The sequence below is a fragment of the Lipophrys pholis genome (genome assembly GCF_963383615.2).
Source record: "Lipophrys pholis genome assembly, chromosome: 11".
Taxonomy (NCBI): domain Eukaryota; kingdom Metazoa; phylum Chordata; class Actinopteri; order Blenniiformes; family Blenniidae; genus Lipophrys; species Lipophrys pholis.
Window position 1 is genome coordinate 2,999,385 of NC_137631.1, and position 144,179 is coordinate 3,143,563.

General features: G+C 44.0%; 4 protein-coding genes across 6 annotated transcripts in view; 3 read left to right on the plus strand and 1 right to left on the minus strand.

The window, feature by feature from the left end:
* Positions 1-37,957: 37,957 nt before the first annotated feature.
* tes (testis derived transcript (3 LIM domains)) lies at positions 37,958-57,891 on the minus strand. Its single transcript, XM_080475294.1, has 7 exons — positions 57,779-57,891; positions 53,613-53,698; positions 46,893-47,367; positions 44,338-45,564; positions 42,522-42,737; positions 40,859-41,017; positions 37,958-39,856 (listed from the first exon to the last, which is right to left on the minus strand). The coding sequence occupies exons 1-7, from the start codon at positions 57,803-57,805 to the stop codon at positions 39,665-39,667; spliced, it is 2,382 nt and encodes a 793-aa protein (XP_080331420.1). The 5' UTR covers positions 57,806-57,891; the 3' UTR covers positions 37,958-39,664.
* Positions 57,753-71,091, plus strand: cpa5 (carboxypeptidase A5). 2 transcript variants are annotated; one of them, XM_080475296.1, is made up of 12 exons: positions 57,753-57,902; positions 62,807-63,002; positions 63,695-63,776; positions 63,861-63,995; positions 64,487-64,588; positions 67,729-67,830; positions 68,049-68,150; positions 68,235-68,345; positions 69,148-69,238; positions 69,760-69,959; positions 70,041-70,125; positions 70,783-71,091. In XM_080475296.1, the coding sequence occupies exons 2-12, from the start codon at positions 62,938-62,940 to the stop codon at positions 70,968-70,970; spliced, it is 1,263 nt and encodes a 420-aa protein (XP_080331422.1). In that variant the 5' UTR covers positions 57,753-57,902; positions 62,807-62,937; the 3' UTR covers positions 70,971-71,091. The 2 variants fall into 2 exon arrangements, with proteins under 2 accessions (XP_080331422.1, XP_080331421.1); XM_080475295.1 differs by lacking the exon at positions 57,753-57,902 and adding an exon at positions 61,275-61,398.
* Positions 71,092-71,556: 465 nt separating this feature from the next.
* Positions 71,557-107,776, plus strand: LOC308117122 (switch-associated protein 70-like). The gene is made up of 12 exons (XM_080475808.1): positions 71,557-71,893; positions 72,987-73,127; positions 86,736-86,909; positions 87,596-87,823; positions 89,172-89,318; positions 91,711-91,819; positions 91,913-92,094; positions 102,224-102,331; positions 104,436-104,602; positions 105,914-106,112; positions 106,431-106,527; positions 106,629-107,776. The coding sequence occupies exons 1-12, from the start codon at positions 71,798-71,800 to the stop codon at positions 106,745-106,747; spliced, it is 1,767 nt and encodes a 588-aa protein (XP_080331934.1). The 5' UTR covers positions 71,557-71,797; the 3' UTR covers positions 106,748-107,776.
* Positions 107,777-142,764: 34,988 nt separating this feature from the next.
* Positions 142,765-144,179, plus strand: part of LOC308116462 (pro-adrenomedullin-like) — a 3,826-nt gene continuing 2,411 nt past the window's right edge. The window contains exons 1-3 of one of the 2 annotated variants that reach the window (XM_080474680.1): positions 142,765-142,828; positions 143,061-143,189; positions 143,637-143,747. In XM_080474680.1, the coding sequence (XP_080330806.1) occupies positions 143,095-143,189; positions 143,637-143,747 (206 nt within the window). In that variant the 5' untranslated portion in view covers positions 142,765-142,828; positions 143,061-143,094. The remainder of the gene's footprint in view (positions 142,829-143,060; positions 143,190-143,636; positions 143,748-144,179) is intronic. The other variant, XM_080474681.1, reaches the window with a different exon arrangement.

Here is a 144,179-nt window from a genome sequence, read left to right on the forward strand (position 1 = left end):
TTGGAGCTTTAGAAGTGAAAATGATACCCCAGAGAGCCTTCTCTTCTTACCCAAACAAGCTTCAGTTGCCTGCTTCCGTGTATTGTCACCATGGGGAGGGAGGGAGAGGGGCTACAGGGGCAGGAATACACTGGAGGGGGGGGTGTTAAGGACACTCCCAATAGATCTTCAACAGCTTCATTAGAAGGGAAAATGTGAAAACATGGAGGGGGAAACTATCCCAGAGGATGTAAACCACACTTCATTTTGTAGTTCGAGCCAGTGCCACAGATTACATGGAAAAGCTTTGAGGTGATTGGACATGAAAACAGTCTGAGCACTAAAGAACAACATGCACTGATGGCACTGCTGAGGCCTTACAGGGGTTCTTCCGATTGGTAGAGCTTATTACAAAAGAAAGTCCATTCATTAAAAGACCAACAACCACCCCACAGGGTAAACAGCTGTCAGAAGTTGGTGCTTTAAACTGTGTTGCAGATCATGAGTGTGAAGCTCTGATGTGCTCAAAGTAGTGATGTTTAACAAGGAAAGACGTCCACAAAGTCCAGCAGACTCTTACAAACACACAGTGTGTAACAAAGTAGAGACTTTGTCAGACTCTTTAACTGAAACTGTGAGCTGTTCCACATGAGAGGAACCTGAAAACTGAAAGTTCTGCCTCCATTCTCCTTTTAGAAAACCTAGGAACCTCCAGTAAGCAGCACTCTGAGAACCAAGTGTTCTTCTGGGTAATGTGGGACAAACAGCTCTTTAAGATGTGAGGGATCCAGATTGTGAAGAGCTTTATAAGTTAGAAGAAGGATTTTATATTGTATTCTTGATTTAACAGGGAGCCAGTGAAGAGATGCTAATATTGGAGTGATGTGATGTGATCTCTCCTGCTGGTTCCTGTCAGGACTCGCAGAGCTGTGACTTTTTGGCAGCCTGGCTATAGTGCTCAAGAGAAATCTAGGCTTGTTCTTGTTTTCTTCTATTAAGGAGGAATAGTAGGCAGTTTCACTTTTGCAGAGGGCTTAGATAACAAACCATAGATTAACAAATTATCTCCAGGCTGTTTAAATACATAATTCAGTTTGATGCCATTTCCTCTCCAGTTAGGGCAATAGAATCAAGTGTGGGGTGAAGTGAGGCTGCTGCTCCATCTACAACAAAATCAAAAATGTTGGTTTGGGAGGAGACAGACAACAATATGCTTGTTGATGTTATATATACTATTTACAGTTAAAACTTTTGGCGGTGCAAACTCACGTGAGGGGGCCAGACCACAGTTAAGTAGCCTTGACCCCCCCACCATAGTCTCCGCCTCACTTAGCCCTATTGTTGAGTGAGGTGAGGTGAGGTAAGGTAGGGGGGATGAGGGGGAGGGGGGTCACCCCGTACCTATGGCCAGCAGCATGGCAGGCCCCATCTTTAAAGCCCAGCCTAGGCCCGACACCCAGCACCCCTACCCAACCCCCATGGGACCACCCCTGAGCCTAGAGCAGGTCCCCCACATACACATCGACACTCGCCAGGCTGGATCACAGCCCCCTAAGACAGATGGCAGTACCCCCCCCCCCAGACCACAGGGTCACCAACCACCTAAGCAACGATGCCCCACCCACTGACAGCCCCAAGACCCCCCGGGCCGAGCCACAGCACCCCCACAAAGGTACATGGTGTATTTAATTATTGGGAACCATGTTGACTCAAAATGTGCCAAGTGGTTTTTCCTACAAGCAGACATTCTCTTCTATGTGATGTGGTCTAGAAGTAAGTTTAAATATAACTTCATATTCAGATTACCTCTGGATTTCCAGTTTATGAAGATAGGCATTTTTGCTGTGTTTAAGGAGACCAGGAGCATCAGGACTCATTTTTCTCTCTTTTATTTTTCTGTGAGATCACCTAACGAGGTGAGACTGGATTATGGTGGCCCTGGTATAATGAGAAATCTTCGGAAACCTTTTGCCAGAACGTTTAGACTGGCGTACAAAGCCAAAGTGCGTGTAAATAGGTACCGGCGAGCTCACCTGTACAGTTTGAACATATACTAGTGGGAGTGAGCCCCATCTTGAACATCCTTTGTCCTGTGTAATGAACTCTGTGAAGGACCTTGTATTGTATGAGCTGTATATTGGTGTTTTTGATCATTTTGAATGTATTTGTACAGAGTTGTGAGCAAAACGTTGGGTCTCTGTTGATGTTGAGATCATCTTCCCATTTGAAGGTGGGAAGGGATATTTAGATATTTCAACCTGACAGGATTGAGATAATTTTAGAAAGAGGTTTAGGTGCTGAGATCTTTGGGAGGTTTGTCACTGTCTGAGGTAAGTTCAGGTTAATCTGTTCTAGTTTGAACTTAGTTTGTATTATTGACTGAAGCTGAAGATATTCCAGATAGTTGTTTTGACTGATAGCAGATGTTTCTATTAGCTCATTAAATGGAATCAAAGAGTTACTGGAGAAAAGTTCTTCTAAGGTTCTTATTCCTTTATTTTTCTATCTTGGGAAGTTTCTTGGTTTCTTTCTTTGCAGGATGTCAGGATTGTTCCAGAGGGTGTGAGTTTGCAGGGGATGAGTGAAGATCCATTCATTTGAAGAAATTCCCACCAAGCTGTCAGAGACGTGGTTCTATTGATACTTTTAAAGCAGCTGTGCTTTTTGATGAAGGACTGAAGAAGGGAAGATCTCTGATATGAAGAGCTTCACACAAGGTTTTTTCAATGTCTAGCCAGCCTTCATCTAAGGGTTTCTGATTCATCCATTTCACAGCATAGAGTAATTTATTGGCAGGATAACAATAAGAAAAGTTTGTAAGTTCTAATCCTCCTTGGTCCTTGGTGTTCTGTAGTGTTTTTAAACTTATGCATGATGGTTTGTTTTTCCAAAAGAATTTTGAGACGTGAGAATCAAGAGTGTTAAAGCAGGTTTTTGGTGGTTTAGTTGGGATCATTGAGAAGATGTAGTTAATTTTAGGCAGGACCATCATTTTGATTGTTGCTACTCTCCCCATAAGTGAAATTGGGAGTGTCCTCCATCGAGTGAGGTCCTCCTCTATTGTTTTAATAAGGGGGGTGTAGTTTAAGTGCACCAAGTCAGAGAGTTTGGCTGAGATGTTAATGCTGAGGTATTTAAAGTTCCCTGGTTTTAGTGGGGTGTTAGGTGTGTGCTGAAATGTAGAGTTAATAGGCAAGATGACTGATTTATTCCAATTTATAGAATATTCTGAGATTGAGGAGAATCTGTCTTGTAAATCTTCTTCCTGGAAGAGAAGTCTGAGCATTGTGTAGGGGAAGTATCAGAACATCTGCATAGAGACTTATTTTATGTGTTACATTTGCTGTTCGTATTCCTTTTATGTTATTGTTCTGTCTGATGGCTGCTGCTAGTGGTTCAGTGAACATTGTGAAGAGACATGGTGAGAGTGGACACCCCTGTCTGGTGCCTCTCTTAAGATTGAAGCTTGAAGACATTTGGTCATTGGTTTTGACACAGGCACTGGGTGAGGTATACAGGATTTCTATCCAGAGAGGTAATTTTCTCTAAATCCAAATTTCCGTAGTGTAGCGAGTAGAAATTTCCAATTTACCCTATCAAAGGCTTTTTCTGCATCTAAGGAGGTGATAATGGCCTTTTGTTTATTGTGGTGGCAGTGGTCTATAAGATTAATTAATCTACATGTATTGTTAGTGCAGTGGTCTATAAGATTAATTAACCTACATGTATTGTTAGTGGACTGGTCTATAAGATTAATTAATCTACGTGTATTGTTAGTGGACTGGTCTATAAGATTTAATTAATCTACATGTATTGTTAGTGGAGTGGTCTATAAGATTAATTAATCTACGTGTATTGTTAGTGGAGTGTCGTCCTTTTGAACCCAGTTTGATCAAGGTGTATGATGTGGGGTGTGATGTTTTCCAGTCTGCTTGCTAATGTTTTACTAATTATTTTAAGATCTACATTGATTAGTGATATGGAGCGATAGCTAGATGGTAGTGTGGGATCTTTATCCCACTGATATTTGCACAGTTCATATGCTGGGTGAGAACTGAAGATTTCTTAATCTCCTCAATTATTCAAAAAAAAAAATTGGTGAGAGTAAAGACCAGAATTCTTTGGAAAATTCAGCGGGATATCTATCAGGTCCTGGGGCTTTACCATTGGGTCCTGGGGCTTTACCATCAGGTCCTGGAGCTTTACCATTAGGCATGTGCTGGAGAGCTTCATGCAGTTCTTCGACTGAGATGGAAGCTTCTAGGCCTTGAATCTGTTCATCTTTTATTTTTGGGCAGTCAACTGCTCAGAAAGCTCTCTATTTCAGATTGTGATGGTTTTTATATGTGAAGAGTACAGGTTTTTTTATTGACTTCTCGGAAAGTATTGTTTATTTCTTGAGGGTCAAAAGTGAGTTTACCATTTCAGGTTTTAACTGAGGAGATTGTACATTTTTCTGTATTTCGTTTCAACTGATTGGCTAGGAATTTACTAGATTTATTGCTGAGAAGCAGGTGTACTCTTTAAGAGTGGGGTGAGAGGTGCACCAAACGTCACAAAGACCATAGTCACTCATATACTGCTGGACCATATCTGTTGATTTCCAGTGTCGGGTATTTGATGCTTTACTAACTCTGCCTACTTGTGGATTGAGGGCAGTGAAGCCCATGTTGTTTTCAGGGCACTATCTGGACCACTGATTCTCAACCATTGAACTACTGGGCCGCGGAAAACTTTCAGTTCTACTCCTGTGGGCCGCGAGGGCCTGCAATACTGTTTCCTACCACTTGGGGCAGTGGCGCGTCATTCAGTTGTTGAACACGTTGCAATAAACAGCAGAAGAAGAAGCCAGACGTAAACGTTTTACTGAAGTGATGGAGAAGTTTTTAAAACAAATAAAAAGAAGATGAAAGTGATGCCACCCCCCCCTGAAAGGAGAACTATGTCGGCAAGTACAACCCTGACTTTATGAAGTAGGGCTTTGTGAACAGAGGTAGCGAGACAGAGTCCATGCTTAGCCTGCCACTTTAAAGGACGAGTGCATTGTGGGAAGTGGAGTTGTGGCATGTGTTGGTTTTGAGAAGGGTAGTTTTTGTCGGCTGCAGATGTGTGTGTGTGTGTGTGTGTGTGTGTGTGTGTGTGTGTGTGTGTGTGTGTGTGTGTGTGTGTGTGTGTGTTTAAAGTGGACTAAACTGCCACTATTCTACAACCACTGCGTCTTCCCTTCTCCCTCCATCCAACTCTACATCAGAATCGGCCCGACAGCTTTTGTTACCGGCAGACATCTCAGAATTTCTCTTCAGTTTTTTAAAGTATTTAAATAAAATAAAAAAATTTGGATTTCATGTTTGTTTGTTTTTTGGTAATGTTGACTTGAGCCTTTATGTTTATTCTTGAAGTAACTTCAGTAGTTAGAATTGTTCTCTAATGTTGTAGGTGCAGGTTCATTGTACATACAAGAGATAAAGAAATGTTTTTGAGATCATCAGTGTATCGTATCATATATTTGTTAATCTAAGTCAGGGGTTCTCAATTCCGTGCCTCGAGGGCCGGTGTCCTGCATGTTTTAGGTTTCTCCCAGTTGCAACACACCTGAATCCAATAAGGGGCTCGTTACTTGGCTTTTTCACTAGCTAGACGATGACATCAACATCAGCTCGAGGTGTGCAGAAGCTGGGAGAGAGCAAAAACGTGCAGGGCACCAGCCCTCGAGGCCCGGAATTGAGAACCCCTGATCTAAGTGGACTTGATTTAGTTATTGAATACAAATCAAAGCTCCGGGCCACTTTGTACTGGAAAAATTGGGACCCAAGGTCAAAAAGGTTGAAAATGCCTGATCTAAGCAACCATCGGTTGAATGAGCACATTCGGCGAAACATGTCGTCACTGGTCAAATCGGGTAAGGAGCCAGAGGAAATTATGGAGTCCGACAAAGTTTTTCCAAACTGACACACTGATGCAACTTTTATTTTTGTGACCTCCAACCAGCGTAATCGGGTGTCATTACTACTGGCATGGATTATGATTTTACTGAATTCCCGTTTGGCCATAGTATACACTGAACTATGGTCCCTGGTTCCTCTAATGGCGGTTCTCCCCTCGTACCTACTGTACTAGGGGTACTAGGGAAGGTATGTCCGACTTGCCTCGCCTCAGTTTTGTTCTTTCTCCATTACAATCAAGTACCACGGGCGAAGCCATCAGAGCTTTTCCACGTCAAGGACAAGTAATCAAAACTGATAGAATCTGTACCTCCTGATGCAGAGTGAACATCCATTTGGAAGGCCGGAATTACAACTCTGCTTTGGATATTAGCTCAATTTGTAAATATTACAAAATATGGATTGTTACGATCATGCAGACTTTTGCCACCAGGTGTTTGCAGCAGCTGAGGTGAAATCAGCCGTCTGCCGACAAACATTGTCTATTCGCCTCAGCTCGCTTGGACCTTTGATCAAGGAGGTACCACGAAAGTACCTAGTATCAGGTACTAACTAACTAATTGAAAAGCTTAAAAAGCGAGGCGAGCCGAGTTGCGTTGGGTTGTGTCGGCACTAGTGCAAAAGCGCTATTAGTTCACGTTTCAGACTATGGTCCAGAGTCCAGAGTGGGTGTGCTTCAGTCGGGAAAAGTGATTCGAAACATGAACAGGGCGATGGTGATGTTGGGGCCGACCCCCCCTCACGACTGCAGAGGGGGGAGCACACCAAGAAGAGTGGAACAGGTCATAAAACAGCTGGGGGGAGCCAGCGACACCAGGAGGGGACGCAATCCCCCCGTTTGGAACCTCAACTGTGAATACAGAACTTCACGTCAAATCCAGGAGTCCAGTCACTCATTGGTCGAAATGTACTCGGAAAAGGCAGGTGTCCAAAATTTAAAGTCGGCTACAAAACTTCGCCGAGCTAACCACTTGGAGCCTCTTCTTAACAGACGAGCTCAGGGACACAGGTCTCTGCTGCATCAGGAGAGAAAAAGAGTGTACAAAGTGGACCCACAGAACTGGGCAAGTGTTCGGCCCGCTGGATGAGCAGAACACAGTTTGGATTACGTTTTTTTCTTTTTATTTGGATCCTCAGGATGCAGCCCAGCATCTCTCCTCATTGCCTCCACAACGTACAGCTTTCTACTGAACCGCAAAGCCCCAAAGTTCTACAGTTCGGGAGACCGAGTTACTGTGCACTAACCAGCTTAAGTTTCCACCGCAGCAAGACAGTGCGCGTTTCACTTCACCAGGATGTGTGCTAACTGTTTCACTTTGGGATTCCCAATAGGAGTCCATCATCATCATCATCATCATCATCATCATCATCATCATCATCATCATCATCATCATCATCATCATCATCATCATCATCATCATCATCATCATCGTCCACTGTTGTAATAAGGTAGAATACTATAATTTTGTCCAGAGAAGTGATATAATTATGAGTTGTCAGATGACTAGTGCATTTTACAAAGACACATGAGGGATGAGTCCAGACAACCATAGCAGCATGAAAGGTCTTTCATGTTTGAAGAATTCATTTTCACGTTTTCAGCCGCCGACTCTCCTAAACCTCTCTGAGGTGGCCTGCTGTAGCACCATCGGCTGTTGCCATGCCAACATGAGACTCACCCTGGTTAACGGGGCATCTGGCTCCAGAGCGTCTCGGCCTTGGTTTGTAATTATTTCACTTACTTCATTGATCCAGCTCAGCTTGTGATGAAAATGTGGCCTGGTGTCCTCAGTTAACCTGCCTATTTACAAAAAAATGTTCCTCCACAGCGAACAATGAAACATCTGGAGTTGATTTGAAGGTTTCCACTGCTGGGTGAAATCTTCTTTTTTTACATGAGAGCAAAGCATAGAAGAAGAGAGGAGGCCGTGCCAGGCTGCTGCCATAAGTTAGACTGTAGGCTGTGTTTTCTGATCCAGAAAAGCACATGTGAAGCTGTAATTAACATCTGTGATTAATTCTGAGAAGCTTTGAGTTGGAGCACATCAAACATTAAATGAAGTCTTTGTGGTGCTGTTGTTCCTGTTGTTGCACATGAGCTTTTTCCAGGCTTATGGTTCCGTCTTGGATAGAGTGCAGTAGATCAGTGGTCTGGAAACCCACAGCTCTGTAGTCAAATATGGCTCTACACGCATTCTATAGTGGCTCTGCAGCTCCTCTGTAGTTGCTCCATGAAGCTTTGACTAAATCACTGAATCACATGTAGATGTACTTATTTTTCATTTTGTTTCCCAGCAAACAAATCAATCCAGAGGGGGATTTAACTGAAAATTCAGCTGCCAGGACAGTAGAAACTTTCAATGATGAGTGAACAAATGGACTTCACATGTAGAGTGAGTCGTGAAATGAAGGGAATTCCCTCAATAAGTGAACGTAAACAGCTGAAACAATCAAGTTGGAACGACACAGGCAGGCTCACTAGCATGTGCAAGCATTTCTGCACGCATTAACCATAAATAAACATGGACAAAGCCTTTTGTGTGCAGCTACACACACACACACACACACACACAAACACACACACACACACACACACACACACACACACACACACACAGAGGAAATGTGTGGCCTCGGTGACGCCGTATTGCTCGTTCCCTGACAGCTCCATGGAGCTTCTCTTTGTGAAGACACTGGATTTATTACAGTAAGGGAGGCCAAGAGTATTCTTCAGAAACATTGAGAAGCTGTGTGTGTGCGTGTGTGTGTGTGTGTGTGTGTGTGTGTGTGTGTGTGTGTGTGTGTGTGTGTGTGCCTGCATGCTATATCCTAAAGCCACCCACACACACACACACACACACACACACACACACACACACACGCACACACACACACACAGAGTGACTCACAGGAGTGATTTCAGCGCCCTCTATGGGAGCAACTGGTCCTGCGAGACCTGTGGTTCTCCAAGGTTTCACAGCGTACCACCATTGGGGCTGAGCTGAACATACAGCAGCAGAGATTTACCCTATTAACTGTGGACATATTCCTTGGATACTTTTTGTTAAAAATAGGAAATATTTAATATATTTTTTATTCTGTGTTTTGTACTATGCACTAATTGTATATACAAGTAAAATTACTGATGTACGGACACCCGAAAATCCAAGAACAAAGACAAATTGTAGTAGCAGTTGATATTGAATGAACCGAACACCAAATATGATATGGAAGAAACATCTTTCTTTTGTTGTTGGCTCTGGGAGTGGCCATGATGAGATGGTAATGGTAAATGGACTTCACTTATATAGCGCCTTAGAGGTGTGTGAGCAGCCCCAAAGTGCTTCACATAGCTCATCACATTCACCCATTCACACACCATTGGAGGCTGTCACTCCAATGGGAGCAGTGTCTTGCACAAGGACACTTCGGCATGTAGGCAGGCAGAGATGGGAATCAAACTTGCAACCTTCCAATCGGGAGACCACCGCTCTACCAACCGAGCCATGCCGCCCCCTATGAACATATGTAGTCACCAAATATACTGAGCAGTACATCGTACATAGTTAATTACAAATCATTTCCCTTTGAAAGCAAATGGCCAGAGATCACGAATGTATCAGAAACTAATAAAACATGTCTAAACCCCTAACATGAACATAGCTACCATACATTTGGCAAGTTACCAAACCTACCAGGCATTGATCATACACAGACAATTATTGTTGACAATAGATGGTTTCCCAATGTAAGTTAATGGCCAATAAACCACCCTGTCACCACGTTTACGATGCATTTGCACATAATCAGACAAAGTTATCACGGTATCATATTAGCCCCAGAATGCGCGATTTAATTAGGGTTGATCATTAGTTACCTTGGGACAGGGTTCGGCAATCTTCAACACTCAAAGAGCCATTTGGACCCGTTTTCCATTGAACAGAACATGCTGGGAATAAATGAATAAATAAACTTGGTAAAATCAGATTACTTCTTGTACTCGTAATTTTAAAACAGCCTGCAGGAGCTTAACAAAGGTTTACATAACAAATAACTAGGGATGCACCGATACCACTTTTTTCCAAAACGAGTGGTGTATGAGTACTTGCATTTGACTACTCACCGATACCGAGTACTCAAAATTAGTCCAAATCAATTCTTTTATGGCACTGCCACATATACTGTTAGAAAACATTATGTGCATGGCCCCTTTAACAGAGAGAGCGAGCGTGCTATGGAGCGGGTCAAGCACGAAGCTGTACATATAGCTAACTGGCAAATAAATACAAGTGTTCATCTCAGAAGCTGAGTTCCATGTCCTGCTTTCCGCCGGCTGTGAGGCGAGGAGTTAACCCCGAAGCTGCAGCTTCACCCCGGAGTAGAAGTTGGTCTCCCTTGCGTCTTCCAACCACGGTCTGGAGACCGGAGCAGGAAGGGTTAACTTGGGTCATAAACAGAGAACTACCATTTAACAAAAGTGCTTTCAATTAAACTTTATCAGAAACTGCAGGGTGTGCTCGGTGGAACAGACCAAACACAGTAGCAGCAGCTCCATTTCAGTCCACTGTTGCAAGCGGGAGCCTCAAATCGTCATTTCGACGGGCAATATTCCAAAAAGACGGCCGACAATATAGCGCTGTGGGTTCCTCATTGTAGCAAAGTGCCGTAAACCGCGCTGTTATGTCTTCAGTGTGTCTTCCTACATTATAAGGATTCGGACTCCAGTAGCCGATTAACCATTTATTTATGTACACACCGAACATACACGGAGGAGCTGCGGCCCACTGCAGGATAACTCAACACACACACTACAATACCCACAATGCCTTGTGTCCGTCTCAACTACGGCAGCCCTAGTTGATCTAAATACACGTGTGCTGCCCTAAAGCGGTATCGGGTGTCGTGGTATCGGTTGCACTTTTAGTCAAAAAGTGCCTGGTATCGACCCGATAGCGTGTAGTGCATCCCTACAAATAACCAAATCAGATTACTCGCTCCAAAAAGTGTTCGACAGGAGTGTTTCCAGTGGCCGACATACAGCAGCTGCCATCCATCTTCAGTAGAATTCACACCAACAGAGTCTCTGCTGTCACTTCAGCATTGATCCAAACAACGCTCTACTACATGCCTCCCTGCGGACCACAGTGCTCCTCTCTCCTCTCTCAACCTTCAAACTAAATCCACTGAAAGATCAAGAACCTGTCCTTTCACTGTTCACTTCACAATCGCTAAATAAAAAACTTAAAATGGTTCAACAACTCCATGAAATGTGTTATTATTAGTTTAAAGGTTAAACATACTTTCTAGCCTCAGGATATTTGTAATTGGTGTACAATGAAAAACAAAAATGGTCCTTTTAGTTACAGACCTCTGGTCCAGTTCCAATTACACCAAAGTAATTTATTATAATATTCTTTTGAGTGTGTTCAGTGGCTTCTATAGTTACAAGGAGTATTTGCCACAAGTCCTTTCAACTAAATAACAATAATAAAAAGTTTGTTATTACCACCCTGGAAACTAAATATCTGAAAAAACTAGAAGTTGATGTTATTATCCATCTGAGGACTCAGAAACTTCCCGGAAAATCTGGATATTGGTACCTGATTCTAAATAAATAATGTGTGTGATAGATAGTTTCTTCCTTTCACAGGTACTGGTGGAGCAGCTGTGACTGTTGGCATCACTTTGCCTGGAGAAGTCTGTCAGAAAAACCTTGTCCAATTTGTCAAATATCACCTTCGGCTTTGGAAATCTTGGCAGGTGCTGCGAATCAGTCAGCCTGATAACAATCAGACGTCCCAGTAAGGGCCTGTCAGGCTCCAGAATACCTCTGTGGGACAAATGTTTGTAGGTCTCCACTCTGGGTTCACCTCACGTCAATGTGACTCAAATGTGAAATCCTTTGAACACAAGTTGGTCACTGCCCAACTCAAACCACAGCAACTTGAAAGGTGGAAGGAAGAGGTGGTGCACCAAATCCTTCTTTACTCTTCTTTTGATGGTTGAGCCTGTTTTGGGAGGGTAATAATTCTAAAATGTATTGATTTTGTCAAAATGTAATGATTTTCTTAACAACCATGAAGCCGCTTTGTTTTAGGTTCTTAGGAATTTAAACCAGGGGCGGAGTCCTGGTCCTCAGGGGCCACATTCCTGCGATGTTTCAATGTGTCCTCATTTCTTATACACCAGCTGGTAATGATTGGCTTGTTATCAGTCTTTCTTTTGTGCTTCATCATGATACATTTAATGAATTCAGGTGTGTTGGAGCAGGAGAACACTGAAAGCATGCAGTCGCTTGAGGACTAGGATTCCCCCCCCCCCCCCCCCCCCCCCCCCTATTTAAAGCATGAACAGGAACTGCAGGAAACACTGAGGTTACTGTCTGGTCCCAGTTGGTGTGCGTCACCTGTTTGTCATCCTTCCTGTTTGATTTTGTTACTCACCTGACACCCGTCTCTGTCAGTGCACACTTACACTTCCTGCCCACCCGTCCTCCATACCTTTAATTACCTTTGCCAGCGAAGTTGATGAAGAAGGTCATGTTTTCATCTTCTATATTCATTTATTTATTTGTATGTATGTATGTATGTATGTATGTATGTATGTATGTATGTATGTATGTATGTATGTGTGTGTGTGTGTGTGCGTGCGTGTGTGCGTGTGTGCGTGCGTGCGTGCGTGCGTGCGTGCGTACGTATGTATGTATATGTGTATGTGTAAGAGATCAAAGGAGATCAGCGTCTGTTTCCATGGAGACGCTCCCTGCTCAGTGTTTCACACGGTGATGGAGCTGCCTGACCTACCTAGTTAGCATTGATCTGAGCTAACGGCTATCATGCTAGTGATGCTAACTTGGTTACGTAAACAATTGTGACATTGGCGAAGGTCTGCGCTCTACCGAGAGCCCAGTTCTACTTCTTCAATGTGATTCACTTGCCGTCTCTCTCTCTCTCCCTATAAACCCCCTTCCCTCATGTTTCTGGGCCAAATTGCCAAAAACAGTTTACACTGTACTGTCTGTGGCCCATAATGACGTCATCATCGACATCATCATTTTTCACAATTACACACTTAAATCATTATATTACTGCACAGGCAGAACATTTATATATTCAAATCATATAGTTTTCAGCAAACTGCAGCAGGTTCCTGTCCTGTCCATTCCTACATGACCCCAGGTTCCTCTGGGTCACTATTCAAGTGGATTCACTGCAGCTTTTCTTCACAATTACACCTTAAATTACACCCAATACATGTACTGCAGTGCAGACTGATTAAATAAAAATCCCACAGGGACAATAAAAGTATATCTGAACTTATTCAGGATGGTGTAGTGACATCCACTCATCTCTCTCTCTTTCTCGCTCTCATTCTTTCCTTAAATTTTTTTTGGTGGGGAATTATTAAAAGTCTGCCAATATTTAAATAAATATGCTATTACTTACAACATGTACTTGTGGGAATTTTTTTTTTATCTCACACTATTATAATAAAGCAGCCGGTGGATCCACACGCTGCACAAGGTGCCTTTATTTTACACTGCCTACCTGCCACACAAAATGTCTGCACACGCCACTGAATATTATGTTTTTGTCCTGATTTGTATGAGAGAGTGACAGCAGGTCACCAAGAGGAGGACCAGCACTTATTGTTTTCCAGTTAAAGCTCTACCTGTCACACCTGTAACACGTCATAGTTTTGCATCGCAAAACAATTATTCATTGATGGCATGATTTTCACCTGAATATTCAGTTCTAAGCCTTTATGTTGAAATAATACCAATAATTTTGCCTATTATTATAAATCATTTCCACTGAGGGATAATATATATATGTATATATATATATATATATATATATATCACCTGGCGTGTGTTACTCTATTTACACAAATGATAAGCTCATGAATAATGTTGTGTAATGGATGTCTTTAATGGACCGTCTATACTCTGCATTTATGTTGAAAACAAGCATTTAAGACAGGGGTGTCCAGCTCCGGTCCTGGAGGGCCCCTGTCCTGCATGTTTTAGTTCTCTCCCTGCTTCAGCATAACCTGAATCTAATGATGATGTCATCACCAAGGTTGTGAAAAAGCCCAATAAGGAGCCCTTCATTGCAATCAGGTGTGCTGCAACTGGGAGAGAGCTAAACCTGCAGGACGCCGGCCCTCCAGGACCGAGTTTGGACCCCCCTGGTTTCAGATGATTGGCTTCAACAGCAAAGAAGGAAGTGTTTTGGTTAGAAGTAGATGTGAAATATAAAAACTACAAATATCATAATTTGATTGCTCTTTGTTGTATTTATGACCATGATTGCTGAAGCACTTAGCAGGGAAAATGTCTCCTCTTTCTAAATAGATTTTTCTCAACCTGACAACGTTTGACAGGGTCTGATCTGTTTTGACTCAGTCTGACTTTGTGTGAGTGAGTCTGACTGGTTTTGACTCGGACAGACTCAGTCAGACTCAGAGTGGCTGGGACTGGCCGTGTCTGACCAGGTCTGACTTGAACTTACTGGAACTGAATCAGTCTGAATGGGAGTGACTGGGACTGACCTGGTTGGACTGGGACTGACTGGAACTGAATCGGCCTCAATGGGTCTGATTGGGTTTGACTGGGACTGACTGGTTCTGACTGGTTTATGTGTTTCTGAGGCCGACTGATGGACATTGACCGTGAGGCTCTTTAACTCTGTCTCTCTGCATAGAGGCTCTATTGAGCAGGTCACTTCCACAATGTCAGTGTGTAATTCATGTCAGAGATACTCCACACTCAATTAAACTCAGTATACGCACGCACGCACGCACGCACGCACGCACGCACGCACGCACGCACGCACGCACGCACGCACGCACGCACGCACGCACGCACGCACGCACACACACACACACACACACACACACACACACACACACACACACACACACACACACACACAGACCAAACCTCCCTCTCTGTGAGTTTCACTCCCTTCTTTTATCTGTTACTGTACACTGAGGAATGGCTGAAGGAGGGTGTTGGACAGATAACAAGCTTCAGTACCAGCAGGTGGAGAGTGGACGCAGCGCAGCTCTCACAGTACAGACTGACTACAGAAGTATTCCTGTCCTGCTCTGTAACTATGGCTTCAGAACATGGAAACCTACAACACTGTGGGAGGTTAAAGCCTGGTGTTTGTTAGAAAAAAAAAAAAAATCATGCGTGTAAAACCCTTAAATGCCAGTGACATTCAACATCAATGCAGGTCATGAGCGTCTGATTTATGAATATGGTCATTTAACGTCTATACCATCAATCCCAAGGCCAGCTTAAATATCATAACTTCTTAAATGGGAGATGTCTCATTACTTCTCATCATGTCTTAATAGTGAGCGGTTGGCTTTCGCCCTCTCATCTCTTAAAATCAGGGAAGCCGTGGATCAGTTGGTAGATCGGGTGTTCATTCAATCCAGAGGTTGCCGGTTTGATCCCCCAGCACCCTCTCTCTGGGAAAGTGTCCTTAAGCAAGACACTGAAACACCAATTCCTCCCAGTGGATTAACTTTCACAGCAAATGCCACCATTAGTGTGAGTGTGAATGGATGACTGGGATTAACAATCCCGAAGTGTATTGGGGACTGTTTGAAAAGGGCTCTATAGGTTAAAAGAACTTACATCATTTTTTTTTTTTTTTGCAAATGAATTGAATAAGGCATACAGAAAGATATTCAGTTATATTTGTACATGTGTGTGTACATCTAGTTTTAGGATTAACTGTTGCAACTCAGGTTAAACCCAAATTCAGACTCACACAGGATCAGAGTATATTGATCAAAAGTCCAAGGAAAGAAGTCTCCAAAAAGGTCATCAGGAGCCAAAAACAGAGTCTAAATAACCAGAATCCAGATTACACAAGGGAAAGAAAGACGCACTATAGCAAAGACACAGAGCAAAAACAATCTGTTATCTTGTTGTTGATGATGTTTGCTGATGCACTGCAAAGAGAGCAGTTTATGTCGGACCGGACAGGACGAGAAAATCCGGCGTAGTCAAACACTCTCGCCAGATCCCGGACCAGGTTGCCGTAAACACAAGACCAGAGGACTGTTGTGGATTCTTTTCAGTGCGTACATCACATGATTTCTCCCGTGCCCGCTGGCGTTCGGGTGAGCACCTGTCCTGTTTTGACTGGAATGCAAAGCGTTTACATTTGTTTTCCACCGTGATGTTGGAGTATGAAGCCAACTTCAATCAGCTGTTAGCTTAGCCACAGGTATCAGCTCTGTGTGTCGTCATGTGACTTTGTGCTTTGCTCATATTGGTCATTGAGTTAATATTCTGGAACCACCACAAACAGACAGTATCAATACATTTTAGTCCAGGACCGCCCCGGACAAGTTCTGAAATACAGTAAAACCTCTGATGTAGGGACACCCTAAAATCCAAGGGAAAGCGTCCCCTGAAGACAGGTGTCCTCTCTTCGGAGGGACGGGTCACAAGGACAAATTGTAGGACCAGTTGATACTGAACGAACCAAACACCAAATATGTTATGGTTATTTAGCCACCCTTAATGGGACAGAAGACCCCCTTAAAACAGGATTTCTGAAATTTTGGGGGGGTCTCTAAAATATTGGTAAAATACAGTTTTTTCATCAATACCACAGATTCTCTTAAGATCATGCTTTTAACATTTACTAAGCATTTTGGAAAATGATCCTACTAAAACAAACACCAAATCAAACAAACAATTTCTCGAGAAAATGACAACAATCTGAACATAAAGCCAACTTCAGTGAGACCCTCTGCTAAAAATGTAGTGAAAAGACTTCACATTCCAGAGGAAAAGGCTCAGGAAGGAGATCCTCGGTGGTGTTAGCTTTAGGCTATCTTAGTTTAGCTTGACTGCCTCATCTTTGTTTACGTTCTCAACGCCAGCTGTGAGACTTTCTGCCCGGTCTGGTGGAGTACATCGATGCCGATACTCTAGAGATCTCAGGGATGAGTAGAAGATTGGCGATCAGAACATCGGAGTAGCAATATCCAATATCCAGAAGCTGTTGTGGGTGTAGGATGTTAAACCGAAGCAGCTCTGTATGAGCTAGAACAGGGGTCCACAGCACCGCGGTCTTCCAACGAGGTTCAGACGCTCCTCTCAGTGACAGGAGATCCAGCGGGAGATGGATGCTGCAGTTCGGATTGAGAAAGTTTTCTGCTGTGTCACAAATAAAGGAAGCTCACGGCTTCGCATGGCCGCTGAGCAGCGGCTGCGAGGGGCTGACAGCTTTGGACGGCCACGCAACTGCAGCGACCGCGGAGCTGTGACTGCAACTACTGCGCTCCATTGTTGCGTAATGGCGTTACACCACTGCGTCGTTCACAACCTCGCATGGCCACTCTGTAGTGGGACCGCGCAACACAGTGGGGTCTGGGTGCGCTTTGCCTTACCGTACCGGTCTGCCCCGCTCCGGGATGTACTGCAGTGGGACCGAGGCTCAAGGAGCCGCAGCAGAAGGACCAAAGAGCTGCATGCGGCTCCGGAGCCGTGGGTTGCTGACCCTTGAACTCGAAAATAACTGGAAATAACGTTACATTAGATTCAGCTATTTTTTCTGATAGTAGGTGGGCAGCCTTTACAGTAAACTGACAGAATATTAGGTAGTATAATCCCAACTGACACATACCTTCCACTACGCCGTTGGCTGGCTGCATCATTAGTCGTATTCAGTCCACAGCTACAGTTGCTGCTTTTCGGCAGGCAGTTTAGCATGCACGTCATGACAATACTTCCCCACATCTAGCAACCGGTTTTGGCCTGCAGGCTTTCTTTTTCAGCTCGTGTTATAAGATATCGTCATTAATATCTAGTGGGAGTCAAAAGGAATACAAAGCTGAATTCTGCTGGTTCTAGTTCGACGTCTTTCACCTGAAATATCTCCCAAGTCTGTAGAGTGATTTTCATGGCAACTTTGAAATAAAGTTTATTTTATGTGCTAAATTAATCTGAACAGAACAAAAACTCAATTCCTGAAAATAAATAATATTTTTTTTCATTGTTTACTCTGCTCTTTTGTAGCTGGAAGGATGTGAAGCTCAATCAACCTGAACTCTTGATGTGCTTGCTTTCTCTGTTTGCGCTCCGTCTATTCATTGTTCCTTTGGTGAATAGTTAAAGTTGCCTGCGCGCTGGCTCACTGCCTTGAGGAAGTTATGCAGCTGAGAAAACTGAACAGAAAGGACAAGTTCAGGTCTGCCCATCAAGCCCCAATGTGCCCCAACGATTACCTAACATCCAAAGAATGAGAGGCCAAGTAATGCTGCCAAGAGAGCGTCAGATCTGTCCAACCTTCACCAGGAGAGGAACGTCTCTTAGCACTCAGTAAGATCACAGGATTAAAACATAACTCGGTTTTTCTCCCCAGCTGATAGATGTGTTCAACCTGCTTGAGGAAAGCGCATAAAACTACTCTTTGTTTTCACATAAACACCACATAATAACCACAGTGGTTCCTAATGTGGAGCCGAGCCAATCTCTTATAGGAAACCAACAAATGGAACAACTAAAACCTTTCAATATAAAAATAGTGAAATATGTGAGGTTTCTCTCATTTGAATGCTTTTAAACAAACTTGACAAAATAAAAATATACCATGAAGGTGTTTGTTCATTGTTGAAGTGTACACATGTTATTTATTCAGTCTGGTGTTGAAATGTTTGAATGTGAGTGCGCTGTGAAGGGAGGAAGGCTGAGGCGCGGCTCAGTTTTCCGTCACATTTCCAGTTTTCACCTGTGGAGAATGAAAGTACGGTGCTGAAGGAGTCTGTGTTTGGCATCACTAACAAATGTGGCTGAGCAGGTTGTTCCACATGTTCCAGAGCCAGAGCTCGCCACGTGGATCCAGGACTAGATGTTTACATGCTTCCCAGAGAATGTGGAGAATGAAAAGTCAGAAAAACAAACGAGTCTTTAACTGATGCACATGAGCTCAGTGTCAGATGAGAGATTTAGTTTGTTGAAAATTGTGATGTGGATACAAGACTTTGTTTGTTTTGTTTAATCATACAGAGGTGTACATTGATAGGCTGAGGAGCTCTGTGGAGACTCTGGCCCTGTTTACATGACATCGTTTAACAGGAATGGCAGAAACACTGAAAACAATGTGAAAACTATGGCCAGAACGAGCCTGTATGAGGGTTTAGTCCAGGTCGCAGTGTGACTTTAAAATATAGACTGAATAATTCTACCTGTTTGAGACCCCATTTAAGCGACAATGTTTCAAGTGAAAATGTATATTTTTTGCATTTTTGATTGAGAAAAGTTTCACGTTTACACGGCAACATTTTGAAAACAAAGTCCATCTACACAGAAACTGCAGAAATGCTGAAAATAATGTAGTTTCTATGTAGGGCCACTTGTGGGTGCTGTTGCTTGTTTTTGTAATAAAACGACACACATCTTGTTCAATTAGTGGATTATAATCCAGATCTGCTGAAAATGATGCATGTGTTATTGATAGTTTGTGATCGCTGCTTGAAGTGTGTAGTCATCCGTTCTGAAAGAAGATACATGGATGTTGGAATAAATTCACTCATTCCAAACCTTTCACTATTACTGTAAAGGTTTCTGGAGTGTCAGTAGAATTGGAGCTGTGGAACAAATGGGTTATTTATCTGGGATAAGGTCTGAGATTACATTGTGGGGATATTCAGTGGTGAAGAGTGGATCCCTCACGACCCACGGAAACGTCCCAAGTAATCACAGCTCTAACAGTTTCCTTCGTGGCAGAGTGAATAACACTTTAATCCAATCATCTTATCTGTGTCTACAATTTTCCACATCTGCCAGCAAACTATAGAAAAGAGCACCGCACATTGACCTTCCTAAGTGTACACAGGTTTCATGCAGCCATCCATCACAAGCAGAGCAAAGTGTTGGTTTACAGGAACAGGAGACGTGTGGATTTTGGCAGTGGTTGGCAGTGAGGAGTGTGGGTGGGGTCGAGGGCTGAAGGTCGCGAGGTGGGAGTCGGACTGCACCGCTGGATCATGGAATTTGCAAGTGTGTGTGGAAGGATGGAGGAAAGTTTATCTTGTCCGATAGGATCTGGACTGGAACCAAGTGGCGGGATGGATGTATCTGTATCTGTGAGTAATAAAGGTTTCCACATGCCTCCTCCTGTCTTACCCCAGTCTGCCCTGAAGGACAGTTTCTACCCACTGTCAGTCACACACACCTCCCAAAGTACTCAACTAAAAACCCTTCGTCGTTAAACTTTGCAGGAGCTTCATTTCAATTAGGTGCAGCTGAAGGGGAACAGTAAAAATATAGAGTAGACCCTATAAATCAACACACACACACTTACAATCTCACAACCATGTTTCCAAAATCTCTGACATATCCAAATGAAACCACACACATGCATAGAACAACACGCAATGAAGATTAACACTGGGAGAACACGGACATTCTCGTGGGCTGACCAGCAAGTTGGATTGTTATTAAGGTAACTGTCAAAATAAAACTACCAAGTCCCGAGAGAATATGGACTGGGAGTCATGAACATAGACATGATATCCGTAGACACCTCATTCCATTTCTGGGTCCAGCCAATACGACGACCCGTGATTTACATATCTAGGATGTCTTTATTTCTTGGGTTGACTTACCCTGACATGCGCCACCCTGACTAGCGTTAACACGAAGCAGGTTAGCAACTTGTTAAGTCGACCCAGGCATTTCCAATCTCCATCAGTGCGTGTGCACACAAAAGGGGAGGTGCGTGCAGCGCTTGACCAATCACAAACATGGAGCAGTCCTGCAGAGCACATGTGAAGAATGTTGGGGAATCATCCAGCCAAAAGGCAACATTGCTGCTGCCGCCAAAGCCTGAAGAGATTGTTGGCAGGAAATCGCCGACTCCGTAAGTTTGTAAGATTATACAATATTAATTCATTTGACAATATAGCTGGACGGCACTCTGATCATTTTCAATTTTAATTTCTAAAGGCACAGAAGTGCTGCTATTGTTATTTATATTTTCTGTTGAATTTGTTTGCGTCTCAGAGACGACACGTTCTGTGATGGAATAGTAATTCCTGACTGACTGCAAGACTAGTTGTTCATTCTATGCTTTTGCAGTTCTGTCATGTGTGGCCCATTATGAATAATCTTATAATTTATTTCAACTGCAACCCAAGTAGAGGTGAATGCACGTGGGAACAAGTATCTTTATGTGTCGAGATAAAATAACTTGAATTTATTTGCTCTTGTTTGCAGCCCACAGAACAAAAGGCTGAGAAAGACAGGGAAAGACTATCATATGATATGGCATATTAATAAATGAAGAAACAGATTGTTCATTCAGAACGGGGGTGCCATACCTTTTTTGACCCAAGATCGATTTTTCAAGTCGCCAGCTTCCCGTGATCTACCAGTCCAGTGACAACATCGTAAACCCACATCCATTGTTTCCAGCCTGCAGTAACGTACTTCACAACACTCTTTCTTGTTGTCACACAACCACGAGGCATCACAGCACAACCCCTCTCTCTCACACACACACACACACACACACACACACACACACACACACACACACACACACACACACACACACACACACACACACACACACACACACACACACACACACACACACACACACACACACACACACACAGATCTGCAAGACGAGCAATAGCCATGACTGACCTTACTATGAACCAAACAGAAAAATAAACCAGATACAAAAGAGGTTGTCTGAGAAAGGGAAATCTCTTTCTACCTGAGTGGGAGACCTAGAGCTGGGAGGAGGAGGCCAGCTTCTCCATAGTCAGGAGTGTAGGAGCTTGTTGCAAGGTGGTCATCAGTCATTGTTAATCTGTACTTGGGCTTGATGATTTTCATGTGCGAGAAAGCAGCCTGGCAAAAAGAAGTTGATACCAAAAAGAGCTGTCGGGTTCACGACACATCTTCTGAGATTGGGGTTCCTCTCCTCCACCAGAAGTCTCCAGGACTTTCCAGGTTGAGCGGATGTTGATCTGACTTTGATCTCAATGTCATTTTGCAACGTCAGGATTTCATCCTCTAGAGCAGAGCTTTCCAAGTCGACAAGTGATTTGACTTTAGCTGCAGTGTCACCAACATCAACACTAAATGGATAACACACACAGCTGGCTGCAGGTTCAATGGAGGCAAAGTCAGTAAAGCGCCTCTCAAACTCTGACGAGATGCTCTGAACAGGCTCCTCATGACGTGCACTCTCAAGCTGTGTCACACAGTTGAAGTTGTACTTCTGCTTGCATGTGAGGGAAGTATCGCAGGTTATCGTGCTGCAACCTGCTTGACGTCAGCTTTAGCTGTGAAACATGCTGACTGAACTCATCGTGTTGACGACGTCCTCACCCTGGCCCTGCAGCGCGGAATTCAATTCATCGAGCTCGCCAGTGAGATCAGTGAGGAAAGACAAATCTAAAAGCCACTGGTGGTTCTCTAACTTTGGACTGTAATCCACAAGGTTTGAAAGCTTGAAAGCAGCAGGTCTGTGTGCTCGGCGTCATTCTGCTCCAGGTGAGCACGAAAAAGTCTCTCCTGCAAACTCCTGGGCTGAACTGAACACACAATCTTCATCACAATATCCATCACTTCTCTCATATTTACAATCTTTCCACACAATGCTTGTTGGTGAATTATACAATGATAATTCAGGATATCTGGGAAAGATTCACTTTGTTTGCACGGTTCAATGAACCCGCTGGTGCGGCCCATCATAGCAGGCGCCCCATCAGTTGTGATGGAGATCCGCTTGAAGAGCGGCAGTTTTGTCTCGCGAACAAATCTCATGAAAGCATTAAAGATCTCCTCGCCTCTGGTGTGTCCCTTTTAATGGCAAAATGGTGAGTCGCTCATGCCTTCAAAAACCATCCTGATGAAAACACACAATTGTGCCACGTCCACCACATCAGTCGACTCGTCAAATTGGAGGGAAAAGCAGTCACACGCGTTGATATCCTTCCTCAGTTGCTCCTCCACATCCACAGCCATTCCCTCACTTCGCCTTGTCGTAGTGGTGAGGCAGAGTTGCGCTTCTTTAATGGCCTTCACGATCTGTTTTATTTTTGAAGTCGTCAAAAAGGCTATCCGCTGCCTCGAGGAAAGCTTCTTTTACAATATCGCCGTCTTTGAATGGCTTCTTGTGTTTAGCAAGGTTGCGACTGACGCGATAGGAAAGCAGTAGTTGCGTCCTTACTCTGGATCTTTGATTTGGTGATGACTGACTGCCTTGTTACAAGCTGCTCTTTCAAATCCCTCACTTTTGTAGCGCTAAAAGCGTTTTTGAAGGGTAATCCCTCTCGTAGCTCCCGTGGACCGCTTTAAAATGCCGCTCCAGATTCCCTGTCTTTCACGGTTCCATTGCAGATCAAGCAAACAGGCTTTGAATGTAAATAAACAAAACAATAATCTTCCTCCCATTCAGGCTGAAAATTATTATTAAGTTTTGGCTCATTTCCCTTCAGCCATGTTACGTTTAGGAGCGCGTAACCGCTCTGATCGCTAGCTGCTAGCTACCGTTGACAGCTGTCAACTTCCTGTCATACGTGTCACGCGATACCGTTATGTTGAACGTGACCTTTTTTTTTCTTTTATACTTTTGGGTGGACGTGTTTAAGAGCCTGATGGGGTGCGCAGGCAAGGACTTATGATAGGCTGTAGTGTACATTTGATAGAAAATCTAACAGACACACACCCCGATTATTTTTTTCGAAGTGTATATTTGTCCAGTCACCGAACTGAAGCGACTTTGCCTATGTGTCCGGCAAACGCTCTGATTGGTCGAGCGCGGTGACGTCATCACGTCGCCTACTTCACCGGGTCATTTGCAAAGATGGCGTTTCGGGTTGGAGATACTTTTTCTTCCGTTGCAGAATTAAACACTCGTTTAATGAGCGCCCGGAGGGTTGTCCCGGGTTAGGCGACCCACTCACTTCCACCTACAACCTCAGATCAGACGAGACGACCCGCTGAAAGCATATTACTAAGCAGAGGAAAACAAACTCTATAAACGATATTATGAGCCGCCTCGACTCAGGGTGTTACTCACAATGCACAGTGGGGATGACGGCAACAAGACCAAATAATCGTATGTACACGCTAAGTCACCATTAATAGACCATAATACATGTGTATTTACAGTCGGAAAAATAACAGTCAATGACATCACCACGCTCAATCAATCAGAGCGTTTGCCGGACAAATAGCCAAAGTTGTTTCAGTTCCGTGACCGGACAAATATACACTGCCTTGACTTTTATTTACACGCCCATTTTCAAAAATTTTCTCCACACCCCTCGCGGTCGACTTGGAATCAGTCAGCGGTCTAGAGACTGGTCGGGCAGTCCTGGTTTAGAACAATCTGTAAGCTAGTATTTTTAATGTGTGAAAATTTGGTTATGATTATTTGAGTGATGATTATTAAAGTTGGATTACACGTTCCTCAGTACAAATAAATGCAGTGGAGGTGCAGGGTGCCCCATCCAAGATGGCGGCACACTGCGGCGCCAGCACTAAGAGGCGTCTCTGTATATTATGTCTATGGTCGTGACACTTTGGAGGAAACACTGCTCTCATTGTCGGTCCACTGAGCATGTGCAGAACAAATATTTACTATGGCCATGGTGTGCTTAAGCATTTGCAGTGATTCCGCCATCTACATGGTGGCTCCGAGCACCGTTGTGTCAACAAGACAAGACACCCGTAACGCAATGAAGGTTTTGTGTTCTAACTTGAAAATGTTTGAGTAAACAGAGCTACACAAACAAAGCTTCGACATTACCACGAGGAGAGAGCTCAAACCACTGCACCATGTGTAGCTGACTGCCAACATCTGGAGACATATGAATAAAACACATATTTCATTGTTAATTAAACCCGTTTTTATTAGTACTGTCAAAATTAACGCGTCAATGAATTTAAAAAGTTTAACTCGTTAAACAAATGTATACAATTAATTGCAGTTTTGCTTACTTTTGTTTGGGTTTTTTTACTTCATAACCTTTCGGTGACATGAGCTGCCCTTGGCAGCGGGAAATGTTCCCAATTGTATGCGAAGTGTTGGCAGCAGAGGTCCGACGCAGAGCAATATTTTCATAAAACGTCTAAACTTGAGGCAGTGAAACCAAAAGGAGGGCAGATTCAGCAACTGCACAGCTTGAAATACGTTCAGAAATACTTTTTGCTGAACTGTTTCAATAATAGAAGTGAGAGTTCCTGACGGCGCCGCCATGTTGGCGCAGCAGCAGCCACCAATGTTTGTCCAATGAGGTGCAGCAGGTGTTACGTAGAATTTTAATGGGACTCGTCGATTTTCAGACGTGGCTTTTCCGTCCGGGGAAAATGACTCTAGTGGACACGTATCTTAACAGCTCGATATCCAGGGTTTGAGGCTTTGCAACGGCACATCAAGGTCTTTACATCTGCAGGCCTGTGTCTTTGTCTTTACTTGTTGTTATTTTTACCCGAAACAGACGTCAGGATAGGTTATAAGACACAATTGCATTTTCCCTGCAATATGTTTATCACCTGGGCACGTCTGTCTCCTCGCCTCAAGTCAGAATGGATCTGGGAACAAACATGGACGCATGCAGGCAGAGTTTGGGGAAACCCCCTCTGATCTCCCTCTCCTGGTGAAAGTTTTTTCAGATCCAGCATGAGAATGAAGAAGACGTGAGTGAGGATAAAAAAAGAAGCAGCAGTCATCTTTTATGACCATACAAGGAAACTTCACATTCCTGTCCTGGACTTTACAGGCTCTTAAAGCCGAGCCTGGTACTTCACTAAACTTTATCAAGCTACAGCTCAGGACACATGAACTTATTTGTCTTCTGGAGGGCGTTAAAAGACGGGGAGGAGGAGGAGGAGGAGGATCGGTGCACGGAGACGTTGGTGAGAATAAATGAGGTGGAAGAGAAAAAGAGAAGGAACCAAGTGAAGGGAGTGTAAATAAGAAGCTTCCTCTTGAAGGTCTCCTGATGATGATGTTTGGATTGGATGGAAGTGAACAGATGAGACTCTGCAGAGGCTGAAACAGTTAAACGTTTAGATGGAAAAAAAAGAAGTTCATTACACGTTCACCGGGCTGTGGGTTAATACACACACATACGCACACGCATGTGAGCATGCACACACACACACACACACACACACACACACACACACACACACACACACACAGAGAGAGGCTCCGATACGTCATCTGGTTTTAATGAGGGGATTCCACTGCTGTGCCAGGCAGAGCCGAACTGGTGGAAAAACACTGTGTGTGTGTGTGTGTGTGTGTGTGTGTGTGTGTGTGTGTGTGTGTGTGTGTGTGTGTGTGTGTGTGTGTGTGTGTGTGTGTGTGTGTGTGTCTTACTCCATCACATGCTTGTGTTTTACTTATGAATCGTTACTTTGTTTGATTGTTTATAAGCTGCTCAGTTGCTCAACCTTCCTCTTTTTACAAATGACTCTCTCTTCCATGTCCCGCCCTGTCCTACCTGAAAATGTCCACTTTTTAATGCTGTATTCTAATTGAATACACACTTTGCACAGAATGATTCAATAAGTTGTTGTGTGTCATACAGGCTTTCCTTCTGGTGCTTTATTTTATAAAAAGGAAATAAAGAAAATGAAAAACCATGTATCATTTTGCTTCCACTTCACGTTTTGTTGATCTATCATATAAAATCCCAATAAAATACATTCCCATTTGTGCTTGTAATATTCTAAAATGTGGAAAAGGTGGGATCAATACTTTAGAAATGCACGGTATCTATGGGGCTGCTGCTTTAAATTCTTCATTAAAAAACAGAGAGAGATTTTGTTAAAGGTCCCATATGATATAGTTTTTCAACAATGTAATTTACGTATGCATCACAGGCCCAACAACATTGTATTCAAAGTGTATTTCTCCAAATCCAGACTTGGTCCAGAATTTCAGCCCGTCTAAAAGTCCCTCTAGTGAGCTTCACTGAGAACAGGCTGTTTCTGTGTCTGTCCACGTCGACTCCACTCACTGCCGGGGTGAAAGAAGTCTAGAGTAGAGTTTGCTGGTTGGTTGGGGAATTGAGGGGACTGTTTTTGAACAAAATGCCTAATCCGGAAGTAGTGATACCTGTGGGAGTCTGGGAAGCTAAACTTGACAGATAAATCTGAGAATTGAGGAAAAAAAACATCAAAGTATAGACTACTAATGGAGATCAGGTCCTTCTCATGCCAATCATGAAATGTTGGGTCAGAGCAGGAAGGCAAGAAGTTAGGATTGCTATAGATGGGAGAGAGAGTAGATGACCCCTGGTAGCCAAAGTGCTTCCTGAACTGACTCCAGATTTTAAAAGAGTAAATCACAATTGGGTTTGTGGAAACCTTGAGTGGAAGGGGTAACATCACTGACCACAGCGAGAGGTTAGACGAGGATATCTCCATTTGTGCCCATTGGGGTAGCTCACGTTGTACAGACTTTTTTGTGCCACAGGAATGAGTTAATCAGCTTGTCAAGAGTGAGGAAAAAAGATTTGCGTGTAAAAATTGGAATTTGTTAAAAAATATACAGCAGCCACGGTAGCACGACCATTTTAATCAGATTGAGGCATCCCATCAGAAAAAGGGGCAATGTGGCGGATCTATTCAAGTCTTCTTTACGGCGCTCAACCACTGAATCAAAGTTTTTAGTAGTCAGTTCTGTAAAGGACGTGCTTGTGAAAATTCCCAGGTATCTGAAGCCTTCTGGGACTTTCTTAAAGAGAAAAGTGTCCCGTGAAAGCTGGACTGTTCATGGGAAGATATACACTTTTTTGGAGATTAAGCTTGTAACCTGAGATCTTTTTAAATATTTCTAAGATGTTCAGAATTACGGGGAGAGAGGTTACGGGGTCCAAAATATAGAGCAAAAGGTCATCTGCATATAGTGACAGCTTGTCTGTTCGTCCTCCACGCATAAAGCCCCTAAATCCATCTTCGTTACGAAGCCAGATAGCCAGTGGTTCCATGGCGAGCACAAATAAAAGGGGAGATAAAGGGTAGCCTTGCCTAGTACCCCGCGAGAGTGGAAATGTTTTGGATCGCATTCCATTAACAGTAACTGAGGTGACTGGAGATGAGTAAAGTAATCGGATCCAAGAAATAAAGTTAGCATTAAAGCCAAATCTGTTGAGGGTGTAGAACATGTACCTCCATTCCACCCGGTCAAATGCTTTTTCGGCGTCTAAGAAAAGAATAATTTCAGGAGAATCTGTTGGGGAAGTTTAAATAATATTAAATTACCACCTGGTGTTGAAAAAGGAGTGCCTCCCGGGTATAACGCCAGACTGGTCCTGATTTATAAGGTCTAGTATCACTCTCTGGAGACAAGTGGCAAGAACCTCAGCCATTATTTTAAAGTCCACATTAATCAAAGATAGCTAAGGTATCTAAGATATCAAAGGTCTATAGCTGTCACACAACAGTGGATCTTTATCTTTCTTTAATAAATGTGAGATTGAGGCTTCAGTGAGAGTCGGTGGAAGTTTGTTTTTCTGGAAAGCTTCATTAAACATTCTAACTAGAATTGGGGTCAGCAAGACAGAGAAGGTTTTGTAGAATTCAGAGGTATACCCATCAGGACCAGGAGATTTACCTGTTTGTAGTGATCTGATGGCTTCTGTCGCCTCAGCTGCGGTCAGTGGTGCACCCAGATCCTTGAGGTTGGTAATGTCAAATTGAGGGAATGTTAGATCACCTAGGGGGTTAAGGCCACCCCAGTCCTGTGGAGAGGACTCAGCAGAATAGAGATTTGAGTAGAATTCAGAGAAAACATTGCAGCTCTCCAGAGGATCAGTTTTGATTTCTCCCGTAGACAACTTTATATCAGGGATTAATCTGGATGAGTTACTTGCGCAAGCTTGATATGCGAGTAATTTACCCGCTTTGTCTCCCTGCTCAAACAAACTTTGCCTGGTGTGAAGAAGTTTACGTTCCATTTGACCGGAGGATAACAAGTCATATTGTGATTGAAGGAGAAGCCGCTCCTTATATGCGGCAGCTGTTGGGTTTTTCGCAAACTCAGGGTCTAAGTTTCGGATCTTAGTTGAAATTTCTGTCAGTTTAATTTGTTCTGATTTCCGGAGATGGGAAACGAAGGGGATCATTTGACCACGGAGATAAGCCTGAAAGGTTTCCCAGAGAGTATCAGACCCGATGCCCGGTGCTTTTCAACCAAACCAGTTTGAACCAGAATCTGACCAGAAGGAGAGGCTCATGAAGACGTTAAGACTCTGCAGCGGCAGCAGGACATTTCAGAAGAGTTAGTTAAAAATAATGTGTGTCTGAATATGTTGCTTGGTTTGGTTTTATGTGTTATTAGTTACCACCAAGTAGCTAAACGCAAGCTCCTGCTAACTGATGTGGTTTTTCATATTATACGGAATTTGTTCATTTCATCAGTAATCCTTGTAAGTTTTAGGTCAAAGGGAGTATCCACTGCCAGAGGGGTTATTTCCCCGCATGATGTCATAAAGGGAACATTTCTAAATCACGTGAGGTCGATGACATACTTTCTGCACTTGGGCGTCACACACAAGCTGTGGGGACACATTGCAGGGGAGGTGTGTGTCAACAAGGCCAGAAAAGGAAACTCGTTCAGAGTCTCGGCTGCAGTAGCGACCCGAGGAGCATGAACCATATGAAATATGAAAGTATTGATTGGAAAGGTTGAAGAACATCTCTGATCTTTAATAAGCCAAAACATTATAGTGAAGCCAAATGTTAGTGGACGTGCCCACTCTCACATCCCTACATACGCAGAAGGGGGATATTTCACACCATCATTTGGTTGGGTTTGCTTTCACACTGCACATTTGAGAGTGGATCAAACCGCCTGGACATCATGCAATTACAACAGCTGGTCATCTGGGGGCGCTATCGCCTGAACCAAACACTGACCAGAGAGGAAGAAAAGCATGACAAAGAAGAAACACGGCTCAGTGATTAGTCCGGACTGAAAACAGAAAGCATTCAGCTGGCTCATGGCTAACGATTACCGACAAGCAACCTTCTTAAGACCATATATCAATATCACTACGTCTTCCTCGCTACTTCTTCCTCATTACACGTCTTCCCTTGACACCTTTTCCAAATTTTTCTTTTGCTTCTGCTTCTTTGTATTCGCACTGTTAGATTTGTTTATTTACCACACGAAATGCGCTCCTCTTTGTCACGTTCTCTCTTGGCCTGCCTATAGTCCCTGACGCATTCACTGACCGCGGACCGGGCCTCAGTTCACTCGCAAGTGACCCGAGACTCACGTTTTCAAGTGGATCAGAGTCCACCGCTTTGTTCCAGACCAGAGTCCAGATGAGCTTTCACACCTGCTCATACAAAGCAGACCAAACAGCGCTTGTGTGAAAACACCTTAAAAACTACCCCAGAGCTAAATTTGAACCCTGGATCCAGCAGTGGTGAGTTCCTGTGAAGTATCTTTTGAACAACACTTTCATTAAAGATAGCTTTTTCTTAAATACCCATGCACAGGGATCCCAGCCACCCTCAGCTGCTGTGAGTTACAGTCACTTTTTTAAGAAATGTTGTTGAAATTATGTCTTCACTGTATTATTTAATCAACTCTCTGCAAGTCAAGATCATGTTGGAGTCTGTTAGAAGCTTTAATATGTTGTTTTTACACACTCACACACACACACACACACACACACACACACACACACACACACACACACACACACACACACACACACACACACACACACACACACACACACACACACACACACACACACACACAGCCCAGGTCTGTACAGATGGCTTCCTTCAGTGTTTCTACATGATTCTGGGAGGACACTCATTACAAGTAAGACTCACTTTACAACCTGTTGAGCCGACATGAGATTTGACCGAACTTATGGCTCAGCTCATCCAAATATACAGACGCAAAGCAGCATTTACACAAAACTCCAGGACACCGTTGAACATTTGAAATATAAACTCAGTGATGCCCGGCTGTAAAACCGTGGCAGAGGAGACAGATGGTGCACCATACGGCTCTAACGACGGTTTTATCAGCATGAAGTCAACAGAAGCAAATATCAGCAGCTGTCAGACAGAATCATTAAGTGGTGACTTATCTCGACATGCAAACAGTAACCAGGAGACCCCAAATCATTATGGAGCAGGTCCAGGTCAATAAAATAACCCTGAAGTACAAGAAGGAAGGATCTGTTCACTGTCAGCCCACTGGGTGTATTAGGCTGAGCTTTAGCCATTACTTATATCTCACAGTCCTCAGATTAAATCCCAAAAATATTTCAAATCTAAACTGCAGATAGCAAACTTGCCTGGTGGACAACCAAGCATGTGGCACACATGATGAATCACAGTACCGATCTAACACATGGGGATTTCCCAAAATCAACATCAGGAATTCTAAAATGCCTGAGAGAAAACTCAAAATGTCCCACTAAGACCTGCTGAAGGGTACAAACAAGTGGCAGCCACTAATCAAACATCAGTATTGAACTGCTCCCACGCCTTCATACAAAACCTAGTGTAAAATGGCTTTCATCGTCTCAAAAAATAAAAATGGCTTTTACCATTTTTATCCAGCTTGTCTGTGTAAGTGGATTCCACTTTATTATCCAGCTGCTTTCCAAAGTACGTCAGACTGGACATCAGCTCCACCTCTGTGCCTTCCGCACTGACAGGTTACAGAATTTTCTTTCTTCTTTGAAGTATTAAGGTTAAGACCACCAAATCGAGCATAACCTGGACATGTGTGGACTTGTATTGAGTACTAAGACATAAGCAAGAGACACCTCTCGGTTCTGGAGCCTGCAGGGCGGAGCCCCCACAAAGTGGACATGTTTATCCATCACCTTTTACAGAGTCGCAAGCGGAGCAGAAATCTGGGAGAGTTTTGGAATCCAAGCCATCAAATTCTTTTTCAACCACTCAAGATCAGTAGTGAGGTGGCTCGATGGCTGAGGAGGGCTTGGCTCCGCCCCCCTTTGTTGCCGTCGCAGCTGACTGTATGTTTACATGGCTGCTGTCAGTGTAGAAACGATACTTGCGATCTCAATCCCGCCATATTGAATGTCTTCGCCGCCAAACAGGATAAGGAGAAAAAAAAGTAAAGAAACTAAACAATACCACACAGGTGCTAGCCAGCTTAGCGCTTAGCCACCTAGCTTACTGCATTAGCCAGGGATGTTGATCTCAGCGGCTAACATCAGTGTTCGCCAGATAAGCTAGGTGGCTAGCTTAAAGAAGCTCATCGCTGCTAGCGTCATGTGATCAATATCATACGACTAGATTGCTAAAGATTAAGCAAGACGTTTCTTCACTTTGGAACAAATGCAGACGTGCTTGTTTCTAGTTGTGGTGTTGAGTTTGAGGCTAAAATAGGAATTCCCCCCCCAACTGCAGGGCCGCTTACCTCTCGCACGGAGATCAGTGACACAACGGGAGAGGAAATGACGGGAAACACTAAATATGGAAGGGCAGTGTCACACTGTAATGAACGTAGAGGTACAAACTCCACGTACTGACTCAGAGGCTCAACTTGTCAAGTATGAACTGAAATAAATAGAAATAAAATAAACTCAAGGTTAAACAGATTTTGTGTGATTTATCACAATAACTAATGTACAAAACATTTTACTTTCATACGTATAATTACTCTGTTATAATTAGTACTTGCTAAATGCTTCAGCCATTCTTGTGTATCTCTGCCAGGCATCTCTTTTCGCACTTTCTGCTTTATTCTTCACTGACATCAGACTTTAGTGACTTATTGTACCTTAATTTCCAGACTATGAGCCGCTACTTTTTCAGGCGTTACGATCCCTGTGGCTTCTGCAATGGCGCCGCTAATATATGGATTTTTAATGCTTAGCGGGCTTCATGCCGCGGATACATCTCCCGGGGGTTTATCACTTTTCACAGACCGTCCTGGACACGAAGTCCCCCCCAATATTTTATATGGTCAATATTCCTGCAGGACAATATACTGATGTTTTTATGGTAATGTCATAACTGTTGATTTATGACTTTCTGATGATTATTGCAAACTTCTCAACATATCCTGCAAGAAACAAAGGGATTCTTTAGTGTCAGTTAGTTCGTATAATTGTGCCTGAATTGTCTCCAAAGAGTGATTTACCTGCAAGACATTAAAATACAGTCACAACGTCTGGGCCTGTCTGAGCAGCTCTGAAAACACCAACTTCCTGGAACGCAGCTCAGTTTATACTCCGGAATCAAAGGCTGCTGACGAACTGATGTCTGCAAACAAATACTGACCACTAATTCCAAAGACTGGAAAAATAAAATGGCGCCACCCCTCCTTGCCAAGTGATCTTGCACTGTTGCTGCAACACGCTTTATTTGCAAAGTTTAAAAAGCTGCTGGCGTTTTCGTTTTTTTTTTAATGTGAGCTGAGAACTTTTGTTTTCTTGCCCTGAAAGTGGATCAGATCTGGGACATACTTTGGCTGAACAGGCAGGATTGTTGTGAAGACGGAGCGCTGTCAGACATTTGTTTAACAGGTGCTTCCACACAGGCAGGCTCAGGTTTTTTTTTTTTTTTTAAGCTTTCACATCTTTCCCACAGGCTTTAACAGCCCATCCAGTTCTAATTTATCAAGCATATGTCTATAGGGAAGAGTGGCTCATTCAAATCTATTACGCAGCTTTGCTGAAGTCTTTGAAGCTGGACAGTTTTTGTCCTCTTTCCCCTTGAATGACTAAAATGTTTCAGGACATAAAGTTCTCCTTCAGGAAATTGATCCAAGTGCTCAGACAAAGCGAAATATGAAATATTGGATGGATTTAACCTCAGTGCAGCACTGCTAGAAAGGGTAGCCCAAATAGATATAAACACTGTGTTTGAGAGGAACGTGAGTTAAAACTGGTGAAACTATCTGTCCATGCTGCAAGGATATTTTACTTGCTAAGAGTTCTTGCAATAGAGTTTTTAAATATAGATTTAAGATTATACAGTAAAATCAACCACTAAAAATATATAAATAACTTTTAAAACAGGCCAAATGATCTATTATGTCTAAAAATAAGATTATGAATCTTGGCAAGTGCCAAATGATTTGCAGTGATACTGAGTGAGACTGGGGAAGGATGAATAAAGAGCAAACTGGTGACTGATATTGTTTCACTGGATGGTCAGTGGATTTCACTTCTTCAAGTGCTACACACACACACACACACACACACACACACACACACACACACACACACACACACACACACACACACACACACACACACACACACACACACACACACACACACACACACACCATCATTTTGGATCAAACTGAGAGTTCATACGATGGTTAAAGAGGACAGGTGTAATCCACTCCCTGCTCAGGTTTGAGGTAGAATATAAGTTACCAGGTGTATACTGTCATACTGTTAATGCTGTTGGAAACATCTGGCTCAAATCCAGGTGTAATAAAAACTTTATATTACTTAAGTCACTAAAATCTTCCCGTTGACTCTCATAAGGAAAGTTGTAGTTTGTGAAGGGCTTGGGCTCCATATTTTACATTCTTCTCATCATGCTTCACATTGTCCGTCTCACAGTCACCATTAGTGACAGCTTCCACAGCACGGGAACACCTGAACAGGGCGCGATGGGAGATCTAACCACTAACCACTGGACTGGAAAACTATCCGCGGAACCACCTGAAGAGCAGCAGCTCTAAACTGGACTCTCCATATGCGACTTCATTTCCTGTTTTTACGTTTGTTTCCAAACTTGTAAACCTACTGGAACTTGCTGCAGCACCTGTCTTCTTGGACTCGTTTAGGTTTCTGTGACAGAAAGAGAAGAGATGTGATAACATCTCAGCTGTTAGTGTTTCAACAATGGACTTTCACAAAGTTCATGAGAGTTTAATGAAGAATATATTCAGTGACAAACCCTCAGTTTGCGCACCTTGATTTCATTTTGACAGGGTTTTTCCATTATAGAGATGAAGTTCTCTTCTTCTACCATCCAACTTGATCCCAGCCAGAAACACCAGGCCTGCTGCATGGAGGGATTCCAGGGACATGAATCATCCGCGCTGGCTGCCTCCTTCGCTCTCAGGAGGAATGTGGTGGTGAGTTATCGGAGGTTCAGAGCTGGTATCCAAATCAGCTGTGGATCTCTGCTGCACCGGTCGGTTGTACCGACCAACCTGGGTCAACTTCTCAGAAGGCCTGTGAAACTCTGCGCCAATGCATTTAGTTTATAATCTTTATAAGAACCTTATATTTGTTTGTCTGAAATACCCATTCATCTTTATTTCTCCAAGTCAGTGTTGCAGATTTCAGTGCACTGGACTGTGTTCTGTCCAACATCATGCAGAACTTGCAGTCGCTCCCTGTGTAACACAGAGTGAATCCCTCAGTGGCTGTCAGGGCAATTTTATTACTGCGTTCCTTTGGTGTTCTCTTATCACGGAGAATAAAAACCTCTACGTGTATCGACTGCGCTCCAACATTGTGTTTCTGTTGTGGCAGGAATGTTCTCTGACTGGCTCACACTTTTATGACCGCTTTTCATTTTGCATGTGGAGCAGGAACTGAGGAATGTGAGTTGAAATGATCTTCAGGTGGGTTTACCAATCCCAACAGAACAGTACAGATAAGTGCAGGTCAAATGAGTGTTTTTGCTCTTTCAGGTTTCTGATATCAGACTTTTTTTTGTTTTTCAATAAAACATTCTGGTGTCTGTCTTTTTTTTTTCCCGCTGCAACAATTAATGGTCAGTGTTTGCAGACATCAACAGGCTTTGGTTCAGGAGAATAAACAGAAGTGTGGGCCAGGAAGCTGGTGTTGTTAGAGCAGCAGCTTTTTTCAAGCTCTCCAATAAGACAAATCCACATATGAACTGAAACAGCAGCAGAATCTTAGTCCTGTTCAGGGAACGCAGATAATTTTCTGTTAACCCAAGTGGAACACTGACTGGGCGAACACCTCTGGCAGTGAACTCTTTTAAATACAAAGAACAGGGACTTCTGTGTGCATGAAATACAATGAAATGAAGTTGAGGGGGGGGGCTTCCGGTGTGTTCTGTTCAGTGGGAAACGGGTCTAAACGGCTCTTTGAGTGTTGAAGGTTGCCGACCCCTGTGATCGACCGTCTCCACGTTAGGGAAAGCACCCAGCAGCCGTAAGTATCACCTGGTCAGTCTACCTGCTGCTACAAACCTACGATGGGCAGGAGGCAAATCTCAGTGACACGTGAATGACAAACGGCTGGTCACACTGCAGGTGGATGCAAATTCAAGAACACAAAACAAATCACATGAAAAATGGAGAGATGAGAAGAATGCTGAGCTCTCTGGTTGTTTGGAGAGTCAACACATGGAAGAGAATCTGTGGAATGAGGAAAATCCAGAGGCCGGAGGCAGGCTGACTGGGTGATGTCGGGGGCTGCTCGGTCTGTCAGAGCAGCTTGAAAGAGGGGAAATAGCTGTGCAGTGCTCAGCCTGAGCCATTCGAGACAATGGCTCTCCTCGGAGGTGAAGCTTCCTTGTATTGTACAGAGTTTCCACAACATGAATGGAAATTCAGACCCGTTCGAGGTGTTTTTTCCATCATGGCCGTCCTGCTGGCGAGTTCCCATCGGAGGGGGCATCACGAACTGCCCCGCTAGTCCTGGATTGTTCAGCTGGTGGACCGTTCTTCACACGGAGAGCTGAGTGGTGCTATGACTTGTTCATACAGGAGAAATTATATAGAAGGAAAAGCATTTCATGTACCTTTAAAAGGTTTTTCTTCAATAGCAAGTCTTTCACATTAACATAGGAAACAATGAGAAAAAAAACGTTTCCAATCGACGATTCATGTTAATATGAAGAAGCTATTCCTGTTCTTAGGAAGAAATTCTTCTTCCTCCACTTGTAAACCCAGAAATGCTGATTTTAACCAAATAAATCAGTTCCTGTTTGCTGTTATTTCCAGAAAAGACAGAGATTAGTTTCCTGAAGCTCTACAGAGCCTCGTCTCACTGTAAACTCAGGATATACAGAACCCTGAGAGGTCACAATTCAATTCAATTCAATTCAATTTTATTTGTAAAGCGCTAAATCACATCAACAAACATCTCAAAGCGCTCTTACAATGATAGAGTACAACAGGACCCAACTAAACCCTTCCAAAGCAAGCAGGTGTAACAAGCAACGAGGTTGCTTGTTACACCTGCTGTTACACCTGTTTCACAGTGAAACGAGGCTCACGACACTTAAAGGAGTCATATCACACAACTTTTCAACACTTTCACATGATTCTTATTGGTCCAAAAACCTTCCATTCAAAGTTTTTTGCCCCACATCCAGCTTGTCCTTGACTTTCATCCAGTTGAATATTGGATCATTCGAGCTACATTCAGAATCTGCTGGGTTTCTGGGAGCTGGACTGGCTCCGCCCCACATGCCCATCTTGGGAAGAGGAGGAAGTGCTTCCCCTCCTTATGCCACGTGCTCGTGTTTACATTCCATCTTACCTCACAGTTCAACCAAACCAATCTGAACCAGAACCTGACCCAGAAGGAGAAGCTCCTGAAGAAGTTCCGACTCTGCGGCTGCAGCAGGACGTTTCAGAAAGTTAGGAAAACACAGTGTGTGTCAATATTTTCTTTGCAAAGAAATGTGCTGTTTTAACAGCAAATAAAGGACAATTCCGACCAGCCTGAGTGACTATGTACTTATCTAACTATGTGCATGCCACACTGAGATGGGTAATTTAGTTATCCTCTACTAATGATCATAATTAGTTGCGGACAGGAGAATATCCTGAGCCACCATTGAATCATAGAAATAAATAAACAAATCATCTCACAATTATCAAGCCCAGACACACAACTCAGACTCTGCCTACATTTGATCGTCAGTCTCTATCAGCACAACTTTACAGACATAAAACAATACCTCACAGTAAACAAAACAAAAACTGGCCTCATCTGTTGTTAACTAACCCGCCCGGTGCTTTGAAAAGTAACATAAAAGCATAGAAATCAGGATATTTTAATTACAGTTCCCACATTTGCTTTATTAGATGTTTTGCAGCGAATCCAGGGTGTTCTGGCCGACTTTATAAAAACTGTCCTCCGTGAAGTGCTGGGGGCCACATTCAAAACTTCAGGAAGTCTTGTCGGTAGATTCCCATTAAAAATAGAATTAATCCACTGGGTCCTCACCGGCTCAGACGAAGGCAGGAAAAATCAACTCCTCTGCTTGTTGATACAATTAATAACCGTACATCTGGTGTGTTTTGTTGTCGCCATGTTTGTTTACCTGCAGCGGGAGCGAGCTGAGCGGCCTGGCTGTGGGCGGGTCAAAGGGAGGGGCTACCTGGATTGGGGTTGTTTAAAATACTCTTGTGACGCTATAGAGGGTTGGTTTTCTGATTTGCTCATTGGAACACAGTTTAGAAAAAATGAAACGAGCCAGAGAGAAAGAGAGGACAGACTTTCTTCACTTCCGGAGCGTCGTTCCAGGTATGGGGACGAACATTACTGCAGGAAAACCATTAGAAAATGAATTTAGCGTGACATGTCCCTTTAAGACTTTAACTGTTCCCACAGAAAGTGTAAAATACATTTAGTCTTTTTTACATTCTAAATAGTTTCAGCTTATAATTGCTCTTTGCGTTTTTAGCAACTTGGTCTATTTGACCTTTTTTCATGCAGTTGTTTTGATCCTTTTAACCTTTTGAGCTTCTAACCAGCACTTTCCACTGCGATATCTTCAATCTTACCGTTCCAGTAGTTTAGGTGCACTTCTTAACGATGCAGGTAAAACAGCACGTCATCGGTAAATAAGAGATGACTTTGGAAACTTAATGTTTCTCAACTGAAGTCAAAGTTTCATGGAGCCACAACGGAGGAGCTCTGGAGCTTCTACGAAATGGAAAGAAATGAAGGTCTGTGTGTGTTTTAGATTTGTTAGTAATAAAACTAAAGCAAAAAAGTATTTAAAGTGCAATTTATTGCATGAAAAGAAAAACAGAGACAGTAGTTTTGAGTGTGCAGCAGTAAAGGTGTGGTCCCTGGAACTCACACAGGAATCATCGGTACAGTGCTGCTCAGATTCAAAGTGGTAAATAATGACAGTAAACACTTGTTTCAGTAGCATCCTCATCCTCATCCTCATCTCCAGGCACAATTGGCGAATCTGATGAAGCTGGTGTCAAATCACAAACATGCATGTTGAAATGAAGGGCACCCTGGAAGGTCGGCGAACAGAAAGCATTCAGAGTGTGAGGCTTAAAAACACCAGCAAGCTCCCAGGTCCAATCAGATTTCAGCTTGGCTTTACAGTGTTTGTTCATGTTTGGGACCGTCGATGACACGAGGAGGAACCACATTCAGTCAGAACCACTTTTACTATCCGCTCAGACTGTAAATCCATCTTTTGAATTTTTATGGGTAAAAAAAAACAAAACTCCAGTTCGCCTAAACCTGAGAGGACACGTCACTATTTTCTTTCCTTTTTAAAAGAAAGCGGGAAAATACTGTCGAATGAAACCAAGATTTGAACAAGAAATTAAATAAAAAGCTCCTTAACCTTGTCTGAGCACAAAAGCAGTGCAAGGCAGGTTTTCTTGGAGTTACTGAAGGTCTGTGTTAACCTTAATGCACATCAGGCACTTCTTTCCACAGGATCACGGTGCAGCAGCCACTTTTAGCTCTGCTCTCGGGTTGGGGTTTCTTTTTTGGTCTTAAACTGGACTGACCCTTTAAGTCATGGTTTTCTTTTTGCACTCCACAGAGCAGAAGAGGGAGCTCTGCACGGCCATGAAGCGCTGGCCCATCAGACACTTGGAGCACCCGGCGCACTTGAAGCACTGCGGCTCGGCGTGCCAGTGATGATCGCCGTAGGACACCCTCTGAGCCTCCGGCTCCACCGCAGCCTGGCAGGACGAGCATTTCTGAAACACAAACACACATTGAGGTGGAGCGGTGGTCTTCAGTCCGGCTGCCCGGCAGCCACAGCGTGTCCAGAAACACCACCGGTTCATCTAACTCGAAGAAGGTTTTCACCTTTAGGCCAAACTGACGCACGGCATAGAGTCAGGTCACTGTTCTGAACCAATGCTGTGAGAGAAGCGTTTACATGCTGAGGAAGAGGTTTACATTCAAAGACATGTATGAGTTTTAATAAAACCAGAAGCTCTGCAGGGACTCGGTGGGATCAATCATGTAAACACGAGCTGGCTGCTTCACATTCTTGGCTTCGAGTGGCCTCAGTTCATCTACAATCATTTTCTTCTATCAGGCTGTTGCCGCTCTGTGTGTGATCCTGTTGCACTGTCTGATGACCTTTGACCTGCAGAGATGAGCAGGAGGTTACAGCTTGACATCAGAGAGAATCTGATGATATCCAACCTGTCACATCCGTCCATCTTTTACCCTTTTAACAAACCAAAGTACATTTTGATCCACGTTATCTACATGTAGAGGTGTAGGGATTTAAAAACACAGAGAGAAATATTGCTTTGTCGTCTTTGTGTTTGGTTTCATCCTTGATGTACTTCTGGGACGTAATCGAGAAATTCTACACCTGACGTGCGACTGACTCAAACACATATTTACTGACGTTCAGTACAGGGCCGATTATATGAATCCTTCTTCCTCCGCCCTGAGTCCACATGAAGTCACCAGATCAGCCTGGAGATGAAAGAAGTCCAGATTTCTCTGTCCTCTGGGACATTCCTAGAACGTCTGCTTTCACACCGAGCTGCTCTAGACCCAAACCAGAGGCAGAACCTCTGCAGAACCAGACTGGAGGATTTGAATTCTGCGGTCTGGGAACATTCTCACTGTCTTTAACAGAGGCTGAGCAGGTTGTTCACGTTGCTCCATCATACAGACGATGAGAACGTTCAAGGTAGATGACATGTTTTCGTCTCGTCAGTGCAGACGGCCCTCACCACAGCATGGTTCCTCATGTAGCAGGGCTGGCACACAGGCTTGTCGTTCTCCATGACGTACGTCTCTCCGGCCAGGATGCAGTCGCAGTCGAAGCAGCAGAAGTGCTTGAGGTGCCAGTTCTGGCCTTCAGCCTGTGTGTACTCATTACTGAAGATCAGCTGTGGACAGACAGAGCAGACCGAGTGACTAGAAGCTCCTGCAGACCGGGACACGGAGGGCTGCAATCGCATGAAAGCTTCAGATGAGAGTTCTGCCACCATGACGACCAAAGGGGTCATATTTGGGATTTCCCACCAAAATCAAATGAACCCGGAGACGCAGAACAGCTTAAAAATGAGGCTGACGGAGCTTCTAACGTTTCATATGTTTCCTATATCCCTGTACTGAGCGGGTGAATCCTGTGTACAGACACATATTTAACAGTTAACACATCTTAATGAGGACAACCGACAGGTTTTCCCGGCAAATTTCAAGCTGAGCGACACTAAAAGGACTAAAATACTCGTGCTGGACCGGATTATTGGACTATTGGCTTGTTGTGATCGTGTCCACAGATTCATTATGAGATGAGATGAATCGCTGCCTCCCCCGCAGTGAAGCAAGTGAACTTTCACTTTACAAGAAGGGAGCCAAACCCGGAACCCAATGGGCTCCAATCCAGCCCCGCAAACCACCAAGCAAGGTGGTTGTATAGGATTTACAGCAGGTTTTGGTTTTTTTGACATTTCACTGTATTTTGCACCACAATGCTTCATTAAAACTGACTATGTTGAAATTGTGGTCGTTTTCAGTAATAATTGTTTGATCTTTTATCATGGACACGGTGGCCACAGCAAATTAAAACAAAGTGTGAATTTAAACGTTATTATAGCAATATTTTACCAGTCCAGCCCACTGAAGACCAAACTGGACTTTATGTGGCCCCGGAAGTCAAATGAGATTTTTGTATAAATCTCTGTATTGGTTCAGTTATGTGCTTTTAAATAAGTCTGACTCTTCCATGACGTATTCTGTGTTTGGGTCGTTCAATATCAACTGGTCTACAATTTCTCCTCGTGACGTGTCCCTCCGAAGAGAGAAAACCTGTCTTCAGGGGACACTTGCCCTTGGACTTTAGGGTGTCTCTACGTCAATCATTTTTAAATGCATAAATAAAACGACATCGATTTCAGCGATTCTGTCTTTTACATGCAAACTGACTAATTGTTCTTAAAACCTTGTCGTGTAAGCGAGGCCTTGTTATGGTTGGGACAGAGTCCAAACAAAGTGAAGAGCTTCTCATGAGAAACCTCCGCTCTATATTTCATTGATGGTTTTACTCATTTACAGACTTTTGTTTCTACACACAGTTTTTAATGAAGTTCTGAAGCGAGAAAATGTAACTGGTTCAGGGGGGGACAGTTTGTGGTCTTCCAAGTGTTCCCGGGAAACTTTCCGTGTGTGAATGTGACCGGTCATGGGACACACACACACACACACACACACACACACACACACACACACACACACACACACACACACACACACACACACACACACACACACACACACACACACACACACACACACACACACACACACACACACACACACACACACACACACACACACACACACACACACACACACACACACACACACACACACACACCCCTGTCTCACCTCGTCACAGCCTCCACACCGAGGCTTCTCGCTGTCTCCGTAGTGGCGTCCGCAATACATCTTGCCCTTCTTGAAGAAGTAGATCATGTCCACCAGCAGCTCGTTGCAGGTGCAGCACACGAAGCAGGCCGGGTGCCACAGCTTGTCGTAGCCGGCTCGCTCGGCGTACACGGCCGGCTCGCCCTGGCGCATGGGGTTCAGGCAGTGATGGCACGCCTGACAGGGAGGCAAGTATAGGTCATGGAAATGAGCCTTACAGTCATCTGCTTTGATTGCATCATCGATATGCACCCCCAGTATTTCTTATCAGGTTAATACATGGAATCCATTGTTAATCTATTGCTTTCTTCGCTTTCTTCATTTGGAGATTTGCTGAATGGTAACAGGCCTCATGAGGAGATTTTAACACTCCAAGGTCCATGTGAAACCAACTTATTTTCCATCCCCACATGAGGAAACATGTTGAAAACCTGTATTCACTATTTCTACCTAATAAAGTCTGTAAGTTGATATTGTCAGTGGTTTTCTCTGTAAGGTTGACTCCATCTTCTCCAGCACCACTACATCAGTCTTTGAACCTTCCTGCCTGAAACGTGACTTACCAATCGCTCTGTGCTTATGTTTGAAAACTTTAATTCATTTTGTGCATACAGTGCTTTTCCTAAGCTTTCTAAAGATGAGGCGCATCAATCATCTGATTGGAAGGAAAAGATGCTTCACCAGAGCAAAATGTAGCAGCAGCAGCAGCTAATCTCACTGTTATAGTAGATAAAAAGTACGAGTCGTGCTTTTGGGGGGGGGGGGGAGGCGGAAGCTGCAAAAACAAACTAAAAGGTGGATGTACTCGCCATGAATAAGAGAGAGCAGGGAGGGATGAGAAGAATTCACACAGGAAGAATTAACTAACTGCACATGGGGAGGATGGGAAAAACTTCAGCTGTGAGTCATTCTGAAGCAAACCGTCTTCCCGCAGGCAGACTGCAACCTCACTGCTGGTCTGATGGCGCCACCTAGTGGCAGATATCACTGCTGATACACCTGCAGTCTCAGCATTCCCCCCATCTGACTCAAAGTGCATCTGAATGACACATTCTGGGAGCAGAGGGCCGAGGCTTTGCTCAGGGGCCTACAGTGGTAAGGTGTTTTGGAGTTGAACCTATGACCCTCCGCTCACAAGCTCCAGCCTCTCTTAAAGAAAAACATTTGTATCGTCAGTGATCCTGCTGATCTCGAGCTGCGTTTACACCGTCACTTCTTTGTCAGATGAAATTATTCCTGATCAAAGGATCAGATTTGCCCGTTTATATGAACAGTGAATAAAAGAATCGGAATATCGTGCCTGTTTATATGTACCGAGATGTGACCCGATTAATGTCAGTGGATCAATCCCATAATGCTTTGCACTGTGACGCTCGGGGTTTGGGACGTGCGCACAGGATAATAAAACCAGATTTACCAGGATCAAAAATGGAATTCACCAGAGATGTGGTCCCTGTTTCATTATTTCTGAAACTGCAACATCAGAGAAAAGTTCTCCTGTCTAATCAAGAAGGGACGAGCAGGGATTACTTATTCTGTTAGGTGAACTGACACAGACGTGCGCACAAAGGTCCGACTATAGAAAATAACCCAGTAAACTGTTTTCATGGTCTCTGATCGAGCAAAACCCGGACTAGACCACCTCCTCCGATCCCACTGAACTTTCAATCGGATGCTGCAAATATGTTCAGATTAAAGTGTTTCTATGGTGCAAATTTAATGGAGTCAGCATGTTTCAGACTTTTATGAAACTGAGAAGAGATCGAATCAAACTTACAAAGTTTTGCAGAGAAAGTCCAGGGACTCCCATGGCTCCAGCAGCGGCTGCAGCTCCCACAGCTTCTCCTGCTGGACCCCAACCAGGCTGTCCCACCCCGGGAAAACCTGCAATTCCTGATCCAGCACCTCCTGCTCCAGGACCCCCTACACCAGCACCTCCTGCTCCAGGACCCCCTACACCAGCACCTCCTGCTCCAGGAACCCCTTCACCAGCACCTCCTGCTCCAGGACCCCCTACACCAGCACCTCCTGCTCCAGGACCCCCTGCCCAAGCACCTCCTGCTCCAGGACCCCCTACACCAGCACCTCCTGCTCCAGGACCCCCTGCCCAAGCACCTCCTGCTCCAGGACCCCCTACACCAGCACCTCCTGCTCCAGGACCCCCTGCCCGAGCACCTCCTGCTCCAGGACCCCCTACACCAGCACCTCCTGCTCCAACTCCCCCTGCCCAAGCACTTCCTGCTCCAGGACCCCCTACACCAGCACCTCCTGCTCCAACTCCCCCTGCCCAGGCACCTCCTGCTCCAGGACCCCCTACACCTGCACCTCCAGGACCCCCTACACCAGCACCTCCTGCTCCAACTCCCCCTGCCCAGGCACCTCCTGCTCCAGGACCCCCTACACCTGCACCTCCAGGACCCCCTACACCAGCACCTCCTGCTCCAACTCCCCCTGCCCAGGCACCTCCTGCTCCAGGACCCCCTACACCTACACCTCCTGCTCCAACTCCCCCTACACCAGTTCCCTCTGCGCCAGGACCCCCTGTCCAAGCACCCCCTGATCCAACTCCCCCTGCTCCACCAATTCCTGTTCCAGGACCTCCTGCCCAAGCACCCGCTCCTGCTGCAGGACCAACCCCTCTGCCGATTTCAGCCCCGGCAATAGGCCCTGCAGCCCCTGGCCCAGCTTCAAGCCCTGCTCTATAACCTCCAACCCCTCCTGCTCCTCCTGCCCCTCCAACCCCTCCTATAGTCTGCCTGCCTGCCAAAACCAGGGCCATGTCTTCAGGCAGCATAACATCTCCCACTCCCAGGGCCTCGTCCTTGTACTTGCGGACGAACTGCTGCATTTTCTTGACTTCGGTGGGGCTCAACTCGTGGCACATGGACGGGTCTTGGTCGTGCTCAGGCAGCTGGCGGGCCATCTGCTGGCGTCGGTAAGCAGCTCCCTCTGTGCCGGCCACGGGACGCCTCTCTGGAGGGAGCAGCTCGATGTAAAGAGCCGCCTGGAAGCCAGAGGAGCACATCAGACACAATATGAGCTCAGAGGGGAAGCAGAGAGACGGTGAAGGACAGAGACTGACAGGGAGGAAGAGACAGATAGAGTACAAGACTAAACACAACAGCACATGAAGGAGGTGGCAGGAGCTGCTGCATGTTTAATAAGCAAAAGGCAACCTAATTCTTTTTTTATTGTTTTTTAAAAAAACAAATTATAATTTAGGTTTGGTCTTTAACAACTTTGTGTCTGATCAGTGATATTCATGCAATGCCCTGTAACCTGCAGCCATATGTGACTCTACAGCTCCTCTACAATCACTCTACAGCAGGGTTGTCCAAACTCGGTCCTGGAGGGCCGGTGTCCTGCATGTTGTAGTTCTCTCTTTGCGTCAGCATAACCTGAATCTGATGATGTCATCACCAAGGTTGTGAAAAAGCCCAATAACAAGCCCTTCACTGCAGTCAGGTGTGCTGTAACTGGGAGGAGCTAAACTCTGCAAGACGCCGGCCCTCCAGGACCAAGTTTGGACACCCCTGCTCTACAGCCTATATCGATAACGGGATTAAATCCAAATAAAGAAATGTCTGAGAGGAGAATACAGAATTTTACTCATTTACTTTGACTAACAACCTTCTGCTTTACCTGGATCCCCGCTGATGTACGCAGACACTATAGAAGACTGTAATGAAAATCAAAAACTGATAGAACCACTGGAAATGACTAAATAGGAGTAAAATTGCCTAAATGGATGAAGAATGCTAAAAAAATGAAAACAATGAAACAAGAAAATAAAACAGTTAATTTCACCAAAATGTCTAAAAACAGCTGAAACCACTGGAAAAAGTCAAAGATAGAAACAGAAAATGTCCACTATTGTAAAGGGTAGTCCGCAGACTGTTTTATGGACTATAAACAATATACCATATACATCTTATGAGCCGTTTCTTCTATTTTGAAGGTTAAACAAATTTTTTTAGTCCAGATACATTTAGTAAAAAGAGACCACTCTTTCTTTCCCTCATAAATCTTTTTACACACTGGCATTAGAAACACCGCAAAGACCTGTAATACCCATGATGTGACAGAGTGAGCGTTCAGGGTTGGAACCTCATTATAATCAATTATTATAGATCATAAGAGCTGTAATTGTGAGGAGAGCACTGCTCCAAAGCCAGATTCAGTGTTTCACTGCTGGTGAACCGTCTGTAACTTTATGCTTTAAAAAGTATTTCTAATTCAAATGCAACAATTTGACTCCACAAGGCAGAACACACTCAGTCATCTTGAATTTTAAGCTGTAAAAACTCTTTCCTCACAGGTTCTGGCTCTTACCAGTTTCCTCTCCACTGGTGGGACCCACTCTAAGGTGACCGACTTCATGGGAACGTCTTTGTGAACTGGTTCTGTGTCGGCTGAAGTGACGCCCATTGCCAGCGCCACTTTGTCGGCCTTGACCGGAGCGCCGGCCCCAGAGGAGGCCGAGCCCCCAGAGGAGGCCGAGGTCCCAGAGGCCCCGGCTGGCTGCGTGGAGCCTGCAGGGTCAACGGCAGACAGGGCACTGGACGCAGCTGCAGGCAGGACGCTGGAGGCATTGGCGGGCAGGACACTGCACGCCCTGGAGGACACACTGGGCAGACTGATGGTCACCATCTTGGCCTGGTACCTGGGGATCCCGTCCGTCTTCAGCTTGGCGATGAGGCCAGTGTACTTGGTGTCTTGGAACAGTTTGCCCACCTTCTTGTTGTCCTCAGAGTCCATCGACACATCGTGCTCCGTCAGCCCACATTTACAGTTCCGACAGATTTTTCTGCACAGAAAAGAAAACTCATAAAAACTTACTCTGTTAAAGTCTTCAAAGATAATGAAGATGTTAAATCTTTCATACAGAGGAATCAGTGGGAAGTATTTACAGTGAGAAGACCCCAATTGTGATGATTTTGTGCTTTGGGATTATTTCTTACAGATCATAGTGTCCTTTTCTCTTTTTGGAACCAATTTTAGCTGAACACAACTGTTTTTTTTCTTTTCTTTGATAATGTGTGTCAACAGTGTTTCAGTTGGTTGACTTTTGTGTTTTTAGTCATGCTTCTTGATTTGAGTTTTCCAGCCTCGGTCCTATTGTCTCTAGATTTGATTAAATGTTGAAACAATGAAGTGAAATATGTCTACAGCAGTCACACTCTGGGTGCAGGTACTCCACATTCGTTTTATAAATTCAACCTCATAAATGTGAGCTAATTAGGCGGACTCTCACAGACTGAAACTCTGACAGGAAGAGTTCTGACTGATCCAAAGCCACAGCCCAATCAGAAGACCAGTTTCTGAGAGCGAGCAGCTTGCGTGACAGGACACAGGACAACAGCTTCAAGCACAGCTAAACGGCGGTCGGAGTAAGAAAGTCTCAGTTTCAACTGTGAAGACGACGTGGGACGAAGGTTTGACAGGAAGACAGCCATTGCTAAGACGTCAGAGGCTTGCCTGGGCGAGGAAACACTGCCGTTGGACTACTGAAGACTGAAAGAAGGTACTATAGACTGATGAGTCAACATTCAAAATCACTGGTTCATCACACACGGTCTTTGTACACCGTTGATTCAGAAGGACGGTTCCACAGTGTGTCACATCAACTGTCCAACATCCACGAAGGAGTGTGAAAGTCTGGGGTTGTTTTTCTGGATCCAGGCTTGGTGACTTGAACAGAGCAGCTTCCACAGCATTCTGCAGCAGGATGCAACACCCCCGGGATGGGCCCAGATCCCGCCTATCACACTCCAGTACTCGAAGGACGCCGTCCTGCATATTTTAGGTCTCTTCCAGTTCCAGCACACCTGATTGCAATAGAAGGCTTGTTATTGGGCTTTTCTACAAGCTTGATGGCGTCAACATGAGACTTCGAGATATATATATATATATATATATATATATATATATATATATCTCAACTTAAATGAGCCAGTCTGGAATGAACTGAACAGAAGAGCGAAAGCATAAGTGCCAAAAATTTATATAAATTTCTGCAACAGAGCTGGAAGAACTTTCCGAAGTATATTTATTTCCATTGTAGAAAGAAAGCTACAAGCATGTTCAGATGTTATAACTGCCAAAGATGGAAACTCTGAGTCAACCCTCTAGAATGCACCTTAGGTAATAAAGTGACTCCATGTCTGCTATTGACAGCTCAATTAAATGTAGGTTGAAAAAAGGAAATAATATTTTCAGTAGTTTTGAGTACTTTTGCTTTAGCATTATTAAAAACTGTATTTCCCCTGTAAGTGAGAAGAAATACAGCCTGAGTGTTAAGTAGCTTTTCCAAATCTGGAGGATTTTTGTTCAGCATTAAATTGACCTGAATATACAAATTTAGCTTTAAACACACAGAATATAGAGTATCGTTGCAACAATAGAAATGTGAAAACCAGATGAAATATGTTATGTTGTTGATGTCTTTCCTTTTATATTTAACAATCAGAGTTGAATTTTTTTTAAATATATTATTCTAACATCTATTAAATGCAACGTGAGATATATGCAGATTAGAAAGACTCATGAAGAAGTATTTCTGTGTAATTGTACAAACGTTCTTTTCTTTGTTTTAATTCTCTGTGATCGCCGTGCGCTGCAGATCTGCATCAGATGTTTGAACCTGCCTGAACACAGTGTGAGATGATTTATGAGTGTGACGTGTCCTGAAAAGATTCTTCCGTCCGCAGCGATCAGAACAAACAGGGTTTATAATCTACACTCAAGCCCACTCAGGCCCAGTTTGCACGACAACGTTTCAAGTAAAAACGCACCGTTTCCGTGTTTTCATTTCAGTGAAGTTTTGCATTCACTGTTTGTTTACAGTGTGAACAGGAAACAGGAAAACACGTTTCTGCAATTTCTGTGTAAACTTTGAATGGAAACGGCAGAAATGCTGAAAGCGCTTGTTTGCTTTTGGAGTGGAAACCACACGCACGTGTGCAGGGAACAATATGCTAGAACAGTGAATACACGGACATCTGAATGGACAGACGACAAAGTGGGATTGTTATTGCAAATGACTCAAGTTTAAAACTTATCCAACTCTCAACATTTCCACCTTGGAAGCAGTTTTCAAAAAGTTATGTGTTCAGTGGCTCTGAGCACCGTTGTCGTGCAAACGCATCCAAAACACGACAGACGTTTACCAAATTCCCTGGAAAACATTGTTGGCCTCAGTTTGGTCGATCTGACCAGGTGCTGATCAGCTTCCCTGGTTACACATTTCAACACGGGCAGATCTGGTGATGTTCACGCTCGCCTGATCACTTTTGTGAACACCTGACAATGACTTCAAGTGGACTCGGTCTCTCTTATCTGCTTATTTCACCTTTCTGTACTTAACTATGAATTAAAAGGGTTAAATGCAGAAAGAATTTCCCCAAGAGGAAAACTACGCTTCAGGAAATGAACTTTTTTCAAAAGTTGCCTCCCGTAGAGAAGCTGTTCTACCTTCTAACCATCTGGAAGCACTTGTAGTCACATTTCTGACGGCCTAAACGTGCTCAACTTTAGTGAAAATGTCCACATGTCAGACATGGCGAATCATTTTAAGATTCATGGCCATTGTGCATGTGACTTGTGAAAATGTCACTTACACCCATACCCTAAACCAGGGGTCTCAAACTCGCGGCCCGCGGGCCAATTGCGGCTCTCGGGTCGATATTTTGTGGCCCCCACCTCGATATGAGAGTATAATATGAGTGCGGCCCGCAAGGGGAGTGGGGGAACTTTCTCCCGTCTACAAATGTCATGATCGAGCACAATAAAGTGAGGCGACAGTTACTGGTTGCAGCAAATGCCAGAAGCTTGACAGTTTGATGTCTGTTGTTGCAAAATGCATCAACCAACTTAGATCCAGATAAGATTTTTCTGTTAAAATAAAAGTTAAATCATAACAATTAAAAAACATGCTACATGCTAAGGACTTTCAGGACTCACACAGTAGTGAGGCTACATGCTAAACACGGTTAAAGAATGACCGCTGAATTCATTAGCGAGCTGGAACGTGCGCGGTGGCGGTGGTAGATAGACGCTACGCACCGCCTTGCAAGCTTTAGTGGCCACGCCACACCTGCCGTCGGCATAACCAGTGGCGGCTGGCCAATAGAGGGCGCTAGGGCACCGCCCCACCACATCACCTTCAATAAGACATTGAAAATAAATAAATAATAAATTAGTATTTTGAGCCGTATGCATGTATACATTCAGACGAGCAAGATAATAATTCTACAGTTAATGATGAGTAAAGTTGTTTGGTTCATCTGTGTTGTCTGACTGGTGACGTGTTTCCACCAGGGGAGCAAAACTCTTTGTCCACAGACTCTGGTTGAAAGTTGGACATGAGCAGTAGCTCGTCTACAATACAAGAGATCGGGGGATGTTGGGGCGAAGCTTTCCTGAGCCCCGAGCTGAATGCAGCGGGGCTGACGTCACAGCCGTCTGTCAGAAAGTGCTGATTGACGGGTGGAGTGGCTGGAGGTGGAGAAGATAGGACAGAGATGCAAAATGGAGAGAGAGAGAGGTTAGTTAATTCAGTAAAGTCACTTAAGACTAGGGCTGAACGATTTTGGAAAATAATCTAATTGAGTTTTTTTCCCTCAATATTGCGATTTAATATGCGCCTATTTTTTCAAGGTGCTCTTCTCATGTATTTTTCAACAAACACAAGTAATAAATCAATCTGTATAATAATAAACAATATCATATTTATTATACATAAATTGTTCTTTCTTATAGGCTAGGCTTATGTTAAGATAAAGTCAAATGAAGCATGTATTAATATGAAGTTTATTTATCTTCTACTTCAATTACAGTAGTAAACTTACTAAATACTGTGACTTGCAGTCTTGTAAGCGTTCACCACAACAAGCCAACCGCTTGTCCATTGTGCTGATCAAAGCCCTAAACCAGGCTGGGTCACTATACTAATGCAGAGCTGGACATTAAGGATTTTGAACAGTTTGCTCATCTACACTGCAGTAGGGATGAACTGATCCATGTTTTTTCACTTCCGATCCCGATACTTAAATTTGTATCTCTGCCGAAACGATTCTGATAGCAGAGCTCTGTTTGCTTTAATATTATTATTATTGTTGACTTTAAATGAGGCAGTAATAAACTCCTCTCTACAGTAATGTATGAAATGTACTGATGTATACATGTATTCTCTCAAATGACAACTTGAGGTTAGTATCAGGATAGAAAAGGAAGCAGTACAAAGTATTTTTGTTCCATGTGGACAATGTGGGGGTCTACGTGACGTCATCATCTCATAATAAACTAGTTCTATCTTTAAAACCTCACAATCACTTTATTAATTCCTGGAGAAATTATCTAGCAACGCAGCACAAACAGCAGCGCTTCCAGCTCAAACACAACATGAATGATTGGGACTATTTTCAGGGAGTTTAGCGCGGAGTAGGACGCAGCTTCATGGAGGTGTGAATCGCCTGCTGACAGCCTGGAGGAGCTGCTGATCATTGTTTTGATGTCAGTGCCGCTCTCCTCGGAGAGCTGGAGTTTTAAAACGGTGACGTCTGCTGACAGAGCGGCCGCCTCGCTGTACAACTGCTTTGCTAACATCCACGTTGCTGCGTTGCTACGTTGCTTTGCTAACATCCACGTTGCTGTGTTGCTTTGCTAACATCCACATTGCTGTGTTGCTCTGCTATCATCCACGTTGCTGTGTTGCTCTGCTAACATCCACGTTGCTGCGTTGCTTTGCTAACATCCACGTTGCTGCGTTGCTTTGCTAACATCCATGTTGCTGGGTTGCGTTGCTAACATCCACGTTGCTGCGTTGCTTTGCTAACATCCACGTTGCTGCGTTGCTACGTTGCTTTGCTAACATCCATGTTGCTGTGTTGCTTTGCTAACATCCATGTTGCTGTGTTGCTCTGCTATCATCCACGTTGCTGTGTTGCTCTGCTAACATCCACGTTGCTGCGTTGCTTTGCTAACATCCACGTTGCTGCGTTGCTTTGCTAACATCCATGTTGCTGTGTTGCGTTGCTAACATCCACATTGCTGCGTTGCTTTGCTAACATCCATGTTGCTGCGTTGCTTTGATAACATCCATGTTGCTGTGTTGCTTTGTAAATATCCACGTTGCTGCGTTGCTTTGCTAACATCCACGTTGCTGCGTTGCTTTGCTAACATCCACGTTGCTGTGTTGCTTTGCTAACATCCACGTTGCTTTGCTAACATCCATGTTGCTTTGCTAACATCCATGTTGCTGTGTTGCTTTGCTAACATTGCACATTGCTGTGTTGCTTTGTGGTGTTCTGAGTGTAAAATCCGTCCAAACAGCAACATGTTGTGATGAAAAGTTGGATAGCACAGTGGTACTTCCCTAGCCTGCTCGCTGGCTGCAAACTGTGGACTGGATTTCCTGACTCATTCCTCCTGGTCTCATTGAGACCCGCCTCCCTTCAGGAAATCCAGTCCGCAGTTTGCAGCCAGCGAGCAGAGCAGCGGCAGGGAAACACTGTGGAGTCATTTCAGCAACAGTGAAGCAGACGAGGATCATGGATCAGAAATCTCCGCAGGTCGGATCGGAAATTTCCGGTCCGTGAATTACGTTGATATCGGAACCCGATCCCGGATCAGATTGGCTCCGTCCCTAAAAACTACTAGCCCGTTCAGGCAAGGTGGGCAGATGACACGCGCAGGACGCGCAAGTCGTCACAGATCCTGCAGACACACTGTGAGGGGAAGGAAGGTACTATGTGAGTACTTTGGCAGGCTGAACCATGGTCTGGCGTACAGATGGTTCAACCGTGGCCTCCCTGCCTCCATGTCCCCACAGTCTTTCCTTCACAAGGAGGAATGTGAGGAAAGTCTGAGAGCTCCTGGAGCTGACGTGACCCGACATGTCAGCCACAAACTGAAATCTAATCAACCCTTGTTTGCCAATTTAAAGAGTATCACACTTGTGTATTTTGGGTGTATATAAGTAAAATCCCATCCTTCTCTTTACATTTCTTACTCCGTAGGAGTTAAATGAAGTGAGAGTACGAGTGTCCAAACCTCCAGAAGTGCAGCTCGAAGCCTTCACACTTGTCTTTGCACTTTAAACAGGAAGCTCCTGCACCGAACTCGTGTCCGAGGGTCATCTGGAAAATCACATCAAGCAGACCGTTAGAAACACTGAGGATTCACAACATTGCTTCACAATGGCTTCATCTAACAGATGTGTGTGTGTGTGCGTGTGCGTGTGCGTGTGCGTGTGCGTGTGCGTGTGCGTGGAGAAATCTTCTCTGACACTGGAGTAACCTGGAGCGGTGTGTTTTGCAGAGGCGGGGCAGTGGACATTTTATGACTGGACTGGAAGGAGAAACACAAAAGCCACTTTTCTTTTTCCGAGTCCTGGAATCCTACATCCCTACATGATGGCGTCATAAACCGTCTTCAAAAGGCATCATGTGGTGAACAAAACCACCCGGAAACCAACGGTGACCTCCAGACCAGCACAGGAAGACAAATGCCCCGAGGAAGGTGAAACGTGAACAGTGCTGGGCAAGTTACTCCGAAAATGTAATATAGTATGTATTATTAGTAACTGGCATGTGAGAGAAATTAGTTCAATTACAAGATTACTCTCTCTGAATTGTAATACATTACACTTCTTTTGTATTACATTCACAAAAATAAATGCAGAAATATGATAAGATAAGATAAGATATCCCTTTATTTATCTCGCATGTGGAGAAATTTGCAGTGGTACAGCAGGATAGTAAAGAGAAAGAAGCACACATAGCAGGAACTAAAAAAAAAAGCGGATAAAAATACAATATAATAGAAATATATGCACACGGTGCCTATAAGTGAGGACATGTACAGAATATGGGGGTGGATGTATTTTACATAGTAAATACGTTCTTATAGATTACAAAGGCATTCTAAATTGCTGAAAAGTAGTTTCCTGCAGAAGATTCTACATTGGGTGGAGGTGACGTAGCATAATGACTGTAGGCCCCAAAGGCGACTAACAACTTGATATAATAGACACAGTAAAGACCCATGGCCAAATATAATAAGTAACGATGATGCTGTTAGTGACAAAAGTTATGTGATGCTGCAGATATTTAAAGTCTGGGCCGATTTAGGGCTGCACCCCCAGATCATCACCGATCCTCCGCCAAAGTCAAGCTTTGCCCACCACCCGGTCGTCTACTGGGCAGACGGAGACCTGGAGAGGCCGACAAGCCACAGTGTCGAGCCCCTAGTGTGAGATTTGGCGGAGGATGGGTGGGATGATCTGGGGGGGGGGGGGGGGTTCAGCCAGGCTGGAATTGGGCAGATTGGTCTTTGCGAAGGACGCATGAATCAAGACACATACAAAGTTATGTTGGAAGAAAACTTGCTTCCTTCTGCTCTGACAATGTTCCCAGACTCTGAGGATTGGTTCTTCCAGCAGGACGATGCTCCACGCCGTACAGAGAGGTCATTCAAGGTGCGGATGAAGGACCGGCAGATCAAGACCCTGTCATGGCCAGCCCAACCTCCAGACCTGAACCCCATTGAAAACCTCTGGAAGATGGACGGTCACAAGCTGCAGGAGTTCTGCTCCAGCAGTGGAATAAAGTCACCCAAGAACAATGACAGACTGGTGGAGAGCACGCCGAGACGCATGACAGCTGGGATTCAAAATCAGGCTGATTCCACAAAATATTGATTCCTGAACTCTTCCTAAGTTAAAACATTAGTATTGTGTTGTTTTTAAATGACTATGATCTGGTTTTCTTCTCAATATTTGACGATGATTATTTAACCTTGCACCTTTTTTGTTATTTTGACCGTTTGTCATTTTCTGCAAATAAATGCTCTAAATGACAAGATTTCTATTTGGAATTTGGGAGAAATGTTGTCAGTAGTTTATAGAATGAAACAAAAATGTCCATTTTACTCAAACACATACCTGTAAGTAATAAAATCAGAGAAACTGATCATTTTGCAGTGGTCTCTTAAATTTTTCCAGAGCTGTGTATAAACACACACACACACACACACACACACACACACACACACACACACACACACACACACACACACACACACACACACACACACACACACACACACACACACACACACACACACACACACACACACACACACACACACACACACACACACACACACACACACACACATATATATTGCATACATCTTTCAATTGGTTCAGTTATGTGCTTTTAAATAAGTATGTTGCTTCCATAATATAATATTTGGTGTTTGGTTTGTTCAATATTGTCACAATGTAGTATTTTGTAGTCCACGATGTATTTAAATGCACCACTTAAGGTCTATTTTTTTTTTTTTTTAAATGTTCAGGTGTTTGTGTTTGTGTGTGTGTGTGTGTGTGTGTGTGTGTGTGTGTGTGTGTGTGTGTGTGTGTGTGGGGGGGGGGGGGCCACAACCTTTTTTTATGCCTCCATTAATTTATTTTTATTTTATATTTACTTGATGTTATGATCATATAAAAAGTACAAGTATATATTTAACCAGCACTGGTTGCTGCCCAAACGCTTGGAGTAGTAAGGTAAAGCCGCGGTTCCACTGCACTTTCTGTGCCGGGGCGTCGTGAGGCGGGGCAGGTTTTCACGTAGTCCCACTGAAAAAGTTGTGGATGGTACGGAAAGAAACCACGACCGCCACCTCTCTGTTGAGGTACCGAGCACTGAGGAACGGGTCTGTGAGGAGGAGCGGCAACGCAGCCGTCTGCTGATTGGTCGTGACGATCGTCACCCTCGACTTGCCCACAATATTGAAATGTTTCATCACCGTAAACCCTCCTGTTGTTGTTTACATAGACCGCTTTGTGCTCACTGGCTGTTTTGTTAACTGGATTTATTGAAGCGTCAGCGCGACACAACATTGCGTCTTTTAACGAGGTGCAGACGCTCCTCTCAGTAACAGGAGGAGGTTCAGCAGGAGCTGGACGCTGCTGTTCACACTGAGAAAGTTTAACCTGAGTCACAGAGAACGACTCGGCTGGCCGCCGGCCACTTCCTTGTTCTTCACTTGACGCGTCCCTGTGGCGTTCACAACCCCGTCTCCATTTTAACCGTCCTTTCTGCGGTGGGACCGCGAGACAGAGTTGGGTCTCGGTGCGCTTTGCTGTGCCGTACCTTCCCGCCATTTTCATTCCTTGGTATATTCTATTCGGTAAAAGTTGTCAAAACTGCTCTTTGATGAAGGAAGCAGATTTCTGTCTTCTCTGATGAGCCGTTTCTGAATTTTAACTTCACGACTGACGGATACAACTAAAGTTTCCAGAGAATAAATCTCTGTATCGAGCCTGAAGAAGCTTCTGGAGTCTAACCAATGAAAGAAAGTCATGCATTCTAATGCTTTTCACCATAATGTGGGATAATCCATTGACACCGTTAAGTCGGCGTTGCACATGTAATCTAATCTGAACCTGTATAAGTAATCTAATGTGAAACATTTAAAACACATGAATCTCTGAATTTAATGTAGATTCATTTTTAAAAGTGAAATTAGAACGATGTAAAGTGTCAGAGGACTTTTATAGAAGTCACGCTGCAGTTTATAAAAAGAAACATTAACTTGTTCACAAGGGATTGCTGAAACCTCGTCATAATAAACCTAGTTTTAGTAAACCCAGTCTAAATAAATCCAGCCATCGTCATAAGGATTTACAGACTTCAACACAAACTTTGTAAAAAAAAAATAAAGTTTTCAGTCCTTTCAGCTGCGCCGAATTAATCCTTTCTTATTTCTTTAAGGAATACGCCTTTCCTCCCTTTTCTTATTTCTTGAACTGTTACGTGTTCCGCCGTTCCAGTCGTGTGGATCCGCCCGGTTAAGATTGAACTGTGAGTAATTCAAACGGAGCTTTTCTTCTGGTTTTCTCAGAGTAACGTCTTCTGAGGAAGTAAACTCAGTCGGTTACATTTTCTGAGCTTTTTGTCATTTAAATCTACTTTTCAGAGCAGCCGAGGTTCTGTCGGGGTTTTGTAAACTGTTTAATTCACTTCCATCGAATTAAAGAGCTCCATTGTCGGAGTGAAGCTCCTCTGAGATGAAGCGTCCCACAGGAGACGCCGAGCCTTTCCCTCCTCCACCTGCCCGGGCCGGGCGTACCGTTCCGGGACACCTCCGGGGCGCGGCCCGGACGGTCCGGGGCGGGCAGCCGGGAGAGGGCAGCGGGCCGGCGGACGCCTTACCTTCTTCACCTCCTTCTCTATCTCCATCTTGGTGTCTGCTGGGGCTTCTGTTTCCACACACGAACACGGATAAACCCCGCTCCTCTCACTGGCTCCGCTCCGGCTGTCTGGACGGGCCGTCAAGGTGAGACAATTCAACAACCTTCCGCTTCCACTGTCCACAATAAAAGCCCCAGAGGTCGTCAAAGTGTGTGGCGGCTGGGCGCTGGGAGCCTTATTCTTTAACTGAGAGATCATTGTCACAATAATAACTTTAAAATAATAGTTGGTGTCAGAGGTTTCTATTAACTTCCAGATGAAGAGTTGAACTAACTTTCTTTCTTTCTTTCTTTCTTTCTTTCTTTCTTTCTTCATGATAATCACAGAAGACGTGAACACATTGACATTGATACTGCTTGTTTAGATATTTTTATTTAAATGTGTTGAAACAAACATCTTTGAACTCCATTAGTAAAAACAGATTGGTGGATTTATTCATATGTAATGAAAGAACTCCGACACCGTGGTAACTGACAAACTGCATGTTTTTTCTCTTTGTTTAAACGTGTCGATGTTTATTGTGAAATGAGTTTAAACCCCTTTTTCCTGCCAGTTTCGCTGTGATTCCCTGAGCTTGACGTGGCTTCTCACCCCGGGGGTCCCCCTTCACTTTTTTATTGAGTGTCGGGACGAGGGGCTAAACACACTGATTGATATGCGTCTCAACCAATGGGAGTGCAGAACACGCCCCACACGGCCAATGGGAGTCCAGCAGTGAGGAGGAAGGGCGGGTCTTCATCATAAACAAAGGAGCTGTCCGACACGTTCAACATGCACATTCTTGAGATTCATGTTTTTCACACAGAAATTCTCCTGTTTTTTTTTTTAGATCGGCGGGGTGATCGGCTGGATTTGCCGATCCCCGATCACTCACAAATCACTAATATCGGCCCCGATCCGATATCTACCGATCGGATCGGGACATCCCTAGTTTTTACATTTTTCTCAGAACCAAGCTGAGAGAGACTGTGACCTATTGTCCAAGCACAGGAAATCAGCGGATCAAACGGTGGTGGCTGATGCTGCGCAGTCAGTCTGTCCAGTTCTGGATCGACCGATTTGATAATCTGAAAGAAGATGGACGTTTCTCCGATAATCTCCTTTAATCTTTTCTTCAAACTTGATTTGCCAGAAAACCCAAAGGTGGAGTCTCTGCTTCGTTGGATGGGACAGTGAACAACGGCGCATTGCGCCGCTGCCCCCGTCCGTCCGTCTGTCTGTGACCTTTGAACTCGCCCACCAGTTGATTTAGACGTTTATCCGGCTGTTGCAGTTTTAATTAAATTCAACAAAAATACACACGGTGCAAACAGATTGACTGGAGAGGGGATGGGATTAATCAGCGTACCTCCTGCTCCTTTTCAAACACATTAGCCTTCTATTGAAATGTGTGTTTTTTTTTTCTTTTGTGTTCGAAATAAAAAAAAAAATGAAAAAAGAAAGACCCTACTGTGGCAGTTTACTGTTAAAGAATAAAAATAATGACAAAAAGAGACCCTACTGTGGTAGTTTATTGTTAAAAAACAAACTGTACATAGATGTTGTTCATCCTGCTCTTGCAATATACTGTTTAATTGATCCAAAATAAATAAATGCAATGTTATTTGAAATAGCATGGAATACATTTCATATCCCAGGAGTTGGTTGAATATGTCTTTTTTTTGATTCCTTTCCTAATTCATGAACAAACTTTGTCTTAATCTTGTGTCGCGAAAAGGAAAAAAAAGATTTAGAGAAATAATAGAAGTCCAACCTTTTTTATTTAACTTTATTGAGAGAACAAATTCTCCCATTAAGAATGAATATGTTGTTGATTCTCAGCATCTAATTATCCAGTATTATTAATTAATAAATGGCAAGTTTATCCAATTGATAATCCTAACTGCATTTAATTCATTTTCAATGGTTTAGCGCATTCAAATAACTCATTGTGTTAATTAGTAAATCACGACTTTACTTAATTAATTCTAACTCCTTCTTGATTACTTCTGATTGTTATTCAATAAATAACCAAATTTGTTGAATTAACAATCCATTCTACATTACTTGCAGACCACCCTCGGTGATTCACTCCACTGAAGTAGTTTAACCTCCCTTCAGTTATTAATTTACAAATCTCAGACATTTTTCATTGATAACTTCAACCATGGATTACTTTCCGTAATTTAGCCGTCACTGGTAATCAAGTACTGTTGATCGTTGATTGGTCAATAGCCGTTTGTGACTCCGAGCAGTTTGAGTTATTCCCAGGTTGCTTCGGCGGGTCGCCTCCTGCGGCTCCACGGACGCTTCGGTAGTTCACACCAGTGACCCGCGGTTGTCAACCAAGGAGTGACCAGTCACTCCTATTGACCAGTCGTGTCACCTGTGGACCGCTGTAGCGATCCGACACCTGTAGGGGGGCCTCTCGTCAGGTAACCCTTTATAACTCACAGCTGTCGGTCGACAACTGACTATTGACTTTAATCAACCCTTGTCGCCCTGCATAACTTACACTTGGTACATTGCCTAAGTAATCTATTACTCCGGTAATCCATTACTTTGGTGATCTACCGCTAGTGATCAGTAATTATCAACGAGTAAATAACAATTTACCCCGTTTGTTGATTCGTTTATATGTAAATTACCTCTAATGGTTCAGAACCTTCCGGTAGCCTATCACTAAGGTCATTTGCATATTCTGACCAAACGCTGACCCCGACACTGAATTTGATATTGTTGTGTGTTTTACTGTTGTGCTTGTGAAACTCTGGGACACAGATCCCTTGTTTGCAAGCAGTCTGTTTACACGGATCACCGCACGCACGCCTCTAGTGACCGCGTGGGGAATTCCACCCATTCCCACTCCGAGTCACTGTGCCGTCGTGCGCCCTCTGGTGGTCGCGTGGGTCACAGTCTCTCATTGTGCCGCCATCTAGTGGACACTTCAAGTCATTGCACTCTCCCTGTGCGTGCCACGTGGGTAATTGCGTGGGGCCGCTGACGTCTGCCTCCCTCTGGTGGACGTTTAAGGTCATTACACTCATTCGAACCCACGAGGGTTCAGGCTCGGCTACATTTGTAAGCTCAGGTCTGGACTTCCTGTGTTTGACTAAAACACTGATGAGAAGAGCACAGGCACATTAAGTCAGCTGACCAACAGCACTGTTTAAAAAAAAAAAAAAAAACGTTTGTAAATACTAGAGATGAAATCACGTTGGTAAAACTGACCTCAATGTGATCTTCAGAGGTTCTGTCAAATGTTTCCAATAAATAAAGCTTTTTAATTTCAACCGTCTTAATCTTCCTGACTGCGAGTTAAAGAAGTCAGCACTTCAGAATGAGGACGCTGTGATGCAGGACTCTGTAATTCACTGAAAGGAGCAGGAAACACGGCCAAGTGCCTCAGCCTGGTGGAGTCTGCGAATCCTGCAGCTGTTTTCCACCACATGCTTCACTGCAGCTTCTTATCGGCTGGGAGAAGATTACAGACAGGCCATGTTCTTCGGACAGAGATTGCACGCGTGAGTCCCGAGTATTTCTAAACTGCGCTGTTACATGGTGGGACCTGGTTTAATGTCGGGTCACTAGATTTGAAGCAGGTCAGTATAAAATCGTGTGGACAGTAAAACAACGGGTTGGCGCTGACTTTTAGACTTTCCCACTCAAATGTGATCCTTTGTAGGGGAGAAGGAGGTGAAACCACGTCAGACTTGATTGAAAACAGGTTTTCTCCAGAGGACGTGTCAGCAGATGTGACGGTTTTCACTCTGAGTTCACAGCAGGGTGATTAAATAATGGTCAAACTTATTTCACTTTTATAAGAGTTATAAAGAGTTGGTCAGTGTTGTGCCTGAACGAGTTCAGTGAGCGCTCGTTCATGAACTCGTTCATATTTTGGGTGAACGTGAACTGAACGTTCTGTATTTCTGCCTGATGACTGTCACTGCGAGCGGCGCTCATTCGGGCGTCTGTGAACGGCGCTCTCACAGTTCTACGTTGTTTAAGAGGGAGCCAGATTTCCATAGAGCCTTCCAGTCAATAACCCGGCTAAAGCTCTGCGTTAACGGGCCGTAACATGTCGGGGGGGAAACAGCCAATCTGTCGTCGCACCGCCGCAAACGTCATCAAGATGTGAAGCAACGAGGCAAAAACAAATGGAAGACAGCAGCACCACCTCAGACTCTGCCTCCACCATTAATACTTCATCTTCGTGTGGTTACCGTACTTTCCGGATGACAAGCCGCTACTTTTTTTTAAACATGCTTTGAAACCCTGCAGAGGACTTGGCTTTTTAAGGGTTAATGAGCTAAAGGCTGCTGATACGTCGGTGATGCGTTCAGGTGCATCACGTAACTCCGACATTTCTTTTTCTTTTCTTACTTTTTAAATTTGGTGGCTGCAGCTTACATTCAATAGTCCTGAAATCAGGGTACTTAAAGTGTAGCAGCTGCTACTAGTGTGGACTGAATGGGTGGTAACACCGGGGAAATGCCCGTATTCTGAGGGGAATAGCTCGAAGCAACATATTGGGAAATAAAAGAAGTATGAACTAGTTCATCTTTGGAACTGTGAATTTAGAACTATGAACTGAATTTGTTCATTTCATAATCTGTGAACTGAACTTTGAACTGGTTCCTGTAGAAACGGAACTTTCCCAACACTGAAGTTGGTTCTGGTGAGGTGCAGGGTTTGGTGATAACATGAGGGTTTGTTTGTTTGTTTGTTTGTTTATGGTGTTGCATTGAGTGATGCTGTTGTATAAAGGTGTAACTGTTGATTTTTGGGTACATGAATGTATTGACATGGATGTTAAATTAGGAATGTATCCTGTGTCACTGCTTCCTCTGTTAAATCTTTATATGAAGGAGTTACTGACTAGTTCTGAATTAAAAGATGCAGGTTGAGTTTGACAACCCAACCCTGCAGACTCCATTCACTGAACCTCCATTTCAAATTCATCAAACGTGACAAAAAACATGATGTAACTTGTGGCTGTGGCTCCTTCAGACGGCGTGGGAAGGAGAGCAGCCGACATCACGCCTCCCTCACATCAGACAAAGATTGTGGCTAGTGGACACGTGGAACTCTGGGCTATAAAGAGGAGCCCCGGCCCTGCCAGGCTCACACTAGTGGTCACCATGAAGGGCCTGCTCGCATTTGCCGCGCTGTTGGTGGCCGTCCTGGCCAAGGAAACGTTTGAGGGGTAAGTGGGCCACGGGGGGAGGGGGGCATTATCATAGCAATATGCTGGGCTCACTGCCCCGCCAGTGGATCCTGTCCTGCAGTCTTTGATCCGATATAACCTGAAGTATGGTGAGATTAAATAAAACCACCGGTTCGTCCACAATGAATTTAATCCACGTCGTCCGAGACTGATGGATTACAGGTGTGTTACTCCAACAGTCACCAAGACGTTTTTAATTGAATAAAGTGGGAAAGCTTCTAAGTCCAGTCTTGTAAAACCTCTTTACACCTCAAGGTGGTGCTGTAACGGCGTCAAACCGACCAAACGTAGACGTGCCTCTTTAACAAAGGGACGTTTGGTGAATCTTGGTTTTGGTTATTTGAAGACATTTTTTAGAAAGTTCAGTTTTAAAGATTAGCTTCACCTTTCACAGCCTGGCTTCTTCCTCTGTTCATCAAACTCACTCCAGTTTCTTACTACACCCAACTTAATCATTTCAGGCTGAAGCTATAAACTAGCATTAGCCTCAGAGTCATGCTATCAGGGTCAGTTTGTGAAAAACACCCAGAATGCAGCAGCTACGGAAGCGTTTAGCATATTCCACCTCAGTGTGCACCAGGTTTCACTAGGATAGAGATTGTAGTCATTTTTGAATGAGTTCAGCTGAGTGGGCGGAAACAAGGTGAAATATGGTGGTTTTATTTTTGCAGACATCAGGTGCTTCGTGTCGTTGCGAAGGATGCAGACCAGCTGTCTCTGATCAAGGACCTGGAGCAGTTCGAGGAGTTTGAGGTCATTGATCGGACGCAGATGTGACTCTATTGTCCCGCTGGTGTTCTTATTGTTGTGCTCCATGATGGATGTGTGATCTTTCAGGTGGACTTCTGGAGAGATGTGAGCAACGTGGACACTCCTGTTGACATCAGAGTTCCCTCCCACAGCCTGCAGTCTGTGAAGCTCTACCTGGAGAAAAAGGACATTGAATACTCCGTCATGATCGAAGACCTGCAGGTACAGTCTGAACATCAAGTGTTTACTCTTTACTCCATCACTGGTTGATTGGGTGACTTTCACAAAAGTTGCTCCACTGCAGCAGTGTTGCATTGTGGGTTCCCAGCACATCAGGTTAGGTCTTTTACACCAAAATGAGTCCGATCCAGTCCCTGTGCTGGTGAACGCGAGCTGATCGCCAACTCGTGCTTGTTGAAGTGTTTTGGTTTGTCGTAGAAGATGGTAACTTGTGGATGTAACTTCCCCAGTAGTATCACAAAACCTGACGACTTCCTTTTTCATTTTCTTAAAGATAAATCAATTTACTGAGTCTTTGTTCATTGATTAAAAATAGAAATGAGGGTTCATATGAGATTTCATCTCCACAGTCCTGGATCAGTCACTATTTCTTAGAGATTGTAGAGGCGACTGTGGAATGACTGTTGATCTGTGACTGTTGATCTGTGTCTGACTGTCTGTGACTGTCTGTCTGCGATGCCCCTGCTGTGCAGGTCATGCTGAATGAGGAGCAGAAGGAGATGGATGCTGCTCCTCGTCAAGAGTTCTTCAGTACCGACAGCTTCGACTTCTCCACGTACCACCCCCTCCCTGAGGTGAGGGCTCACCCACAAAGCCTTGTTTCCACTGTACAGTATGCCAGTATGGTACGGTGCGGGTTTTTGTGTATTTCCACGAGGGCCGGGCAAATATTTATTCAATTTGTAGCTGAAATCGCGATTTTCATTGTGCAAATTTGAGTTTTTTCCTCCCAGTTTTTTTTTTGCTGTTGCACTTTTACTTAAACTTGAGTTAAAGCTTGAATCTGTTTTTTATTCTTTTTTAATTGACACAAATCCATCACTACCACAAGTCTCCACCTTCACAACAGTCCTAGACTGGGTCCGGTACTCGCCAGCTCGTCTTCCGATGGGAGGGGGGGGGTTGCTGCTAAAGACAGTTTAATTAGCAGCAGCTCCATTTCACTGGACAGTTTAATGCAGCGAGTCTCCAGGCGTCATTTGGACGGTCAATCTTTGAAAAAGACGGCCAAAAAAATCCCCCACACCTTCTGCTTATGTGTACAGTAGAACCTCGGACTAGGGACCCGGTAAGAGCAGACCAATAGTCGAGCACGAAGAGGTTTTAACTGTTAACACACCTTAATGAGCAGACAGCCTCCAGCAGGGGGCGCTGCTGGGGAGTTTACTTCAGTCAAACATAAAGCCCGTGGACCAAAACCGCCACAAAAAGCTCCAACCAGCCCCGAAACCAAGCAAGTGGTTCTATAGGATTTTTAGGATTTCCTTAACATTTCACGGTATTTTGCAGAAGAATGTTTCATTAAAATTTACTTTATGTTGAGGTTGTAGTAATGTTTAGTACTAATTGTGTGTTTCCTCCCGTAAACTGTGGCCACGACAAAGAAACACTTTCAAGTGTAAATTTAAACATTATTATCGCATTATTTTACCAGTCCAGCATCTCAAGATGAAACTGGACTGTATGTGGCTTCTGAAGTTACATTGTTTTTAGTATTTATCTTGTATACCTCTTTGAATATATTAAGTTCATGTATATATATCGTATACATCTTTATATTGGTTCAGTTTTATGTGCTTTTAAATAAGTATGTTTCTTCCATAACATATTATTTGGTCCTACATAACTAGTCCTACAATTCATCACGTCACATTATAGTTTTTAGTAGAACACAATGCATTAGAATGCACCACCATTTAAGGTCGCTGTGACTCGGTTGGTAGAGCGCTCATCTCCCAACTTGCAGGTTCGATTCCCATCTCTGCCTGTCCAAGTGTGTTTGAGCAAGACACAAAACTCCAAAATGCTTCCAATGGATGAACTCGGTGCCTGAATGTGTGTGTGTGAATGGGTGAGTAACGATGCACAGCGCTTTGAGCAGCGGAAAATAAGTGGAATCCATTCACTGCACCCAAATGTTTCCATTATTCTCAACCCCCTCCGCTGAGGTAGCGCGCACATCGGTACGGTTCCGTAAAGACGAGCGACAAGGCTGCTGGTTGGTCGGTGACGATGGTCACTCTCGACAAGTCCGCCATATTTTAAATAGCTGACCAGTCGTATAAAAGCCTCCTGTCGTTGTTCACATGCGACACTTGGCGTTCACTGGTTGCTTTAACTGGGTTTATTGACATGAGCACGACACAGCACCCCGATGTTCCGACGAGGTGCAGATGTTCCTTCATACCAGGAGAGGAGGAGATTCACTGGGACTTGTTTTCCAAGCTGTGTCACAGAGAATGCTTTGCTCGGACGCCTGAGCGGCGCCGCGACTAAAGTGTTCCGTACTTTAACCGCGTTGACCGTCACAGAATGATGTCACATACCTGCGTCTGTCCTACATCCTGCCTCCATTTTAACCGTACTCTCTGCGGTTGAACTGTGCAACAGATTTGGGTCTGGGTACGCTCTGCCGTACCATACTGTCCAATGGAATCAAGGCTTTACTCTGCCCAAAAATATGATTTCCTTATCATGAACAAATGTTTGACTGTGACTCCTGCAATGCGACCGTGGTCATGTGTGCATCTTCACTCATGTCACTATGCTCCTGGTGCCAAACAGTGAGTTCTAGGAATGATTCTATTGGATCAGGGGTGTCAGTCGGGGGCCAGACCTGTAAGGTAGTGTCATAACGTCTTTTCAATGTAAACTCTAAAGTTTTTCTTTGTTATCGTACAGCATTTGTGTGCTGCGTCTATAAATGTCTATATTTTCACAAAACCAAACAATTACTACAGAGAATAACTACAATCTCAGCATAAAACAAATTATAATGAAACCTTCTAGTACAAAACACAGTCCAAAAAAACTTCTATCGCTGTTGCATTATGGGTATTTTTTACAAACTCACTCTGACAGCATGACAGCATGGCTTTGAGGCTAATGCTAGTTTGATAGCTTTCATGGCAGCTTCACCAATGTCTCAGCTCGGGTCTCAGTGTTGTGCTGCATCGACGACAGTTACGAAATTTGATAAAAAAAAAAAAATATATATATATATTTTGAAAAAGATTTTTACCCGTCTTGTGGCTCGGTTTCTTGTATAAGATATTTTGGATTACGGTTGTTGAGATGCAGAGGCAAATACGAAGTAAAACTCAGGCTTCTCATTTGACACGTCTTTATTTTTATAGACTTCTCAAATGTCATTAGCTCATTCTAGTGTCCATAACCGCAAGTTGTATATTGAGGGTAAATAACACGTGTCGACGAAGAAGCCAGGTTCACTAAAACTTATTTAAATAAAAATCAGTCTTGCATAATTTCTCAAAATAGTCACTCTAGATGAAACATGTAAAAAGAAGAGAAGATGTAAGCTAAACAATCTCAGCAGTGTTGCACCCTGGGTGAATTAGGTGAATTGTATAAAAATAGGACTGCAAAATAATATATATCTCTTTTACTGAACACTATTTGTTTTTTTACTGTGAGTTTAGGGTTTTAGGAGGAAATGATGTGAAACTTGGTGAAGGAATCCACACACATGAAATACATACATTTAGAAAGAGATGATATTAACATTTACGCAGGTGTAAATACAGCTGAGTACATTCTGTGGATGTATTATTTCTCAGTATCGTCACGGTGCCTGACCTCTGGCCCGAGGATCCGACGAGGCTTTCATTGTCAAAATGACACATTAGCACAAGTACAAGGGCTCCTTAGGCTGACTGTGTGACTCTAACAAGAATCCTCTTGGTCTTTGGTTCAGATCTGCAGCTTCCAGCACATGCTGGTGTCTGAGAACCCGAAGCTGGTCAGCAGGATTGTGATCGGTCGTAGTTACGAGGGACGTCCCCTCAACGTGCTCAAGGTAAGAGGAACAACTCAGTGGTACAAGAAAATACGAACGGAAACCAGAGTGTCTCAACGGTTGAAACTTTGGTTTGACAGACCAAAGTCATGTTTCTTTGTTTCTACGTCCACGACGTCCACGACGGCTGAGAACAGTTTTTTCACATGATGCGTCACAGACGTGAACGTCTTGTTTGGTTAATGTCCTCTGACTTCTGTTTCCTTCGTCCGTCCCAGTTCAGCACCGGTGGAACCAACCGTCCCGCCATCTGGATCGACACCGGCATCCACTCCAGAGAGTGGGTCACTCAGGCCAGCGGCACCTGGTTCGCCAAGAAGGTGATCTGAGAGTCCCGTTCTCATTCTGTCACCACAGGAGCAGAGGTCTGCAGGTCTCAATGTACTTGTCCTCTGCGTCATTAGATCGTGACTGACTATGGCCGTGACCCCGCTCTCACCGCCATTCTCGACAAGATGGACATCTTCCTGGAGATTGTGACCAACCCTGATGGATACTACTACACCCACAACAGCGTGAGTGTCTGCTTGTCACGTCTGTCGGCCAAAGACTCCTTGAGGCTTCTGCCCTATGTGTCACAGGCTCCGGGTCTGTCGCAGGATCTGTGATGAACTAATGCCCCATTTACACGACAACGAATTCGAGTGTATCCGCAAAACTTTCTTCACTTTTGGGGGGTCCGTTTACACTGCACTGTATCCGCAAAGTTTTTAATCCGGCTCCCGAGGTGGAAAGATTCTTTCACGGCGCAAATCCCTCCTGCGGAGACTGATGGAGGCTACAGAGCCTGTTACTGCTCATCTCTCCCCCTCCCTCCTGCTCATCCAGTTGTAAACAAACATGGCGGCCGCGTAGTGGTACGACCCGTAGTGGTACGACCCGTAGTGGTACGACCCGTGGTGGTACGACCCGTGGTGGTACGACCCATAGTGGTACGACTCATAGTGGTACGACCCATAGTGGTACGACCCATAGTGGTACGACCCGCGGTCCATATTCTAGTTTTATCGTCCAGATCAGTAGTTTAATAGTTGAGACTCTCCCCTGATATCATCTGATTCCTCATCAGTCCATAGGGATGTCAGGTTCTCTCCATTTTCTTCATGTTTGTAGTGTTTTGTTCTCTGCACACGTCTGTGCAGTTTCATTACAAAATCAAGCAACAGCGCCCTCCAGTGGCCCGGCATACTAACTACATCGTTGTCTCTGTGTCCGCTGCTGCAGTGGAAACGCACCCCTTATATTTTAGCGGATTTTGTGTTGTCACGTGAAACGTTGTCGTGTAAACAGGGCCTAAATGGAATGTGATGTTTGCAGAACCGTATGTGGCGCAAGACCAGGAAGCCCAACCCTGGATCCAGCTGTGTCGGTGTGGATCCCAACAGGAACTGGAATATTGGTTTTGGAGGTGAGGTCTTTCTTTGACGTTAAACTCTGCAACCCCGATCCCATGAAAGTTGGGATACTGTAATATCTATTTGGAAAATCATTGCAATGCAACTATGGACAAATTCTTCAATATTAAAGTGACATTTTGTGGTGAACGTGATCTGGCCTCTTGAACTCCAGACTTGATGTTGGATTTTAAATGCTTGCTGGTTTCGGTCCCATGTCTCCAGGTTCTGTCTGAGCATGTGTCAAATGTTTTCAGTTAATGACAGTTCACATCATAAAGTGTTTGCTGAGCATTGCTTCTGTGTCACTTTCTTCATAATTGAATATTTTTGAATGTTTTCTGAAACCTCATTTACATGACAGCATCATTCAGTGAAAACACCAAAACTTGTAAAGTGTTCTGGGGTCCGTTTACGCAACAATGGTGCTCAGAGTCACTGAACAGAACTTCCTGAAACCCGCTCCCAAGGTGAAGTTTTTCAAAAATCATCTGTTCAAAAGTCTTATTTCCTTGTCCTTCTGTGTGACATTTAGGTCCTGGTGCCAGCCGCAATCCCTGCTCTGAGACCTACTACGGACCCAGCGCTCACTCCGAGTCCGAGGTCAAGTCCATCGTGGACTTTGTGAAGTCTCACGGCAACCTGAAGGCCTTCATCTCCATCCACTCCTACTCTCAGATGCTCCTGTACCCCTACGGCTACACCAGGACTCCTGCCAAGGACCAGGCTGATCTGGCACGTTGACAAAAAGCTTCTGGTTCTGTGGAGGTTCTGTGTCCTCTCAGCTCCGTCTCATGGTGATCTCTGTCTCTGCAGCATTCTCTGGCTAAGAAGGCCATCACTGACCTGGCCTCCTTGTACGGCACTCGCTACAGATACGGCAGCATCATCGACGTCATCTGTGAGTCCCCGCAGTTTTGACAGGAGTCCTCACGTGTCAGTCCCTCCTCAGCAAAGATAAAACCAACGCTGATGATCTGCTTTGGTCCCATTTTCAAAACTTAAAGCAGAACGCTGATGAGGCGACGGGCCCGTGCCGCTCACTCTGACCCCAATGAGGACGACATAGTCAAACAATGAACCACAAACCAATTATACAGGCTCATCCTGAAAATGCTCCGTGCTTTTTAATCATGTCAAATACTGATTTTTCACCGAATGAAGTGTACAAACAGCCTTCCAAACATTTGAGGGTTGTAGTGTTGATTGATTCATATTTTAGTGGATATTATTGGAACATTTTACATTTTAAGCTGTTTAAACTCTTGACATGAACTTATAAGAGACTTAATTAACTGCTTTCTTTCAATTTATAGAGACAGTGCATGTAAATGATGTTTGATTTTGAATATTACAAAAACAAAACATGTCTTCCTGTAACTAGTTGAATTTAGTCATTCTTTATTTAATAATGTCAAATTTATAAAGGTAATTAATTAATGGACTAAAGGTCGACTGAACCTCCATTTTTAACATGCGGTGTTGCTTTAAATGCTGCCACTCGATTTGTTTTTCCAGTCTGACGATCGTCCTGTTTTCTACTCACATTTTACTTCAGACCAGGCCAGCGGCAGCACCGTCGACTGGACCTACAGCCAGGGCATCAAGTACTCCTACACCTTCGAGCTGAGGGACACCGGACGCTATGGCTTCATCCTGCCGGCCAGTCAGATCATCCCCACCGCCCAGGAGACCTGGCTGGCCCTCATGGCCATCATGAACCACACCTCCAACAACCCATACTAAAGTGTGTGTGTGCCCGTCCGCCACGCTTCACCACCGAGATCATCCTCATCATCCTCACGTTCAGTCACTCCTCACACATGCCCACCCTCCCACTCAGCCTAATAAACCAGCTCATAAAACCAACGACGTCTCTGTGGCTTCATTCCCGTGTGTCTCACATCAGACTTTGTGCTGCTCCAAAGGTGATCGCATTAATGATTAAGACCTCATAAACGTGTTCTCATCATGAGAGGAGAACCTTCACTGAGCTCGTTCTGTGCTCATCCATGAGAACAAGGCCGCTGGCTCCAGAGGAAAGCAGCTTTGTCACTAATTCACCCAAACTACACTTTGCTGGAGGGCGTCAAGCACAACAGGGTCCTGGGTGCAAAACCAGCCCACTGCAGAGTCCTCTGAGCCTGTGTGAACAGCTGAGGGCGCTGCTGCTCTTCTCATGTGTGTGTGTGTGTGTGTGTGTGTGTGTGTGTGTGTGTGTGTGTGTGTGTGTGTGTGTGTGTGTGTGTGTGTGTGTGTGTGTGTGTGTGTGTGTGTGTGTGTGTGTTGGGGGGTGTCACGTGACCATGGGTTTTTTTTCCCCCCTGGAGTCCTGCAGAGAGAGTTTGACACAGTAAGAGGAATAGAGCTCACAGGAGGGTGGAGGAGGTGATTCCAGGAACAATTTCAGTTTATCCCAGGACTGTATTCTGGGACTTTATTCCACTTCAGTCCGGGAGTTTCTTTCCCCCCCCCCCCCCGTTTATTAAGAAGGGACTTTATTCCGAGAGTTTATTCCAGTGTAATCTCGGACTTGACTCCAGATTCTCCCGGACGGGAGTTTTCCCAGCAGGATGTCCCTGAGAGACGAGCTCCTCAAGTCCATCTGGCACGCGTTCACCGCTCTGGACGTGGACAAGAGCGGAAAAGTCTCCAAATCCCAGTTGAAGGTTCGTTTAAAAGCTTCTCCTTGTTTTCTTTGGTCCTGGTCTTCCTGTCTGTCCTTGGTTCTAACGTTCACCCTTAAAAAGACACATGAAAGAAAGGAAGGTTGGGCTGCTCAATACAAAGCACCTGCTACACACACACACACACACACACACACACACACACACACACACACACACACACACACACACACACACACACACACACACACACACACACACACACACACACACACACACACACACACACACACCAGAACAATTAAACACCAAGTAACACGAGTATTACTACTATTAAAAAGCAAAAAAAGTAGTAAACATTTAAGACAAGTTAGGATTATAATAATAATAATAATGGCTCTGTAAAATAAAATAACACAAACTACATTTCATGTCGCATCTATCTTCATTTAGAAAGTTACACATGGTTTGTGACTCTAATCTCTGCAGTGGTTGTGGACTGGTTGCTGGAAGCTGCAGTGGCTAAGAAATGTCAAATCAACCCATCAGTCTAATTATTAACATATTTCTTTACTGATCAGAAGAGTCCTGCTTCTTTATTCCAACAATACATCAAACCCTGAAGACGACGCGGTGTTATCTCGTTCAAGTTGGGCTCACAAAGTTGATATATTAATAACACGGTTATTTAGACATACAAAGCACAGGTGTTTTATTAGTTTCCAGGTCACATCGTGACTGTAATCTTCAACGTTATCATGTTTAGTAAATATTGTCCAGCAACACATTGTTTGCTTGTTTTCAAGCAAAATATATTATGAAAATTACAACTAAGCTTGATGCTTTATGCTTGAAGTTGTAGAACTCACTGTCTGAAATAACTGAAAACAAACCGCGATCTTAACAGCTATTCTAGTTGTGTCTCTGCTCATAGCTCACAGCCCCGTGAGCACAACAGCACATTGGATTTAAAGGGACTCAACAACAAAACGTTTGTGTGTGTGTGTGTGTGACGTCAAAGAATGTGGAGGAGTGAAAATCCATCTTTTCCTTGTTGTAAAATGTCTCGGTGATCCGCAACAGAGAGCACGTTAACAATGATACTGATTAATCATTGTTTTGCACATGATTTCAGGTGCTGTCCCACAACTTGTGTACAGTGATGAAGATCCCACATGACCCCGTGGCCCTGGAGGAGCACTTCAAAGACGATGACGAGGGTCCCGTCTCCAACCAGGGCTACATGCCGTACCTGAACAAGTTCATTCTGGACAAGGTCAGGCAGCAACACTTACCACGTCACCCGCTGTGGAGCACAACAATGTGGACATTACAGTTGGTGGTCGGCTTAATGGCTCAACGTGGGAACCAGAAATGTTTCATGAAAAGCAGGCAGCAACCACCTGAAGCTACACCTTAACCTGCACCAACCACATGAAGCTACACTTTAACCTGCACCAACCACATGAAGCTACACCTTAACCTGCACCAACCACATGAAGCTACACCTTAACCTGCAGCAACCACCTGAAGCTACACCTTAACCTGCACCAACCACATGAAGCTACACTTTAACCTGCACCAACCACCTGAAGCTACACCTTAACCTGCACCAACCACCTGAAGCTACACCTTAACCTGCACCAACCACATGAAGCTACACCTTAACCTGCACCAACCACATGAAGCTACACCTTAACCTGCACCAACCACTTTAACCTGCACCAACCAGATGAAGACAACACCTTAACCTGCACCAACCACCTGAAGCTACACCTTAACCTGCACCAACCACCTGAAGCTACACCTTAACCTGCACCAACCACATGAAGCTACACCTTAACCTGCACCAACCACTTTAACCTGCACCAACCAGATGAAGACAACACCTTAACCTGCACCAACCACATGAAGCTACACCTTAACTTGCACCAGCCACATGAAGCTTTAAAATTAAAATGTACGCTTTTAATCTACAGAGAAAATATTCAGGAACATCCACAGCTTAAACAAATGTGTTGTTGCTCTTCCTCTTGTGCTTTAATTAGACATGTTCGGGTGTCCCGTTAATAAAGCTGTGACTAACAGTGGCTTCCTCTGTTGGAGCAGAAACACTATTTCTAGTGAGTTAAGTCTTCGTCACCAGTCTGGACATTTCCAGGATGGAAAATCAAACATTGTTAGAAGAAGATTGGAAAGAAAAATGTGGAGTGTCGTGTCGTTGCAGTGTTGTGGAAACTCTGCCCAGCTCACCTGGAGGCTTATTTATCATCAGTGCGTTTGTAGAGACGTGTGCGTGATGAGTTCGTCAGGACGGGGGGGGGTTGTCTCATTGGGTTTTGTTTTTATTGTCTGTAAAGCACCTTGTGCTACAGATTGTATGAAAAGTACGTGCTGTATATTTCTACATGTGGGTCTATATTTGAACGCATTTCCAAGCAGATAAATTGTATATATTTAGACTTAAAGTAACTTATGCATCTATAATTGGTTATAGTCTAACAACTTTTTTATATTCATTCTGTATTACATATCATTAATTATTAAAAAATATATGTAATTTATTGATTCCTTTTTATCAGATCATTTGTCTTAATTCAATACTTGGAACACGTTTAAATTAATTGAATATTAAATCAGTAGAAGCTAAAGAAAAAGATATATAATTTATGGAGAAGGGGTGGGATTTATTAGGTTGAACTAATCCCCACTCCTTTTCAGACATGCTACCTGATCATATTGTTCTGCTGTAATTATTCACTGTTAAGAGTGTCATGGCAGGCGCTCAACACAGAAATCCTGTTTCTTTTGATTAGAAAGGCTGGATTAGGTCCGGGGCGCGGCGGCTGGGGCCGTCTCTGCCTTGCCGGGTTGGGGGGGGGGGGCAGCTCCCGGGGGTGTGGCGGGACTCGCCGCCGGGGTTGGGGGGGCTCTCGGCCCGCTCGGCCCGGGGGCCCTGCTCCGGCCTTTTCTCGGCTTGGCGGCTTGGGTCGGGACCTGGGGCCCTGTGCCCTTTATCCTTCTCTTGTGGGCTCCTCTTGCCTGGGGGGGATTCCTCTCTGCATTCTCCGTTGGGTGCTTTTTGGGCGGGGGCGTGGCTCTCTGGGGTGGTTCGCTGGGGTCTCCCCGGGCCTTGGGGGCTGCCGTCTGCTGGGGTGGCGGTGTCCGGACCCGATGGCCTCGGACCCCGGGGTGTCGCTACAGGTCCCCCCACAACAGTTCCGGCCACACCCAGTGAACAAGCCACACACACACACACACACACACACACACACACACACACACACACACACACACACACACACACACACACACACACACACACACACACACACACACACACTTCCACTCCTCACGAAAGGTGCTTCTGAAGTTGCTTGCTCTCTGTCATCATTTGCTCAAACTTTAATAATCATGTTCCTCTTTTGTTGTCGCCTCTTTGTTAATTCATGTTCCTGCTTCACGTTACTGTCTAGATAGAGCTGCTCAGGCTGGTTAATCTAAGAAATCATCTTACTGTCTAGATAGAGCTGCTCTGGCTGGTTTAATCTAAGAAATCATCTTACTGTCTAGATAGAGCTGCTCAGGCTGGTTTAATCCAAAAACAGTTGGAAAGTATTTGGATCAGTGTGATAACTGCAAATAATATATGTAGTACAACAAGGATATTGTATGTTATCCCCTAATGCTGGATTAGTGATTTCATCTGGTTGGAAACAGACATTTTGTATGTGTGTGAAAGATTATAAAAGAAAGCTGTGACCGTTATTGAAATGTATGTGAATGCCATCACTTATCTCGCCCTGTCAGAAGATTTGGCGAACCATGCCCTCCGCAGGGAACAGGTGTTCTGATCTGTTTGTTGAAAGCACCCGGTGGCTTCTCAGTGGCGTCGGCACCGTGTGATTTTCCTTGGCCGTGGTTTCTCTCGGGTTCTTTGCCTTTTAAAAATCTTTGCCACATATGAAGTGACTGGTGGTCCAGGTGTAGAATTCTCACTTGTCACTTGGAAGTCGGGGTTCGATTCTCAGCCAAGACACAAACCACATACGCATGTTTTGTAAACCTAGAAGTTCCACAATTTCATTCGTAGAACCGAGTTTAGAACCTTGCCTACTGACTGGGGATAAAGCATCACCTTTGTTTCTCACTCAGTCCTGAAGTCTTCTCATGCTCACTATTAAATGTTTGTGAACATTGGAGAGGCTGCTAATGGACTTGATGACATCACTTTTAGAGTCGAGGTTGGTCGGGTGGTGTTTGTGTCGGAGCGGATATCGGGACTGCTGCTCTTCAGCTGAAGTTTTAACACTGATCAGGCAAAAGCTTTCTTTTTTTTGTTCCTCTGAATACTGACTTTTTTTCTCAATGCACTGAAAAATGACTGCAGACATCAGATATATTGTCAAAAGTGCAATTTTATTGCTGTGATTATCCTCACAGTGAAAATGCTTATAAATAATCCCCAGATAAAAAGGAAATGAGGCGTTGTCATTCAACAAATTTAAGTTTTAACTGGATTTTAGCAAAAGTGCAACAGCAACTGCGGAATCCCGCGAGGAATGTTAGAACAGAACGCCAAAAATGCCGAACAACTGGGGAGAAAAAAACAACAACTTGAATTTACAAAATAAATATCTTTTTTAGCCACAAAGTCGATTAATCAATTGAATCGATTTTTTTGTCCGTCCCTACTTTCACGTTTCTGTTCCCTCGCCTGTTGCTGAAGGTTTTCATTCCAGACGTGGGGGAGCTGGGCAGAAGGTTCAGTTCTACGTTGTTTTGAGTGTCGTTCTGTTGTGTGTGTGAATGGAACAGAGGGAGCACATCAAGGTTTTGTTGCGTGTCGGTGAACGCTTACATGGTGGAGACCCGGGACGGATGGACCGAGGCTCCATACATTTTGTCAGCTGTAGAAATGAGGTTTTACAGATGTTTGATCCATGAACATCTCCTGAGGATCAGGTGAAACACCAAGACTACTAACTGAGGTGGATGGATCGCTGTTGGTACAAGATGGCTGTGGAGATCAACATTTAGCAAACAAACAAGGTTTGCGAGCAGAAAAACACGTGTGTGAATGTGCTGAACAACAGGTGATTTCCAAGTGTCTGCCGGTATGGCAAAGTTATTCAGAGGCAAATACCTTGACTGTTGTTTCATCTGTTTGAAACGTCTGCATGACGTGGTGAATCAGCCACAAAGGAACTGGAAACAAAAGATGTCATGTGACGACACGATGTGTAATTATAGTGTTTCATTCAGCTCCGGTCAACCCTCCGCCGTCATGTCCTCACCAGAGTGCAGCCACCATTTCACTCTGAATGGCTGAAGACCTTCAGACTTTCTGAGGCGTCTAAAAAGTCTTTTTATTAAAGAATGTTTTCATTAGTTTTTACTCTTTAAAGCATTAATGCAGCTTCCTGCATCGACCCAAACTATGGAATGCGACTGGTAAAGTACACACAATCAAATTTGAATAGAAGACAAGATATTTTAGAGGAAAAGAATCTGTTGCTCTGCTCATCTGATCTGGATCTGAAGCAGAGTTGTGCTGGATCTGGAGCTGGATCTAGACCTGGAGATGGATCCAGATCTGGAGCTGGATCTAGACCCGGATCCAGATCCGGATCTAGATCTGGATCTGGATCTAGATCTTCACTCTCAGGGAATGTTGATTGTGTGTTTATGTACAGGGAAAGAAACCTGACATCACAGGGAGACTTGAAACACACACACACACACACACACACACACACACACACACACACACACACACACACACACACACACACACACACACACACACACACACACACACACACACACACACACACACACACACACACACACACACACACACACACACACACACACACACACAGTTGACTGGGCAGTAAAGAGCAAGGGCGGGTCACTGCTGAGGAAACTCCACCCTGTTCCACCAGAAACAATACAGTTCAGGAGAGAAAACTTCAGTGATATCCTGTGTTGTTTTCATTATTCGGTATTTATATCTCCACTAATAAACACAAACAGAATAAAGACAGAATATTCAGGCCTCAATGTTTCTAAATCTAAACGTGTCTGATATCAAACATCCAACCGGTACTCGATCCAACAAGATTTGTGTTTCCTCCCTGCTGCTTTATCTGAAGCTTTGAGGTATTCACAGATGTGAAACAGATACAACCTCTGTAAGGATAAAACGGACAGAAATGTCTAAGGCCACATCCACACGAGCCAAAACGATCTTTTTACTCCCCGGCGTTCTCAAAAAACGTTCCGTCCACACGTCACTATGTACTCTGCTCAACACGAGGCTTCAGGGCATGAGGTACATGTGCCAGGCCTTTAGGGGCGCTGTGACTCACCAAACACACCAAAAACGCAGAAGGAGAGACGGAGCACTTAGAAATTTAGAAGTAGACTCCTGCTCATAAACCTCTTTATAACTCTGAGTTCTATAGGTCTATGGCCACGGGACGGTGGACCGGCGTCTTCGTGTGGACGTCCCCTAAAAGGACAAAACCTGTAAAACAGCCAAAATGTCCAAAAAACGATCAAATGCTTTGAAAAGCCAAAACACTACAATATCATCAAATGTTTTCTGGCCTATAGTATATCTACAACTTTATGAGCTGTGTTTTCTACATCGTCAAGGTTGAACATATTTTATGTTAAGTGCTTCCAGCACCAGCGGCAACCAAGCAGCCTCACAGACTGATGATGCCCCCACCATGTTTTACAGTAGGTGGGCTGGCCCTGTCTCTCTGACCCTCATTCGTTGGCCTGTAAACATGCTGATGCTGAAGGAGTTCTCCTGTGGTTCAGTGTGTCTGTAGAGCATGTCTTCAGACAGTGCAGCTGCTCTTACTCGTCTCCTTAGTAGTGCACGTTGTTCCAGCTCAGCCTCGACGAGGCCTCGGGGCGACAGGCGATCAGTAAATCAGTCGCAGGATAACTGGAATGAACTGGATCATTTTGCCAGCCTCCGAGGAAAGCAGAAACTCATGCAGCGTGTTTTTTTTAATAATCATCTCTTACCGCCAAACAAGCTGGATGACGAGAGCGTTCACTCAGCAACGGCCTCAGCACCGGGGCGCATTTGTTTCATAGCGGAATGAAGGAGTGAAGCATCTTGTCGGGAATCTCTGGGTGCTTCAGAATAGTCCCTCCTTTCCTCTCCACTTTACCTTAACCTTGTGGATGACATCACGGGGTTAAGGAAAGGTGTGAGGAGACTTTCTAAAGGAGTTAGGAAAAGACGAACCCGTTGTTGTGACAATCCGGCTGCACTTTCACGAGGTGACGTAATAATAATCCGCCGGAGGCTCAGGTTAGTGACGTCTGCTGTGGTGAAAAAAACACAAATTTCTGAAAATGGACAACAAAAGCGCATTTCTCACACTTTCCCCTGAGCCTCTAAACACTGATATAATCTCAATTATCACAAAGTTTGAATGGAAATCAAAGGAAAAGAGGCTCCAGGCTACAAGGAACTAAAGTAAAACAGCTGCCAGGTGAATAAAGAACCAATTAAACTGAGAACAGGCTCCATAAAAATCACTTTACTGTTTTTGTTTTACTACATCCAACATTCCTATTTGGGATCTGGGATTTAGATTATTTAAAGTTGTTCAAGGCAGATTATTGCTTTGGTAACTTAACATGATCTGTGTCGAGTCATCCTGAGTTTCCCTGAACGTTCAGATAAGCAGTTCCCTTTAAGTGTTGTCACTGCAAGGAATTGTGGGGCAGCATGAGCTGGTCTGCTTTGGTAAAGGAAGCATCAGTGGTTCCTAGGCTAAAGGAGGTTCTAAAGGAAGCATCAGTGGTTCCTAGGCTAAAGGAGGTTCTAAAGGAAGCATCAGTGGTTCCTAGGCTAAAGGATGTTCTAAAGGAAGCATCAGTGGTTCCTAGGCTAAAGGAGGTTCTAAAGGAAGCATCAGTGGTTCCTAGGCTAAAGGAGGTTCTAAAGGAAGCATCAGTGGTTCCTAGGCTAAAGGAGGTTCTAAAGGAAGCATTGAGCCTCATTTCCTTAGCTTAGTGAGAATTCAAACGTTCCTTATCATGGCCGCCACTTGAACACTTGTGAGGGTTTAAGGAAAAGTGGCTAGGAAAGGAGAAAGGAGGGAACCTTCGGAGGCAGCCTCGGTCTCTGTGCAGGGAGGCGGAGCCGCTAGAGCATAAGCACACAGAGTACAGGCTCATGTGGAGCAACACAAGGTCGAAATTAGGAGAAAAAAGATGATTGCAAACATGATGCGCTATTTTATTTATTGTTTTGGGTGCGCGTGGTTTTATATTTGAGTGGAGTTCTGTTCTGAACAGAGACGGGGTCTCTTTTATTGTCTCGACCGTCCTTCACACTTTAACCTCTGAGTCCACCGAGGTTCTGAAACTGAAGCAGCTGGACCTTTGCTTATCGATCTGCCGCTCTTTGGAGTATATCTTTAAAAAAGATAATTGGTGTATATTTGTTTGCCTGTCAGCAAGATTCTGTCAAACCTATATAAATATTCACCACATATAGACATGAGGCCCTGGAAGAGTCCATTAAATTTTGGTGGGAAACAGTCGGGGTCAGCCTTTGGTGGACGTCAGAAATCTCTGATTGCTCTTGTTTTTATTGCTGCTATCAAACTTATATTTGAAATGTTTGTTTAGTGGTTCATTCAGATCTTATCTTCTGCGAAAATTCTGATTTTCTTTTATGTTTTGCAGAACTATTCTGATCAATAAAATTAGAAAGGTTGTAACACTGACCGATGTACTTTTTGTTTCACATTATTTTTGCATTAATTTCAGATTTATTATCTTGGCTTACATAAGAGGGCTTCATTTGTGCAGTTAATGGAATTGTGCTTAAAACCCGGGCAGGCAGTGTGTTATGTCTTTGTTGCCAGGAGGTTTTAAAAAGCAGAACAACTTCACAACAAGAGAGTTGCCGGTAAAGAAAACCCTCTCACAGCATGCGCATGTGTTTGTGCTGCAGAAGGGGAAGTAGAAAAAGATGAGTCTGTGCAGCTGAACCCAACATGGACAACAGAGGAAGAGGCTGAAGCTCAGGACTCAGCACTTTGCGGTTTGATAGAGCATCACATTCCTGGGAAACAAGTGATTGTGAAGCAGAAATAGCCTTGCGTCTGAACAGTGGAACCACACTGACAAGGAAGAATCCACTTTAAATGTGAGGAAGCTCCTGTGAGCTTTGGCATGTGTGGAACTGTTTTGGGTGTTGAGCAGCTGCATAGTGGACGGTTTTTCATAAAAACGGATAATTTGTTGCTTCATATAACAGTGTCCCTTCTCTCCTTGGGCCCAGTTTGAACCAGACATGCCTGTTTTCATTTTAACACGTCTCGTCATTTTTCTCAAGAAGTTTGTTGGCGTTTTAGGAATAACTAAGTGAAATAATAATAACAGCAATAATAATAATACTAATAATAACAATGATAATAATACATTTTATTTATAGGTGCCCTTCAGAACACATTTAAGGTCCCCTCACTAAAGTTAAGAACTACATAAAAATTAATACAAGATGGAACAAAATACAGGTAGTATAATTAAAAAAGGTGTGTGTGTGTGTGTGTGTGTGTGTGTGTGTGTGTGTGTGTGTGTGTGTGTATTACCTTGATTCTGAGAAGCAGAATCTTGAAATCAATGCTTTGGTGAACCGGGACCCAGTGGAGCTGCTGGAGCACTGGGGTGATGTGGTGGGTGGAGGGGGTTCGAGTGATGATCCGGGCAGCTGGGTTTTGAATGAGTTGGAGTTTACGGAGGTTTTTTTGAGGAATTCCATGGAAAAGGAAGTTACAATAGTCTAGCCGTGAGGTGACCAGGGCGTGAACCAGGATGGTAGTGCTGTTGGCTCTGGTGGAGGGACGGAGGCGGTGGATGATTCGGAGGTGGAAGAAAGCTGTTCGGATGATGTTATTGAAGTAGGAAAGAAATGATAAGTAACTGTTGAGGATGACACCCAGACACTTAACCTGGAGGGCGGGAGGGGTGGTGGAGTTTTCCATTGTTATGGATTTATTGTCCGTTTTGGAGAGAATTGATTTCGTGCCGATGAGAAGGGCCTCGATTTTGTTGCTGTTTAATTTGATTTAGTTGTGAGAGAGCCAGGTGTTTATTCCGTGCAATCATTCACAGGGAGAAATTGGAGGGAGAGCTGGAGGAGGGTCTAGTGGAGAGGGAGAGCTGGATGAGGGGGTAGTGGAGAGGGAGAGCTGGAGGAGGGTCTAGTGGAGAGGGAGGACTGGGGGAGGGTGTAGTGGAGAGGGAGAGCTGGGGGAGGGTGTAGTGGAGACATAGAACTGGAGGAGAGTGTAGTGGAGAGGGAGAGCTGGAGGAGGGTCTAGTGGAGAGGGAGAGCTGGATGAGGGGGTAGTGGAGAGGGAGAGCTGGAGGAGGGTCTAGTGGAGAGGGAGAGCTGGATGAGGGGGTAGTGGAGAGCGAGAGCTGGAGGAGGGTCTAGTGGAGAGGGAGGACTGGGGGAGGGTGTAATGGAGAGGGAGAGCTGGGGGAGGGTGTAGTGGAGACATAGAGCTGGAGGAGGGTGTAGTGGAGAGGGAGAGCTGGAGGAGGGTCTAGTGGAGAGGGAGAGTTGGGGGAGGGTGTAGTGGAGAGGGAGAGCTGGGGGAGGGTCTAGTGGAGACATAGAGCTGGAGGAGGGTGTAGTGGAGAGGGAGAGCTGGAGGAGGGTCTAGTGGAGAGGGAGAGCTGGAGGAGGGTGTAGTGGAGACGTAGAGCTGGAGGAGGGTGTAGTGGAGAGGGAGAGCTGGAGGAGGCGGGTAGTGGAGAGGGAGAGCTGGAGGATGGGGGTAGTGGAGAGGGAGAGCTGGGTGTCATTCGCATTGCAGCGAAAATGTTATATTTCCGAAAGATGTTGCCATGGGGAAAAAGGTAGATCATGAAGAGTAGAAGCCCTAAGACAGAACCCTGTGGGACACAGGAAGTGATGGGGGACGAGTGTCACAGCTTCTGCATCTTGAAATGAAATGACAAAACCTCTATGGGTGGAGGCTGTTCAAAGCAACCTTCCTAAATCTCTCTCTCTCTCTCTCTCTCTCTCTCTCTCTCTCTCTCTCTCTCTCTCTCTCTCTCTCTCTCTCTCTCTTTCCCAGTAGCTGCTGGGTGGAGTTTCTCTTTAACATTCAGACCAGGTTTCCACTGACTCTCGGGCTGAGTTCTCACAATAGTGACTTACATCAGATCCTGTGCAGAAAGGAGCGTTTCACAGTGCGTCAGTGACTCATTCAGACCCTGTTTCTCTTCTCTCACAAACAAGCTCAAACACAACGCGTCCACATTTAAACGACTGGGTCACTGGTGAGAATTCAGCATTTAAAATCTGATCAGAAAGGCAATTTCTGATTTTCGGTTAAAGGTTGTTTCAGGTCTTCCAGCCATCATAAATCCCCTTCATCCATATGACTCAGAAATACACACCATTACTCTCATTTGTCCATAATCCTTCTAACTGTAATGGAAGCATTACAGGACTGCTTTGAATGCACGGACTGGGACATGTTCAAGGCGGCTGCTACAGACAATCATCACACATGGGTGGAGGAGTAATGCCAAGTCTGTGTCCGCATACATTCTGCATGGAGGCCAACGAGAAACCCTGGATGACCAGTGAGGTGCGTGCAATGCTGAAAGCTCAGAACGAGGCTTTTAAATCTGGCCACATGGTGGCACTTAAACAGCCAAAGCCAACCTGAACTGTGCCATGAGGGTTGCAAAGTGTGCTCAGTCAGAAAGTGTAGCACTCCTTCCAGGACCCCACGAACACCAGACGAATGTGGCAGGGCATACAAGTCATCGCAGACTATAAAGCTACACCCCAAACCCCCCCACATTGGACCCGTACCAGTTTGCTTACCGCCCTAACCGCTCCACAGAGGACGCCATCTCCTCTTCCCTCCACCTGAGCTTACAACATCTGGAAGAGAAGGACACATATGTGCGGATGTTGTTTCTGGACTTCAGCTCGGCGACCAATACAAGCATCCCGTGAGCAAACTGGTCTCCCTTGGATTCAGCACCCCCTATATATAACTGGCTGCTTGACCCCCTCACAGACAGACCCGAGTCTGTGCGGGTGAGCGACAACACCTCCAGTGTCATCTCGCTGAGCTCCGGCTCCCTTCAGGGTCCCCTCAGGGTCCCCTCAGGGTCCCCTCCTGCGTCCGCTGCTGTTCACACTGATGACCCATGACTGCTGCGCCAGGTCCACTGCTAACCACATCGTGAAGTTTGCGGACGACACAACAGTAGTGGGCCTCATCCGTGACAACAACGATACGGACTACAGAGAGGAGGTGAAACAGCTGGTTGACTGGTGCAGAACCAACAAACTGGTCCTGAATGTAGAAAAAAAACTTAGAGATCCTGGTGGACTTCAAGAGGCGCCAGCCCAGCCACACTCCACTCCTCATCAATGGCACAGCAGTGGGGAGAGGAAGCAGCACAAGGTTCCTGGGGGTGCAGAGAATAGACACTCTGACCTGGTCCCTTCACACCGGAGCTCTTGTAAAAAGACTTGTTGCGTTGGATGAAAAGAGCACAGCTCCCTCCTTCTATTCTCACCTTCTCCAGAGGCACTATGGAGAGCCTATTGACCAACTGCATCTCTGTCTGGTCCGGAGCCTGTAGTGCCTCCGACTGGAAGTCCCTGCAGAGAGTGGTGAGGACGGTGGAAAAACTCCTCAGGACTCCACTTTCTCCCATCCAGGAGATGGCAAAAAGCCGCTGTCTGACCAGAGCTCAGAAAATCAGCAGAGACACCTCCCACCCCCACCATGAACTGTTTTCATTGCTGGACTCTGGGAAGAGGTTCCACAGCCTCTGTAGCAGAACCTCCAGGTTCTGGAACAGCTTCTTCCTTCAGGCCATAACACTTTTGAACACAATAAAATAATCCCTTCATTCCCCCCAAACCCCCACATCCGGATTACCAGAAGAAAGACAATATAGGATACATCAAACATGTGCAAAATATTTATCTCTATATAGTATTTTGTTTTTATATCTATTTATATCTGCACCTTATTTTGTACTGGATTTCCTGAAGGGAGGCGGGTCTCAATGAGACCAGGAGGAATGAGTCAGGAAATCCATTCTACAGTTTGCAGCCAGCGAGCAGGCTAGGGAAGTAGCACTGTGCTATCCAACTTTTCATGACAACATGTTGCTGTTTGGACGGATTTTACACTCAGAACACCACAAAGCAACACAGCAACGTGGATGTTAGCAAAGCAATGCAGCAACATGGATGTTAGCAAAGCAAAACAGCAACGTGGATGTTAGCAAAGCAACGCAGCAACGTGGATGTTAGCAAAGCAACACAGCAACATGGATGTTAGCAAAGCAACACAGCAACATGGATGTTAGCAAAGCAGTTGTACAGCGAGGCGGTCGCTCTGTCAACAGACGTCATCGTTTTTAAACTCCAGCTCGCCGAGGAGAGCAGAGGTGTGACAGGCGGGAGTGAACAGACAGACATGCAAACGAGCCTGAAAGAGGCAGCAATGTCTGGTGTTTGGTTTGTGTTTTGATTTAATTTAATAAATTATGGTGTTTGGCAAGTTCTGACTGCATGCCTCTGTGGGTGAACCCCACGGTGGTGTGCATGACTGCCACAGTGTTTTTATGTTTCTCCATTTTATGCTTGTTGATTCTATTGAATATAATGATGTAAAGTGTCTTTCAGTGTGATAAAATGTATTATTATATTTATTATTATTATTATTATGTAGGTGGGATTGTAGAAGGCCGCATAACGATGTAGACGCGATAGTAAAAGTGGGACCAATGCGGAACGCATTTGGTGTGGCGCTGCTTAGTCATCCAATCAAAGCCGTGAGCCTCCATTCTCTGTTGCACAGCTTGGAAAACGTTCTCATTCTGATTAGCAGCGTCCAGCTCCTGCTGAATCTCCTCCTCTCCTGGTATGGAGAGGAGCGGCTGCACCTCGTCAGAAGACCAGGGTGCTGTGTATCGCACCGACATTAAAAAAAAGCCCAGTTAACCAAACAAGCAGAGTGCGCAAAGCAGCATTTGCAAAAAACAATTTGAGGCTTTGTTTGGTCGATGAGCTATTTAAATATTGCAGGCTTGTCAAGAGTGACGCTCATCACTCCCAATCAGCAGATGGCTGCGTTGTGGCCTTATGGAACCTGTACCAATGTGCTCAGGTACCTCAATGAAGGAGTTACAAAAAATGGCAACGCCTGGGTACGGTACTTTCTGTACTATCCCAAAGTTTTGTGAGTGGGAACACACAACAATGCGTATCGTCCCTTACCGACACATACTGCGCAGTGAGCAGTGGAAACAAGGTTCTTATTTAGACCCTGCTGTTGTTTGGGTGGCATGGTGAGTAGTGGTGAGTTGGAATGTTGTGGGTTTCAATCTGAGCAAGTGTTTCGTGTCTGTGGATCTCCAAAAGAAAATAAATGGAACTCAATATTACATCTAAAATGAATTTCTGACATAATTATTGTAAAAATGTGCTTAATTTAGCAGCAATTCAAAGAATCTGGTCATTCAGCTCGGTCACAGATGTGCTATTAAGTCTTTGAAACAGGTGAAATTCAAGCCTTCAGAAATGCTCTTATCTGAGGGAACATTGCACTTGTGTGTGTTTAATTGCAGCTAATCGGAAACGTTAGAAACTCCATGAGAACAGGGTCAATTTAAATTGCTTCCAGGTGAAATATCAATGATTAGTTTTTTTTTGTTAGGTTTTTTTCTTCTGTGTCCGAGTATTGATTGGTTTTCTTAAAAACTGTTGTCCTTCCTGGAAAAGCCAGCAGTGTCCAACATGCTGGTGTGACTCACTGAGCTGCTGTTCTGGTTTCTGCTGCAGGTGACCAACAACTTCAACCAGCAGGACTTCCACAAAATGTGCTGGACGCTGTGTTTCAGGAAGAACCTGCAGCAGAATCAGCTGCTCATCCCCAACGAGGACGCCTTCAAGATCTGGTGCATCTTCAACTTCCTGTCCGAGGACCGATACCCACCGATCATCGTCACAGAGGAGGTGAGCGCCTGCCACAGATTCGCTCTCCTTTTTCAAGTCTGGAGATGATATTAGACAAGTAGAAGAATATCATTTTTTTTTTAAAAACACACACACACACACACACACACACACACACACACACACACACACACACACACACACACACACACACACACACACACACACACACACACACACACACACACACACACGCACACACGCACACACAATTTAGGATCGTTAAAGAAACGGATATTAATCAAATGAGTCAGTTTTAACTTCCTGCTCCAATCTGGTGTGTTTAAACAGTCTTTGTTCAGGTCGATGAGCCTTCGGTGATTTCACTGGAGCTCTTTTTGTTTCCTCATGCCTCAGCGCTTGTGGGGCTTCATTGTTTTGTTCAGCCGTCAGTTTAAAACGTTAGTTACTCAAGAACAGAAAAGGAAGTTTCCAGCTTCCTGTTAATTGACAAATGCTGTAAGATTAATTGTTGAGTGTACCAAACGTCAGAGCTGAATCACAGGATGATTGTTAGCTACAGAAAGGAGAATTTCTCCGCTGTGGTCAGCGCTCAGATGATAAGAGCAGGAACGGTTCTGTGTGGTTTCATCTGATTCTCGCTGTTTCACCTTCGTGTTTTACCATTTCAGCTCCACGTGCTTGTGTGCACAGTGTGAACTGTGGTGCTTCTCTGTTGTGCACAGATCGAGTACTTCCTGCGTAAGCTGACGGAGGCCATCGGAGGCAGCTGGGTGGAGGAGCGTTTTGAAGACTACAAGCTGCAGCTCATCTCCAAGCAGCAGTGTTTGAGCGTATGGGAGCTGATCGGCCTGGTGGGCTCGGGTCACTTCAGCAAGGGCATGGATCGCCAGACACTCTCCATGGGCATCAATGAGGTTTACCAGGAGCTCATCCTGGACGTGCTCAAACAGGTCAGAGGGCTCGCCTGGCCCACTCTTCATGGAACTGAACCGCCACGACAGGAACCTTCATAGAAACCTGCGGGAACATCAAACCTGCCATCACATGAGCAGAACAAGTTTTTAATAAAGTTTTAAAGAAGGGCAATGTGCACAACATAAATTATGCTGCCATTCAATGCACTACTGCTGTGGGGCCTTATGTATAAAGATTACTGATGAACAAAACTGGGCCTGAAAGACGCCACTCATCATGTAAATCTTGTGATTCATGAAAGTAAACTTGGTGGCAGAATGTGCGCACCACTACGCCAACTTTGGACCTTGCAAATGAACATTTTGGAGATGGAGGAAACTGTCAGCGCAGATGGTGACATGGTGTACCTCAGTCAGAGTGACTGATGTGAACTGTTTGGGTAGATGAAAGGGACGGCCTTGGGTGGGAAGGTGCTTCAGGTGTTTCAGGTGCGGCGAGCAGGAGTCCGACAGTGTTTTAATGTTCCTGGGGTTACACTATCTGTCATTAAACAAACTCCTCCACCTTTGGACTTGCCAGATTCTTCCGCCCTGTGCTTCCAGAACACAGAAAACCGCTCCAATGGTAGTATGACGGGGTCTGGTACTAGAGGAGTGAAAAGATGTTACATTTCCTCATGTCCCGTTGGTATCTGACCCGACCTGATCTCATCCTACTGGTTGTCCAGAGACTGGACATTGGTGAATAGGATTCTGGGCGGGGGTGGACGATGGGCTTGGGATCTTAGCCTGTCCTCAATCCCACCTTGTTGTTCGCAGAGCTTTTTTCTCCTCCAGCATTGTTGTCCCCTTTTGTTCTGTGTCAGAACTCAGAACCACTTGACATCGAAAAAAAGGTCAAAGCCAATGTGTGTGACCATTTCCCCAATGTCCACAATAGCACCATGGTGATAAGTCAGCTTCCCTGGGCAAGATGATGTCATAGAAGATAACATAACGATATGAAATAAAGAAAGTAATGCAGAGAACAATGGATCAGATCGGACGGCATCTGGACACAGCCGTACCACGTCTGTTGTTTTAATACTGGTCTGAAAACAGTTTTTACAACAACCTTCAAAGAGGGAGAAAGCAAATGTTTCTGAAACGTGAAATATGAAACTCATAAAATGTCAATGCACAGTGGTCATGTGATGCAGTATGAGAGAGCTTGTGTGCCCCATGTGTCCCATTAACCTGAATCTGTGTGTGTGTGTGTGTGTGTGTGTGTGTGTGTGTGTGTGTGTGTGTGTGTGTGTGTGTGTGTGTGTGTGTGTGTGTGTGTGTGTGTGTGTGTGTGTGTGTGTGTGTGTGTGTGTGTGTGTGTGTGTGTGTGTGTGCGCAGGGTTACATGATGAAAAAAGGTCACAAGAGGAAGAACTGGACGGAGCGATGGTTCACTCTGAAGCCCAGCTTCATGTCCTACTATGTGGCCGAGGACCTGGCTGAGAAGAAGGGAGACATCCTGTTGGATGGAAACTGCATGGTGGAGGTAAGAACACCTGCTTTCTCGTCTTTCATGGAGAATTACTGTGATATTCTGCTCACCGATAGACGGATAAGAACGTTCTGTGACTAAAACCTCCCCGACTTAAACCGGCTGTGGTTTGATTAGATCCTCGGTACTCCCAGTTGAAATGTATTGCTCTGCAGTGGTTTTCCTCACATGTTGGAACCATTGTCCAGGGCCATTGGTGACATGCTCTGGATGTCTTCCACTGCATTCAAGCAGTTCAAATCAATTTTACATCTATAGCACCAAATACAACACAGTTATTTCAAGGCACTTTTACAGAGAAAAACCAACAATTCCACACGTGCAAGCATAAGAGGTGGTGGAAAGGACAAACTCTGTTTTAACAAGGAGAAACCTGCAGAACCAGACCCACAGGTGGGGAAACCTGCAGAACCAGACTCACAGGTAGAGAAACCTGCAGAACCAGACTCAGAGGTGGAGAAACCTGCAGAACCAGACTCACAGGTGGAGAAACCTGCACAACCAGACACAGAGGTTAAGAAGCCTGCAGAACCACACTCCGAGGTGGAGAAGCCTGCAGAACCAGACACGGAGCTGGAGAAACCTGCAGAACCAGACACGGAGGTGGAGACTTTCTTCAGGGCGAGACGGAGCGAAAAGGAGAGGACAGACAGTCACGGTGTGAGCAGACTGATCAGAGACTTGGTTTGGGTGATCCTGCATTTTGGCCAAATAAGTGACCAACACAGGGAGTGGACTTAATAATGAGCAAAATAATTGGCAGCAGATGCAGAGGGCAGGAATTCTCACATTATTTTACAGTTTCCACATACAACAATGAACTGGAAATAAATGATATAAATACTGGAGGATATATCACAGCTCAGAAAAGTCCTTATCTTGTACTACATACTGCTGCAGAGGTAAAGGAGAACTGAACCAGTGCACGAAACTCTACAGGTGGGATGAAACAATTACTAAGGTAAACTACCTTAGTAACCCCCCCCCCCATGTGCACACACACACAAATACACACACACACACACACACATACACACATACACCCGTGCTCAGAGCGGTGGGCTGCCACAGGCGGTGCCTCGGAAACTGCTGCGAATCAGAGGTCATGCTCAGGGGCCACAGTGCCAACCTGTCAGCTGTGGGTTTTGAACCATTTAGCTTTCTGAGTGCTTTACAAGAAGCAAAATGAAGCAAGACAATAAGTAAATGAAAACCACAGCTATGGTACACTTGTGCCTGGGGAAAGTGAATTTTAATTCTTTAAATCTGAATGGTCCAGTTTGAAATAGAATCTATTGTTTTGAACGTGTATCACAATAAAATCCAAACTGTATTTCAATGAATTGAAAAATTCAACTTCCTTATTCATTCTCACTTTTCAGTGTCACTTCTCTCCATTCAGATTCAGTTTTTCATACATTTCTTTGTGCCACACATACAGGACCTGGCGTCACACAAAACTAGTGGAACGTAGATTGGAAGAAACCAATTCAATGACAGCAACGCGCTTTACGTTCTCTACCTCCACACCTCCAATACTGATAACTATTGAAAATACGACATGTCCAGTGGTGTACTGGCCAGTTGGTATACCGGTGTAGTGTTTTATATAGACCCCATGGAAAATGGACCCAGGGGTTTATTTTTCAGCTGCGGGATATGGACCCCCCCCCCCCCCCCCGACCCCCCCTATAGAATAGAATCTATAATCAGAAAAATCGTCAAATCGTCAAAATCTCTAAATAATGGATAATGGATATAATATTTTTTTGAAAATTGTTTTTGAAATCTCATCTTGTTTCCCTGAAGAATAACTAAATGAAGATTTTAACAGGTGACTTTATCCCCCCCCCCCCCCCCCCAAAAAAAAACAACAAGTTTGAACTTTGAATCCTCTTTTACAGAAGAGTTGATGAAGCTCTGATCATGTGTTAGATAAATGAAAACCTTCCCAGTCCTTCTTGTTTTGGGTCTTTTTGCCTTTTTGGTGCTTTTTTCTTCCGAGTGTAACCAGAAACTGACAGACTGACTATATTTCTTTGTTTTGTATGCAAATCTGCAGCTCTTGTGAATTCTGAGCACTCCCAGAGGAATGCGACCTTGAAAGCTTCAGACAGACTCAGGGACTCTCAGAGCCTCGGAGAGACTTACCAAGCATTCTGTGTTGCTGACTCCCTGAATGTTCTCACTGCATGAACTCTCAGCATGCCACTCCAATCCGATGCTGTAAAAATGGATCACCTTTGTCATGATTCTAGCCTTATTTCTTGGTTGACTCCATGGATTTCCATGGAAGCGCGACATAAGTTTGACGTGTTATTATTTATTTAGAGTGGAGTCCGTTCCGTCCTAACTGAGGAAGTTTTATCTGTGGTTTTTTTTGCAGCCTTTACAAGATAAAGAGGGAAAAAAGTGCCTCTTCATCATCAAGTCGTCCTATAAAAGCTTTGAAATCAGTGCGTCAGACAAGAAGAAGAAGCAGGAGTGGATCCAAGGTGGGCTGCTGAACATCATTTCCACACCAGAGGTCAACTGTTGATGTGTGAGTGTAATCCCAGCGCTGTCTGTGCCTCCATGTTGGCCCCCAGCTGTGCAGACCTGCGTGGGCCTGCTCCGTCAGGGCCGGCCGGCGCCACATCGAGAGGCCCGACAGAAGCGGCGCGAGCTGCGACTGAAGCAGCAGGCGGAGCAGGAGGAGCTGGAGCTGCGCATGAAGGAGCTGCAGACCGCCAACGAGGCCAAACAGATAGAGCTGGAGAACATGAGGAAGGTAAGAGGCAGTCTGCCCAGGAAGCATCTGGCTCACTATCACTTCCTCTTCTCTACCAGTTCATAGGACAAAGGTGAACAACTCTCCAGGGAAAGGGTGATGTCTCTTTTGAACAGGGTAATCTCACCATGCAGGGATGGTGAAAAAGACATTTGAATTATTGGACACGGTGAAATGGGGAAGTGGAGCTTTGTGGTCACGTGAGGAGCAGTTGTATATCTTCCTAGGGCAGAAAGACAGAATGAATGTGAGAAAATGGCAGCATGTTTATTACGTGACCTTATTTATCTTGTTGTTTCTGTCTGATTTCAACTCTTGATTCAGTTAACTATTACCATGGCAACAACTCATCATCAGTAGGTTAAAACTATCCTGTCTCTAAACCCAGCTCACGTTCCCTGTTGGAACCGAGTGAAAAATCCTCCAACGTGCAGATAAAGCTCTTCATATGAGCTCGGACCACTTCAGTCAAAATGTATTCCTGTAGCGCCAAAACTACCTTTTCCTCGTCAGCATCCTTCAAAGAAATCCCGTCCACACGTCACTATGAAAACGGCTCAACGTGCCTAAGGGCATGTAGTACATATGCCAGGCCTGTAGGGGTGCTGTGGACTCACCAAAATGCAGAAGAAGACATGGAGAACATAGAAATTTAGGAGTAGACGCCTGCTCATGGTTGTCGAGGTCTACGCTCCTGCTCCTCCTCCGGCTAGCGTCAGCAGCATCTGCTCAACCTGGAGCATGTAGTCCGCTATTATTGTGGTTATTAGATGACATCGCGGACCGCGGTGGGGGGGTGATGCCGCCATGAAAGCTAGTAAACTAGCATTAGCCTCAAAGTCATGCCGGCCAGGTGAGTTTGGAAAAACATGCATCATACAACAGCTGTAGGAGAACATTTCTTGGACATTTCACTGTATTTTGCACTGCAAGGTTTCGTTAAAATTGGCCTCATGTGGATATTTTAGATATTTTCTGAAGTAATTCTTTTTTTTTTTGTCAAAATATCAACATTTTAATCACGTATAAGTTGCGCCACAACTACGAAAGTTTAAATTTAAAGTTTAGATTTAAAGGTTATTATGTCACTATTTTACTGGTTCAGCCCACTCACCATGACATTGGGGTGTATGTCGTCCCTGAATTAAAACGTGTTTGACACAACCGCTATGCAGCCCTGGCTCTGTACTTGTCAATGTTTTTAATAGAAGTTATATTTTGTCCCTTTCAGGTATATTAACACTGTTATGTCGCTGTGGCCTCCAAAGTCGTTCAACAACATTCCTCACATTTCAGCAGCGAGTTAACCTCAGTCTGGACGGAAAACAGAGATGAACTGTTCTCTGACGCTCTGCCTTTCACACACAAGTACACTGTCACAGTGTCTCACTCCAGTTAGAAGTCGACCTAAAAACTGAAGCGGTGTGTGAAACTGGCTGCATGCTAATGAACGGCCACAATGGACTGGCAGCACTGAGTGTCCTCCCTCCACTGGATGCATGAATGCTCCATCAGCTCTGAGAAAGCAAGCCTGCAAGCACAGAGCTCACACTTGTACTGAGTAAACAAGTTTTTCCTGCTGAACGGGAGGCGTGGTCTCCACATTCTGTGGTAGAATGTAATCACCACAGTGATGATGCGTTCAGTGTTGTGCTTCGACGCTGGATTTAGGTTAACAGGAAGTGCAGCAGAGGTTGAACAAAGTTGTGAATTCTTCCTTGGAGGTTTTCAGTCTGTATTGATGATGTGACTGTCTTGTTCCTCCATATCACAACAGAGCTCTATTGGCTGAGATCTGAGCCTGTGGAGGTTCAATGAAAGGTTCCAGAAACTAGTTTGAGATGGTTTCACCTCTCTGATCTCGTGTGGACGTGTCCAACAATTCAATTCAATTTTATTTATATAGCACCGTCATTTCATGGCGCTCTTACAGAGAAGCCCAACAAATCCACACGAGCAAGCATAAGTGATTGTGGAAAGGAAAAACTCCCATTTTAATAGGAAGCTGTGGCTTTCTGCTATTCCATTCCGTTTGGGGAGAGATGGAGAGAAAAGAACAAGATAGATAAACAAGACAGAGATCCACTTGGTCAAGATTGATCAGGGCAGGAGGCTTCAGACCACGAACTTCGCTTCCATTGTTGGCGATACTGCAGGGAGGGAGAGAGAGAGAGAGAGAGAGATATTTAGGAAGGTTGTTTTGAACAGCCTCCACCCGTAGAGGTTTTGTCATTTCATTTCAAGATGCAGAAGCTGTGACACTCGTCCCCCAGGGTTCTGTCTTAGGTCTTCTCCTCTTCATGATCTACCTTTTTGACATGTAATAGTGACGTTTCATCCCAGATAGACGATTCCCACATAGACGACTTATTATAATAAGTGCATTATCTGTAACATTTCAGTCACCTAGGATGAATAATAATGTATTTTTACGAGTGCTGTCAAAAATAACACATTAATTGATTTGAAACATTTAATTTGTTCCAAAAAAATTTTACGTAGTTTTATTTACTTCAGGTTTTTTTTTTGTTCCCTTACCGGAGCAGCCTCATGTGCAGTGTCTCTGGGCGCAGGACTGTAACAACAGAGCAGCACAATACGCAGTGGAATAATATTAAGGCAGAAAGTTTCACTTTAAAAAGTTTCTTGACTGATTGACAAAGTAAAAGTCATTAGCTTTACTTTGTCAAGTCGAATTTAACGACCACAGAAGTAATTCTGCAGCAGAACAGCAGGTTGCCATGTTGGCTGACCAGTAGCCACCAAACTACTAAAGCTGGAGGAAATAGTAGAGGTAAAATATTAATTTCTCCTCTTTCTCTCTTTCCCTGGCTCTCCTCTATACTGTGTGTGTGGGTGTGGGTGTGGGTGTGTGTGTGGGTGTGTGGGTGTGTGGGTGTGTGGGTGTGTGTGTGGGTGTGTGGGTGTGCGTATTACAGTATATTATTGCCACTTTGTTCATGTAATAAGTTCACAACTTTGTTTCTAGAAATATTCATATTCTCAAAGTGGTGGACCTGCACTCTAACAAAACCCAGACTGATGTTAGATGTTTATTAATTTATTTGTTTTTATTATTTTGCTATCTTGGAGAAAAACTGTTTCACCAACAGCTAAAAGGACGTTATAAAAATAGTCTATGATTTTAAATATAGTCTGTGTGTGTTGAGTCGGGATTCATTCCGTGGTTTTCCCTGAATAAATATCCATTACAAGCTTCAGTCTTCAGTAGAAAAACAATGTGATTAATCACAATTAATTACAGAAAATTGTGCAATTAAGTAGGTAATTTTTTTAATCGATTGACAGCACTAATTTTTACACATAAAGACACATAGTTCCATTGAAAAAGTGGCTCAACATTAGTTAAAAATCGCGACGGGGAAGAAAAAAAAAAATGCATGTCGGACGGAAAACACATGTTTTATAAAGACACATAAAGCATAAAGTAGCTCAACAACGGCCAGAGAAAGAAAAAATAAATAAAAAGCCGTGTCCCGATGTTGGACTAAAAACATGTTTTATAAAGACACATAAAGTAGCTCAACAGCGGCCGCCTCCGCCACAGCGGTGAACGGTTAACTCGTCCACGGACAGCTGTCGTCAGCTGCGTGTGAAGCTTCTCTCCGTTAGTTCACTTTTAGAATTATTATCAACAAATTATTTCCCCATATTTCCAACTCAGATATGGAAGCATGAGAGAGTTGTATAATAGGTTCAGTGAATTTTGATCTAATACTGATCGGATTTTACACATTATGCCAATATTATTTGCTCATTTTGACTTCAGGATATTTATGTGTGGCTTCCAACTGAGCGTTTAATCAAAAGTAATTGCTAGAAATGTATTTATCGCATCGGTCAAAATATTGCTCATAAAATGTGGTATGATAATGACTCTGGACTATGTCGCAGTTATTTGGAAATATAATTCATAATTCAATCCGTTAATAAAGCTACACAATTCCACATACAGGTTGAATGGTGTCCTGCATTGTTAATGAGATGCTTATTATCACACAAACTACAGATTAAAAACCTGTGCGAGATATTAACTTAATGCATATCCCACACACATTCTTGATGCATTTTATGACTGTTAAGCCACTTTTTCAAAGGAACTATGTGTCTTTATGTGTAAAAATACATTACTATTCATCCTCAGTCACTGAAATGTTACAAATAATACACTTAATATAATAAGTCATCTAACTGGGAATCGTCTATCTGGGATGACACCATTAGTGACACATGGTGACTGAGAAAGGAAAGAAGCTCAGGTCCCCGAGCAGTCTTAATCTATAGCAGCTTCACTTGAAAATGGTCCAGGGTGGCCTGAAGCAGCCATAACTGTAAGCTTTATTAAAAAGAAAAGTCTTTAGCCTAACCTTAAAAGTACAGACTGTGTCAGACTCTTTAACTGAAACTAGAGCTGTTCCACATGAGAGGAGCCTGAGAGCTGAAAGTTCTGCCTCCATTCTCCTTTTAGAAAACCTAGGAACCTCCAGTAAGCAGCACTCTGAGAACCAAGTGTTCTTCTGGGTAATGTGGGACTAATACTTCTTTCAGATATGATGGATCCCGGTTGTTAAGAGCTTTATAAGTTAGAAGGAGGATTTTAATTTCTATTCTAGATTTAACAGGGAGCCAATGAAGACCAGCTCATATTGGAGTGACGTGATCTCGTCTGCTGGTTCTTGTCAGGACTCTGGCTGCAATATTGTGAATCAGTTGAAGACTTTCTAAGCAGTTATTGTTTCACCCTGATAGTAGGGCGTTACAATAGTCTATTCTAGAAGTAACAAAGGCATGGATTAGTTTTTTGGCATCACTCTGAGTCAGAATAATTTTGCAAGTTTTACAGAGGTGAAAAAAGGCACTCCTGCAGTTTTGTTTAAAGTGAGAGTTGAAGTATCAGTCCTGGTCAGAAATACCTCCCAGGTTCCTCACAGTGGTACTGGAGGTCAAAGTAATACCATTCAGGGTTACTATATCTTTGGATAATTCCTCTCCCATATATTTTGCACCGAACATAATAACTTCAGTTTTATCTGAGTTCAGAAGTAGAAAATTACGGCTCATCCAAGCCTTTATGTCTTCAAGACAAGCTTCAAGTTTAACAAGTTGATCAGTATCATCTGGTTTCATAGATAAATAGATTTGTGTATCATCTGCATAACAATAGAAGTTGATAGAGTGTTTTCCGATAATATTCTCTACAGGAAGCATGTATAATGTGAAGAGAATAGGTCCTAAGACGGAACTTCGTGTTTATCTTTACTCTGAGGTGAGGAGTCGTCATTAACATGAATGAGGTGGAACCTGTCTGATAAATATAACTGAAACCAATTTAGTGCTGTACCTTTAAGCCCGATGATGTGTTCTAGCCTCTGTAGTAGGATGTTCAGATCAATAGTATCAATGTTCAGATCAATAGTATCAATGTTCTGATCAATAGTGTCAATGTTCAGATCAATAGTATCAATGTTCTGATCAATAGTGTCAATGTTCAGATCAATAGTATCAATGTTCAGATCAATAGTATCAATGTTCTGATCAATAGTGTCAATGTTCAGATCAATAGTATCAATGTTCAGATCAATAGTATCAATGCAGCACTGAGATCTAACAGGACCAGAACAGAGGCCAGTCCTTTGTCTGAGGCTACGAGAAGATCAATAGTAACTTTGAGTGTCTCTGTGCTACTATGAGCTCTAAAACCTGACTGAAAAGACTCAAATAGGCCATTAGTAGATCAATGGTCACATAGCTGACTTGTAGTCACTTTTTCTAAGATTTTAGGAATAAAGGGAAGGTTGAATATTTGACTGTAACTTGCTAAAACAGCTGGGTTAGGGTTAGGTCTACTATAACGACTTGGTCTGAGCTCCGTACTAAATTGGAGAGAAAGTCTGAGAATTCAGATAAAAATTGGGAGTAAGGTCCTGGAGGACGACTCACTACAACCAATACTTCTGTGTTTTCCAGTCGGAGTACGTGATGTTCTGAGTGAGACTTTCAAAGGGTTTCTAGTTAGTTTTAGTTCTGGGACTAATAAGAAGACTGGAGTTATAAAGCTAGTGATGCTACTCCTCCTCCTCGTCCAGTTTCTCGGGGGATGTGATGATTAATGTAAGTGGTCTGGGTTGCTTCATTTAGGCTGAGATATTCATCCCCCTTCAGCCATGCTTCAGTGAGGGTGAATAAATCACAGCTGTGGTCAGTTACCAGTTTACTGACAAGTTAAGCTTTGGACGAGAGCGATTGGATATTTAGCAAGTCACATTTGATAGTTGTGGGTTTTTGTTGAACTACAGAGAAAGTTTTGATTTGAATTAAGTCTCTAGTATTGCAACCTTTCCTGTGGATTTCATTTTGTCTTTATTTAAATATTCGGGGAAGAGACAGTCTCTACAGGATAGGTAAATACTTGGTTGTCGGAGGGTGACTGACGCATGGGAGCAGCAGTGAAGCGTGCAAGACTGTGACTCTGTGTAAGAGATGGTGCGCTGTAGTCATAAAGGGCTGAACATGCTGAGGAGTCCTGAACACAGTAGTTCTGTCTCAGTGCAGTGGGACAGACTGGAGTCTGGACTATACTGAGCTGATGTGTAATGGTGCAGAAAGGACGACAGTTTGTTCTTTGTCTGGGACGACAGACTCTGAAGGGACAGTCAACCATTGAGGTGTGAGTGCTATCTTACATCAATGTTGGTCTAAATGCACAATGAACACACACACACACACACACACACACACACACACACACACACACACACACACACACACACACACACACACACACACACACACACACACACACACACACACACAGTATTCAGAGAGACAGACAGTAAAACAGAACTACATGATAATCATCATTCACAATATACATGACAGAAGAAATTATTGAACTGCTATAAATAATATTTCCACTGCACATTCATGTTCTCCATGTCAGCATATCAGATGAGTCCTACCACAGATTGGGTTGATAATCCCTGAGTAGCCGGTCCTTTACCGGCTGCTGCTTCGGCCTTCAGGCGTTGTTCTTCTGGAGCGTCTTCGTCACTCCTGGCTGGAAAAGCCTACAGCTCCTTTTCTTTCTTGGCCTTCTTGGACATTTTCCTCTTCTTTGTCTTCTTATTCATTTCATCCTTATCTGAATCATTATTTTTCAGCAAGTCCTTTAATTCCATAATTTCCATAAACCTTTTGTCTTCTCTGGACATTTGTTTCTCCTTCGCGGCCGTTTTGGGAAACCACATTTCTTGCGGTCTGCACACAGAGATCCTGTTAACCAGAGTGTCAGGAAAGTCTGTTTCCACCACACCACAGCTTCCATTCAGTGGGCCACCAACAATCCATTCCAGCACTGTCCTAGTGGCATATGGGCCATTTCCACAGCTATTGATCATCACCTCCCAAGGCTGCCTTGATGCGTCCGGATGTTGAGTAAATGTGGACATTTAGCCAGTTCCTCGGGTGTCACCCTGCTCTCAGCAGTGATGGCATTTTCTCCTGTGTCAGGACATCTGGAAGGGAGTAGAGGTTTTGTCCTGTCCAAATCCTCTACCTCCAAACCAGTTATGGAGTATCCTGAAACCACTGCCTCTTGTCCCCATGCTGCTCAGCAGGAACTTGGTTCTTCTTCAAGTTCAGCTTCTTCATTAGGTGTTCAGGACAGAATGGAGCTGAGCTTCCCGGGTCTAAGAAGGCATAAGTTTGGATAATGTCACTTGCATTTGCTGCTTTGACACTCACTGGAAGGCTGGAGAGCGTGCTCCGGTCCTTACCGGCCCCCGTATGTCCACGTGTTTGAGGTGAAGACCGTTGGCGTGTTGACGGCCCTCTGGCTCGCTGTTCTGTAGCTTTTGGTTGCTTTTCAATGTGAAGCACAGTGAGGTGAGTTTGACCACAAATCTTACATGTCAAAAGCCTTTTGCAATCACGGCTTTTGCGACCAAAGTTCAAACATGCAAAACAAACCCCCCCCTTTCCCTTCAGGAATGATATTTTCTCCTCATGCGTCCTTTCCTTCAGCTGTTTGCCGTTGTTCACATTTAGCAGCAAGCGCTTGCTTCAGCAGTCATCTTCACACGTTTCACAATGTTTATTTCAACACTTTTAACTCCGTCAGCAGCCGACACGACAAGAGTTAACGGTGGCGTCATATGCCGCTCTGCGTGACTCCACGGCAACCAGGAAATAAACAAAAGTTCATCGCAGCATAAAGTCAGTTCAACAGCAGCAACCAATGCATTGGCTTCATGCCAATCCTTGAAGATACGTGTGCACACGCTACACGTATCTCACCTCCTGGCGTTGGGTGCCATGTGTGGGGTGATTCCCGGCGCTGGTGCTGCTCCAATATGGCTCCTCAGCCCGGCTCCTGGTCGACACTGCAGCTCTCTTTATTCCCAATGGCTGTCCTCTAACCCAGCAAAGCAGGAACTGGCAGCTCGGTCCTCCTCATCCTCCTCCTCCTCCTCCTCCTCCAAACAGCAGCAGCAGCCTCCTTTGTCCTCTCGTGTCGCCTCCTGCACTTTCCAATGTACAGAGATGAAGCCAGTCAAAACCTGTTTGCCCTTCTGGTTCAGCATCCACCTGCCCAATACAGGAAACCTTGCCTTATATACTCACAGCGCCACCCAATGGTCATATAACACACCCAATTTGGCTCTGACAAACATTACAGAAAACCTGGCCTGTACTAACATACCTGGGATATGTGTCTGTTATCTGGATTGACAAACCCAGACATTCAAGGTTCTTGATAAGTGGTACTACAAAGCAGGTTATCAACTCAGTAATTCCACGCAGGGTTTTCCCACCGGGATCAGTGCTCGTCCACATTAAAGGGGCGGGGTTTGCAGGGTGTGACCAATCACAAACCTTACATAGCAAGTTATGTCATGGGGTAGCAGACAAAATATGAAGAGTTAAAACACATCATCTAGGCCAAAAGCAAGTCGGGAAGGAATGCTGCAGTAAATTAACCACTTTGTTAATGTGTAACTGTGAGATTATACCCTGTTATTTCATTCATACTTTGCTCCGAGCTTTCTCAGTGCTCTTCCTTAAGTTTATTTTTTCCATCGGGCTCTTTTGAGGCTCCGCCCCCCGTGAGCACGTTTTGCATTTGAATATTAATATTCATTATTTCAGATCAACCCTCGTGCAGCTAAACAGACTTTGAACAAGTCAAGAACAAGAACAAAAACATATTTCAAGGCTCAGTGACGAGGCTTCATTTTATTATGTCAAAAGTATTGCATCTCCCCCTAAAACTGCCTCTCACCATCCACACACCAAACAAAATCTTCTAAGAATGGGCAGATCATTTCCAAGATCTCTGGCTGGTCAGGAGGCGGAGCTTTTATGTGGGTTAATCTCTTATCCAGAACATAACCTGCTCCGGAGGAGGTCAGCTGTTCAGCGCAAGTTACTGTGGCGATTTACTCTGGTGAGAAGTGAACCAGCATCGCAGTACGGAAAACTCAGTTAACCCTGAAGTTACCTCGATAAGAGAAAATCCCTCTTTGCAGTACAGACCTCTTCAGACAACTCGACAGAAGTCAGAAGAACTAAATTAAAACAACAACAAGCAGCACCATACGATTAAAAAAAAAAAATTGTAAAAAAGAAAAAATGTGTCCAGGAAGAGAAAGAACACTGTTATTTGAAAGTCCAGATTTCAAATCAAAAGACATGAATATCATGTGCTTCAGTGTGTGTTCGTCACAAGTTCGCCAATGTTTAACAAATGTGATTGCACATGTTCATGTGGTATCAGTCTGTTATTGTAAACTGTTGTTCAGAAAGGTTGAGGCCTCTAATCTTAATGTTCAGAAGTTAAAAGATCAACCGAATCAAGTTTGTGTTCTCAGAACATCAAATAAAAATGTCTGAGTATCATTGAAGCTGGTTTCTCTCATCAAATCATGACCTTTATTATCCTTGGCGCAGGATTCTCCCTGATGCTCTCTTGAAGGCAGAAATCCCTTCATTATGTTTGCTCCATTCATTCAGTTTGACTTCAGTCTGCGAGAAGAGAAACGACTTGTATCTGCTGCTTTTTTTCCCTTTTTGACCTTCTTATTTTCAGTGTTGTCTTTTCTTTACTCAGGCTCTGGAAGAGGCAGCAGCTAATGCGGCACAAGAGGAAAAAAGGCGTCTTCAGACCCAAACCGAGCTCCAGGACCGCTACAGGACAGACCTGGAGAGAGAAAAAATGGTCTGTGAAAAAATGGCTCATCCCTCTCAAGGAATCACAGGGAATCACTACGTCTGGAAACTTTCTCTAGTTCTTCTTGGTTTTGTAAATTTCACTTGCGCTCAGATGTCAGTTGAGACAATAGTGATCCGGGACGTGAAGTTAAACAGTCACATACAGCAGCTCAGAGTCCAGCAGAACTCACACATCTGTCCTCGCCACACTTTTAATTCTAGATTATGTAATGATGTGGCTCAGTTTTTACTGACAGTGTGAGCACGTGATTATCAATGGACTCATATAGTTTGTACTTTGAGGTCTTTTTGGTAAGCAGACAACTGCATGCTGTGCTTTAAGCTCAGTACATTAATCAGATGTTTATATTCCATCACATTCCCACAAGAAGAACCAACACATCAATGATCTTCTTTCTTTAGGTCAATAAAAACAGTGAGCATGCACTTTATTTACATATTGCACAAAGTCACTGCTGCACTGAACCTTGGATGGATTCATAAAGCAGTAGTGAAAGTGGCAGCTGAAGGTTAGGGTTGACTTACCCCGTCTGAAATAAGTCAACGATAGTGATCTCATGGGGAAGGTCCACACCCATCCTGTCCTCTGGTGGACAAATACAAAGGATGTAGCTTCCCAGACAAAGTGGGCCAGATGAACTTTATGTCTGAAATATGACGGCAAGAACAAACATTCAGTTTGAGTTTCTCCAGTAATAATCAACAGAGGTGTGACCCCCTCCTCTATAGGGGCTTTTCCACCGGACAGAACCAGGTGCTAGCCTCATCACCAGTTCTTTGTCTTTCCACTACCAAAGCCCCGGCCAATCAGGGGCTAAACTGCTGCTACGCTGGCCCCACTTCGTTGCTGGGCCAGAGCGGAGCCAGACTGGGACCCGCCGCGTCATCGGGTGGGGGCGGAGTTATCTCTGGAGTTATCTCTGGAGTTATCGCTACCTAAAAGGTGGAAGCGAGACTGTACCGGCTTTCTGAAAACTACAGCGAACACGGAGCCCCAGAGTGGTTATAGAGAAAAAAATTTAAAATACGCGTGGGAACGATATAATAAGTCGTTCCCTGAAGTTAATAATACGAGGGAACGGAATTATTTAATTTGCGTTCGCGGAGCCGCGGCTCTCGAGAGCGCTGCCACGCTCCTCCGCTGTCAGTTAGCTACGTCGGGTATAATTTACAAGCAGTTTTCCATTGTCGTTTATTTTTCATGGTAACACAGGTCTTGTTTCACGTTCTGACCGCCGGCTGAGGCGCTGCAGCCGCTGCGCAATGCAGTGTGAGGCAGCAGGGGGCGCTCCGCTCCGCTCCGAGGCACTCAAATATTATTTTCTAACCCACAGAACTTCTTTATAATGAATACTTTTGGTTCATCAGCAACTAAAAAACAAACTACATACTACTGTAAATGAAAGCTTGGATTTTATGGGCCTAAAATGAGCCTTTTAACGGCTTCATGTGAAAGAACTTTAATCAGTGTGTTTACATAGGTTGCCATTGGAAACAGCTTTCAGAGCTGCATTCTATCATTCTCCACCTCCATTCTTCTCCGATGTTGAAGCATTTGATTCAGACACACCCAGAAATAAAGTGAAAGAAGAAATTCACAATGTAATGCCCAAATGAAAAATAAGCCCCAAACTCATACATGCGTTATTTATTTTTCCCTCTATGTCCACTCCGGGGCTCTGGACTAAAACAAGACGGACGTGAAAAAACACCAATAGAGGCAAGAAGAGACGTAATGTCTTCTCGCTCTTTGGTCTGCATCTGAGGTTCAGGCCAAACTAGATGGAGCGACCAGGACCCGCTTCTCTGTAAATACCAAGAAAACACAGTCTCTGGTCTCAGCACTGGTTTTTCAGGTAGAATATTACTACTACAGGCTCATTAGTTTTGAACAAAACGTATCTCAGTAAAGGGCTTGACTTTCTCTTATAGTTCAGACAGTATGTGAAGGGCTTCACTCCCAGATTGACCACTGACTGTTCCCTCTGAGGTCTTAACTCTGGACAGAGGTGATTCCATGATCACATGATCTGGTTGATAGATTTGGATCAGTACTGTTGAGCCTGACGCTTTTACTACTGGTTTCTCAGGTACGACAGCAGATGGAGGAGCAGGTGGCCCAGAAGTCCACTGAGCTGGAGCAGTATCTGCAGCGGGTCCGAGAACTGGAGGACATGTACCATCAGCTGGAGGACGCTCTGGAGCTGGAGAGAAGCGCCCGGCAGGATGAGGAGACTGTTCGTAGACTGCAAGCACGGTCAGTTCAAGAGCTCTCTCTCTCTCTCTCTCTCTCTCTCTCTCTCTCTCTCTCTCTCTCTCTCTCTCTCTCTCTCCCTCTCTCTCACTGTATATATATCTTATTTTCCAGACGTTTGACCTCCACTGACCTCACACATTTCCTGCTCCTTCTTTCCTTCCTGTCTGCTGATGCTAACTTTCCACCTTTGGCCTGACTCGTCTGTGTGTCAGTCAGTGTTTGTCCTTAAATTGAATCACAGCTATAAAGATGGTTGAGTTTTTCTTCTCTCCAAACCTTTTTAAACCCTTCACACGTGAAGTTTGCAGTGAATCAGGCGCTGCAGTTTGCAGTCTGAACCTTTGGCTGTCTGCACTATAGAGAACAGTCTCTCTGCTGTGTGTCTGACCTCAAAGTAAGAACTGAGCTTCTGTGAGTCTTTAACCAGTTTCTCTCTGAAGATACACTGAAGTCATCTGTCCCTTTCAGCATGTCCTCATAAACAGTGCTAATGCTACCTTGTAGCTCCTATGAGCTTTAAGAACGATCAGTATTACACTTTGGCACCACCTGCTGACCGACTACGTGTTACAGCACCTCACTATGTCAACCGAACCATCAACTGTTTGGATACTGACACAAGGAAAACCTCCACTGCTCGTCTCTCCTTCATTTCATGTGGTTGATTTGTGCACTCAGGTGTGTTTTATCTGACCTGATCCTCCCCAGGAGCATCAGTGAAGCTCTTAATGCAGAACCTACGCAACCTTTATAGTGAAAAGACCCCATTTTATGCCCTTTGTCCCTTTTAAAATTTATTTGGAGCCCTTAAATTGAAGATTATACAGCTCATGAAGCGTATATAGTCTCTTTTTTAAATATAAAATACACTTTTTGTGTGTTTCAACTATTTATGACCTTTTTAGATATTTTGGCTGTTTTTTTTGTTTTTTTTTAATTTTAGCTTCCATTCTAGATGTTGTTACTTTTTAAGCCAGGAGATGACAATCACTTGTTTATTGTTGTATAATTCAGTGAATGCTTCATGGGGCCACTACAGAGGAGCTGTAAAGCCACTCCAGAGGGCCTGTAGAGCCACTACATCCCCTCTGTAGAGCTGCAATCGACCTGGTGAACTGCAAGAAAAGCTGAAACGTCTCTGTCTGGACCTGTTTGTACTCTCTTGGTTCTGCTCAGTGGTCACGGTGCGATGACGCGGGAGCTGCGTGGATTTTGGACTGGACAGAAGCTGAGCACAGTTAAAGTTCTGGACTGGCCTGTAACCTGCAGTTCATTGAAATGGTACATCTGTGCTGACTGTGTGCGCCTCAGGTTACTGGAAGAGGAGGCAGCAAAGCGGGCCGAGCTGGAGCAGATCCACCTCCAGCAGCAGCGGGCCATCTCACAGACTGAGGCTGAGAAACAGGAGCTGGAAAAGGAGCGTCTGGCCAAGGAGAGCGCCCTGCAGGCCGCCATGGCCCAGCTGGAGCATCTGGAGAGGGAGAGGGAGGGGGCGCTGGAGCAGTACCAGGTCAGACTCTTTTCACAAGGCTGAACACTGCACCATCAGCACTGCTGTAGTACCATCGTTCATGAGTCTGGAGTTTGAAAATTGAAGAATGTGTAAATATCTGAAAACTCATTTTTCCTCGAAACCAAAAAATACTAGAAGAATCTGAAACATCCAACAGATTCTACTTCATTGACTCCCTTTTTCTTTCTACAAAACACTATTAATTCACATGTATTCAGTGGAAAAACAAACCAAGAAAGATACGTGAACCTTTTTAAATGCGGGTCTGTAGAGCCACCGGCATTAAGAACTTCTGCTGTGTTGTTCTGTTTCCAGACTGTGATGAAAAAGCTGGAAGATGCCGCCAACAACACGAAGACCTGGAAGCACAAAGTGGCTCATCAAGAGGGTTTATTACGGCTCATTCAACCAGGTGAAGACCCACAAACACTAACTGTCTGTAGTGTGACTGCTCTGATGGCTGATGCCGTGTCCAAAAGACAAGAGTTTGAGTTGCGTCTGTGTTTCCCTCAGGCTCGAAAGGACAGCAGATCATGACAAACTGGGGTCCGTCAGCCTTCACTGAGGCTGAGCTCAGTCTGAGAGAGAAGACGTGGCAGGAGATGAAGAACCAGGAGACCCAGGCCCAGTAGATCTGCAGAACCTGGAGACACGTCTGGGACTGGACGTTTTGCTTTTTAGTGGATTAAAAACAGATTTAACATTTTTTTAACGTTTTATACTAATGGGACATTACATGATCAGTGACATTTAATCTCTTTATAAATATTAATTCAGGTCCGTACATCACCGTGGAGAACAGCTCCTCAAATACAGGGCTTCCTGAAGATTTTTCTTTTTTTGAATCATGGTTTCCTCTCAGAAAGTACAACCTGACCCCCCCCCTCAGTGAAAGCCCCCCCCTCATACTTCAGCTGCATGGTGTCTGTACTTCCTAACAGGAATCCAGTAATGTGTGGCGAGGTCGGTGTTGTACAAACCAACAGCTAAAGTAGACGTGTGACTCAGATTTGCTGTCATTGTGAGCAAAGGAGCTCCAGAAGAGACGATCAGACCACTGATCTTTAGCTCCAGCTGGACACATTAAAGCCGTCCAGTCTGAAAACCTGCCCAGCCTTCTGCAGAAACTCAGACCTGGCCTGTGGTAGGCAAACGACTCTATATTGCACTGATAAAATTAAAGGTCTAAAACATATTGTCTGTGACTGTCCACATTCAATGAAGTTTTTTATTTTATTTTCATGAAAGGTGTCAGGAAGATGACTATTTATCTCAACTGATGAGTTACTTAAATTGAATTCATGTGCCAGTTTTATCACCTCTTATTGTCTCTGAAGGATTCTGAGATCTGAATGTGTGTGTGTGTGTGTGTGTGTGTGTGTGTGTGTGTGTGTGTGTGTGTGTGTGTGTGTGTGTGTGTGTGTGTGTGTGTGTGTGTGTGTGTGTGTGTGTGTGTGTGTGTGCGTGGTGCCACAGCTTGTAACAGAAACATAATGATGAAGCCCACTTCTCTGTCCTCACACTTACAAACCACAAACAAAAATTATCTGAGATTTTGTACATATCTTAACAGTTTTTTCATGTGTCGTTTCTGTAATAAAGTTTTCCTCAAAAACCTGTCATGAATAAAACCCATTGACTAAATGTTTGTATAGAATGTGCCACTTTGTTTGTGTGTGATGTTTTTTTTTTTTTTATTCTGTATATTTTTTAGGTGTGTAAAATTTAAACAAAGTCCGATAAAAGCAATAAGTGAACAGAAATATTAAATAATATTCCATCCATCCTCTAGACCACTTATCCTGTTCGGGGTTATGGGATGCTGGAGCCAATCCCAGCTCACTGGGCGAGGGCAGGATACACCCTTGACAGGTTGCCAGTTAAATTTTGAACTCATTAAAGCACAAAATTTCACCACTTCATGTTTCACAAAAACGTGACGTTAGGCAGTCAAACACAAATGTGGAGCATCATCTCGGTGTGAACAATCCGCCAAGAAAAAGACATCTCATGGTGGTGTCAAATATGCGGACAACGGACCAAAACCAGTCCACACAGGGTCCAGTCTGGAATAGACATGACCTCTGTTGACCTCCATTTGAACTACCACTAGAGGGCGGCAGAGAGCCACAAACAGCTTATGTTGAGTTTCGAGCTCCTCTTGTTCAGATCATGTAAGGACCAAAGAGTAGAGGCAACCTTCTTTTTTCTAAAATACGACCAAAAACCTCTGGTGTCTGTCCGAGCATGACACACACAGATGACACAAACACACAAACAAAGCCTCTTTCTCATCGCCATGAGGTACAAAATGTGCTACAAGCTATTTTTTCTCAAAAGTAGTCATGTTTCTGACCCCGGCTACCTCATTTGGTAGAGCATGAGACTCGCAACCTCAAGGTAGGGAATTCATGTCCCACGCCAGGCGCCACCTTCCCGTGGGCTCACCACCTGCAGGAAAGGTTCTTAATCGGTGCAATGTGATCTGGGTGACGGTGCTCAGACTGCCATCCCCGCCACCCGGGGATGGATAAGCGGGAGAAAAATGGATGGATGGATGGATGGATGGATGGATAGTCATGTTTCTTTGGAGCAGCAGACAAGAGTCTCTGAGCAGCTGGCTATGTAACCAGTGTACCAGGGAAAGTCTTCAGATTGCAAACTGCTGTAACAATGGAGACAGATTCTTCAGTAATAATCTGGTAAAAAAATACCCAGTAATGTCACTGGTGCTCACTGCAGCGTCACCAAAGTGACTGCTGCCTTCACTTGTCCCCTGCTCATGATACTACAACACTTGGTTTGACGCAGGAGCTCCGGCTTTTTCTGAGAAGCAGTATGTGCAAGTAGCACGTGCATGTGTCTAATGCCAAGATCAAGGTAATGTTGGGTTTGCGTGTGTATTTGACTAAAAGCTCAGCGATTACACCTGATAGACGTCACATAATGCTGCAGTAGCGATAAAATTATTCCTTCTTACAGTAAATGCTCTGAAAGACAGATCGTTGTGTTGTTTGATAGTATACTACCTGATATACCCTTTTTTTCCCCCCTAAATTCAAACTGTCATTTCAAGTAAACCAGCCCCAAAACACCTTCATTTTCTAAAAGGGACTAATGAAGCTTCTGCTTGTATTTGTTTACAAGGTTGGTAATAAAAGAGTGATCTTAATAAGTGCTCTCTGTTCACTAGCTGTTTAAAAGAACTTTAATGTTTCATCACTGGGGGTCTCTCTCAATCTAAAAAATGCAAGATTGTTGTAAAATGGTTTATAAACACACTGTATTTAAATGAAGTTAACATTGGCTGAAATTAAATCATAATGAAGAGCCCCACCTAAAATATTAATCACCAGCCGCCACTGAACAGGACCTCAGAGGAGAAGGACTGACTGGAGACTGGAGCAGAGCCGCATTTACTGCTTTATCAGGGAAGAGGAGAAATTAGCAACATAAAAGAAAAGAAAACATAAAATGAGCCGAAATCAAAGGAAACATAGCAGCATTTAGATGCACTTTTCTGGAAACCACACACTAAGTAGAGAAAAATGCAATATTTGTCAGTAAAACATCCCTTTCAAATCCGGTTCAACAAACAACTTACACTGCCATATGAAAACTCAGCACCTGACAGTAATAGTGTCAGGTATCAGAAAAGAACGGACTGACTCCAGCGTTAATGAGGGAGACGTCTCCGTCAGTCCCTCCGTCACTGACCCCGCGAGCTCTGCCTCCACATTAGAGATGTGACGTTCACGAACCAGCCAGTCTTATGTACGGCTATTTGAAATTAACGTCGCCTCAAGATCCGGCTCCCTTCAAAGAGCCATGAATCACATCTCTAATAAAAAAATCCTCATCAGGAGGAATCATCCCCACTGTGAGCCGGACACAGACAACGAGACTGGGTGTTCAGGTTGGTCACAGTGGAGAAACCAGAGATCGACATGATCTGACAGACGCGGGAAAAGTTGTGAGAACCTTTAGGTGTAGTTATTTGGAAGAGGACAACACTGTAATTCATTTCTATGGACTGTTTTTACGAGTCAGTTATGGAATCCCTCCTGACCTCTGTGTTGTTCTCCTGCTGTGCAGAACAGAACAACCTGCAGCTGGTGGTGAGGGTGTCAGAGCAGGTCAGACACAGACCAGGGCTCATCCATGATGGTAACTTCTATTCTGATTCTGATAGACATTTCTTTGTGGGGATGAAATTGCTGGCAGTTTCTTGAGGTCGTGTAGACTTTCACAACTTCTTCACTACCAAAGCTCTGCGAAAACTCCAAAAGCCTGATTGTTACAGAAATGTTGTTGTGGTTACACCAAAATCATATCCAAAATAGTGATTAATGCAAACATCGCATGTTGAGTTCATGAAGAACATACCACCTGGGGGGTGTTTGTATGCACGCAGCTTGGACTGTAAGTTACATTTCAGCCAGTACAACCACTCACATTTTGGATCGCCTCAGACTGAAGAGCGAAGACTGACAACTATCATGCTGTTTCTGATCATTAGTCACTCTGCAGGTCAGGAAACATCTCTGCTGCAGGCAGGCTGGAAATGACCCCTATCCAGCTCACGACACAAAAACAAGATTGAAACATCACACAAAACCGGCTTCGTTGTTAATTCTCTTCTTTTCGGTCAGCCCCCCTCCTTTTGTCAGATCCCCAACTAAATTAATTCACTCCATCTTCTCCTCATATCGTGCAACAGTCATTACTTTGAGTGAGACGGGGCAGACCAAACAAACACACACAAAAATACATTTCACAAAATCTGTTGTCCAGATGCGCTCGCTGCATACCACATTCCGACTAATGTTGCTTTATGCAACACGATGGCCTGTCATTAATGTCAAGTACTGGGCCGGATGCAGATCCATTCTTCTCCTCCCCCTGGCCTCCTCCCATCACTTCCAGCTTTGCCTGCTCCCCCCCTGTAACCCCCAGCAGCGTCTGTATCCCATCAGCGTTCTCTCTTTTAAACATCCTCACAATCAGCGGTCCGAGGTTATGAGGCTTGTGGCACGCGTGCAGCATTCCTGGGAGGTGATGCGAAACAGAAATGCATTAAATTCCTGATCTGGAATCCATCGCAGGGGGTTTGTGTGTGTGTGTGTGTGTGTGTGTGTGTGTGTGTGTGTGTGTGTGTGTGTGTGTGTGTGTGTGTGTGTGTGTGTGTGTGTGTGTGTGTGTGTGTGTGTGTGTGTGTGTGTGTGTGTGTGTGTGCCAAAGGGCAGGGAGACGGGTGGGTTGAGTCGTTGTTAATGGGTCTCACTGCCCCCTTGAGTACCAGAGTCTTTGAGATGCTCGGCATCTGAAGCCGACAGGAATTCAAAATATATAGGGTTTGAAAGTTTTAGGAATTCTGGGTATTTACAGCAATCGGGGTTCGGGGTAAAGCCTCGGGGCCGGTGGAGGTTCGCGGAGTGAAAGGGGCACTCTTGGGACGGTGAAATAAAACGCCTGCTGAACATTTACCATCTTTCGCGCAATCGCATATGACAATTCATGGACCCCAGGGGTGTGATAGCCGAGTATTAAGGGTTCAGAGAAGCATCTGGTGAGAGAGTGGACAAAAATAGCATATCACAGCATCTTCACATTATAGATCTCTTTGGAAGATTAAAAGGTCCCCCGGGGATTCCTGTAAGGGTCAATGATGCGAACAGATGTCCTCCTTCGCCTCATAAAAACAAAGAACGCAGGAAAAAGTGGGCCCAGAGTACAAGGAATTAGCAAGCAGCATTCCACTTTGCAAACAGCTTCAACCACCGTTACTGTACAAAATAAATAATTTCACCTTCAATCTGTTTGTCGTCCCCTCTCGTCCTATGAGCACATGTTCCTCGTCCCTCCGACGTGGGCTGGATGTGTAAAAATGAGGGGACCAAACAAGCGCAGGGTCAAGAAACTTTGTGAGGTCGAAGGGGCACAAGAACACGGAATCTGGGACAAAAGGATCTGGCTCCAATCAGAGCATCTGACCGAGGTTGACTCTGCGCCCACAGGAAGGCCGAGCCTGAGGCCACGAGCGCGGATGTCAAACCCTTCTGTACCAATTGTTCATAACAGATATAAATGTCTCTTGACAATACAAAGACGTGAGCTAAGGGGAACTTCGTGCCACACTGACCACCCATCTGTGTGGTTACCCCACAAGGTCAGAGGTTACCCTGGTTACATGTAAGAGGACGAGCATATCAACCTGTGAGTGCTGTGAATTTTTGGCACCTGAATGCCCGACACCAGAACCAGCATCAATGTTCTGTAGACAGACACGGATGCTACGAAACAGAGCCACGCACATATCACTTTTTAATCGAACTCAGGTGTAAAGGGGCTGTGATAATGTGACGGTGAGAGGTGACTGGATGTCTACGGTCCTACTCTATCTGTGAGGAATGCTTTACGTGACAAGACAGAAAGACTTCAAAAGTCAGAGTCTCATCCTCTTCCTCCCCCATGAACGCAGAAGAATGTGTGGCAAGGCGCAAATATAAAACACAAGTGTTTCTCTGGAAAATAAAAAAAGAAGCCCTGCAACCCCCATGGATTGTGCTGCACTGCTGCCAGCGCATGAAGTTATTCACTTCACTCCAACTTCAGCTGTTTGATTTATCAGGACTGAGACCAGTTCAGAGTTGGCCTTCCGCCAGACCATCCAATGATTATAACCCACGATAAGAAATCATGCTAAAAATACCCCGATCGCAGCAGGCTTGGTCCAGTCAATAGTGTGTGTTTTTTCAGGTGAAAGGCTAAAAGGGACCTGCACACTTCTTGTTCAGCCTGCAGCAGTGAGTCAAAGAGTTGCAGGTGAGAGCCCGGAGCCAAACCAGACACAAGTCAGAGGAAACAACTAATTTTCCTCAAACACCATCAACTCTGATGTGATCGTTTCAACCACTGACGCTCAGCTCAGCAGCCTTCTGAGTCAGTGTGGAGTCCACTTCACTGACTCACTGGAATTTTGAACGCAGTTTTATGTTTCATGTTTAGTCGTATGCAAGTTCTTTTGCAGTGCTAATGATTACAGTTACTACTCATTTGTTTAAAAAGTAACAGTAACTCCATCCATCATGTGTCTTCTATCCAGGTTAAGTCTCTGGATCTGATCCCAGTTAACAGTCTGTGAAGTCAGGTTCACCTGGACACACACACACACACACACACACACACACACACACACACACACACACTTTTTTTTATATTTACCCAGCATGCAATTTGACTGGTAATTTTGACAAGAAAACACAACATAAAAAGTTAATGAAGAGGTATAACTAAATCATACTGTATTCAGAATATAAAAATCGATCCAGTGTATTTGAATGATTCCAAAATAAAAGACACACGATTAACATACAGTGTGAAACCAGAGGTGGTTACAGGAAACATAAAGTCCAAAAAAAAAAAAGGTCTGAAATATCAAAAACTTTGGAAATGTTGATGTTTAACCAAACATCATAACTCTATGTGACATACAGTAAATCATCTACTGTGTTCAGGTGTAACTTTAAAATTAAGTGTGTGTTACTGGGAGGGAGATGCTCTATAATCTGGACTCTTCTGGAAAGAAAGATTCATAAAAATAATGAAGTTGCAACAAAACAGCTGAGAAAAACTACCAACATGCAGACAGCTCTCAGAGAGGGGAGCTAACATTTATACTTTTCCTCAAATAAAGAGGAGTTTACTCGGTAGAGTGCAGAACTTCGCCAACGCCACTTTTGTTTGCGGAACCAAGTTAGCATCGCTAGCATGATAGCCGTAAGCTCATATTGATGCTAACTCGATAGGTCAGGTAGCTACATCACTGTGTGAAACACTGAGCAGGGAGCATCTGCATGGCAACAGACAATGATCTCCTTTGATCTCCTTTGATCTTCTCTCTCATCGCTTTGTGTGGGACATTTTTTTACAGCTTCTTTGGATTGATTCGGAAACAATGAGCTGTTTATGTCCCAAGATATAGTCAATTGGTCCTTGGATGATGGCAAATTGCCCCTGACAATTTCATGCAATTCAGGTGAGTAGTTTTTGCAAAAGGTTGGTATAATACATACATACATACCAACCAATAAATCAATAAATACACGCAGATGAAAACATAACCTTCTCGACCAACTTGATTGGTCATCCAACTTCACTGATGGACCAACTTTAGGTAGGTAATAAATAGATACATAGCCAAAAACATTACCTTCCCGCAACTTTAGTTGGTGAAGGTAACAACCATTAAAGCAATGTCTCTGACAGAGCTGCTCTCGGACTGTCAGCCGGCAGCTCCTCAGCTATTTCCATGTACAACCAGTGTTGCCACTGATTACAGATCACTAGTTACTCCTTTAAAAAGTAACTTAGTCACTTTACTGATTACTTGTTTTTAAAAGTAACTAAGTTAGAGTACAAGTAACCTTTTAGTTACTTTCAGCAGCTGCTGACAACAAGCCCCCCGATCTCAACATAAAAATAAAAAACGTTTTTACCAAAAACTCAGTTCTGATCACTGCCTGGCCTCCTGCTGATACATATTTAACCTTTGACCTACATTCTTTGTTGTGTTTATATCTGACTCATGCTTTTATTGTCAGAATTTTACTATTACTGGTATTTATTTACCCAGAGATGTAGTTGTAGTCTGTTGTTGCATTATTTATCTATTAATTTATTTGCACTACCTGCTCTATGCAAACCTATAATAGGTGTTAACTGAACACACCGTTAGAGCAAGTTGGCCTGTGATTGGCTGAGAGTGCAGAAGGGGGCGGGTCAGGTGAGCATGCAGACTATAGACATAATAAAGAGTAGACGCCACTCGACCGCTACTATCTCTTGGCGCTGCCGGGCGGTAGCGACGCCATCTTGGCCCGGTCGTTCGCTCCACTCAGTCTAATCTGCTTGGCAGGAGTAATGAAGTGTCAGAGACTTTAATCAATCATAACTGACTGAATACTAACTGATTTAATCAATCATAACTGACTGAATACTAACTGATTTAATCAATCATAACTGGCAGAATACTAAACTGATCTTCACCTGGTTTTCTTTCCTGCAAACATCAGACATATAGGTCTGATACAGGATACATGGTCTGGTGTATTTTGATGTTCATAGTGGATTAAACAATCATAGAATGTTCTGATTTGTGATCTATGATCGGTAATTTATAAAACACACACACACACACACACACACACACACACACACACACACACACACACACACACACACACACACACACACACACACACACACACACACAGTATATAGAGAGAAGTATTTCACCTGCCCTGTGGTTGTCAGTAGAATATTTACATTCATGAAGCTAATAGCCTGTTGATGATACACCTGTTCTTTGCAGGTGAAGATGAAAATGAAGATGAAGATGGAGGATGGACACATCCTGTTTAAAATGTTCCCTGCAAACCACAAAGAAGTCCCTCAGTGAGTCCTTCCTCCTCAAAGCCACGTCCCTCTTCTTCCTCAAGTCTTTGTCTTTGGGAAACCTTCAAAATGAAAACAGGAGATTTGTGAGTCAAAACAAAAACTTTTTAAAAAGGAGATTAAGCTTATTTTCTCCTTTCTTGCTATTTTCTTCCTTCAGATTTCTTACAACCTTTCTTCAACAAAACTCCTATTTTGATGCATAAATGTTGGTAATAAACCAAAGCTGCTGAAACTGTCGGTAAACCTGTTTCCATCTTTTCTCCAGTCACATGTCGTCAGTGTTTCTCGGTCAGTGAGGAGGAGGAGACATGAGAGGAATCTTACTTCTGTTAGGGTTTAAGAATTACATGTGAACAATCCAGCCTGTGTCACCTGGTACAATGTGCTGGTCCATGTTATACCTGCAATATTTGGTTTATTTCTACAACAGCATTCTTGAGTCAGTTGTAATCTCAGTCTGTATTGTGGAACATTTGATTTATAAAGTCTCAGTTGGACTAATAGCAGGTGAACAAGCTGTAAACAAAGTCTGGCTGCTATGAGTTCACTGGTGGACAGAAATACACAACAATAAGTTTAGATTGGCAAAATTCAAACAATAGTAATGTTCCATCTTACCTGTGAAAAGTAATCCCAGAGCCCTGTTTTCTACAGTCCTCTGATTTGTCCAGAAATACTCCACACGGTGCTCTGGTGTCTTGGATTCTCTGCCGCTGCAGTTTGTGTTTATGGACTTGACGACCGCTCCAAGATGGCCGCCGTATTTCCTGCTCCGCGGCAGCCGATGTGGCGTCTACTCTTTATTATTTCTATGGTGCAGACTGCATGCATGCGCTGCTGCGTGTGTCTGTGTCAGTTAGGAGGAGAATGGAGGAGCTCCTGGTTCAGTTTAATAATTAAGAGGGATGTTACAATAGTAATGCACAGTGACTTGGATAAGTAACTTTAATCTGATTACTGGTTTGGAAATAGTAACGCGTTAGATTACTCGTTACTGAAAAAAGTGGTCATAACAGAGTAACCTGTTCCGCGTTACCGGCATCACTGTGTACGACAAAAGTAAGACGAGCTGACCACAATAAACTGTTTCACTAATTACAGGAGAAGTAACGTTGTTCCCCGTGTAAACACTGAAGTCACTAGTACATGAACTCCAGATTAACGAGGGCAAACTAAGCAACATCTCACAAAGACTTTGCACAGTCAATTTAACAGCTGGAGGTTACATGCGGACAGAAAACAATTAAATACATCTGTTTGATTTTTTAAGAACACGGTTCAACTGTATCATCCTGTTCTCAGAAAAAAAAACACTTAATCACTACATGCCACGAATGTCATACAGCAGATTCTTTTGATTTGAACTCACGTCGTAACTATGAAATTTAACAGAAAATCAACAAACGTCCAACTTTAGAACTTACAACATTGGAGCGATTGGCTTCCACGTCCCAGAGAAAGTTTCAGTTCAACAACGTGTCACTGTATCAGTCCGCACTTTAAGTATTATAAATACATCCAGGAGGACAGCAGAAGACTCAGTGTATCATACGTACTGTGATATTGTGTGTAAAAGGTAAATGTCAGGAAACAAATTAGAATTATCTTATCACATGATAACCTACAAATAATCACAACTCAGAAGGTTTCTCTAAGTTTTAGTGGAAAGATGTCTTTTTACACATCAGGAACACCTTCAAGTTTTAAAATGAAAATGAGAACTATTGAAACGTCTGGATCAGGTCTCTTTTACAACAAATCCTCACACAATCATTTAAATATTAAGTATTTTCTATTGAAAAATGTAATTTTACTTTTTCAGGTTCTCCTGGAACCGACTTCCAGATTCCAGAGTAACTATTGTACCTCCCTACTATCAGGGTGTCTGAATAACTGCTTAATAACTGATTGATAATGCTGCAGCCAGAGTCCTGACAGGAACCAGCAGGCGAGGTCACATCACTCCAATACTAACTTCTCTTCACTGGCTTCCTGTTAAATCTACTATCGAATTTAAAATCCTTCTTTTAACTTATAAAGCTTTAACAACCAGGCTTCACTATATCTTAAAGAGCTGTTCGTCTTATATTACCCAGAAGAACACTTGGTTCTCAGAGTGCTGCTTACTGGAGGTTCCTAGGTTTTCTAAAAGGGGAATGGAGGCAGAACTTTCAGCTTTCAGGCTCCTCTCATGTCGAACAGCTCACAGTTTCAGTTAAGGAGGCTGATACACTCTCTACTTTTACGTAGGCTCAAGAATTTTCTATTTAATAAAGTTTGTATTGATGTTAAACAATAAATCATTTGAGTATGTCTGCAGGTTTCTTCTTGTTAAAATTTAGTTTTTCCTTTTGTTGCTTCCTTCCTCGTGGCATTGTCAGGCTTTTCGTTGTAAAAGAGCCTTGAATAATAATAATAATAATAATAATAATAATAATAATAATAATAATGCGTAGGTTTTGAGATGACTGTGTAGTAATTGGCGCTATATGAACACAATTTAATTGAATTGCTCACTGCAACAGCTGTAAGTGCGAGCTGAAGATTTTGTTTCTAACAGTCACTTTTTCCCTAAACTCCTCTTTACTGGAGGATAACCATCTTGAACTAACTCAGCCTCTCCAGACAGTATCATGAAAGATATTCGACGATGAGTATCATTCAATGGCGGCTGGTCAATAGAGGGCGCCGGGGCACCGCCCACCCTGGTGGAAGCAAGAGGAATGGTTTTATATATATATATCGCTGTCAAAAATAACACGTTAATTTAATTGATTTGAAACATTTAATCCGTTAAATTTTTTCAGATCAGAATTAGAATTCCTTTTATTGTCATTATTCTCTAAAGCAGAACAAAATAAAAAAACAAAACAAACAATCTTAGATAACAGTGAGCTTCCCTTTCTAAGAGCTGTCTGCATGTTGGTAGTTTTCTCAGCTGTTTGTTGCAGCTTCATTATTTGAATCTGTTTCTTTTAGGAAGTGCTAACATCCAGATTATAGAGCATCTTCCTCCCTCTGACTGATGTAAGGAGGTGAATTTGATGAGTGAGTCAATGATAACAAACCCTCACTATGTCACTGCAGCATTCCGAAAGGAATAAATCAGGAGAATATCAAAAGCAGTGCAGGAGTTCCTTTTCTGAGTAACTACTTTTTTCAGGAAGTTGTAAATTATTCTACTATTATATGAAGAAGGTATTGAAATAGTAACTGCCGTCAAGTCCAATAGTGTGACATGAGTCCACAGTTTATAAAGCACAATCAAACGCACAGTAAAACCTGTTTTCTCACCAACAACCCAGTTAAGGGAGCGAGTGTGTCATGGACGTCTTGACAGAGGGCACATTGGCAGATGAAACTTTTCCTAAATATGAAATGGTGAGTGGATTTAATTTATATAGCACTTTCCAACTGCTTAAGCTGCTTTACATCGTTAGACACATAGACCCATTCAAGAACCGATGGAGGCAACCACCATGCAAAGCGCCTAATCCATCCACTGGGAGCTGCCAGGGGGTGCAGGTGGTGTATGGATGGACCCAAACGTAGGCTCACAGAGCTCCATAAAAACCAGAGTTTATTGATGGGAATGTCCAGGGAACACGACAAACCCGAGCGACATGGGGGGGGGACAAGTTGACGAGACGATCCGACAAAGACGACTGAGGGAGAGGAGTTTAAACACACAGGTAAGGGAAGCACACATGTGGAGGTCAACGATGGGAGAAGGCCATTGGTTAATAGGAAACACGAGGTGAGACACACAGGGGCAGACACAGAGACCTGACAGGAGCAGTTTGGGGCTCAGTGCCTTGCTCAAGGACACTTCAACATGTGGGCAGGCAGAGGTGGGAATCGAACCTGCGACCTTCTGATTGGGAGACGGCCACACTCCGACCAGCCACAGCCACTCCAAAGCTCCTAAAAGAAAATATTGATATTTTCCCAACAGTAAAATGCCCGTAGCCTGATGCTGACCAGCGCAGTAATGCCCTGCGGGGTATATTTTCACACACCTGGTGCAAAATTTGAGAGGTTCAGGTCGCTGGCACCAACGTATGGAGGAGATAAGAAAGTCTTTGACTGAGACCTGCAGAGAACTGAGATTTAATAAACCGCCAGAATGACTGGAACAAAAGAGGTGAGGTATTGGTAAGGCTATATTTAGAAAAGAGAAAATGAATTCCACAACTAACACAATCCATCTCTCCACTTAATTTGAAAGTGATGAAACATGGCTCAAAGCATAGAGTCCTAATGAGGACAATGTGACTGTGACCCTTAAGTTCCAGCTCTAGAAATAAACCCTGCAGCTCTGATGAAGTGTTGGACAATCCCGGAGCTCGCCGGGGTGCCAGGATCACATTTCAGTGTCAAAATCACTCAGTGGGGAAACCAGGGTGAGGGATGGCCAGAAACACTCTTTCTATCCTCCACATAAAGCTGGGGGCCTTCAGCCTGCTGTGCCGCCATGAGTCAGCGCAGCAGAATGTGATGGAGCATTGTCACTGTTCAACTATTAAATTCAGACCAACAACCACAGTAAACATGCTATTTTTGAAACAACTTTGTGGGCCACTTGAGAGACATCCATCTCCAAGAATTGAAGGAGACAATGTGGAATGAAGATCACAAACATGTTAAAAATGTGATTTAGGTTCACTCCACTTGTTGCCTTAGTGCGAAAATAAAAAAGCACAAACAGTTGTAGACAGTGACCAGCACGCACGCACCGCCACATCTGTAGAGAATCACACCGCTTTTCTTATGACATCAATGTGAAGAATACTTCGCTCATGACATGATGTTAACAAAATCCTTCATGCTCAAGCAGCGGAACAGTGATTTATCTTTACACACTTGTTATCACGATGCCTCAATCGAACGTGATGTTATCGCAACAGGTTGACTTGTGATAAAATGTCACAAATAATTAACCATGATACTGGAATATAATTACTTTTATCAATTACTAATAAACTAAAATACTGAAGATAAAACATTTGATAAAATATCCAAATGCTTGTAGCAAATTACAGTACATTATAATAATTAATCAAAACACACAATCTTCAGCCATAGCACCCCCAAGAAATAAGATTTTATTTATTTTAAGTGATTTTAGATTTTGAGAGCAACAAAAAGGAATGACGGTACAGGAAGCAGAGGGGTTGTTCTTACCGCGGCAGCCAGTGGTAAAAGGGGGCTCAACCTAAAACACCACGTGACACACCAAACCAAAGACACCAAACCAAGGACACCAAACGTGAGTGCCACTGCAAAGAAAAGGGAAACACCGCCACACCGAGGGACAGCTCCTGTCGGCACAAACAAAGAAAAACTGTAAATACACCCAGTAATAGGGACCGGGAAAATAAATACCAAGAAAAAAAAGAAAGAATCAAATAAAATACAGAAACACTACATTTATACAGAGAAAACAAAGCTAAACAAAAGTCAAGAAACCAATAATCCAAATAGGAATGAACACGAAACTACAAGCAACAATATACAGTGAACACACACAGACAATAACACACTAAAACTTAGCCTGGTGCACACTGGAGGGAGCAGCGCCGCCTGGTGGCAAGGTGATGTGGGCTGATGACTAGAAAGACTGACAGTGAAGGCAACAGGGCATGAAGTAAGAGAAACACAAAACAAAGTATAAAATCAATAAAACGGAGCCAAAGTGGATTAAAAACACCATAAAACAGAAGGGGATGAAGACCAGCCGATTCCAATAGAGCTGGATAATATAGAACAATTGAGGTATCTCAGCAGAACCCCAGCAGCGCAGAACCCCAGCAGCACAGAACACGGCAAAACAACACAGCAGGTCTGAGGGGAGTGTGAGTCGGCTTTAATAGGCTGCACCTTTTGGAGCAGTGCAGGACTCCCAGAAGGTGCCGGAGAAACTCGCACAGCACAATTCACTGCAGCCTCACACCAACGAGCCACGCCGCTGCATCCACCAAGTGGGAGGTGCCGAACAGGTGTGTGCCGATTCATTCAACTCCACTGAACTGTCAGGGGCACCGCCCACTAATCAGTGTACCAGCCGTGAGGGAGAGACGGAGATCCAGGAGGACGGAGCAGAATCCCTCCTGCTACATATAGAACAACCCAAATGACTTCAACCTAAAGGCTTAGAGGCTGGAGGCTTGAGTCTGCCTTCAGGAAAGGAGTCCTTCTCTGTGATTGGACCAGAGAGGACCGGATGTGGGTCACGGGTCACAGGAAGTATCTCGACAGAGGACCGCAGCTTGAGACTCCCTGTACATGTTGAATCTGTCTCTTTCCATCACCATATGTGAGGAGAACTGCCTGGTGAATATGTTCTTGTTAATAAATACTTATGTCAACTATAACTATCTCTGGTCGGTTGTTCTTAGCCCGCCACAGTTTTGGAACATGCAGGATACCTGAAAATATCTTACTCTATTCCACTCTTTATCTTTAGCTGCCTTCTTCCTCTGAATGCTCTCCTGAACTTCCCCATTCTACCACCAGCTTTAATTGTCTTCTTTCCTCTGACCAGAAGAAACACAAAACACCTTCTTGCCAGTCTCCTCTGGCAGCTCCACACTACCCCAAAGGAACTGTTGGAATTCCTACCTGAACTTCCTGCAACCGCCATGCTGCCTTGCTCCACTCTGTCCTGGCACCACTTTGCAATCTCCAATGTCATTCAGGTGGCGTCTCCTGCTAAGAATATAATCCACCTGTGTGCACCTTCCTAGACTCTTGTATGTCACCCTATGTTCCTCAGACTTCTGAAAAAGTGTTCACCACAGCCATTTACATTCTCTTTGCAAAGTCTACAACCATCTGTCCTTCTGTATTCCTATCTTTCACACCATACCTCCCGAGTACCTCTTCATCTCCTCTGTTTCCTTCACCAACATGACCATTGAGGTCTGCTCCAATCACCACTCTCTCCTCTCTGGAAACACCTTCAAAAACTTAATCTGGCTTACTCCACAATTGCTCTTTCTCCTCATTCTGGCAACCAACTTGTGGTGCATATGCACTGACAATGTTCAAGATGGTACCCTCAACTTCCACCTTCAAGCTCATGATCCTGTCTGTGAAGAGAGTTTTGGACCTGAAGAGAGTGTCAAATTCTTCATTTAGGATTTCCCCAATTCAATTTATCTTCTTATCTACACCATGGCAGTTTGAATCCACCCCAATGGCCTTGCTTCACTTCCATCTGGTCTCCTGAACACACAAAATACCTACCTTCCATCTCTTCTTCATGTCTGCCAGCTCTCTGCCTTTGACCAGTTGCTGTTCCTGCATTCCTTTTCTCTTGCTGTCTCCCAACATGTCTTCCTCCTCTCCTCCTTGATGGTCTTAGACCAGCAGTGGTCCTATTCCCACCGGCCCCCTGCTGATCACCAGCACCGGATGCGGTGGACTGATCTGCTATGGTCAACCGATCCGGCATGGTAATCCTGTTTGTTATCCACATCATTGTTTTAGCACAAGTTTTACTCTAGATGCCCTTCCTGATGCAACCCTCATCATTTACCCAGGCTTGGGACCAGCACTAAAAGTACATAAAAACATTCCCCTAGTGGCCAGTTTTTCCTCGAGTGCAGAGGTCTGCAACATTCTGCTTCGGAGCCACATGTGGCTCTTGGGCCCCTATTGACTGTATTCATCTCCACCCACTTTCAATTCTCCGTTCTCATTTTGTCTTAAGCATTTCAGGTTCCTGACAAATTACATTGTGGTGGACGGCAGCCCAGTGTTTTTATCTCGTCTATAAAACTACCATAAAACATAAACAACGCTGCTGCCAGGATATTAAAGTGGTAACACATGAAAACTGAGCTGGATGATCGGACGAGGCTTCATGTTGCCTCATCCTTCTTTAGTTTTGACCTGAGAGGACGACATGAGTAAGTGGACTGGTAACTTGGTCCGGTGACGTCTTTATTCTGTCATTAGCGGCTCACGGAGCAGCTATGATAAAATTTAAGAGACAGGGAGGCGTACCAGTGACTACATAGTGGAAAGGTGAGCCGTGTGCCGTCATCCAGAGACGGAGAATTCACCTTTTGAGGGCAGACGCAAGTCCCAGCCGGTCAGCTAGCGCTAGCCACCATGCTAGCCACTATAGTAAACGTGCTTGCATCCGCGATAGACCGCGGGATAAACCGCAGTGCGCCTTGGAGCGTCCGGGACTCAACAGCCACTTTCCCCCCACGGCCCGTCACGGATGTCGTGACATACCGTGAGGAAATTTGTCAAGACTAGAATACAAAGGAAAAATGGGCCAAAATCCCAGGGCGCACTACGTTTTTGGCAAACATAGTGTAATAGGGAACGTGAGCTGGGATTAGACCATCGTGGGACAGGTTGGTTAACCCTACTGATGATGTGTTTTTGCAATAGTAATCCTGCTACAGCTGAACACCAATAGCAGGTTGGTCAAATTTATTACAAAACTGAATGCTTACAAATATTTTCGTGACGGCATATTGTTTTCATTTTTTCTGGTTAAAAATAACTGCAAGATGCTAAAAGAAATGTTCTTTTTTTTTAACCCCACCTCAATGTTTTAATTTGCACATCACCACCTGTTCACCACAGTTTAGCCAAATGTAAAAGAAAGGCATGATGAAAGAGGCTCTCTGTACTATTAGTATAATACAACATACTAATACTGGCAGAAAATGAGGAGATATAACAATGGTAGTCATTAATAGTCTGACAGGAAAGATTCTGACAGCTTTAACTGACAACACATTGTTGCAGGAGGTTTCTGTAAATATTGTCCTGTTGGACATATCACACCATGTATCAGTGGGCGTTTGACAGCATTCTTGTTTGGTATCAGAGAGCGCTCCGCCAGGTGGTGAAGTCCTTCCAAATCCTTGCTCCATCCAGCTCTCCACCCACTGGAATTCCAAGACTCTCTCAATCCCTGACGTCTTTGCACTTTCAACACAGCAGTGAAAGACAAGCGAGAAGGTGCTATCACCACATGGGTCAGCTGTGAAACACAAATCTGTGTCAGGAGGAATATGCAGCATGTGGATATGTTGTGTGGCTTGAGTTAATGTGACTCTGAAAAAAAAGTAATAAAAAGACATTATGGAGCTGAAACGTCTCCCGACCACCTGATTCACCCACTGTGATAATGCGGCCCGTAGAAGACTGCATAGAATAAATTTACTCGGCTACAGTTTTTGAAAAATAGGTTACTGTAACTGTTACTGTTACTTTTACTTTTATAAAAAGTGCAAAGTGCCAAAAAGTACATCGGAGGATTCAGGAGCGGCCTGTCCAGCAGCAGAACCATGAATGATGTTAAAAGGTGCATTAAATACAGTTCCCTCAACTGGGTGAAACCACTAAAACTCCAGAGGTGATAAAAGTTAACATTAGTGTCTTGAAACTGTGTTTAAAATCTTCCCAACCAAAACTATAACTCTAGCTATAAGTTAATGAAAGAAAACCCATATTAACAAATAAATCTAAAAGCCAAACACCTAAATATTAAACTAAACCCTAAACCCTGATAAAACTATGTGCCACCCCCCACTTGCTCCCCCTCTTCAGTTGAGGGGGAATCTTTTACCTGGACGCAGGCCCGAACACAAGAGAAGAAGGTAAGTGAAAACTCTCCTCACACACCACACAACACTCTCACCCATATTAAACATTCACAGCACACAACAACTAAAGAATCAGCCAGTCTTAAATACACATATATTGCACAATGCTCAAATGATCAATTAATTCTTGTGTTGCCTCCAGAGATGGCCGGATCTACAGACGACAACAGAAGATTCAATAAATAAGTTAAAAACAACAATTGTGTGCAAATTTAATTTATATGTGCAAATAGCCTGAGCGTAAAGTGCTGGTGAACATTTAAAGTGCTGGAATAAAGTGCTGCCAGTGATTCACTGAGGAACGAACTGCCTGTTCTTTACACTCATCTTCAGCGATGACGAAGCGGCATACAGGGACGAGGTTCAGAGACAGATGGGGTGGTGTGAAGCCAACAACTTGGTCCTTTCATCTCTAAGACCGAAGAGCTGATTGTTGACTTCAGAAGGAGGAAGTCCGACCTGCAATCGATCTGCATCAATAGGGAGGATGTGGAGAGGGTGGCCAGCTTTACATTCCTGGGTGTGCACATTGATGCAGACCTCCAATGGACCTCTGAAGCAGTACTGGTCAGCGCACGAAGATCCTTTTCCAAGTGGTGCTTAAGTACGAGGTGACAAGCCGACGAGAACTTGTGCTTTTTGTCTGATATAGGCTTCTGGACCAGGATATGTGAAAATACGTTCAGTATGACAAGAAACACCAACCTACAATTGATCCAATTTAAAACCCTCCACAGGACACACATCACTCAACAAAAAATTTAAAGAATGGGCTTCTCTAACACAGAAATGTGTGCCCAATGCAATACAAATACAACAGATGCTTACCTCCAAGACCTCTGGCTGTGCTCACCAGTTCAACAATTTTGGTCAATAATTATTCAGCAACATTCTTCCATAATGGACTGCAGGATTCCCCAATCGCCCAGCGTGGGTCTAATTGGTGATCTAACTACAACTGATATCCAGTGATGCCGGTAACGCCTTAATTAGTAACGCGTAATCTAACGTGTTACTATTTCCAAACCAGTAATCAGATTAAAGTTACTTCTCCAAGTCACTGTGCATTACTATTGTAGCGTCCAGCAGGACGAGTTTCTTGTTTATGAAGCTGTTTTATTATTAAACTGAACCCAGCCACTCCTACATTCTCCTCCAAACTGACACACACACAAGTAGCAGCACATGCAGGCAGTCTGCACGCTCACCTGACCCGCCCCCTTCTCCACTCTCAGCCAATCACAGGCCAGCTCGCTCTAACGGTGCGTTCAGGTAACACAAAAGAATGGGAACAAACCAACATCATCAATAAACCTTAATATTGCAATAAGTCCCCCTTTTTTCAATCAGTCAATCAATCAATCAATCAGTCAATCAATCAATCAATCAATCAATCAATCAATCAATCAATCAAATACTTTATATGTCCTCCTGGGGGTGGGGGGGGGAGGGGGCAATCAAAAGGTTGCATAGAGCAGGTAGTCCAAATAAATAAATAAATAATGTAACAACAGACTACAACAACAGACTACATTGTGAGTCAGATATAAATACAACAAAGAATGTAGGTCAAAGGTTAAATATGTATAAACTAGTGGCCGTTCCAGGTCATTACACTGACCCGCCGAGCTCTGCCTCACCCTGGTGGATGCTCGAGGTCATTACATGCAAACACATCAATCAAACACACACACACACACTTAATGTACATATTGTTGTTTAGTGGATTAGATTTCTGGGTTCAATGACATCTTGTTGGTTTGTGAATTGATTTAAGAATTGATACATTTCTGTTACATGGATTTGTTGGGTTAAAAGCACTTAGAAAGGACTATGTTGTATGTGGTGCTGTATAAATAAAGTTAAAGTTAATAAATGCCTGTTAGCTGAATTGAACGATTCCTGGTGATTATTGTGTATTCATTTGTAACATCTGCTGGGTTTGTGCTCGAATCTCACACCCTCCCTTTTATTTAAGTATTGCTGTTTTGTAAAGAAATATTACTGTAACTAACATAAGAAAATTCTTTTCAAACAAGACTGATAATTTGGCAATTAATTTATTTCTAAATTCTCGAGTGGTGCCCTATGATTAATGAATAAATAACAATTTATTCAAATGAATATTTTAATTAATAAATTATTGAACATTTATTAACTTTGAGTAATTAATTACTTTACCATTTTTTCATGAAAAAATTTGTTTACTTAAATAATTAACATTTTTCATTAATTACTTCCAGTGATTTATTACTTCCAGTAATTTAATGCTTGCAACAAAACATAAATCCCAACAAGCGTGACGATTGTCACAACCAATCAGCAGACGGCTGACTTGTAGCTCCTCCTTAGGGAACCATACCGATGTGCTTGGTACCTGAACAGACAGGTTACAAAAAAATGGTAATGGTTGCGTATATTACTTTCAGTACTATCCACAACTTTTGTCAGTGCAAACTATGGATGGGTACCGAATTCGATACTTTTATAGGTACCGACAGAATTCAGTCAGGACTACGCCACGTCACGTAGACTGAAATGGTATCATGCTTTGGTACCTAAACGCATCCTTCAAACTGCAAGGGAGTGGAAGAGTAGGCAATTTTCTGAGCAGACCTTGCACGCACAAGAGCGTAATGACTTCAGTAGTAGCGATTCCATCAACAAAACAAGCGTGGCGGAGAGAAAGTGCTTGTTGAACTATTCTCACTTAAACATGCTCCCATGTGCTGCTCCGCCATTTTAGCCTCGGGGATTCACAGTGACAAAAATAGGTTTTGTAATGGAAACATGGACATCGTGAGTGACTTCAACCTAAACACTGAGAAACTATAGAAAGTGCCCCTTGAGTCCCCCATGTGGTGAGGAAGATAACTGCGGACCAAGAATCCTCAACTGTGATTGGCCCAGAAAGGAGCGGAAGTGGGTCAAGGGTCACAGGAAGTGGTCTCTGGAGTAGGGCTGCCTCTTTGGGATAAAACTCACTGGGTACGTCCGAATTGTCCCTCTTGTCTCCTTAAATATCAACTTTTCCTGAAACGCGGAAGTGTTTTGTGTGGCGGTCATGATAAGGACTGTCTGAATTCTCAATAAGCAAAGGAAAGGAGGCTCATTGCTTCCTTTAGAACCTCCTTTTTCCTAGGAACCACTGATGCTTTCTTTAGAACCTCCTTTAGCCTAGGAACCACTCATGCTTCCTTTAGAACCTCCTTTAGCCTAGGAACCACTGATGCTTCCTTTACCAAAGGAGACCAGCTCATGTTCCCCCACAATTCCTTGCGGCGACAACATTTAAAGGAACCCGCTCATCGGAGCGTTCAGGGAAACTCAGGATGACTGAAAAAGGAGCAGATCATGTAAGTTACCGAAGCAATAATCTGCCTAGAACAACTTGAAACCATCTAGAACCCAGATTAACTTTTTGTAGTCCATTTTCAGAAACTTGTAGTTCTTTCCCCACCATGGCAGACGTCACTAACTAGAGCCGCCGTCGCATTATTATGACGTCACTGAGTGAAAGTGCGACTGCCTCACCACTGTGAGCACCTTTACTAACTCCTTTAGGAAGCCTCCTAACACCTTTCACTAACTCCTTTAGGAAGTCTCCTAACTCCTTTCACTAACTCCTTTAGGAAGCCTCCTAACTCCTTTCACTATCTCCTAACACCTTTACTATCTCCTTTAGGAAGCCTCCTAACACCTTTACTAACTCCCTTAGGAAGCCTCCTAACACCTTTACTATCTCCTTTAGGAAGCCTCCTAACACCTTTCACTAACTCCTTTAGGAAGCCCCCTAACACCTTTCACTAACTCCTTTAGGAAGCCTCCTAACGCCTTTCACTAACTCCTTTAGGAAGCCCCCTAACACCTTTCACTAACTCCTTTAGGAAGCCTCCTAACGCCTTTCACTAACTCCTTTAGGAAGCCCCCTAACACCTTTCACTAACTCCTTTAGGAAGCCCCCTAACACCTTTCACTAACTCCTTTAGGAAGTCTCCTAACGCCTTTCACTAACTCCTTTAGGAAGCCTCCTAACACCTTTCATTAACCCCGTGACGTCATCTAGGGGGATAAGGTAAAGTCCTTAGATAAGGAGATAGGAGGGACTTTTTGGACGTACCCACTGTACATGTTGAATTGGCCTCTTCCTATATCTTCGGTGGAGGGGGTTGCACGGCCGGAGCCTGTGCCAACTGTCTGGTGAATATGTTCAGGTTAATAAATACTTGTGTAAACTATAATTATCGCAGGTTTGTTGCACTTAATCCGCCACAGATTCGAACATGCAGGATAACTGGAAAAATCGAACCTGCTCGAGAGGCTCTGCTTTTCAAAATGCAAGGCAGATTACACAATATTTGGAATGTGAAGTGCAAGGCCAGCGGCTGGAATACTTAGTACTTGGTTAAGCACAAGATTTTTCTCGAGGCTGAAGAGATTGCTCATTGTTTTAAACTTATTTGCCCTCCATGGACCGTCATCACACTATTTTTCCAGAAGGGAATGGAAAGGACAAGGAATAAGGGGAGCTGGGCTTTAATGGGTGCATTATTAAGAAAATACACTGCGTAGATGTAGATAAGGGTTTTCATGTGGAAGAAATTTGTGAAACTACTGTGCCGTTACAATACAAACAGTTGGATGTTGTTTTGATATATTTGATAAAGTTTATATATTGAGAAATAAATGTGTTATTATTGAACAAATTAACATTTATTACCACATAAACACACATCAAAGTACCAAACATTGGTGTTGTTGAGTACTGGTATCGATTCCCAGGTACCTGGTGTCAGTATCCTGTCGGTTCAGATGTGAAACGCACCCATCCCTAGTGCAAACATACGAAAGCACCGGCCCATACTGTGCAATGGAAACAAGGCTTAAGTGGAGCTGCAGCTCCTCCACTCGGAGAGGAGCAGTTGAGGAGCTTCATCTGATCAGTACAGCCCTTGGTGGTCTTCATCAGAAGTTTTAAAGGCCTTCCCCTGAGAGGAGACCCTGAGGTGGGCGAAGGACCTGATACAGATGGTCTCTGTTACACTCCCAAAAAGGCACGACTCCCTTTTGTTCATTTGGCAACTTTATTTGCCCTGGACCTGGATATTTTGGGATTTTCTTTCTCCACAGCAGCAGGCAACATGAGTTACATTGGTCACCGTCCATGTTCAACACACAACAGCCTTCGACTGCTGTAAAACAGATTAGTGTCGTGCTGTCGCGATATTTCCAGGTCGCAACATCGACCTCTGGTTTCATCTGGGAGCAGCTTAGAGTAAAACAGAAAATCTGGAAGACGATGAAGGGAGGAGATGGATTCATGCACTTGTTGTCAACTAATGCTGTGAATTTTACCAAAATGTACTAGGTGAGAGCTATAACAATCCTTTACATTGGCTCCAGGTTACAGAAATGACACCAAATGGTTTTCTGTAACTGTGTAAACAAACTCTGGTGTGAATTGTTTAAACTCTGATGGGAGAAACTAAAGCTCATTACAACAGTAACCGAACATAGTTTTTCTTTCAATAAACTGCCAATGAAGTCTGAAAAAGTTGTATGTTCATTCTGGTCTGTCCTAAAATAGTTTGAAAATCATACTCCAGTCTGAAACATTTTATTTCAGGACTCAGATTCTGTGAACCTCTCTGTCTTGGTATCAGCAGAAAATGACACCCATTTTCAGTCAAAACGAGTGAGTATGAAACAAGGTGTTGACGCTGTGCTGTGACAGCTGACTGAGACCTTTCAGAGGCCATCATGAGGGCACTTTGAATGATGACATACTGAAACCATCTGCCCGTGTCTGGTAAACAGCCAATAAACATATACAGATTTGTTCATTTTTCCTCTGTGACAGAAATACGTGCTAAACTGTTTTCCCCTCAGCCAAATTGATAATTTCCACCTGTAAGTTTCTGATCCCCCCCCCCAAAAAAAGCATTGATTTTCCTTTGTTTGGGAAAATAACTACAAGGAATGTTTGGGCCCCACAGTTGGACCAGTTCATTTCCAGAGGATATTCTCTTTCGCAGTCATGAAGCGCGCGCCATGCTCTGACATTCCAGAGGTGATAAAATGCATACAATTCCTGCCTTTCCAGCTCAGCAGTAATAAAAACACAGTGGTCTGACGTCTGACGAGGGGAAACAACACTTTACAATCAAAAACAGAACCAAATGCCAACTGCAGCGCCAATCTAATCCAGAGGAAGTAAAAAAGAAAACAAACAAGCTCTCACCATCACTTGTAGATGGAATCCATCCTGCATCCTTCTTGATGACTCGCTCTATGAGGCTGCTAATGCCACTGCTATTCCATGTTCTGGAGCTGTACTGAAGAGTCAACATGGCCAGCAGAACAGCTTCTGGAGCTTTTCTGAAGAGTCAACATGACCAGCAGAACAGCTTCAGGAGCTGTACTGAAAAGTCAACATGACCAGCAGAACAGCTTCAGGAGCTGTACTGAAGAGTCAACATGGCCACCAGAACAGCTTCTGGAGCTTTTCTGAAGAGTCAACATGGCCAGCAGAACAGCTTCTGGAGCTGTACTGAAGAGTCAACATGGCCAGCAGAACAGCTTCTGGAGCTTTACTGAAGAGTCAACATGGCAAGCAGAACAGCTTCTGGGGCTGTACTGAAGGGTCAACATGGCCAGCAGAACAGCTTCTGGGGCTGTACTGAAGAGTCAACATGGCAAGCAGAACAGCTTCTGGAGCTGTACTGAAGAGTCAACATGACCAGCAGAACAGCTTCTGGGGCTGTACTGAAGAGTCAACATGGCCAGCAGAACAACTTCTGGAGCTGTACTGAAGAGTCAACATGGCCAGCAGAACAGCTTCAGGAGCTGTACTGAAGAGTCAACATGGCAAGCAGAACAGCTTCTGGGGCTGTACTGAAGAGTCAACATGGCCAGCAGAACAGCTTCAGGAGCTGTACTGAAGAGTCAACATGGCCAGCAGAACAACTTCTGTGGCTGTACTGAAGAGTCAACATGGCCAGCAGAACAGCTTCAGGAGCTGTACTGAAGAGTCAACATGGCCAGCAGAACAGCTTCTGGGGCTGTACTGAAGAGTCAACATGGCCAGCAGAACAGCTTCTGGAGCTGTACTGAAGAGTCAACATGGCCAGCAGAACAGCTTGTTTTGCTCCAGCTCGCTGCCATCCAGTCGTAGTGTCGGTAGTTTCCCTCTGTAAAATACCACACAAAGCCTTCAGTCTTCTTCTGCTCACAGTTTCCATTTCTTCTTCAAACGAGCTCCTTTAAAAAGGCCCAGAAGCAGGTCCGCCATCGTATCACCTGATCTTGTTGTTAAATTAGCCGCCATCACCTCCAGAACATCAGATAATAACAGTGCGTCGTCACCACCTGCTCATGGGCCAATCAGTGAAGCTTATTTCAATGAGGACATCCAGACCAGCACTAGAAAGTCCGCTGGTCCTGGGGCGTTCTGTCAATAACATCAGAATCTGATTGGCTGATGATCCTGTCACTCAACGTTTTAACCCAATAGCAGCGTCCAGCTTCCATCAGAGGTGAGCATTGCAGTTACTGCTGTGATGCGTTTAGAGGACGTAGGAGATTTGAGCTCCACAGAATATAACCAGCCGTTTTCTGGATAAAGTTGCACACTGAACAAGCAGCCTAATTGATTCCAGCCACAGATTTCAGACTCACTTTTTAATTATAAAAAAAAAAGAAAAATCATTTTTGACTGCACACCACTGTTTCTACGACATATAAAACCGAATAAAAGCGACCGAGGTAAAGAAACTTCCTCACCCACAGGCCACATAACGACAGGTTCCACATCTTCTCCTCCCCCATCAACCTCAGCACTGATTTACAATTGTAAGAACTGAAAAGAGCATTTCTTATTTCACTGTTCATCCAACAGCATGCAACTGGTAATGCTTCATATCCCATCAGCATTCCTCTTTCAATTACTATCACACCAACACAAACATACACAGAGAAAGTTTAATTCATAGAAATGGATAGACCCCTTCTAGACACCATTCTTGTGTCTAAGCAATTCATATTTACTGTAAACAAATTAAGGTATAGAGATATGTGCGGCACAAATTGATTTATTTTTCAAACTTTAAATTCTGGTGCTTTAATCAATTTTAGTAAAGGTTGTCTATCAAAATGAGCTAGAACGCGCATGCCAGTTCACGTACGCCCCCTTGAGGTGAGGCAGAGTACTGCCTGCCTCACCTGCTGACTTTTCTCTGCACTTCAGCAGCACGATCAGCAGGAACGATTCTCCCACACACACATACATTAAAGACATTATACAGGCTGCAGAGAGTCATGCTGTATAACAAATACTTCTGTTACGTTCAGAATGGTGATATGCTGAGGAACAGAAACGGGCAGCGTCATGTGACCCAGTTTGTATTTTGGATCGCCCAGTCGGATATGAGGCACAGCTCTCCGCTGCCTCACCCGGGAGTTCTGCCCTGGACTTGATCGCAAAATACTTTTACTTAATAAAATGTCAAAAATGTGTAGAGTCATACTGCAAATGCATCTTTAACACAAATCAGTGGAAAATATTGATATTCATTTTAAGTACTTTTTTCTTTTTTATCATGATGGCAGGTGAGATACTGTCTCATGTAACGCCATCTCATCCTACATGCTACATGCTACATGCTAACAAGTTTGGGACTCACACAGTAGGAGGCTACATGCTAAACGATTGAAATATGACTGATATACCCGTCAGCTAGCTGGAGTGTATGTGCACAGCGCACGGCAGTGCGTAAACAGATGCCACACACTGCCCTGTTGCAGACTTGTGGTGGCCCGCTAGTGACACCGCGCCACTGTCGGTGGGAGGCAGTTGCACATGATCGCACGCCGCGTTATAAATAATCTCAAGAATTGAAACCCCGCCGGTGCAGTATCCAAGATGGCGGCGTTACCGATGCCGACATACTTGTAATTGGTCGCTACCATAAATTGCACATGGTCAGCGCCATACTACCATAATTTCTGGACTAAAACTACTTTTTTCACACGCTTTGAACCCTGCGGCTTATAAAATGATGCAGCTAATTTATGGAGTTTTACTGGTTAACGGGCTTCATGCCGCCAGATTCTACTTCTGCATGAAGATACATGCCGTTTTGAGTCTCCGCTTCACCAAAACTTGGCCTAGTACTGCTTTCTGTGGTCAGGAGTTCAAGCAGCTGAGCTGACGGTGGGAGTGATGCGTTCAGGTGCATCACGTAAAGCCGGACTGCTGGACTCCGTGGCTGAGAAAAGTTTCTCTTCAGAATCACAATCAGCAACAGAGATAAAACCCTCAGAGAGAGAGAGAGAGAGAGAAACAATAACTCTCTCTCTCGCTCTCTCTCTCTCTCTCTCACTCTCTCTCTCTCTGTGTCTGTGTCTGCCAGGTTCTCTGCAGCAGGCGGACGACACAAACACGCACGCACGCACGCACGCACGCACGCACACACACACACACACACACACACACACACACACACACACAGCACTGTGTGGATGAATTTCCGGCACTATGAAAAACAGATTTGCGGTAATTGATGAAAATATGAGCAATCTCCATGTTCCCAATTTGAAATTCCTGCCCTGTTACAACGTGGACACCTGCGGCTTATAGTGAAATGCGGCATATATATGTACTTTTTTTTTTCTTTTTAAATTTTGCAGGTGCGGCTTATAATTGGCAGTTTTTTTTTAACATGACTTATATGTTATATGAACAATCCAACGCTTGGTGAATTCTGCTTCACAATGATAGGAAGAAAGAACCGACATCGAAGGATCAAAATGCGACGTCGCTATGAACGCTTGGCTAGCCAGTTGTGACATATACATATATATATATATGATTTCACTGCCGTGTTTACCTCATTTGACTTTTGATACTTCTCTTAAGGCGCGTTTCCACCGCAGGAATGGACTGGTAAAGCCCGCATGGTTCGGGTTTCCACCGCAAGAATTTGAGATTTTCCGCAAAATACCGCTCCAAAACCAGGACCATGGAACACGCCTGGTTTTGAGGAGCCGTCCGCTGATTGGTCAGTGATTTACTACACGCCCTCAATATTTCAATATGTCGGCTGTTTGAATCCTCTTTTTTTTTTTGTTTAGTTTTTTGCTGCGCAACTTTCATGTTGGTCGCTGAAGAGCAGACGTGAGGCAGGATGGAGACCGGGAATTTGGAGCAGACGCTACGGCTGCAACCGATGCTCAACCGAGTCCACTCGTTGCGTCACGTTGCGTTGCTGGCTGGTGCTCCATTGCTTGAACCGTCGCGTGCCGCCCCGGAGCTCCGTTTACCGACGCTGGAATCTGCCGATGCGCTGGGACACTGGAGCTGGTCCGAGCCCCGAGCCCCGAGCCCCGGTGTCTGTCCTGGCATTTCTGTGGCAGCAGCTCTGTGGCTGCAAAAAATAAAAATAAAATACCTAAACAACTAGTGCAAAGCGGAGGATGTAAACAACAACAGAGGATTCATAAGGTCCAGGTTTGGCGCCCTGGCTGAGGTTACAATGTCACATATCTGCGGAGCTCTAAACCCCGCCTACATTTTAACCCTCCCCTCTGCGGTGGAAACGCGACCAAATTTTGGCCGGGGTCTGCTTTGCCATACCGCTCCGAACCGCCCCGTTCCTTCCCTGCACTTTTTGTGCAGTGGAAACGTGGCTTTATTATATTCTTAGTATGTATGTAGCTCAATTATTGTATATTGTATAGTTTTTGCTTTTAAAATCTTTTCTTAAACGTAGGTGTGAAGGAAATGCAATTTCAGTTCTCTATACGTGCAAACCACTCTTTTAAGATACAAAAGACACCTAAAAAGAAACGATAAGTGTGCATTGAACTACATTGAGGAATAAACGTTCCGTCACTTCCTGCAAGTTGGCTTCTGTCTATGTCACTTCCGGCATGTCGGCATCCGCCTTGCATCATTTCCATTGAATAGACTTCCGCCTTGCACCATTTCAAGTATAACGGCCACCAGTGGTGGAGTTTGCTATGGGTGAAGTAGGCTGTTGGCAGGGCGCAAACTCAACAGGGGCATCGTGCATTGGCTCACATGCGGTCTTGTGACTACGCCCCTTGTCTGCGGAGACATCTGTCAACTCCTGCAGTTAAAACCGGACCAACATCATGGCTCGGACACAAACGTTCTCTTTTATTAGTGAAACAGTTTAGAGAAATGTATTTCTGAACACAAATAAGCTGTGTTAAAAAGCCGCTCCTTCACTGACAGCTTTGAGTGATGCGTTCAGTTGCATCACGTAAGTCCGCCTTCCGACATGTTAAAGAGCATCGGGGCTCATACAGTAGTGATGTTACACGCTAAACATGATTAAAATATGACTGTCATTAGTGAGCTGGAACATGCACCCATCCAAGTCCGCCACTGACGGTGATCACGAACGAGTATACCGTTGGCCATAACGGCGCCATATTGGATTGCCCACCGGCAGCCTCTCAGAAATGATGGCCTGGTTTTGCTTTGCTAGCCTCCGGCATGCGGAAGTAAACAAGAAAAATCTGAGCAATCACACAAGAGTTTGCAGAACACACAGCAGAAAAATCTTTGCCCCGGACGAGGCGAAATTTCTTCTGAGTGAAGAAATGAAAATATAATTCCTTAAACTTCCTGTTTCCAGCAGGTAGTGCAATGTCTGTGAATGGATATTGACATGTTGGCTTTGATCAAGCATGTATATTTTTCAGCCCATTGCAGCATGTAGAGGAGAATAAGACGTCCCTTCATGTTTCATGGCAAACCATTGGATTTTCATTTGAATGGTCAGGCTCTTTGAGTAACATTTTTATATGTTTTCAACAAGAAGGGCTGTTGTATATACTGAGCAAATTTCAGTTCTCTAGGACTTACCCCAAAGGAGGCTCTTGTTTCAAAAATGTGACGCATTGATCAGAAGTGGTGAGAGCATGTGCAGTGAATGATTCAGAGTGTGACGTTGAGTGCGTCCCAACATGGCAGCACGCAGGCTGTAAACAAAACTCTCTGTCGCTAGTTCTACCACCAACTGAAAAAACAAAGAACCTACAGAAAATATAAACTCACCCACAATGCTGGAAGAGGACACACTATTAGATCTACAGGCCTATGTGGACGGGTGCTACGACCATCTCATCATGTCAAAAACTCTGCTGTCTTCCGTGTGTGTGTGTGTGTGTGTGTGTGTGTGTGTGTGTGTGTGTGTGTGTGTGTGTGTGTGTGTGTGTGTGTGTGTGTGTGTGTGTGTGTGTGTGTGGTTTGTCCGCTGGGTGTCGTCGCAACACCCCCAGGGCCAGATGCTGCCACCCGACGGCCGGTAGCCCCCCAGACCCGGGGAGGCCCCGGGGAACCACCCCAGAGAGCCACACCCCCGCCCAGAAAGCACCAGACAGAGAATGCAAAGAACCAAAACCAATGATCAAACTTCTTCAAGATTCAATCTTAAGAGAGGCACCAGACAGGGGTGTCCACTCTCACCATGTCTCTTCACAATGTCCACTGAACCACTAGCAGCAGCCATCAGACAGAACAATAACATAAAAGGAATACGAACAGCAAATGTAACACATAAAATAAGTCTCTATGCAGATGTTCTGATACTTCCCCTACACAATGCACAGACTTCTCTTCCAGAAAGAAGATTTACAAGACAGGTTCTCCTCAATCTCAGAATATTCTATAAATTGGAATAAATCAGTTGTCTTGCCTATTAACTCTACATTTCAGCACACACCTAACACCCCACTAAAACCAGGGAACATCAAATACCTCAGCATTAACATCTCAGCCAAACTCTCAGACTTGGTGCACTTAAACTACACCCCCCTTATTAAAATAATAGAGGAGGACCTCACTCGATGGAGGACACTCCCAATTTCACTTATGGGGAGAGTAGCAACAATCAAAATGATGGTCCTGCCTAAAATTAACTACATCTTCTCAATGATCCCAACTAAACCACCAAAAACACTCTTGATTCTCACGTCTCAAAATTCTTATGGAAAAACAAACCATCACGTATAAGTTTAAAAACACTACAGAACACCAAGGACCAAGGAGGATTAGAACCTACAAACTTTTATAATTATTATCTGGCCAATAAAGTACTTTATGTTGTAAAATGGATTAATCAGAATACAATAGATGAAGGCTGGCTAGACGTTGAGAAAATATTCTGTGAAGCTCTTCAAGTCAGAGATCTTCCCTTCTTCAGTCCTGTCATCAAAAAGCACAGCTGCTTTAAAAGCATCAATATAAACACGTCTCTGACAGCTTGGTGGGAATGTCTTCAAATGAATGGATCTTCACTCATTCCCTGCAAACTCACACTCTCTGGAACAATCCTGACATCCTGCAAAGAAAGAAACCAAGAAACTTCCCAAGATGGCAAAATAAAGGAATAAGAACCTTAGAAGAACTTTTCTCCAGTAACTCTTTGATTCCATTTAATGAGCTAATAGAAACATCTGCTATCAGTCAAAACAACTATCTGGAACATCTTCAGCTTCAGTCAATAATACAAACTAAGTTCAAACTAGAACAGATTAACCTGAACTTACCTCAGACAGTGACAAACCTCCTGAAGATCTCAGCACCTAAACCATCCATCCATCCATTCATTTTCTTCTGCTTATCCGTTTCCGGGTGGTGGGGGTGTCAGTCTGAGCACCGTCAGTCTGAGCACCGTCACCCAGATCACGTTGCACCGATTAAGAACCTTCCTGCTGGTGGTGAGGCCACGGGAAGGTGGCGCCCGGCGTGGGACACAAACCCACTACCTAGAGATCGTTAGTCTCATGCTCTACCAACTGAGCCAGCCGGGGGAGCGCCTAGACCACTTTCTAAAATGATCTCAGTCCTGTCAGCTTCAAATATCTCAGCATCCCTTCAACCTCCAAATGGGAAGAAGATCTCAACATCAACAGAGACCCAACGTTTTGCTCACAACTCTGTACAAATACATTCAAAATGAGCAAAAACACCAATATACAGCTCAAACAATCCAAGGTCCTTCACAGAGTACTTTACAATACAAGGTTCTTCACAGAGTACTTCACAATACATGGTCCATTACAGAGTACTTTACAATACAAGGTCCTTCACAGAGTTCATTACAATACAAGGTCCTTCACAGAGTACTTTACAATACAAGGTCCTTCACAAAGTACTTTACAATACAAGGTCCTTCACAGAGTACTTTACAATACAAGGTCCTTCACAGAGTACTTTACAATACAAGGTTCTTCACAGAGTACTTTACACAGGACAAAGGATGTTCAAGATGGGGCTCACTCCCACTAACATAAGTTCAAACTGCACTGGGGTCTTCTAGATATCTACACGCACCTTCGCTGTGTACACCCATCCAAACGTGTTGGCCAAAGATCAGTGAAAACTTATTGTGATGCCTGGGCCACTCTATTCCAGCGTCACCTGCACTTTGCCTGTTCGGTGATCTCACAGAAATTCAAAGAGAGAAAACCCGGAATGGGCACTGAGTAGAGGACATGTTTTAGTTTCTACTACTGCGCAAACTGCTGCAGTTTTGTTGGCCTGAACATGCTCAGACCTTCGTGCACACACACACTTTCAAAAGGAAGTCTGCCATTTTAAATTACGAGTGAAACGCCTGAAATCTGACATATTTGGCGCTTTAATGTAATATTGTTTGGCCACATTTCCATTACGCTCTGACGTGAACAAGCCCTCAGTATGCACCACGTTTCAAGGTGTGTGGGTGCGAGGACCCATTCAACGCTGCTTGCAGCTTTGATTCATTCTTTACTATTGAAAATCTGATGCAAATAAATGAAAATAAAAATGTTTCAGCTTCTGAAACCTTCCAGGAGCCACAACAGAGGAGCAGAAGAGCCACATTCGCCCCCCTAGAGCCACAGGTTGCAGACACACAGGCAGTCCGGTTCTCATCACTATGCAGCCCGGTAGTGAAGGAGATCTTATGGTGGAGCTCAGTAGAAGAATAACGGAGTAGAGTTTTGCGATTTGTACCGAGGGATGTTTGAGATAAAACTGTTGAGGTAGTGGAGAAACTCCACTCGCTCTGCTCGTGTCCCGCCTCGGTTTCAGGACCACCTGTTGATGAGCTTCTGGCAAACTCACCATTTTAAACTACAATATCAGATCAACAACAAAAATCTACCAATATGCTAAAGTTTTATGTTGAAACATGACAGAGGATATTTACAGAATGGGATCAAGATCTTCATCATAATAAGACACAGAGTTTGATAATGACAATGATAATGTTTATAATTCTTTGCTTGTTGTAACATGCAATGATGTCATTATGTTTTAAAGCAGTGCACTTTAACAAGTTGAAATGTTTCCTGTTGCTGCAGGATAAAATCCAATGAAAGATTCTTACATGATATTGTCTCATATTCTGTGTTTAAAAATCCCATTATCTTACAGATATATATCACAGAACAGTTTATGAGCACATTTTTAATAATATGATGACGCTTCTTCATGTGCTTTTTCATGGGTCTCCCTAGTCAGACGTCTTCATTCATAAAAACCTACACAGCGCCCACTGGTGGCCAATAAAGTTATTACATAAATCAAAATTTGGTAAATTTCCGAAAATGGACAACAAAAAGTACATTTCTCACACTTTTCCCTGAGTCTCTAACCACTGATATAATCTCAAATATCACAAGGTTTGAATTGAAATCAAAGGAAAAGAGGCTCCAGGCTACGAGGAACTAAAGTAAAACAGCTGCCAGGTGAATAAAGAACCAATCAAACTGAGAACAGGCTGCATAAAAATCACTTTACTGTGTTTCTTTTACAACATCCACATAACATTCATCGTTGGGATCTGGGATTTAGATTATTTAAAGTTGTTCAAGGCAGATTATTGCTTTGGTAACTTAACATGATCTGTGTCGAGTCATCCTGAGTTTCCCTGAACGCTCCGATGAGCGGGTTCCTTTAAATGTTGTCGCCGCAAGGAATTGTGGGACAGAATGGGCTGGTCTCCTTTGGTAAAGGAAGCATCAGTGGTTCCTATGCTAAAGGAGGTTCTAAAGGAAGCATCAGTGGTTCCTAGGCTAAAGGAGGTTCTAAAGGAAGCATCAGTGGTTCCTAGGCTAAAGGAGGTTCTAAAGGAAACATTAGTGGTTCATAGGCTAAAGGAGGTTCTAAAGGAAGCATCAGTGGTTCCTAGGCTGAAGGAGGTTCTAAAGGAAACATTAGTGGTTCCTAGGCTAAAGGAGGTTCTAAAGGAAGCATCAGTGGTTCCTAGGCTAAAGGAGGTTCTAAAGGAAGCATCAGTGGTTCCTAAGCTGAAGGAGGTTCTAAAGGAAACATCAGTGGTTCCGAGGCTAAAGGAGATTCTAAAGGAAGCATCAGTGGTTCCGAGGCTAAAGGAGGTTCTAAAGGAAGCATTGAGCTTATAGAGAAGTCAAATGTTCCTTATCATGGCCGCCACTTAAACCCTTCCGGAGGTTTAAGGAAAAGTGGATAGGAAAGGAGAAAGGAGGGAACATTCGGACACAGCCTCTGATGTAAAACACCTTTATTTTCTAAAAGGGACTAATGACGCATCTGCTTGTATTTGTTTATTCGTATGTTCATAACAGAGTCTCAATAAGTGCTCTCTGTTCACTATCTGTTTAAAGGAACTATATATTTTTTGCATCACTGGGAATTTCTCTTAATCTAAAAAAGGCATGATTGTTGTAATGTGGTTTATAAATGTACTGTATTAACATTGGCTGAAATTAAATAATAAAGAGGAGCCCCATTTAAGAACTGTATCACCAGCCGCCACTGTCTCTAACATGACACTGAAAGTAGGTCCTAATGATCTTCTTTTCTAAATCCTGGTCTGGATCGAAGAACTTTGAGTAGAGAAGATAAACGGACGTGTTCTGTATTATAACCTGAGGAGATCGTGTGACGTTTCAGAAATCAGTTTTTAAGTGTTGAGCTCAAACTCTTACCATGCTGGTGTGAAACTGTGTTCACACTGATAGTTTCTAATCCACCATATTAATGTGGATGAAGTGGTAAGAAGTGTAATGTCGGAAAGCAAAGACTCTTTTCTGTTTTGGTTGCTGGAGTTATTTGTAAAAAAACAAACAATCACTGATGCAGATTAATCTTCACGTCTTCAACATGGTTAATCTTTACCGAGCGTCTCTCCCAGCAGCTGGAGGCAGGACTCAGAATAATTCATGATGGATACTTGCTCTTTTCCTAATTTATCGCACTCCTGTCGTTTCCATGACAATGCAGCCTTAATCTAAACTGACTCAGCTGTTTGAACGGATGACTAGGTGTGAAATCTTTAATTCAACTGCCCCGGTGTAACTGCCCCGGGCATACACAGCCTTCTGCCCCAAGAAGCAGTTTCTCTTTCTCTCTTTCTCTCTCTCTTTCTCTCTCTCTCTCTCTCTCTCTCTCTCTCTCTCTCTCTCTCTCTCTCTCTCTCTCTCTCTGGGTCGGTCCTCCAGGTACAGCTCCCTCCCTCTCTGCCCCTATAAAGCCTCTCAAACTTCACACTTGACTCATAGCACAACTCTTTTCTAGCCGGAATATCTTTTATTTTTAAATTCAGCTGAGCACAGGCTGAGGTAAGTCTCCACTCGTTCAGATTATTTTCCGACATTGAAACTTTATTCTTCTATTAAGAAATTAAAATCCATTTCCAGTCCAACTGGGGGCTGGAGTTTAGGTTCTTTGGGATATTGTTTCCTTCATCATCATGTTTGTCTCCTTGTTTAGGAACCTCACTTGAAGACTCATTTAAAATAGATGAACCAATTGTATTTATTCACCTGTCAGCGTTTTTGCATGAATCCTCAGAGAGAACCCGATTCCTCACTTTCAGCTCCTCACCATGAGACTATCAGTGCAAACCTTCATCTGCTGCTGTGTTTTCACCACCGTGCTGCTGAGAGGAGCCTCGGAGGAGCCCAGCGGCCCCAGAAGAAGGTGAACGCAGCAGAACATTGTGTTCGAGGGGAGAAGCCCCCCGCCGAGCCCACAAGCTCTGGAGTCGCACCCTCGGCACTGATCAGAATATTCAGATTAACGAGCGTCTGTGAGGACGTGAGCACACGTCACATGTAACGTCAGTGAGATTTTCACAACCTCATCTTTCCATCCAGACACCTTTCATTCCTCATTAGAACACATTACATTACCTTTTTTTAAATAGAATATTTAAACAGAGCACTACAGTTTTAAAGTCAAGGTGTCCTTGAGTAATGAGTTAAAATCAGCTGAGGGGTTAGTGTGGATGAATAATCTGTCAGCAAATTAGTGCATCTAAATAGCAGAAAAGTCAGGTTTTCTTGAAGGAAATTCCAGAAAGCTTTTCAGTATGACTTGACGTGAAGCGATGTGATGTGTCTGACGGGCTCTGTTGTGGTTGTGGAGGTTGAGAGGACGTCTGCAGAACCACGTGAGGAGAGACCCTCACCACGGGGTGGAGATCACCGGGGAGCAGAGCTCAGGCCAGCAGGAAAAGTTCTTCTCAGGTCCGAGCAGGTAACCAGAAACTTACCAGAGGAACAAAACTCCATCTGACAACCACCGCTCACAATATGTGCTGGAGGACAGAAAATACAGAGTCTTTTTAGAAAAAAGGGACCAAAGCTGGGAGAAGTCCTCGTCCTCCGACAGGCGTGTCAAACATACAATAATCGAATAAATTATACTATATCTAATGAAAAAAGGCAACTTTTTTGCATAATTTATTAATGTTGATCAAGCAAGATTGTTCTTTGTTTAAAATACATATTTCTTTTACATGAAAAATTAAATCCAAGTAAAGTGAACTTATTGTTTTTCCTGTCTCAGGATCGTCAGGTCATCTTTCTATCCAGCAATATCCCCGCCTCGTTGTATATCTTCATTTTACCCGTCTGGTGCTTGGGAACGCTGAGGGCTTATGGGTACTGTACTAAGGACTAAATACTT

Excerpts from the sequence above, each read along its gene's own strand:
- tes (XM_080475294.1), bottom strand. The coding sequence starts at position 57,805 with ATGGAGATAGAGAAGGAGGTGAAGAAG. Across the intron at positions 47,368-53,612 it reads TTCGAGCTGCACTTCTGGAG|AAAAATCTGTCGGAACTGTA; the intron begins GTTTGGACACTC and ends TTTTCTGTGCAG. Across the intron at positions 45,565-46,892 it reads CACCAGTGGAGAGGAAACTG|GCGGCTCTTTACATCGAGCT; the intron begins GTAAGAGCCAGA and ends TCTGGCTTCCAG.
- cpa5 (XM_080475296.1), top strand. The coding sequence starts at position 62,938 with ATGAAGGGCCTGCTCGCATTTGCCGCGCTGTTGGTGGCCGTCCTGGCC. Across the intron at positions 63,996-64,486 it reads TCATGATCGAAGACCTGCAG|GTCATGCTGAATGAGGAGCA; the intron begins GTACAGTCTGAA and ends CCTGCTGTGCAG. Across the intron at positions 70,126-70,782 it reads CAGCATCATCGACGTCATCT|ACCAGGCCAGCGGCAGCACC; the intron begins GTGAGTCCCCGC and ends ATTTTACTTCAG.
- LOC308117122 (XM_080475808.1), top strand. The coding sequence starts at position 71,798 with ATGTCCCTGAGAGACGAGCTCCTCAAGTCCATCTGGCACGCGTTCACC. Across the intron at positions 91,820-91,912 it reads GAAGCAGGAGTGGATCCAAG|CTGTGCAGACCTGCGTGGGC; the intron begins GTGGGCTGCTGA and ends GTTGGCCCCCAG. Across the intron at positions 92,095-102,223 it reads AGCTGGAGAACATGAGGAAG|GCTCTGGAAGAGGCAGCAGC; the intron begins GTAAGAGGCAGT and ends TTCTTTACTCAG.